The sequence below is a fragment of the Impatiens glandulifera genome, chromosome 1, assembly GCF_907164915.1.
Source record: "Impatiens glandulifera chromosome 1, dImpGla2.1, whole genome shotgun sequence".
Lineage (NCBI taxonomy): Eukaryota > Viridiplantae > Streptophyta > Magnoliopsida > Ericales > Balsaminaceae > Impatiens > Impatiens glandulifera.
Genome location: NC_061862.1, coordinates 49,573,846 through 49,718,024, shown reverse-complemented (window position 1 = coordinate 49,718,024; position 144,179 = coordinate 49,573,846). Strand labels below are relative to the sequence as shown.

The 144,179-nt window shown below is 33.4% G+C and overlaps 2 pseudogenes; both read right to left on the bottom strand.

Annotated features, from left to right (window-relative positions):
- Window positions 1-32,166: 32,166 nt before the first annotated feature.
- On the bottom strand, window positions 32,167-38,206 carry LOC124927333 (annotated as a pseudogene).
- Window positions 38,207-53,104: 14,898 nt separating this feature from the next.
- Window positions 53,105-98,528, bottom strand: LOC124921275 (annotated as a pseudogene).
- Between the last annotated feature and the right edge of the window lie 45,651 nt (window positions 98,529-144,179).

The window sequence follows — 144,179 nt, the reverse complement described above, 5'->3', positions numbered from 1 at the left end:
TTATTCAATTTAATAGTTAACTGATAATTCAATTTTTTAAATTAAGTATTTAACTTATTAAATGATTTCTTTTTCAAAATTCTTGTTTGTACCTTATTTTTATGGTATTCTCCATTATATATCTTATAATATATTATATTTTTATATAATATATTATAATGATATTTCCTAGATATATTTAAAAATATATTATAATATATTATATTATTATAACAATATAATATTACAATAATATAATATATTTCAAAAGTCTCCATTTAATTCTTTTAAACAAGTATACAAATTATAATTTAAAATTTAAAATAACTTATATATATATTATTAAATATTATTTATAATATATGTAATATTTACAAAATAACTAATATAAATATATGATTAAATTATTACCGATTTATCGGTTAAACCGCTAAAAAAATAGTTCAACCGAAAACCGAACCGTTTAACTAATAAAAAACCGGTTAACTGGAACCATTAAAATTAGTTAACCAATAAACAGATAATATAAAATCGGTAAGCTATCGATTTGGTAAGGTTATCGTTTTTTCGGTTTTTTTGCACAGTTCTACTTCGAACTCTTGTTTCGAGTGTGAAAGATGATCATTTTAACTATCGAACCACTTATAATTATTGATATCTTTTATTTATAATTTTGTGTATGCAAAGTGACATATATCTTTTATAACTAACAAAATTTCGAATTTTTGATTTGTTTGAGTGAATTTAACAAAAAAAAAAAATATATATTAAACCCTTTTTATATTAATAAGCTAAAATTATATTTTCAATATATAAATATTATTTATTATTTTGTGTTAAATTTAAAATGTAGATAAATAATATAAAAATAAATTTATTAATTATTAAATAATTTTTCAATAAAAAATTATTAGTTACAGTCAAATATAAATTTTAGACAAATAATCATAAATAATAATTTATTTTTATTTAAATATATCGTAAATTAATTTTTAAATAGATTATTATATATATATAATATAATTTTTAAAAATGGTTCATATATATATAATATAATAATATAAAATAATTAATACAGATAGAATTAAATATATACATATAAATATTTAGTAAACAAATTATAGAAAACATGTTAATATAATTAAATTAATTTTTTATTTTTAAAATGGATTAATTCTTAAATGGCTAATGTTTCATTTATTTTTTAAAGATAAAAATAAATTTTTTTATATAATTTAAAAAAATGGATGCTTATTAATCTTTATAATTAATTTTTTTTAATTTATTAAATTGTTAATGTTGATTATACATTTTATTTATTAATTAGAGAGAGAAATAAAAAAGGATTTTAACTCTTGTCTCCAATGTGAAAGATGATCACTTTAACCATCATACCAATTAAATATCACTTATAATTAATGTGTTTTATTAATAATTTTTTGAATGCATTGCATGTTATATATATTATAGCTAAAAAAATTGAATATTTTGGTTTTTTGATAAAATTCACAGATAATATTATTTTATTAATAAGCTAAATTATATTTTCAGTATAAACTTATTATTTATTTTTTGTATTAAATATAAAATGTAGATAAATAATTTAAAAAATTAATTTATTTTTATTATAGTTTTCGTATAAAAAATATTAGTTACTCGTCAAATATAGATTATATATTAATAATAAAAAATAATATTTTATTTTTGTAAAAATATATCGAGAATTAAGTTTTTAAATAGATTGTTATATATATAATATATAATTTAAATATATATATGTATAATATAAAATTATAAAATTATAAATACAAATAGAATTATATATATATATATATATGAGGAGTGATAGGGAGAGGGAATTTGAGTGAGGGAATGGGAGAGAGAATGATTTGACATCACGGTTGGAAAAATGGTAAAGTAGGAGGAAAGAGAGAAGAAAGAGAAATTATTTGATTTTTTTAGTCAATCATATTGTCGAGACACACGTTATTTCCTCTCTTATTCCCTCACCAAATTTATTCTCTCAATCATTTCTATATATATATATATATATTACAAATTTTATATTATGGGTTAATATAATTAAATTAATTATTTATTTCTTAAAATTAATTATTTGTTTAATTTATTAGTTTAAATAGAAATGAAAAAAGAATAATTTTTTTTATATAATTTTAAAAAATGTTGAAGAATTATATATATATATATATATATATATATATATATATATATATATATATATATATATATATATATATTAGTAAACATTTATTATTCTAATATAATTAAATTATTTTTTTATTCTTAAAATTTATTAAATTATTAATATTTGACAATTCATTTCATTTATTAATTAAAGAGAAATTAAAAAAGGAATATAAAAAGTCTTATTAGTTTTCTTATTCAAACCTAATCAAGGTTTGACTCATACAAATTTGCCCATTTATCCAAACACCCATTTATTCTTAATCTAAGATTCAAATGGCAAATCAATATTTAACTATTATTATTATTATTATTATTATATATATAATTAAAATAATATATTAAAAATATATTCTTAATTAATAATAATCTAATCTATTATTTATCTACTCTAATATTATTCAATATAATCTATTATCTACTGTAATATTATCTCTTCTATCTAAGTCAAATATTATAAAATTTTGTTACTAATCTAAAGCATTTAATTGAAGCCAATTATTTTTATTCTGAAAATATCATGCTAATTATAAGTTATTAAAAACTTATAGAATAATTGCTATTTTAAAATTGAGATTCTATCATTTTTTTTCAATCTCTAATTTAAGTTCATATGAGTCTATGACATGTCTTAAAGATATGACATGTCTTAGAAATATGACATGTCTTAGAGAGATATGATTTAGTATTACCAGTTAAAGCAACATGTTTGCATGTAAATAAAATTCTCTGAAACTTGATTTTGATCATATATAACATAGATAATTAAACCCCATCATACAATTTTGTGAACTTATTTTAACTATATATACTTGATTTGGCGGCTAAGTCTTTTGGATGGTATATCGTGATGCTTAGGATCTGGTCCTCCTAGTGCCAACCGTTGAGTATGTATGTCTAAGGACTGAAAATCGGCATTATTTTGGTGATTCTTCTCTCATTTAGTTAATTGAAACCCATATTTTCGTGAAAGGATGTGTCTCTCTAGTGTCATAGACTGACCGAAGTCTACTTTGAATATCAAACTTATAACCATTACCATCAGAATTAGAGCTTTTGTTGATAATATGAGATTTGTCATAGTGTTTGTATAGATATGAAATAAGAGAAAAGTTTGATGAGATTTTAAGGATTAACTTCAATCTATTTATATTATTGAAAAAAAGTAAGAGCCACCTATTAATATTAATTAGTTTTTGTTAGTAAAAAATATAAAATAAAAAGGATAAATAGATGTGGTCTACACATGGATGGATAAGATTGTGTGAATCTACAATAAGTCTGTTATTTGAGTTATTTTTTTTCAGTAACATAAATCCTATTAAGATATTTCTTTTTATTTTTTTAAAGTGAATATTTTTTTAATTAATCCCAATATCTCAAATAACACATATACTTTAAATATGGGCATCGTTCTGATAGCAAATCATTTACACAGATACGACGAGAAATGGTAAGACTTATTTTTCAACTTTGTTTTCAAATTAATTGAAATTTAACTTACATTCTCAGGAAGTTTAAGAAGGAACGGTTCCATCCTATGAAGATTTGTTTTTGGCGACTAGGACCAAAAAAGATAAAACTGTTGATCCACGCATTCTAGAGAAAATTGTAAGTATATATATAAAGAGAAATGATTGGGAGATGGAATTTGGTGAGGGAATAAGAGAGGGAATGACGTGGCCGGCAATATGATTGATGAAAAAATTAAATAATTTCTCTATTTTCTCTCTTTTCTCCTACTTTACACTTTTTCCAACCAATGAGGTGATGCCAAATCATTCCCTCTCCTATTTCCTCCCTCAAATTCCCTCCCCTATCACTCCTCATATATAAAATATGTTTACTTTACATTTTTATATATTATTGGTATTAACATATTTTGTTATAGGATGGATTAAGAAAGTTGCGAGCTGAACGTCCCGACATTTTTTATGTCGATTTGGCTGAAGATGTTTTTGGTCCTCAAGAGAAGGGAAAAATTATAGGAATGGGATCGGTTTTAGCTTCTAGAGTTAGAGGGCCTGCAATGTCAAAAAAAACTTATGTCGAGAGAATGTGATAATGCAAAGAAAATTTGATGATATAGAAAACAGAATGAAAGAGAGGATGAGGACGGAAAGGGCTCAAATGAAAGCTGAATTGGAAGAGAGGTTGATGAGAGAGAGAGCTGAAAATGAAGAGGGGTCGAGGAAAGAGAAAGCTGAAAATGAAGAGAGGTTGAGGAAAGAGAGAGCTGAGATGATGCGTTTTATGTCACAGTTTATACCCGGCGGTGCATCGATAGAACCTACATTGTTTGCTCAATTTACTAATTTTGGTAGTCAATCATCGGGTCAAGGGTCATCAACCGCAATTCTACCGGCGCAACAAGACGACGATAATTCTGGGGAAGACGCGAATTAAGTAAGAATTTGTGTTAGTTAATATTGGTGTAGTAATAGTACTTTGATTTTAAATGTTGGTGTTAAGAAACTTCTTTTGTTATGATTTTGGTAATATTATGATTTTGGTTGATATTGGTTATGATGATTTTGGTTAATATTGTTTATGATGATTTTGGTTAATATATTGGTTCAATTGTGTGGTACGGTTAGGTTAGTAGTTATATTTTTGATTTTACAGGTATTTGTATTATTAAATGTAAAATTATTATTTATATAGGATGTTGCGATTGGTCTTCTACCAATCTCCAGAAGGTAATGGACATCGCGATTGGTCTTCTACCAATCGCCATAAGCTAATGGAGGTCGCGATTGGTCTTCTACCAATCGCCAGAAGGGTAATGGAGGTCGCGATTGGTCTTATACCAATCGCCAATGACTATACCATAATTGCTAGTGGTTCACATCCAATCGTCATTAGATTATAGCGATTGGTATAATACCAATCGCCGCTACGAATTATGACATCAACTAGGAAACCTCTACCGATTGATGGCGATTGTGTTATAACCAATTGCTTTATGTCTAAGGCGATTGGTTTCAAGGCTTATGGCGATTGGGAGACCATTAACTATAGACACTTTTTTTTTACTAGTGTTTACTTCATGAATCAAATCATGATAATTTATACATTTTTTAATTAGAGACAAATGAAACAAGGAATATAAAAAGTGTTATATGTTTTCTTATTCAAACCTATCCACGAATTTACTCATTACTCTTTCGCTAAAATCTAAATTAACGTGTCTCAACCCAACTATCCCATTTTTATTATTATTATTATTTATATATATATCCAATGTTACCTGAGCTCTAATTATATCTCTAACCACTCTTCATTTGATTCTAATTCTGGTTTTTATCCACAAATATAATCTATATATAATTATATATATATATATATTTAATAATGTCTAATCTAATATTTTAGAGATTTACTAACATGCACAATCATTGATTATCTCTTCTAAACTTATAAATATTCTCTCTTAAAATAAATTTATCTTTCTTAATTAAATTTTGTATTATTTTTTATTTTCTTTCTCCTACAATATATATTATAATAATATATTACTTTTTATATTTTATCTCTCATTATTTATTTATATATATATATATAAACTTTTATTTTTCTTAAATATATTTTATCTCTTAATAATAAAAATGAATATCTATAATTTTTATATAATGAAAGAAAAAAATTAATGAAGGGACATAAAGTTAAATATAATATATAAATATATATATAAAGAGAAATAAAATATTTAAATAAATTAAACAGAAAAATTAATTATTATTATTATTATTATTTTATTTTCTCTCTCTTACCATATATATAATAATAATAATATATTATTTTTTATATTTTTCTCTCATTATATATATATATATATATATATATAAACTTTTATTTCTTCTTAAATATATTTTATCTATGGATAATAAAAAGAAAATTTGAGTAAATGACCTCAAAGATGGACTTATTTGAGGTGGTAGCACAATATAATTTTAATTGCCTTCGTGGTCTTTTATATTTTTTTGACGAAATTTTCCTTTTCGCGAAACGCGAAAGGCTTAACGTTTCGCGAAGTGGATTAGGTTTAGTATAAATAATGTAATTTTTTCATTTCCTTTATTTCTTTTCTCTCTTTTCTCTCTCTACTCTTGTTCTCTCTTTGACGGCAACGACGACGGCGAGGAACACATCATACAGATAAGAAAACTCTAACCCTAAATCGATTTATCTTCATTTCAAACTCTAACTCTAAATCGATTTATCTTAATTTGAAAACCCTAAATTAATTTATGTTTATCTTCAAAATCGATTTAAGCTGTTCTTATTGTTCATATTGGTTAATATTGGTTTTACTATCGTTGTTCATATTGTCAATGATGAAATTTGCAGATAATCTCGTCGATATGAGTTCGTTTCAGGAAAGATTCACTTATCGTTTCGCGTTTCGCGAAGTACTTTGCGTTTCGTTAAGTACTTCACGTTTCACTAAGTGCTTTGCGTTACGCGAAGCGGCACAGTCGGCATGCGAAACAGCACGGATGACACGCGAAACGACACTCGAAGCGACACGGTCGACACGCGAAACGGCACAGTCGGCACCCATAACTTCTTTTTTGTAACTTGTAATAATAATTTCTGACATTTTGTTCTTGTATTAACGTGATTCTGGTTGATATCACATCGATACCTATCCCAAACCACCTTAACATGTTCCATTATATGTTTCCGATAATAATCAATATGTTCCGCACTACCTCAAAACGATTCTGCAAAGACACAAAATTTATTATTATTATTATGTATTAGAGAATGAAAGTTAATACAAGATATTAACACTTACCGTTACCGAGTTCCAAAGATGATCTATGTTGGTGGAGATCAAGTATGACCAATGTAGGAGATGATGTGATATCACAGTCGGATCCTAAACCACGATCCCAATATGTCTAGACCATGTAGTGTTATTGTCGCAACACACTCTCCCATTTGGTGAGAATTTTATTGTTATTTTCTCACCCGCACTCAACATAGTTCAGCATTTAGGCCGTAACTTTTAGCAACAAAATGAATTTGAACCCAACTGTATGCAGTCACAGCAGGCCATTCATTGATAGGAAACTAACGCACGAGATTCAGAAGTTTCGAGAGGGTCGTGTTCCTATTTTTGCCCCGTCCCTTTCTCTTTGATGTAGATACTACAAAAAAATTATATAACATTAGTAAATGAATTTTTATGTTTTCAAATATTATAATTTATACCTTCAGGTTGGGAGGATGATGTCGTCATCATCTCAACCTCCAGTAACGTCGGATCTACATGGTCGGGTGTGTCATCTGACTCATTAGAACCACCCTCCTCGAGAAGATCGGTGCTCCTCTGAAGATCGGATCTCCTTTGGAGATCGTCGATATGCCCAGACATGCCCCCTTTATGTTTCTGCTTTGTTGTCTTCTTTGTTAAAAAAAAGATGTTACATAATTTTAACTAATTAAATTCAAATAAAATACAATGAAACCTTAATAGATGTTCGAATAACGTGGGTTTATTGTTGTCACAATTTTCCAACCAGGCCTTTGTGCCATATATGGAACGTAAAACACTTGTTTCGCTTGATTTGCTAAGATAAACGGTTCATGATTATGATTTTTCAAAGTGCGGTTCACATCAACACTTATAAAACCATATTTATCTATTTTTATTCTCCGATCTCCCGAATGACATCAAACCATTTGTATTTAAAAAGAATCACTCGTCTTCCGCTAAAGTATTCGACTTTTATAATGTCTGTCAACACTCCGTAGTAGGACAATGTTTCGGTATCATTGTTACCCAATACAGCACACCACTATTTTGAGTTGTTAAACCTTCATCGTGTATCTTAATGTTGAATTTGTATCCATTAATTCGACACAACACGAATCTCTTTGCATAACAAGTAGGACCACTTCCTAATATTCCTAGATCCTCATAAATATTTTCTCCAAGTTGAGAAACCTAGTTAGAGATAATTAGATTAGTCTAAGTATAATGTAATACAATAAAATTATATATATAAGATTATTGTAACTCACTCTTATCTTGAAATAGGCTATGTAATGTCTATCACGTTCATCAATTGGTATGGAATGATTATCATATTCTCGGTTGAACTCACTACATATCAAATTAAATGATAATCGGTCAATTCACGCATGTAAATGGAAAGATAAATATACTAGTAATATTTTGAGAATTTACTTGTAAATAGGTTCTACCTCCGGAAAGTTCTTTAATATGTATGAATGAGTTCTATCTCGATCACCCGGTTCGTACGTGTAACTAATTCTCTTTGATAACTCTTCTAAACATATAAATATGCATGACATCTAGATTATGTCTCAACAATAGACTTTTCCAATATGGTAGAGTAAAGAATATAGATAATTTATTCCAATTATCTCCTCGCACATCATGACGAATTCTCGATTTTTTTGAACTTAAAACAACGTCTTTTAAACTCTAAGCTTGCATGTAGCATTCCGTACCTGATAATAGTGAAGGGGCCATTCGATATTCTGTATTACCGTCAAAGGTTTCACGTTCTTTCCGGAATCTGTGGTTAGGGGGGAGGAAACGTTTATGACACATATAACACTATTTCTGATAATTGGTCAATCTCATTGAAGCGGTACCAATATTACAACATGGACACGAAATTTTCTCTTAGTACTCCAACCGGATAGATTTGCATATGCAGGGAATTCGTTAATAGTCCATAACAATGCAACATGAATGTTAAAATACTTTGAAGTTGATGCATCAAAAGTTCGAGCACCTGTATGCCATAAGGCCTGCAATTCCTCAATTAACAGTTGTAGAAAAATATCAATCGCATCGCCAGGACTCTTAGGACCGGGAATCAATATGGATAACATGAAATCGTCGGTGGTACATTGTAAGGTATTAGAACAACTGGTCAAATGTTGTACAATTGTTTTCCATTAATAAATGGCTGAAACTTATCACTAGTCAAACATAGTCTTACGTTTCAGGGCTCTGAAGAGAAATCAGTGTAGTGTTCATCAAATGACTTCCAGGTCATAGAATCTGCGGGATACCTCAAGAATTCGTCGTCTACTTGACTATCTTTGTGCCATCTCATTAGTGTAGCCGTTTTTGAAGACATGTATAACCTTTTCAGCCTTGATGTCAATGGAAAATAACGTAGCACCTTAGCTGGGATGTGTTTTCCATTCTGTTTTTTCCGAACTACACCACTTGACTTATCAATCTTCCATCTCGAGGTGCCACACACCTTACAACGTTGCAGATCATTATCCTGCTTACAGTAAAGCATACAATTATTATTACAGACGTTGATCTTTTCATATGTAAGACTGATATCTGTAATAAAATTTTTACACCCATAAAAAGAATTAAGTAAATGAGAATTTACTATTAAAATCTCATTTTTGAGCAAATTTAGCAATAGGTCGAATGATGTATTTGTCCATTGAACAACATTCTTAATATGAAGCAACTTCAATAATGTGGAAGCCTTTGAAATTCGAGAACCTTCATACAAAGGCTGCTTTGAATCATCCAACAATTTGTAGAATGTTTTATCATTGTCAACCGGATCTTCGGAACTAGAGTGTTGAATGTTGGGATACAAATCATTGAGAATATCTTCCATATACTGGTCATCAACATCATTATGAACAATATCATCAACTATATTATCTTCTTTTATGATATTCTCGTTAACATCGTCTTCGTTATTTGATTCGTCATCAACATCATCAACTGTATTATCTTCTTCTATGATATTCTCGTTAACATTGTCTTCGTTATTTGATTCGTCATCAACATCATCAACACCATCATCAACAATATCAGTTGTGGAGCTCCTTTCACCGTGAAAACACCAAAAATCGTAGTCCAATCTTATACCATGTATAATTAGATGTGTCTTGACAACATTAACACTCTCATAGTTTCGATTTGCACATTTAACACAAGGACAAACAATATTTTCCATTCCAGTAGAGTATTGAGCAAAGTTTAGGAATTTCTCAACGCCTTTCATATATTGTGGATGATCTCGACGTAGGACCATCAAACTTTTATCCGGAATTTCCATTTTCCAACGTCGATCAGATTTCTTAACACCAAACTAGGTTTATATAGAAAATATTATTAGAAATTAGTTAATCCCAATCACTTGAATTGTTTAGATATTAAGACTTATTAAAAAAAATAACATCTTAATTTACAAGAGGATTCATTAAAATATCAAACAATAAACCTAAATTAATAAGACAATTTAACCTACATCTTATATATATAATTCAAATATCACTCAAATAAATATCATCATATCAAATCTATAATAATGAAGGCATGCTAACATATGTAATGTAAATCCATAAATCAATGTAAATCTAGTAGGTAGACAAACATATTTAATGAAGACACAATTAACATCAATGTTCATAGTAAAAGTTTATTAGCTGATGGAATAGAAAGAGTAAAACCTGGAATTGGCAAGAATGCAACAACAAAATCAAGCAAAGATAGACCCAAGTGTTTGTCATTATAACATATATAGTTAAACAAGTAATCACAAAGATAGACCAACAAATGTGATTAAGAAGATGAAAGATCCAACTAACTTACACATTGTTCTTCTTAATGTGAATAAATAGACAAAACTATAATAAGACTCTAATTATTTCAGCTGTAAATGACCAAATAGACAACAACATACAAGACTCTAATTCTTTCATTATGAGACATTAAGTATGCATTTAAATGTAACATTTCATGGTTGAGACCGACTGATAATGAATTTAACCCTGACCATATTCAAACCAGATACACCTAAAAAAGACACCAATGTTTGAATTGTTAGCAGGGTCAAGATCAAGTTCACTTCAGTTGCTTTGGTTTTTTTGCATGTTTGACATTTCAATTGTAAGATGCATAAGTTTACTTCAGTTTCTTTTTTAAATGGAGTATCCAGCCAAGTTCCTGTCACAATGCATCTTATAGAATACAGAAAAACACTATTACAGTTACTGAGAAACCAGTATCCTTTTTATTTCAATTTGATGTTATGATTGCAAAATCACCTTTTTTTTATTCCAAATACTGATATCTTTTTTTCAGGAAATGAATGCCATTTTGGGTGAGAAGCTAACTGTTGAGGATGAAGAAGAGGTTCTAGCTAAAATAATCAAATACCATACATACATGAAACCAGACATAACCTAGAGACATTCATAATTTATTCTAAAAGAATGAAAAATGCATAGAAAGTCAAATTGACAGCATAATTTATTCTAAAAGAATGAAAAATGCATAGAAAGTCAAATTGACAGCAAACATAACCTATCTAGTCAAATTGAAAACCTAAAAGACTTCGTTATGCAAGATTTCTAGAAGGATTTTAATTGTTCCCAATACATATTTACAATACGGAGAAATCATTGCTGGAATCAAATTAAATCATAGGAGACGGAACGAACGGAGAAATCATTAGATAAATAAATAAACTGTTCAGCTTGAAAAAAAGAAAGAAGCAAGAAAGAAAGGACGAACAGGCAGCGAAGCGACGAACAGGCGGCAAAGGGACGAACATGCGACAGAGGGACGAACAATCGACGAAGCGATGGACAAGAGGCGGAGGCTGGAGCGAGAGACAAATAAGGAAGCGGAAGAGAGAAGGGGGATCGGGCGAAGAAAGAAAAATAAAGAAAAAGAATGAAGGAAGAAAGAAAGTGAGCCGCGGTAGGGTTCATTAAAGAATCTCACCGAAGGCGTAAGGTGGGCCCTCGGAAATAAACTTTTCAACGAGGGATAACTTCAACAGTCCTTGGAAATAAAAGTTTTCAGCGAGGGATAACGTTTGCCCTCGGTGACCATGTAAAATATGCGCGAGGGAAAACGAATGCTCTCGGAATTTAAATTTTAACCGAGAGTATCTAATAGCTCTTGGTGAGCCTCCTTGGTAATTTGACATTTTTTACTAGTGGAATGATACATGTTGTCTTCTGTCAACATATGTTTGTAATAAATCGCCAACATGGTCAATAAATTTCTGAAGCGACATGGTTTAGATGTTAGTCTAAACACTAATAAGAACAAGAAAGACCATCCCTTAAAAAAATCAAGGAAAAAATCACTACTTTACCATTGCATTAGAAGACAGCGCATTCTTCATCTCACAGATTGGCAAACAAAAAGGAATGTCTGCTAAAAAATGGCCATCTTTTCTAGAAATGACTTACTCTCAAGAATACAACGATATATTTTACATGGTTCTCCTACAAAAGAAACACACACAAAAATTATGTTAAGCTAACAAAATTAGTATTTCCATGAATCAACAAAATAATATTTTTAATATATCCAACAATATCGAGGCTCATATAGCTTAGTGGTAAAGTGCAAAATTCATAACTATAAGGTTGTGGGTTCAAACCTATCAAAATTACATCCTAAATTGGGTTCAAACCTGTAATGGAGTACCAAATAAGGAATGCCAGTAGAAAGACTTTGCACAAACATAAAGGATCGATAAAAGATGGTGTAATGGAGTACCAAATAAGGAATGCCAGTAGAAAGACTTTGCACAAACATAAAGGATCGATAAAAGATGGATTAACTGTTTGCACAAACATAAAGGATCGATAAAAGATGGATTAACTGTTTAGTTATATTCTTACCAGCATATGATGTCTCAAATTTTATGTCAACTTTTATTTCCCCAATATGCAACATGCAAATACTAGTGAGGAGAAATACAGTTGAAATACCTTAAACTTCTGCACAACATGTATATTCTAATTATTGATATCAATTTTTCTAAAAAAAGAATAATGTTATCAAAATAAACCAATTTAGACTAAAAATCATTTAAAATTGTTTTTTAATTTCTCCAAAGTACTAAGACTATATAACCAAAGTTAATCTATTTTTATCTAATAATTGCATTCTCAGTAACGACAATGAGTTTTGGCAAATCAATAAGTTACAAATTGACATTATAAGTTAAATTAATAATGCATAATCTAAATTTTCATAAAAGAGCTCCTAATTCAGTTATAAATTATAAAGAAAGGTTCATTACATCTTAGTTCGTTATCTATATATTATTGACTAATATAATACTACATCTCATCAAACTTCCAGAGAGGATATTACTAAAACTTTACTCACTTAATAGAGAATTATAAGAAGCAGTGGCGGACCCAGAAATTTTTTCTCGGGGGGCCAAATACATAGTAACGTAGCTTTTTTTGGCAACCAAATAAATGCATTTTCTAATTAAAATTTTACTTGGTAATTACATAAAAATACTAACAAACACAATTACAAAATACTAATAAGCACAATTACTAAATTATTCTTGTCCATGAGTCGGTACAAAAGAAGACAAATTTATTTTACGAGATTCCATTTGTTGAAAATATTGCAATATTGGCTCATTTTCAATTGTTGAGAAAATATATTTCTCAACATATACAACTAAACTATCATTCATCCATTCATCTCCCATTCGATTACGCAAATCAGTCTTCACGGTTTTCATTGCAGAAAATACTCTTTCAACGGATGCAGTTGCAACTGGTAAAACTAAAGTCAACTCTATCAATCGATAAACCAATGGAAAGACTATATGTTTTTTCTGTTCAACCAATTTCTGAGCAAAAATTCTCAAATCTTCAATTGAAGAAAATTGAGGATCATCCCACAAATTAAATAATTAAGCCCGAAGTTGTTGTTTCAAAAATAAATATTCTCTGCCTGTGAAATCTTCGGAATAATGTTTGGAAAGACGAATGAGTTTACAAATATCAAATTTGGAGAATGAATTTCTGGGATGAAGACATGATATGCAACAAAGTAATTATGTATTAACTTCTAAAAACCGATTATTCATTTTTGCATAATCAAGTCAACAACCTAACATTAAATAATAAATAATAACTATTGTTAGGATCGGGGACGCCCTTGGAGGACCGGGGTGTTTCTGGTTTTAGGAAGGGTGGCCTCTTACAACACACACAATACTTTGGTGATAGTCTGGTTAGAGACTATAACCGTTCTCAGCACTTCGCAAATTGTCACAGACTCTTGAACCGGGTTCAAGGGCGGAAATGTATGTTTCAGTCTGAAGCAACGTATGCGACTTAGATGATGTTTAAGAGGAGTCGGTTTTAGAAATATGAGTGGACCGGTTTTTGATATGAGGAGTAAGATTGCTTTTGGTTTGTGGTTAGGTTAGATGAGTAAGCAGTAAATGAAGGAAATAACACGAGATAAGATTTTTTATGGATGTTCGGAGCAAACCCTCCTACGTCACCCCTTCTTCTCAGGTTATGAGAAGGATATCCGCTAACTTTCAAAGTTACAATAATAACACAGCCGGTCGAGCCCAACTCGCTACTCGCCGGTTACACCAATTCACTCTTGATGTAATACACAAATACAACACAAATACACACAAACACACACAAACAAAGCTTCCGGTTAATGACATAACGGTTTTGGATCGCGCGTAAGATTTCTTTATCTCTCTAAGATTTTCGTAACTTGTGTCGCCATTAATGAGGTCTCTTCGTCTTCCTTTTATAGTAAGGATGATCCCAACGGTTTTTTTCTTCTCTCACCGTGGGATTGGTTAATCCAGCGTCACGCCGGTGCAGGAAGGTTGCTTGCACGTTTCACCTTCCTCAACACTTGGCAAGCATGCAGACACTCCTCAGGTAAAGATGATGTTGCCGGTTTGCAGATTAGGACACGTGTCAGGCATGCACCTTCCGGCTGTCGAAGTCGGATCAGTAAATCATCATTGCTTTCCTCGCATGCTTCTGATCGGATCTTATCTTCGTTTATCCCTTCGAGACACGTCTATTTCGTCATATTACGTCATCTTTGCATATTGTAGTTTCCGGTTGTTTCTTACACAGTATAGTCCGACTGGGATGTGGACTTGTCTTTGCTAGCCGGTCTCTCTGAGAAAGTTGAAACCGGTTCCTCTGATCTTCACTTGATCACTTGAAACTGGATTTCTTGGAAGTGTTATTCAGCCGGTTTATGAGGCTCTAGCCGGTTTGTGCAATTCGATCTGTTCCTGCACATAGAAGTTAAAAGTTGTTTAGTTTTTCTGGCCGGTTCCAAAAATTAACTTTACTTAATTTTTTTTTATCAATTTCTCCCTTTTTGATTATTTAGAATAAATATTCAAAACTTGTAATGTATGGCCGGTTTGAAAATTAACTTATTTAATTTTTCTATCAATTTCTCCCTTTTTGATTATTTAGAATAAATATTCAAAACTTGTAATGTATGGCCGGTTTGAAATCAACTTACTTAATTTTTCTTATCAATTTCTCCCTTTTTGATTATTTAGAATAAATATTCAAAACTTGTAATGTATGGCCGGTTTGAAAAATCTGTTTAACACTTTCTCCCTTTTTGATGTTTTTCTGTTTAAGAAAAATTTCAAAACATGTTTTGATTTTTCAAAGGATACATAGAGAGTTAATTACTTCAAAGATAAAAACTACTGAGTTCTGAAACAAAACATAACATATATAAATTGTTCTTAAGGAATAAAAGAAACTAAGGTTTGGATGGTCCCCCTTTTCAATTTCTTTTTCCTTCCGCCTCCTTTCTTCCGCTTCTCGTGCCTGCCATTCTCTTTCTCTTCGTTCAGCATCGAATTTACAGTCGGCCCATACACTTGAGATGTCGGGAGTTCGTTTGCTGAATCCAAAACCGCCACTAGCTGGTTTTGGTGGGCAAGACGTTTGAGCAACAATTGGTCTGGAGCTTGGGGTTGCGGTTGAAATTTCGACTGCCTTCTTCTTACGCCGGTTGAGTTCTTCGAGGTCCTCTTCTTCTTTTTCGTCAAGAGGTTCTTCGTTTAGACCAACCGGTTCGATCACTCTTCGACTGTTTCGTTCTACCCGCTTCATCACCTCTACAACCGCTTTTCGCTCGTTCTTATTCCTTGTCTTCATAGCGTACGAGGGTTGAGCCGGTATGGGTTCTTGTAGAGCTGTCTGTTCTTCCTCATTACACTGCTTGGCAAGAGCAAGGTCTTTCTCCTCAGTTTCCTTCCTTAACCGTTCCCTTTCCCTCTCTTCGTCTTGAAGTCTCTTTGCAGTTTCGGCATCAGAATTGATTTGCGCTTGAGTATTGTTGACTTGAAGTTTGAACAGCTCCCCAATCTGAGCGGCCATAGCCTGCATCATGTCTACCAAAGGAGCGGTTGCAGTTTGGATGGATTCTGCGATCAATGATTTGATTGAAGTTTGCACGGTTTCAACTATCATCGACCTGATCGATGTTTGAGCAATGTTGGCAATCTCCGTTTGAACGGATCATAGTGTTTGTCAGATTAGTTTCAACGGTTGCAATCTTCTCATCGGTTGCAATGCTGTATTTCCCAAGGCAAGAGATGATTGTATCGATCACCACTTGCTTTACCTGCTCAAGTTCCGGAGCCTTATTAGTCTGAGGAGGGTCGCTGCCCCGGTTTTCTGCTGTCATGGAGGTCTCTCCGGTAGCAAAGAAAGGCTTGCTTTGATATAGGTCAGCATGGGTTAAGTGATGTCTGCAATCGTTCCTCCATTCTGCTTCGAGTCGGTCAATATTTTTAATGAGTTTTTCCCGCACTGGGTGAAACCGCTCAAACATTCTCGCTTCGATTGGAGTTAAAGTTGCTCCTTCTGCCTCTCTTAGTGCATCTTCTACTACATGTAACCGGGCACATTCTTCAATCGCCTCTGTTTTGCTGAATGCGGCTTGAATAACATTAGTACCCGCAAGCTTGAGAGCCACTTCTTCAAGTTCCAACAGTTTTTCCCAATGTTTGTTACCGCTCATTTCTGGGATCATGTGTGATAGCTTTGTCTCACAACGGAGCTTGACCCATAAGTGGTATGGTGATATCAACTCACCAGCATCTTTGTTCATATCCAGAAGGAGTTGCTCAAACATCTCCTCCTCTTCTTCTGCTGAAATGAGGACCTCGGCCTCGGTTATAATCTCAGGTTGGGAACCGGTTTGCATAACACCTTTTCCCTTTACCGTAGAATCTTCAAGTAAAACCTCTTTGCCTTTGTTAACCTGAATTGGACCTTCAGGTGTTAAAGTTGAATCAGCTGTCCCATCTTGGGCCGATTGGAGCGTTGTATCGATTGGAACGGACTTGTTCCCTGCCGAACTGGATGGTTCTTTTTCTTCAGTATTTCCCTCCTGAGCCGGAGGGGTGATGTTATCAGTTTTGGCCAGTCTCTTCGACCGAATGGATTTCACTTTGACCGGGTATCTCAACCTGATCAGTTGTCTTAAGACGACTTGACACATCGTCTTCGGTTTCCTTAACAATATTTTGGACTACGTCCACAATGACTTCTGAGGTATTTAAACCTACGTCGACCATTACCTCGTCGATGCTCTTGTTAGGAGACTTGGAGTTTTCAGAGTGAACACTAACATCTGCTGCCTTCTTTGATGTTGACTCGTTTTCTTGGCTCCCCGAGGGTTCGGCTTGCCTTGGTGATGGAGAGTCGACATGGATGAGATGAACGGTGTTGATGGGAATACGCTGAAAGACGTCTCCGGTTCTCTTTGGCGAATGATCCGAGGAAAGAGTTTTCTCGGAGTCAGCCGGCTTGTTGGAACTCTTCTTTGCGGATGACTTCTTCCTTCCCTTTTTCTTCTGGGAGGCCTCGGCTTGAACCGCCTTCCCCTTAGGATCTTCTTGTTTCGAGCTTTCTCCAGTAGGAGCGGATGAACCTGTTCCTTTTGAGGACTTCGTTCTGGAGGACTTCGGCTTGGCCGCTTTGGCAGTCTTCTTGCTCATTGGCTCAGAGGTAAGAATGTTAGCGGGTGGGAGAGGTTCACCTTTACCAAGTTCCACATTAAGGAACTTAAGAATTTTTACAATCTGCATTGCGAAGGCCTGAACCCGGCCATCCTTCTTTATTACCATTTCACAGAGCTGTTCGAAGATAACGACTCCCCAATCTATCTTGTCACCGCGGACAATCGCCATCATCATTTTCAATTTGAGTTTGGTCAGGTTATCAAAGTTACCTCCTCTTTCCTGAAGTGAACGAAAGATTATGTTCAACAACCATTTGAACTCCGGTTTGAGTTTGTTCTTTCGGCTTGAATGAGTCACCAGATCCTGGTCGTCAGCCGATATTACCAACTGGACCGCGTTGGATTCTGCATCGGTTAGGCTTGTCTTGAAGTCCAACCCGGTATTTGGCAAACCGAGTGCTTCAGAGAAAAGCTCCTCCGTGATGTTAACCTCTTTGCCGCTGACGGTGGCGGAGACTTTCCTCTTCGTTAGAGTCGTCGTCGCTAGAAACTCCATGACCTCCGTCGGGTGCACGACGAACGGACCAGAGAGAAACGTTTTCAATCCCGCATCCCTCAGCGATTGCAGCACGGCCTTGTTTTCCTCCCCGGCGTGTTCGCCGATGTCGTTGAAATCGACCTGCAACATCCATTGAAATGGTGCTTTACCTAGAGCCATGTTGATCTTGTGAATGAAAAAGATGAAGAACAACGATGAACGGAAGTTAGAGAGCTTTTTAAGATGTTGAGATTTTAGAGAGAGAAAGCTTGTGTAGAAAATGAACTGTTTTGAACTTATATAGGAGGCGGTTTCGAACGGTTGGAAGAAGAACCGTTACTTGGTTATGTTTTTGGCGCCAATTTTCCCTCCAAAAGTTACTGCAGTAACTTTCGGCGGTAAATGCGGAGAAAACAATGGGCAGTAAATTTTGTGCGGTAAAACTGTGGGCGGTAAGTTTTTCAAACTTTTCAAGTTTTGTTTGAGATTTTGATTTACCGGAAGCTTTGTTAACCGGAAGTTTCGTTTAACATGAAGTCTTATGTTTATTGAAGTCAAAACCGGAAAGAAAAATATTGTGAATAACCGGAGACTTTAAAAATTAGAAAATTTTATAAATAAGTCCGAAGCAAAGAGTAGTGAAGCGGTTTATGGTCGTACAACAAAATAACCAAAAACCGGAAAGAAAAACAGACAATCTAATCTAGATCGATCCAATCCCCCTCTAGCATTCTGACAAGCCACTTGGTCATGGTGTTGTCGGGTGTCCGTTCCTCAATCCTCGATATCCATCTATCTAGCATAGATAGAGTCAAAGTGTTGGCCGGTCCGACAGGAACACTGGGCCTGAGGTTGCGACGATGAGTCTCCAAAAATCAGGAGATTTGTGGAGCGAAACCGATCCTTCCTCTTGGAGCGGTTATGAGCTGCTTCAAGTTGCTGAAGAGGTAGGAGGACCAGTTGCTGGATGATTTGTGGATGATGGATATCATGATGTCGAAAGCCTCCCGGTTATAGTTTTGGTTGGGCATTCGGCCCATGATAGACCACTGAACCAAATCATGAAAGACTTGGTAGTGAGGAGCGAGTTTTTCTTTCTTCCCGTGGTCGTCGACCGGTTCGATGGAAGAGGAGAAGATATAGCCGAAGTCTTCCTTAGCCGGAAAGATTAGCGTTGGGAAGTCAGAGAATCCTTCGGTTGGAAGGTTGAAGAAAGCAGCAAAATGCTCTTCGGTAAGCCGAAGAAATTTTCCGTCAATGATGGTCCTTATACTACCATCATCAAGAATGTGCCCATTATTGAAGAACTCGCACACCTCCTCGACGAGAATGGTGTCTGAGCCTTCAAGAAAGTTTTGAAGCCCTGATTCTATGATCGGTTGAAAGATAGTATCGTGAAATCGGCCATCTTTTATTTCTTCGAAGTTGACTACGATTGAGTTTCTTAGTTCAGCAGTCATTTTGGAGAAGTGTGGGAATGAGAATCGAAAGGAGTTCTTTGAGCTTTCAAGCTTTAGAGAGAGAAGAGTAATGGAAGCGTGTTTGAAGATGAAGGATTGAGCCCTTTTTATAGCTTGAATGGTTGGGTGCATTAAATGAGAATATTTTGAAAAATCAGACCGTTTATGTCTGGTCATAAATGTTTTGTCAATTTTCAAGGGGATAAGAGTATGTCTAGGCAAATCGGATCAGGCATGCTTCTTCAAAGCGGATATTTCTGTTTCCAAGAGTGATTTGATTTGGTTTGATACGGCGCATTTAATATTGGTCATTTACTTTAGGATTTCTTTGATTTTTGACTGAAATGGAAAGAAATGATCTTCATTAATTCAAGGTATCAAACCGGTAGTACAACAAAATTACCGGTTTGGGAAAAGATAAGAAGATGAGATATGATTTAAACATTAGATGACCCAGCCGCTTGATTCCTCTTTGCCTTAGCTGCTTCCCACCGGTCGATCAGCTCTTGAACTCTCTCCTTAGTGAGCACGTGTTTCGGATGGAGAGTGACAAAGGGTCCGGAGTGGATATCCAGACTGGCACAAAAACCGATTAGCTGAGGAGCGTAGCCGGTTTTGTTTGAAAGAAGCATCTTCTTCAGGTTGCTGAAGATGATCCAGGACCAATTTACCGGTGTCCCAACCGTAATGGCGATCATCATCTCGAAAAGCCTTTGGGTGTAGTAATAGCCTTTCTCTCTACCCAGAACAGACTTTCCCAGAATCTCACAAAGAAGCTGGTACTTGTGAGAGAGTTTTGGCTTTTAGCACCCTAGGGTCTAACCGGGATGTTAGAGTTGGAGAACCGATGACACATTTCTTCCATGGTCACCGGGGAGTAGGTTAAATCGGTAACCCCTTCAGTGGGCAAACCGCAGTATTCAGCGAAATCCGTTTCGCTGAATAGAAAAGACTGACCGTAAACTCGTGCAACGATTATATCTCGATGCACCTCCTTTGTGGTCTGTAAGAATTCATCGACTACTAGGTAGTCGAGAATGAATCTGTTTTGCAGAAATCCTCTTAGCCCACTTCTTTCAACGACCAAGAACATTTCTTTTACATCGTGATCTTCGTATTGGTAGATCGAGTTGAAATCGGCCAATAGAATTTTCTTTGCTAGTGAGTTGGAGTTCATGTTCTTGAGAGAGTTTTTAAACTCAAGACAGTTTTTGTGAATAGTGAATTTTGTGAAGATTTGTGAGGATTTGAGGGTGATTTATATAGCCAGGGGTTCGGCTAGATCAATAGGTTAAGCATGCTCAATGATGTCATCAATTAGTTAATAGGCTTTAACTTGTTGAAGTGTATAATGTTTATTTCCAATGCAAAACTAATTATTACTTAAGATATTCATGATGACAAAAATCTATTGACAAAATGTGAGTCTCCCTCTCTTGATGATGGACACATGTCGTCATCTCGATTGCGGTAGACTGTTTTTATTTATTACAGGCTTCATTTCTCAAGGTATGCATGAAAACGCGGTTGGCTGTCCCAAGTTAACCGGAAAAGTTTAGTCCATCGAAACCAGAGTGTATTTGTACTAATCGGTTTTCCATGACCGGTTTTAGTTGGATATTTTGTTCCGATTGTGAAGAAATGTTGAGACACATCAACATTTGTTCAACTTTGGGTTAAGTATATCCACTTTCACCAAGTCATTTCGACCTTATAGTAAGTATACACGTGATTTGACATCATGAAGTGATTAGGCATAACCGAAGACTTCCTCCCGGTTAGCATTCTTGAATTTTCAATGGCCTATTTGAATATGGTTTGAGAAGCGAGAGCTTCTTCCTGAACACATATCCCAGTTTCTCATTATTATGTATGTAAGCAATATGCATGCACAATCATGATATAAGTTGCTTAACATCGGTAATTCCTAGAATATTTCTGAAATGACAAAACTTAGCTTCCTATAGCGGTTTGGTGAAGATGCCAGCTACTTGTTGCTCAGTCGAGACGTATTCCAACCGGATGTATTTCTCCTGAACATGCTCCCGGATGAAATTATGTCTTATATAAATGTGCTTTGTTCTTGAGTGCAACACCGGATTGTATGTAATCGCTATCGCGCTGGTGTTGTCACAGAATATTGGTGATTCCTTGGCAACTACGCCAAAGTCCCTTCGTTGTTATTAGATCCAAAGGAGTTGTGCACAGCAGCTTCCGACTGCTATATACTCTGCCTCTGCGGTTGATGTTGCAACTGAGGTCTGTTTCTTGCTGCTCCAGGTAACTAGCCGGTCACCCAAAAACTGGCAGGTACCACTTGTACTCTTTCTATCGATCTTGCATCATGCGTAATCAGCGTCTGAGTAGCTTATGAGGTTGAAACTTGAGTCTTTTGGATACCAAAGTCCCACTTCTTGAGTTCCCTTCAGATATTTTAATATTCTTTTGGCCGCAGTGTAATGTGATTGCTTTGGATTGTCTTGGAATCTCCCGCATACTCCAACCGCAAACAAAATGTCAGGTCGGCTGGCTGTTAAGTAAAGCAATGATCCAATCATTCCTCTATATGTTGTGATGTCAACGGCTTGACCATTCTCATCTTTGTCTAATTTTACGGAAGGGCTCATTGGTGTAGCCGCCTCGGCGCATGTATCCATTCCAAACTTCTTCAATAGTTCGGCTATGTACTTTGGTTGACTTATGAATGTTCCGGCTTCAATCTGCTTAACCTGAAGTCCTAGGAAGAAACTCATTTCTCCCATCATACTCATTTGAAATTTGTCAGTCATCATTTTTGAAAACTTATCACATAGTTTTGGATCGGTTGATCCGAAGATAATATCATCGACATAAATTTGAACAAGTAATATGTGTTCCTTTCTCTCAAATTTGAAAAGTGTTTTGTCAACTGAGCCTATTGTAAATTTGTGATCAAATAGGAATTGTGTTAATGTATCGTACCAGGCTCTTAGAGCCTGTTTCAAACCGTAAAGGGCTTTGTTCAGCCGGTAAACATGATTTTCGTGTTCTGGATTTTTGAAACCTGAAGGTTGATTAACATATACCTCTTCATTTACTTTACCGTTTAGAAAAGCACTTTTAACATCCATTTGAAAAACTTTGAAATTTTTGAAAGCTGCATATGCTAAAAATATTTTAATGGCCTCAAGTCTAGCTAATGGGGCAAATGATTCTTCAAAATCAACGCCTTCTTCCTACTTGTAGCCTTGAGCCACTAGCCGGGCCTTGGTCCTCGTAACTAATCCATCTTCATTGAGTTTATTTCTGAATACCCATCGTGTTCCTATAACTAGTTTATTTTTCAGTCTAGGGACTAGGTACCAGACTTTATTTCTCTTAAACTCGTTTAATTCCTCTTGTATTGCTAGGATCCAATCGAGATCTGACAATGCTTCATCCACCTTTTTCGGCTCAATTTGTGATATGAAAGCGGAGTTTTCATAGTGTTCCAAATTTTGATGCCTTGTTCGGACGGGTGAGGATAGATTACCTATTACTAGTTCAAGAGGATGATTTTTATTCCTTTTGAGGTTTATCCGAGACGTGTCTATCAAGCTTTCGGTTGACTGATCAAGGTTAGACTGATCGGTAGGCTGAGCAGAGTCAGACCAACCGATTTCTTCAGTCGAAACTGAAGAGTCAACTTTCTGCGGTAAGACAGCTTGAGCAGACTGAGGTTCACCATCAACCGCTTGGTCATTGACAAATCGTCTAACAACCGGAACCTCGTCTTCATCATCAGAATAGATATTGAAATTTTCTATTCTGTTGTGAAGGTCGAAGGGTAATGTAGTGTTTCGTTCAACCGATTCATCAAAAACAACGTGGGCTGTTTCTTCAACTGTTAAAGTCCTAGTATTATATATCGTATAGGCTTTATTTACAGCTGAATATCCCAACATTATTCCCTCGTCAGATTTAGCATCAAAAGCGATCAAGTAATTCTTTCCATTGTTGTGAACAAAACATTTGCTACAAAAAATTCGAAAATACCGTATGTTTGGAATTTGATCATAGTATATTTTAAAAGGTGTTTTGGAAAATCGTTTAGTTACTAAAGACCGGTTTTCAGTGTAACATGCGGTATTGATAGCTTCAGCCCAAAACTTTTAAGCAATACCCGAATCAGCTATCATTGACCTTGCGGCTTCCTTGAGAGTTCGACTTCTTCTCTCAGCCAGGCCGTTTTGTTGAGGAGTTCTGGCACTAGACAACTCGTGTCTAATACTGGAATCATCAAGAAAAGTGGTTAATCTGCTATTTATAAACTCAGTTCCTCTATCACTTCTGATTTTGTTTACTCGAATAGATTTCTCATTTTGTATTCTCAAAATCAATTTGATCAGGTTTGGAGTTGCTTGATTTTTAGAGGCTAGAAACGTTACCCAAGTAAATTTAGAATAGTCATCAATAACTACCATAGTGTAATGCATGCCTCCTAGACTGGTTACTTTAACCGGACCAAACAAATCCATATGCAAGAGTTCTAAACACCGTTCAGATTGATAATTTCCTTTACTTTTGAAAGATGACTTTATCTGTTTACCCATTTGACATGCAACACATACTTTATCTTTTGAAAACCTAACATTTGGAAAACCGTGAACTAGTTCTTTAGAGCATATAAAGCTTATTATTTTGAAATTCAAGTGGTTTAGCCGTTTATGCCAAAGCCAGTTTGGATTACTTCCGGCTATCATGCACACAGGTTTTTCAAAATCAGTTTTCAAGTTGACTTTGTAAATATTTCCCATTCGGTTACCGGTTAAAAGGATATCATTTTGCTGATTCTTAACTAAACATGCATTTTTATGGAATTCAACTTTATAATCCACATCGCACATTTGACTTATACTTAATAGATTAAAATGCAGTTCTTCTACCAGTAATACATTATTTATGGATAGGTTACCATGGACAATCTTACCCTTGCCCACGGTTTTACCATTCGAGTTGTCACCGAATGTTATGACTGCTCCGGTTTCATATTTGATGTCAGTTAGTAGCTCATCGTTGCCGGTCATGTGTCTTGAGCATCCGCTGTCCATATACCATTCCGAGTTCTTTAGCCGGTTGCTTCTCCTAACCTGCAAAAGAAAATTATTTACACCTTTTTGATACCCACATTCAGTTGGTTCCATGGTTGATTAGTCCCTTTGGGATCCAAACTTGAATAAGTCAGATCATTTTCCCGGTATCTGTTCTTATAATGTTTGGCTTAACTTTTTGACCATTGCTCAAGAATGTCTTATGTTGTGGTGATGAGTGTCTTTGAGACCTAGATCTGCTCGTTTTGTTTTGTTTCCGGTCGGCTTTCCTTCTCTCAGGATGAAGCCGATTTTCTGATTCAGTCGGACTTACATATTTTAGTTCTTCTTCCGGTTTTAGATTATGTTTTTCCTCATTTTCGGTTGTTGAACTCTTGACAAATCTTATGAATGGAAGATTGTCTTTTGTGAGTTTCATCCCGTTAGGTTGTTTTGAGTCGTTTTGTTTGTTTTGTTCGTAACCGATACGAAATCTACATTTAGGGTGTCTTTTATAATTGCACATTTGTTCTACCGCTTGACGAGTTCTCTCCCACGCAGCCGTAACATACAGTGCTCGTTCATCGGTTTCAGTTACCGGTTGAACTGTCTCTTCATTATCTAAGGATAGTTCATCCGGTTCATACATTGCAGTTTCGCATGTTTTAACAGTGATACTACTTGACTCTACGGTTTTAGGTTCTACCGGAGTCGGTATGTATGCAGATATGTTTCTAAACTTAATGACCATTTCGTTGAGTGCAGAAATCAAATCTTCCTTAGTAAACTCATCAGAAGAGAAATCAAATACCTCTTCGTCGTTCGCCATGAAGCATGTTACCCTTTCTTCATTATCTTCGTTGTCGGAGTACGCCAATTTGCTTCCACCGTCGGATGCAATGAGTGCTTTCTGAATTTCATTCCCTTCGTCGGCATGTTGATCGTCGTTTCTGTAGTAGTTGTTCCGTTGGTTGTCATTTCTCTGGTAGTTGTTCCCTTGGTAATTGTTACCCTAATACCGGTTGCCTTGATAGTTGTTGCCTTGATAGTTGCCTTCCGGTTTTCTATCGTCTCTCCTTGGCTTTCTACATTTTGACCTGAAATGTCCAAAACCGTCACAGTTATAACATCTTTTATTTGATTTATCTACATAATTATAATTAAAGTTGTTGTTAGATGGAGGCTGATTCTTCTTCATCAATCTCCCAAATTTCTGAGCTAGCATCGCCATCACATATTCACTGATCTGATCAACGTTTTTGACTGGAGCCGAAACGGTTGATACTTGGACCGCCGGTTCCACCGATGTAACCAAAGCTCTGGTTGCGGTTGACGTGGATGCTTCATCTTCGATCCGAGACTTAATCTCGAACTCGTAGGCTTTTAGATCCTCAAATACATCATGTAACTTCATCTGCCCGAGGTTGCTTGATTCCCTCGTCACCATGGTCTTGATATCTCATGTGCTCGGCAGTGATCTTAAGACTTTGATGATTACTTCACGGTTGTCGTATTTCTTTTCGAGTGTTTGAAGCTCGTTGACCACACTGGTGAACCGGTTACTAAACTCCTTCATATTTTCCCCCGGTTTCATCCTGATATTTTCATATTTTTGTGTAGCCACCAAGATTTTGTTCTCCTTTGTTCTTTCATTTCCTTTATGGATCTGAATGATCGTTTCCCAGGCTTCCTTTGCATTATCGTAGGCTAATATTTTGTTCAAGGTATTATCATCTATAGCTTTATAGATGTGCCTCATACAATGGTTGTCCAGGTTACTCCGTCTTCGATCTTCAGTTGTCCATTCGTCTAACTCCTTGTTCATCTTGATATGCCCTTCTTTCAGGACTCGGCTCATCTCATCATCCAACGTGATCAGATGTAGATACATCTGTTTCTTCCAACTGCTAAACGCTTCACTGTTTAGCATTGGTGGCTTGTCGCTGTGGGTCATGCTTCCCATCTTCTTCGGTTGCTTGAGTTCTAAGAACCTGGCTCTGATACCACTTGTTAGAATCGGGGACGCCCTTGGAGGACCGGGGTGTTTCCGGTTTTAGGAAGGGTGGCCTCTTACAACACACACAACACTTTGGTGATAGTCCGGTTAGAGACTATAACCGTTCTCAACACTTCGCAAACTGTCACAGACTCTTGAACCGGGTTCAAGGGCGGAAATGTCTGTTTCAGTCTGAAGCAACGTATGCGACTTAGATGATGTTTAGGAGGAGTCGGTTTTAGAAATATTAGTGGACTGGTTTTTGATATAAGGAGTAAGATTGATTTTGGTTTGTGGTTAGGTTAGATGAGTAAGCATTAAATGAAGTAAATAACACGAGACAAGATTTTTTATGGATGTTCGGAGCAAACCCTCCTACATCACCCTTTCTACTCAGGTTATGAGAAGGATCCCCACTAACTTTAAAAGTTACAACAATAACACAGCCGGTCGAGCCCAACTCGCTACTCGCCGGTTATACCAATTCACTCTTGATGTAATACACAAACACACACAAACAAAGCTTCCGGTTAATGACACAACGGTTTTGGATTGCGCGTAAGATTTCTTTATCTCTCTAAGATTTTCGTAACTTGTGACGCCATTAATGAGGTCGCTTCGTCTTCCTTTTATAGTAAGGATGATCCCAACGATTACTTTCTTCTCTCACCGTGGGATTGGTTAATCCAGCGTCACGCTAGTGCAGGAAGGTTGCTTGCGCGTTTCACCTTCCTCAACACTTGGCAAGCATGCAGACACTCCTTAGGTAAAGATGACGTTACCGGTTTGCAGATTAGGACACGTGTCAGGCATGCACCTTCCGGCTGTCGAAGTCAGATCAGTAAATTATCATTGCTTTCCTCGCATGCTTCTGATTGGATCTTATCTTCGTTTATCCCTTCGAGACGCGTCTATTTCGTCATATTACGTCATCTTTGCAGAGTGTAATTTCCGGTTGTTTCTTACACAGTATAGTCCGACTGGGATGTGGACTTGTCTTTGCTAGCCGGTCTCTCTGAGAAAGTTGAAACCGGTTCCTCTGATCTTGACTTGATCACTTGGAACTGGATTTCTTTGAAGTGTTGTTCAGCCGGTTTATGAGGCTCCAGCCGGTTTGTGCAATTCGATCTGTTCCTGCACATAGAAGTTAATAATTGTTTAGTTTTTCTGGCCGGTTCCAAAAATTAACTTTACTTAATTTTTCTATCAATTTCTCCCTTTTTGATTATTTAGAATAAATATTCAAAACTTGTAATGTATGGCCGGTTTGAAAATTAACTTACTTATTTTTTCTTTCCATTTCTCCCTTTTTGATTATTTAGAATAAATATTCAAAACTTGTAATGTATGGCCGGTTTGAAAATTAACTTACTTAATTTTTCATATCAACTATTAATAGATAATAAATAATAACTATTAATAGATAAGAAATAATATTTATTATACCTGACAAAAGATTTCCACACGATAATGATGAAGATTAGTGATGAGTTCCATTTTCCTCTTCGCCTACCATTGCTATCAATTATCATATGCTCATTCATATCAAGTATTGAGATCGAGTGTAATTGACAAAAACTGTTAACTTGGTCCAAAATATCATGCCATCCATCTTCTTTAAATTTTTGTAATTGATTTTTCGAACTCGCAAGAAATTTCGCAATCAATGAAATTGCTTGAACTATATTTTGATCTCCTCTTTGTAGGCAAAGTGATAACTCACTTGTAATTCCCAATAAATTTTTCATCAAATGCAACACAAAAACAAATTTATAAAAAACTAACTATATAAAAAATATGAAAATCTAATTTAATAGATTTCAGCCTAGTTTTATGAGATTATAAAAAAAATATAAAATATAAAAAAGAACAAAAATACAAAAACGTGATAAACATATATTATCAAGTGAGTAGACACTCGAGATTACGATTATAGAATATTAATGCATATAAAAATAATATATCAAATTCTTTATTTAAATACCGAACAAAACCAATGTAACTATTTTAACTTGTTTATTAATATTAATTTGTATTTTCTTATAAATTTTTGAAATAGTTTAAAATTAAGAAATATAAAATACTATTATTATTTTAATCAAATTATATAATTATGAATTAGTTTATAGATAAATTATATTTTAAAATGTAATAGATAAAATTAAAGGTGAGGGCAAGATCACCTAACCTCATGTTTAACTTCCAGTTACAAAGCCAGCTGGACTAAGAGTTACTTGTCAAATATATATATATATAAAAACAAATTATTTTAAGGTTTAGGTCCGCCACTGTTTGAAATATTATTTATTTTTCCTAACTTTGATGTATCTCATTCTTTTCAGGTACAATTGAGATCACGCCTTCATATACATGTATTCATCTCGATTTACCTATTTATTTTCTCATACCATGATGACAACCTAAACGCATGCCCAAGGAAAAGATTCATACAAACCTTTAGTCGCATATACCATGATGACAACCTAAACGCATGCCCTAGGAAAAGATTCATACAAACCTTTAGTCGCATAATTAGGGTTGGATTTATCTTTAGACGCATGTACTAGGGTGGATTAAATAAACGAAGTGTAAAAGAAATATTTTTCGTAAAATGGCCAAGAGCTTATAATAGAGACCTGGTCATAAGAGACATAATTGTTGTTCTTTCTCACGTGTAACCAAGCCCCAAACGTTAATCAGAATCTCTTTAATCCGCATTCGAGAACGCACAATATTTTATTTTCCTAACTTCTTAAAGATAAAATTGGGTGGAGACTTTAAAAAGTAAAAGCTAGTCTAATCGATATCATTAAATCCTATTTCGGTTCAAAGTAATTGAAATCATCTATATTATCATTTAGATGAATCAAAGTTGGATCCACGAGGAAAGAAAGTTTTTTTATGGGATTTACTACGGGAGTTAAAGAATATCGCCTTTGGTGTTTGGATGCAAAAAAAACCATTATCAATCGAGATGTTACTTTTGATGATTATTCAATGTTAAATAAGGTAACACCAGACAAGCACATCAATGCCGCCGGAGAAATTTTCTCTAGAGATTTATTTTCTCACTTCGGGCACGACTGAGACATCAACGCCGCCAGAGCTTCCAACGTCGGAATGATCTCAAATTTCTCCAATAGGTGCGTCTATTTCCCCCTTACAATCTGTCTGAAGGAATTTCAATTTGACTAGAGGAATCGGGAGATATCTCGATTATAGTTTATGGATCGAATATTTGGGTCGCTGTCGGCACGATCGGCATGATCGGCACAATCGGCATGATTGACACGAACGACACAAACGACGTGGATTCTCGTTGTGAACGCACTCCTACATCGGAAGTCGGCTGCCATCCTCTAACGCCTTCGATCGGTTGTCGTGCGCCCTCTAGAACGTGTTCTATTGTGCAATGAACGATTCTCCAACCGTCAACCGGAGCATTTCGTTAAATTTAGAGACGTTCATTAATATATAACCAGATATAACATAAAAAACGTCAAAGAATTTATGAATCTAAATTATTCGAAGTTAGAAATAATCTTATTTTTTTAATAATCTCTTCTAATTTAGACATGAATAAAAAAAATGTGAGAGAAATAGTGTTTCGATACACCATAATCGATTAATGATATAAAAATATTTATAAAAAAACTAATATGAACCTTGGAATGAACACTGTTTATAATTAAGATTTTTTCAATTTATGATAAAGAAATTTTGTATGAACAAAGTTTGTCCACGAAGATTGCAACATTGGCTTCGAAGAATAATAACTTTTGGGATTTGAGTTGATCTAAAATTTAATATTATCGAACATCATAAGACGTTTTCTGATATCTGAAGAGAAATAACTTTCTTATTACAAATAAAACACCAATTGCTCAAAATATGGAATTTGTCACAAGGGTTTCGATATAAGTAAGAAGCACTTAGTAGACGAAATTAAAAAATAGAGGCAAAAGCCTTAATATTTTTATTAGGATTTCTTTATTGATTGCACGAGTTCTTATTTATGGAGGAACCCATTTTACTGTTAAGATTATAAAATAATGAAAATATTATTAAATATATATTGTCATATAATACTTAATATTAAAACATTTTAAATCAAATTATGAAGTATGTTTGATTGTGTAGTTTTCTTTCTTACTTTCACAATTTTGAAAACTATTAATTACTGTTCTTAGGATTTGTTAGATGATTTTCCTCTTAGACTAAATCATAAATAAACATAATTATTTTCAATCTCTCATCATCTAAATTATTCAATTCATTAATCAAAACATTAAAATATTATTTATTTACAAAAACTAAAATTATTATTATAAATTAATATATTTTAAACATTTTAACCAAAAACTACTCATCTTTTCAAAATTATCACATTTAACATTTTTTAAATAAATTAATATTTATTAAAATAATCATAAAAAACTCTAAGAGAATTCTCAAAAACAATAAAATAAATTTATTTGGTCTAATATTAAATGAAATGTATATTTTAAATAGAAAGATGGCATTGTCATGCATCTACTTACAAAAAAAAAATTAAAGAGGCCTTACTATCAGTTTGAAAACCTTTGTATTTATAAAAAAAATTATTATTTTTAATGATTTTTTCAATTTAAGAGGTTAGTACTACTCAATATCTCGATAAGGATTCGCACCATAATTGTCCCTTTAAATTATCCTAGTAGGTTATACTATACTCACAAAAAAAAAATTATGAAATATTTTTTATCAAAAAAATATTTTAAAAAAACTCAATAAAATTTCAAAATAACCCAAACAACAAACAAGCTCACTTTATTGTGTATGGATTTAATATGCATTAGAGTGTTGAATCTTACATGGCTTATAGCTGGTACAAGCTTTTTGGGATCTTTGGTCTAATTTGTTTTGTTTAGATCAAAATTAAAACATAGTTTTCTTAGCATTTTTCACTCTATTCTTGAAAACTCTCCAACTTTCTTTATTATAGTAGGATATAACACTAATGAAATAGGACAAGTAATTTAAAAAATATTTTGATACCATTGATTAAAATGACTACATAATAACGATAGAAGACATTAAAGTTTAGCTCATCATATCAGTGTTAAAAACAAAAGAAAATTAATAATGTATTAAGATGTGTTAGTTGAAATTGATTATATCTTACAATTCTCTAACTCAGCCAGAACCTCCTCTTGTGATCGGTAAATCATGTCTATAATTTTCCATATCTAAAAAAACAACAACATTTACCAATTATTCAATTAATCATCTAACCATATTAATTATTCATAACAATAGAAATTATTAAAAAACAATTATTACCTGCATAGTACCACCACCGCCAATACTGTCATCCGACACACTAACAATTGTCCAAGGATCAAAAGAACTCCAATGGAAATCCACAACTTTGCCTATGAATAGATATATCCAAAATAAATAAATATAAAATTCTGAATTGATATATTCAAAAAGAATAAATATAAAAATAAAGAAAGAAATACAATAATAAGTTTCTTATCTATGACCACAATGATTAAATAACAAGCCCGGTGAACTATCTGATGATCCACCAAGTTCTTGCATTACGCCCATCTACAACCTGAATGAAATTTAAAGAATTGATTTTGAAATCAATTTACAATCAAAAACAATTCATCATATATTAATTAGGTTTCAAACCTTTTCATGATCCCATAAGTTCAATGTTCCATCTTCCGATGAATTTCCAAAAACTGATGCCTTGTCGGGAGACCACTGAAAAACAAATTGAAGCATTTGTTCTTTCTATATTATTTCTCTTCATGAAAATATTTAGAAAACAGCAGTCATCATATTTTTCAAACCTGTACACAAAGAACAGTAGCATTGTGACCCTCAAATACATGAACGGGTAATCCAGAAGTAAGTTTTCTACGGTCATACATTATTACTGTATTATCAGCTGATCTGTTGAATAATACCAAATTTAATTCAGAATCTCAGAAGATGAAAAAAAATAATAAAAAAACACATTTCAATGCTTACCCAGTCAAAATAAGGTTAAGATCATATGAATTCCAATCAACACAATGAATGTCAGCATCATGAGCTTTCTCAACCTGAAAAAGAGATAGAGAATCAAGTTTTAATAAAACAATCAATTATGTAAGCTTCTTGAGGTAATTTAAAGGAGTGTAGGTACCTTGATAGTTGGATTTGAACCTGTCCTTACATCCCAAAGTATGAGACATGAATCTCACCCACACTACAGAACTCTTGTCCACTTTAGTACATACAAAAAAAGAATTTACTTAAAAAATATCATAAACTGCATATAGATTGAAATATCAAGCATAAAGATCAATTTACAAATGTAATTTCTCTACCTTGAAGGGCAAAATTGTACATCCTCAACTGTATCTTGATGTCCTAGATAGGTACCTTGAGGATGAAGAGTAGTAATACTTTCAACAGAACTCCCACTAGCCTTGGAGTTTTTTATGGTTCTACCACTACCAGATGGTGTCTTTAAGGCCAATGTGGAGATATGATCTTCAATATTCCAAAGAACCACCAAGTTGTCCATACCTAATATCAAAAAAAATGGATTTATTAAATATAAGAAAAACAATTTGTACTAAAAACATTTCAAACATTTCAAAGGTATAATGAGTTTCCAACCTCCAGAAAGCACAAAATGTTCAGTTTGGCCCATAGCAAGAGCAAATTCTGCATTTTCTTTATGCCCAATAAGTACCTGCATGTTAGGTAATGATTCTTTTATGCATTATAACTCTATTATAAACTACAACTCAAAATAAATAGCATTCAAAGATGTTTCTTAATATATGAAATAATTAAGTTAAAATTTGCAAATTTAAGTGTATAAGATATAACTGTAAATATTTGTAGAAATGATTGTATCATGACAACATTTTATTGTGCAACATCACGTACCAAATCTGGACAAGAATTTCGGGCTCCATACACAGCTTGTCGATTTGGCTGGCTCTCAACATTCCAAATTAGAACCTGAACAGGAACTGAATGCTTTAGATTGAGATAGAAAAAATTCAATGGATCTTAAGTGTCTCAATATAATTCAAATATAGAAGAACGCAACAAGATGCATACATTTGGACCGTCAGTGTGAGTGGCCACAATATTTCTATTTTGAGGAAGTTCTTTGATTCGATTCACCTGTGATGATTCCATATACAATCAAGATTTGTGTTTAAAGAATGAAGATGAAATGATATATAATATTATGGATAATAGCGGCCTGGAATCTTTACAACACATATATACACTAGTGATCATATTTATAGAACAATCAATAAAACTGAAAGGCTATAATGTCAATCTAGAATAATTAATGCATATTGCAGATAAGGCTAACAAGATGTCAAGAATATCGGGCCTCTAAATAATAATTTCAAATTAACATGTTTAATTTTAGAACATCCCTATATTCTAATTATGAAAATATATAAAACAACTAAAATAATTAATACCTCTCCAGGGTGAATGATTGTTTTGAATTTCTTCACAAATGGAGAACTAGACTTTTCATTGAACTGCAAAGATCATGCAACCAAAACATACATTAATTCATTGGTAGAACATTGAAAAAGAGAATGAATTATTATTTTTACAATGTCAGGATTGATACACTTACTAGTGTGATATGTTGAGCTGAAGCAACCCTATGTTTAACAATATTACAATTTATGATAACAAGTGTGTTTAGCACACTACCATCAGTCTAACAAACCAAACATAAACAAACAACAAAATATCAGAACTAGCTAGGAACCAATTTTTTAAAACAACAACATAGATATAAGATTAATAATGTGGAAATATGACAAGCAGATGCTTCATTCCCTAGCAAGCATTTATATATATAGTGATAAATATCAATTCCTACTTGCTAGAGTTCAATTCATAGGGATAGACATAATAAGAAGAAAGACGAAGAGAGTTGAGAAGCCAAAGTTCCAATAAATTTATTTATTAGAATAATGCTATAATTTAATGTGTAACAAGTTATCCCCTATATATAATATATACATTTTTTCTATAGGAATAAATTTTGATCACCTTTTTAATTATATCGTTTATAAAAGGATGATCTTAAATTTGACTCTCATAATCGCCAAAGTCCAACTATCTAAATATCAGTAACGGTTCTTATGCTAACAATTATGTATTTTTATTTTTTGTATAAGGTGAAAAAAATCAATAGAAAATGCGTTGGTTAAGTAACACACAAAACTTTAAACATGGAAAGTTATTAACAAATTTTTAACTCTATTAATTAGAATTTTATTCATAAAATCTATAAATAAGATATTTCGAATTATCAAAATAAATTTTAGTTATCTTGGTTTGATTCTTCTAATGTCTAGGCAAGACTTTTTAGACTCGTCTTTTGGTTATCATTTTTTTAAAAGGTCACTAAAGCTCGAACTCATGACCATAAAAAATGAGATTTGTGTTCTATTACCGAGTTATATAAACTTTCTTATAAGTCTGTTTCTTAAATAAAGTAATAAACATTTGTGTTCACGACCTTTTCTATCATCTTCACAATATAAGATTTGAAATCAAACAGAAGCAAATAAGTGAGAACAAGATAGAAATAAGAGACTTAAGTTATCAATAATTCAATTATACAATGATTAACCAACTTTATTTGAGATGATAGGGCTTATTTTTTTTTTACTTATTTTTTTTCCTTTGATTCTCTTTGCTCGTAACTTTTGAATGCCCTTCACATTCACGTCTCTTTGAAATAAAAGTTGATATGTTTTCCAAAAAATATGCTACATTTTGTTTTAGTTTCTCGTCTCATACATCTAGTCCTTACTCCGTAGTATTCTTATTTACCAATTGGTTATAACACATTTTGTAGTAGACTTTTGATTATAACAAACTAGATAGTCGGGTCAAACATTTATTGAATCTTTATTGGATGATTTGGAAATAATGCAATATAAAGCATGACATTTAAAGGAAAAAATTGTTCGAAATGAGAGGATCTCTATGCATGTTCATCTCGATAAAAAATGAAGGGGTTGTCATAGATGAGACTACTATGATTTCATAGGAATCTAACACGTTTTTCTTTGTTAGTTTCTTTCTATTGATCACCCCTCGCGTTTATAAATTTATTTAATTAAATCATTTTAATACAACATGACCTTTAATTAAAAAAAAAGGCATACTAATTATTATAGGTTGATTTTACTTAATTCATTTATGTATGTTTTTTTTTTTTTTTGCATTTAAAGCCCTGATAGCCATCGACGATGGAAAACATTATTTTGTCCATTAAACCCAAATTTTCCCAATGATCATTTGATAGTTAAGGAAACTTTGAAGTAGAGTCAAAATATTAAAGCAAGGGTGAAGTGAAACATATCGTGTTTAATTGTCTTCTTCTTGTTGTTATCGCATAGGAAACATGTGTTAGTCAATGTGAAACACATCATTTTGAGTTTATAATGATATTCATACTAAAAGAATAAGAACTCTCAAGGGTCTTGGTATTCCAAACTCACTTTAAAGGAAGAGGGATAAATAAAACTGTTACGAAAAATAGAGTTGTGTTTTAAGAACTAGTCATCATGTGAACCGAAATAAATTGTTACGTAAGATAGTGCATTAGTGCATCGATAAGCTAAGACTAGATTTCTTCGTCAAACAAAAGACAATGAGATAAAGTAACATATTTAGTTTGCTTACTAATTCTAAAGTGGAAACCATTAAATTTTGGGATGCCAACGAAAAAAAAAGTCTCATTATAATTCTTGTCAACATTGGACTTTTTCACAAAAGTAATTAAAATAGAGTCTGTGTAAATATGCAATAGATGAAGAATTGAAGGACTTGTTGGAGCTACAAAATAGAGGAAATTTGTCTAATGTGTGCTTAAACAAACTATCATTTTTTTGATTTATCTGGAATGTTGCAACATTTAACTTAAATAACTATCTGGACAATCTATATAAATTTTAATTTTGAATAGTGTGATTCTCAAATAAAATTCAAATCTTGACTGAACACGTTAGTGGTCAATAAAAGAATTTTAGACAACCAATAAAAGAATTTTAGACAAACTATCTCTTAAAGCTATCATTTAATTATGATCACTACTCTTTTTCAGTTTTACAATATTTTTTCATTATTATATTCAATGCTAAAAGCATTGGAACAAATACAAAAACAAGCCATCTAATCCATTGTCTAGCATAAATTGGTGCACTACATTCAAGTTTGTTTCTACCAACCCTATTATAATTTAGGTTGTTAGAAAGTTTTAGGGTTTCTCAACCCAAGATTAAACAACATCTTCCTAGTTCAACTCAATAGTCTTAATCCTTTGGTGGCTCGCTCGGTCCCCAAATTTGAATTACCGTGCCTCCTCCAAATTCTTAATTGTAGTCAATTCTAGATTAACATTTGATCTCAAGTGGACAATCTAATAATCATCGAAACATAGTCTAGACTTCATAACTGCTTCGATGAACATCTAAGACTGATGGTGGCTCTTGTTGGTCAAATGGTGAAGACTTTGTTCCAAAGAAGATGAAGTCGAGCCAGTGTCTGGGCACGAGGTTTTTGATGCCTTAGACTAAAAAAGTAAATTCATCTAATGGCCTATGCTTCAAATCTTGTTAGTGTTTCTCTATTTTTGGTGGCTGTGGGAGGGGGCCTAGCTTATGCGCCTTAGGCCGCCTAACTAGCCTTACCCAAGAGGCTAGAGCGACCATGAGACATGCAAAGTAAAGTTAGCTAGCTAAGATGAGGCTATGTATATTTTATCAAATTAATTAAGCATATGGTTTAGATATAGCTAATTAATTATAAAAGGATGTACATAAATGAAAAAAACAAAGAGAAGTAGGAGATCCAATTAAGTTTAATTACCTGTTCGGAAATGTAAAGGCGCTGGCTGTTCTTGAAAGAACCCTTTTTTAACTGGGGACCCCATCTATTTATATGCAGGATAATAAAGCTAGATTAGATACAGATTAGATAGATAGATAGATACATTAGATATATATATGCGTACCTGCATGATAGAGAAGGCCAGAGAAATGAGTGATGAGTTAGCCAATCGTAAATTATAGGGACAAGTGACTTCCATTGTTTATAACCCTGCTCTTTTTCTTTCTCTTTCTCTTTCTCTTTGCTTTCTTTCATTCATCAAAGGCCCTGGTCGGTCAGTCACTTTTCTGGGCCGCCGCCGCCGCCTCCTCTCTTCTCCACATGCTTCTTCACCATTTCTCGCTCTTCTGACCTTGACCGTACAACGTTGTTTTTCTGTGTCGGTAAACAATTGATCAATAAGTAAATAAATTTGGTTTTTAAATACGCAAAATCAAACCTGCGCTCTATGTCAAATGACAGATAGATAAATGCATGCATATTTAGGGCCCATTTGTTACACATTTTAGTTTTTGTTAATTTGATAATTAAGACATAATCCTTCTTTATTTGAATTATGTGTCAAATAATTTATTATCCTCTCACCTGTCTAATAATTAATCAAATTAATAAATTTATTAAATTAAATACTAAAATACACTTTTATTTATTTTTGTAAATTTTTTGACATACAATTTTTTTTTTTATCTAGTAAGTGAAAAAATATCTATAACATTAATTTGATCTTCAATGTTGGGGTTGTCTACGAGCAAGCTTTCAACAAGAAAGAAGGAATATAGATCTAAACTTAAGAGTTTTGAAATTTCAACAAGAAAGAAGAAATATAAATTCAGACTCAATAGTCTTAAAAAGAAGAAATAGATATAACGAGAAATAAGAAGGTAGATTGATTATCTGATAGTATAGAATAGAAATGAGAGGGAGGGAGGTGGACTAGGGTTAAAGTATTAAAAAATGAGAATAAGAATAGAGATAAATAGAGGGAGATGTTGGCGGAGAAAATAAGAGTAGATATAAGAGATAAGAGTGGGGGAGAAAATAAGAGTTGATATAATAGAAGGAGAGATGTTGGCGGAGAAAATAAGAGTAGATATAAGAGAGGGAGAGATGGGCGGTAGAGATGTGCGGCGACTAGTAGAGGAATTATTTGATTAGGGTTAAGGCATTAGATAAATGAGAATAAATAGGAGAGATATGCGGAATTTGTATTTTGTTGTAGAGATAAAGATTATTATATTTAATTTAAATATATAATTATTTAATTATATGTAATAAATTATATAATATATAATAAAATAATTAATTAAAAAAATAATAATAAATGAATTCATTTTCAAATTAGGTATGTAGTTAAAATTTCAACGTGTAAACCCGTATCTAAATTCGAATAAGTTTAAAATTCAATTAAAAAATAGAAAATAAATTCAAATTGAATTTAAATTCGGTAGGTTTTGTTTCATACCTATATAACACCCTAACTATAAATATTATAAATAAAAATGTTTAATAAAATAAAGTTTTAATAATTTCATCTTTTTATTCGATATCATTATTAAAAATAAATTATATTTCTTCTGTTTATAAAAAAAATACAATAATAATCTAATTAAAATTAACTAAAATTACATTAAAACCAAAATAATATTTATATTAAATAAAATAAAAATACTGCATATATAATTTATCATAATTCATAAATTATTTACTATTCAATAAATAATATTATACTAAGTAAAAAAATAATTTTAATTTTGATAATTTTTTAATAAAATAATAGTTAGGATCCATAGTCAAAATATAAATTTTACTTAAAATTATCAACTTTATACATTTTTAAAATTAAGAGTTTATTTAAAATAATGAGAATTTATTTTAAAATAATATTAGCTATATCTTATCATATAATATAATTAATTAATAAATAATATTAAAGGAAATTAACATTAAAGGAAATCATATTTACAAAATTATTTCCATAATTTATTTATTTGAATAAATAATAAAAATAAATTTAATTTATAAATATACATTTTTTTCTAAAGAAGAATAAAATTGTAAATAAAATAAAAATTGTTTATAAACTTATAAATAGTAAATATTATCAGTGTAAATTTCAAATCGTAAAAATTTAACTTATTTAAAAGTTTATCGAAATAGAATTGTTAGTCTATTCTATAATGGAATAATTTTAACAATAACTCGATATTTTAAAATTTTATGATTGTAGAATAGACTTGCGATGGTAGAATGGACTAACGATATTGATTTAGGTAAATATATTACCGTCTTAAATAAAAATGTATATATCTTCAATGTTTTTTATGTTTATTCTGAAATTTATGTGTGTTTGGAGTCTACTTTATTTTATTCATAAAGTTTACTGCCACCAAGAGAAAAAAAATTGATAGGAGAATTGATGGGAGAGGAGACGTAAAAGAACAATCAAGTGATTTATATCATGAAAATTAATCTATTACATTACAAATGACAAATGAATTTAGAGAAGGCCTTTTTAATTTAAATTTAATACAGAACTAATAATAATTTTATTTCAATAACTAATGTATCAAAAAATAGAAGAAATAATAAAGACATGAAATTCTATAAAAAAATCTAAGGAAATAATACTACAATAATAATGACATGTCACATGCTGAACTATTTAATAAAGAAAAAACTAAACAAATAACATAAAAATAAATATATCACACTGTTTGTAATAATGTGCCTTCTGGTTTCAATATGTAATGTTGGCAGGACAATCAAGTGTTGTTTTGAAATTCACAAACTCAATATTGAGGTTGTACGTCGTGAGACCGAATAAGTTAGTCACAACTTAACTATTTTTCTTCTTGGTGGAAGGATGAATGGTACACCTCATTACGTGCTTTTGTTATTATATATAGATGCAAACTAGAACCCATTTATCGCACTATACATTAAACAAATTAATATATATATAAAACAAAATTAATGAAATCATAATAAACTAGAACACTTTAATTAATAAAGTTCTATTAAAGTGATTAGCCCTTTTCCCGCTCGAATGCTCGACATAAGGAAGATTATATATGTTCATGCATTATCTTCTTCTTTTTCTGTACACTACTTATAGATAGAAATTTGGTACAATTTAATCCATAATGGATGATTTTACTATTATAGTTGTTGATGGTAGTAGACTTTAGTGGTGATTCTAGTATCTACAAATGTAATTGCTTGGTTTTAAATTTTATATTTAAATTCAACCGAGACAATTAATATTTAAGATAATATTATTGAGTTAATTTGTCTTCACCTTATTGATGGTTGTCACCACATATTTCAATGAAATTTTTAAAAATAATATTACTAAACATATATCCAAATCTAAAAAAAAAAGTATCAATAAATTTATTAATCTGACTTATACTAAGTTTAAATATAACCTTATTTTCAAATAATCTCATCTAGTACACATGTATAAAATCCGTGACAAAAATAGTTTCTAAATATCAATGATTCATAAAGTTGATTAAATGACGGCTAAGTCAAGATTTAGGAAATGAGAAAAGATCAAGAAACCCTATTTTCGAACGGAGAGAGATGTGTTGTACCTGAAGCTCGTCTTTGGCCATGGTGGAACACATCTCGATCGGATCCATTCAGGTTATACTAAATAATGCAGAACACCCTTTTCATTTTCAAATTATCCTGCACCTTCTTCTCTTGAAATTTATAAATATAAAATATATTTATAATTATAATTAAACATACTTAATTAAAATTAAATATTATATTATATATTAAAATAGATTAAATAAATATTAAAATTAAATACATTAAATAAATAAATATTAAAATTAAATTAAATATAAATGTTAATATACATAATTTATTATATACTTATAATAAAAATAATTGAATACACACTTAATAATTTAATCAAATATAATATAAACAAAGTGTCTAAAATGATCCTAAATTTGAATGATGTATTTATAGTTAGTCATTATAACACATCATTTTTGTAAATATATTTAATCTTTTAAAATTTTATCATATTATTCATGTTTTGTTTTGTCCACTTCTAATCACACCGCAAGACTTAATAACCTTCTAGTTAAAATGTGTGCATCACTAATATATAATCTAATGGTAATTGTTTTTGAATCTGAGTTAAAAATTGTGTACGTTAATATCTATATTTTTATCATAATTGTTTTGAAAAGTTGTAGGGTTACACCTATCTTATCCGGTCTATTATAAAATTATCTTTTAAAATTAAGAAATTATAAATTATTTTTTAAATTTAATATATTTTATTTATTTTAATACATTGTAACTTAAATATTATACATTAATATAAAATATATTTAATAAATATTAAAATTAAATATATTAAATTAAAACAAAATACAAATCGCAATTTGTCCTAGTATATATTTATGTTAAAAATAATTATATAAAATAAAAAATGTAGTATATAACAAATAAATAAAGTGTCTATAATAAGAATCTTAAATTTGGGTTAAGAGTGTATATTTAGTGATCATAAATAACATCACAATTTATATATAATATATATATATATATATATATATTTATATATATTTAAATCTTATCACATAATTATATATTATGTTTATTTTATTTGGTGATGTGACTCTCCTACTATAATAATTTACTAGGTACTGCAAAATTTATGTTAAACATAGTGTATCATTAGTATTTAAGCTCGTGTGCTAACTATGTAGCATATTAAAAATTTATCTACACATGTGTATTTTTTCAACTCGGTTAATTTAACCTATAATTTTAAAGTTATTAAAAGTTTTAAGCTTTATTTTTTGTCTAATATATATAACATTCTCATCATTAATACATATTAAGTTGTAATACAATATACTATTAGCTAATAAAAATACAAAACAAATAATAGATGAAGAATAATATTCAAATACAATCACAAAGTAGAAGGATTGTAAGAGAAATTTTAGCGAAATCTCTCTTTTATTATAGAAAGTCTATTTATAAGGATGAAAGGTGACATACATATTGTCACATATATTTCCATGTGTTGAGAAGAGTTAACATCCACTTGTTTGTTGTTTCATAACACTCCCCCTTGGATATTAATTTATACAAAGAATATGCCTCATTAAAACATTACTAGAAAAAACTGTGGAAAAAAAAATTCTAGTAAAGGAAAAAGAGTACAATATTCTTGTGTTTATATCTCCCTGATTTGGGTATTGCTTCAAATTTTGAATTCGACGTATCCTTGTTCTCTTTACTAGCTTTTCAAGGGTAGAAGTCGTCAATGCTTTGGTTAATAAATCCGCCATGTTTTCATCTTATCTAATTTGTTACACATCAATTTCACCATTCTTTTGAAGATCACGAGTAAAGAATTTTTTTGGTGAAATGTGTTTCGTCTTATCTCCTTTAATATAACATCATTTCAGTTGAGCTATACAAGCTAAATTATCTTCAAACAAAACTATTGGGAGAATTTGTTCTTTAGTCGTTAAAGCACAATTCTTTAGAATATGATGTAGCATTGACCTCAACCAAACAAATTCCCGGCTAGCCTCATGTATTGCTAATATTTCAACATGATTTGATGAATTAACTAATAAAGTTTGCTTCATAGATTTCTATGAGATAATTGTTCCACCACACATAAAAATATATCCAGTTTGAGATTTAGCTTTGTGTGAATCAGATAAATATCCGGCATCAGCATAGCCAATTAAATCTAAACGAGAGTCTTTCGAATAAAATAACCCGAGGTCAATTTTCCCTTGGAGATAACGAAAAATGTGTTTTATACCATTCCAATGTCGTCGAGTAGGGAAAGAACTAAATCTTGCTAAAAAATTTATAGTGAACGCAATATCATGTTGCGTGTTATTTGAAAGATACATTAGTGCACCAATAACACTTAGATAAGGCACTTCATGACAAAGTTCTTCATCATCTTCTTCTTTTGGCTTAAATTGATCTTTCTCGAGATCTAGTGCTCAAACGACCATTGGTGTAGTTAGAGGGTAAGCAAAATCCATCCAAAAATGCTTTAATACCTTTTGGGTATAAATTGATTGATGGATAAACATATCATTTTCTAAATGCTCAATTTGTAAACTAAGACAATATTTAGTTTTCCGAAAATCTTTGATTTCGAATTCATTTTTCAAATATTCAATAGTTGTTTGCAGCTCTTCAGGAGTTCCAATTGTTGGGTATTGGTTGGCCCAACATTGTGGCCCAATCTCTAGTAACCCGTTTATTGGACTTGACCTAATAATATAAATAGATACTACTCTCTTGGTGGGAGGAAGAGGTCAAATTCCTTTGTGGTGTTTGGATGCTAGTGAGAGGGTTGCCTCCTTTGTGTGAGATAGTGGTGCAACGAAATCGATAAACAAGAGGACTGAGCCAAACTTCAATCGCATTCACACCCAACAGTGGTATCAGAGCTAGGGTTTAGGGTTTGTAATTGGAGTTTGAGATTGGGTTGAAGGATATAAGTTATCTTCACCAATAAGCGTAGATCTGTCCTTGTTACTTCTTTAATCCTCTTCTTTTATTCTCTGCTTATGCTGCTACTGGAGGAAGAAGAAAGCCGCTGCCGCCTCTGGAGAAGAAGTCGTTGTTGTCTTGTTCAACCGTTGTTGGTGTCGCGTTTGTCGCGACCGTTGAGAATCAAAGCCGCCGCCGTGCCGCTACTGTGCCTCTACCGTGCCGCTGTCGTGCCTCTACCGTGTCGCTGCCGTGCCGCTGCTGTGCCGCTTCCGTGCCGCTACTGTGCCGCTTCCGTGCCGCTATCGTGCCGCTGTCGTGCCGCTACCGTGCCGCTGTCGTGCCGCTGCTGAGAAGACGAAGCAGCAAATCCCCGAGCGGGGTGGGTAAGTCGAAACTTTCTTTAAGTTTCGCAAGGTATCATAGCTTGAACCCTCCTATTAAATTCTGCTAATTGATTGTTGATTGCTTTTAATTTGTTTGATAGCATGTCTGGTGTTAATCAATATGGTATGGTTCCGTTTGACGGAAAAACTGATTTTAGCATTTGGAAACAAAAAATGAAATGTGTTTTGATTCAGAAAAAAGTTTTAAAGTTGTTAGTCAGGTTTATGCTGTTACTGATACCGTTGAGAAAAATAGTGAAATGAATGAAAATGCTTGTGCCTCTATATACTTGAATTTATCTGATTCTGTGATGAGAAAAATTGGTAATTTAGAGTGTGCAAAAACCTTGTGGGATAAATTGTCTGAACTTTATACTGAAACTTCTCTGCCTAATAAAATGTTTTTACTTGAAAAGTTTTTTAAATTTAGATTGGATATGTCTAAGGACATTGAAGATAATCTAGATATTTTCACTAAACTTATTTCTAATATTAAGTTGTGTGGTGATAAGAACATTGATGAGTATGCACCTATTGTCTTGTTGAATGCTATTCCTGATTCTTTTAATGATGTGAAGTCTGTCATTAAGTATGGTAGAGACAGTGTCACTCTTGATATTGTTGTCAATAGTCTTAAGAGTAAGGAGTTAGATTTGAGACACTCTGAGAGGGGTAAACAGTCTGGTGGGGAAGTCATGCATGTGAGGGGTAGATCTCAGGGTAGGTCGAATGCCCAAAAGAATGTCAGTAATGAGAGTTCTGGTAAGAAATCTCATCCTACTAGTAAAAGCAGATCTAAGTCTAAGTCTAGTGCTAAAAAGTGTTATAATTGTCATAAGTCTGGTCATTTTATCAAGGACTGTCCTAAGCCTAAGAGAAATCAGCATACTGAAAATGCTAATGTGGCTGTTTGTGAGGGCAATATGGGTGATATTTTTATGATTAATAATCTGTGTGATTATGCTAGCTTAAACTCATTGTTATCTGATTCTTTGTGCAAATCTGATTGGCTAGTTGACTTTGGTTGTACTTTTCATGTGACTCCATTTAGAGATTTGTTTTCCAACTATAAAGAGATTGAACATGGTTTTGTGTCTATGGCAAATTCGAAAAATTGCAAAGTGTTAGGAATAGGTGATGTATGCCTAAGGTTCTCTTGTGGCTCTGTGTTTACTTTGAAGAATGTGAGGCATGTTCCTGATTTGCATTATAATTTGATGTCTTGTGCATCTCTTGAGAATAATGGTTTGGAGGGAAAGTGGGGGAAAGGTGTTATGAAAATTTTACGTGGGTCTCTTGTTATCTTTACTGCTAAAAAGATGAACAATCTGTATGTGTGTCATGCTGAGACTGCTTGTGACTCTGTGAACTTTGTGATTGGTGATAAATCTGTTCTTTGGCATAATAAATTAGGTCACATGAGTAACAAAGGTCTACAAATTTTGCATAAAGGTGGTCACTTTGGTAGTGATAAATTGTCCTCCATCCCCTTCTGTGAATCATGTGTGCTAAGAAAACAACATAAGGTGAGTTTTCCCATCTCCTCTTACCCAAATGTGTCTAAGTGTACTGATATCCTTGAATATTTACATGCTGATGTGTGGGGTCCTTCTAGTGTTGTTACACATGGAGGGAACCAATATTTTCTGTCCATCATTGATGATTATTCTAGGAAAGTTTGGGTGTTACTTTTAAAACATAAGTATGATGTTTTTGAAAAGTTTAAAGAGTGGAAGATTTTGATTGAGAATCAAACAGGTAAAAGAATCAAAACTCTTAGAACAAATAATGGTCTTGAATTCTGTAATAAACATATGAATGATTTATGTGTTACCTGGGGTATTAAAAGACATAGGTCTGTACCGTACACACCACAGCAGAATAGTGTTGCTGAGAGGATGAACAGGACACTTCTAGAGAGGGTGAGAGCTATGTTAGCGTCATCTAGTTTGTCTAAGAAGTTTTGGGGGGATGCTTTGCATACTGCTGCTTATTTAATAAATAGGTCCCCTAGTGTTCCCTTAGGAGGGAAATGTCCTGAATCTGTGTTTTCAGGTAAACCTCTTGATTTGAGCAACTTGAAAGTTTTTGGTTGTGTTGGCTATGTGCATTAGAAGGTTGACAAGTTGGAGCCTAAGTCCAAGAAATGTGTGTTCTTAGGCTACCCCGAAGGGGTAAAAGGTTATAGGCTTTGGTATAGGAGTGAACCTGGGCTTAGGATTGTGATAAGTAGAGATGTTGTCTTTAATGAGAATGATTTTCCTTACTTGTCTATGTCCCCAACTCCTGTTAATGATGCTCCTAATAAGGTGGAGCATGTGCCTGTAGTTTTTGATCAACCTGTTGAACATAATGTGAATGCTCCAAATGAGGTGGAGCATGATAATGTGCATGATATTGATGATTTACATGATTCAAATGTTTTGTCTGATTCAAATGATTTGTCTGATGATTTGCATGACTATCAACTTGCTAGGGATAGAAGTAGAAGAACTGTTATAATGCCTTCTAGATTTAGGGATAATAATTTGAATGATTGCAATATGTCCGAATTTTCTTTTAACATGTTTGAATCCCTAGACTGTAATGAGCCTAACTCTTACAAAGAAGCTTTGAGGTCTAAGTTTTCTACTAAATGGATTGTTGCTATGAATAATGAGATGAATTCCTTAAGAATCAATGATACTTGGAAACTTGTTCCTAAACCTCATAATTGTTCCTTAGTGGATTGCAAGTGGTTGTATAAGGTGAAACAAGAGTCTGAAAAAGTTAGATTCAAGGCTAGGTTAGTAGCCAAGGGATTTACTCAAAAGGAGGGAATAGATTATGCTGAAATTTTCGCTCCTGTTGTCAAATTCACTACTGTTAGAATTATGCTTGCTTTAGTTGCTCACTTTGATTGGGAATTGAAGCAAATGGATGTTACCACTGCTTTCTTACATGGTGAACTTGATAAGAATATTTATATGCATCAACCTGAGGAGTTTGCTGACCCCCAGTTGCCTGATCATGTTTGTTTGTTAAAAAAAGCCTTGTATGGTTTAAAATAATCTCCTAGGCAATGGAATATCAAGTTTGATAAGTGCATGCAATCTTTGATGTTTAAAAGAAGTTTTTCTGATCATTTCCTTTACTTCAAGAATATAGACTATGTGCCTGTATTTCTTTTATTGTATGTGGATGACATGTTGATTGTTAGCCCATGTCTGAAGTCTGTTATGCATGTGCAAAAATCGCTTTGTGAAAATTTTGACATGAAAGACTTAGGTGATGCTAAGAAGATTTTGGGCATGAATATCATTAGAGATAGAACAAAATTTTCTCTTGTGTTGAATCAAAGTGCATATGTTGCTAAAATTTTGAGTAAATTTTCTATGTTTGATGCTAAATCTGTGAATGTGCCTCTTGCTTCCCACTTTGTGTTAAGTAAGGATCAGTCTCCTAAGACTGAAACTGAAATAACTGAAATGAAGAATGTGCCTTATTCCAATGCAATAGGGTCTGTTTTATATCTCATGGTTAGTACTAGGCCTGATATTGCATATACAGTTAGTTCCTTGAGTAGATTTATGTCTAACCCTGGTATTCCTCATTGGAATGCTTTGAAATGGCTTTTGAGAAATCTAAAAACCACTGTTGATGTTGGCTTGACTTTCTCTAAGTGTTCTGTAGGTACAAAGTTGGTTGGTTATGTAGATTCAAATTATGCTAATGATAGGGATAATAGAAAGTCTACTACTTTCTATGTGTTTACTTTGTGTGGCTCTTTCATAAGTTGGAAGTCCTAACTTCAACCCATTGTTGCTTTATCTACTACAGAATCTGAGTATGTAGCTGCCACTGAAGCCTTTAAGGAAGCAATTTGGCTTAGGGCTGTTTTGTATGAAATTGGTTTTCTTGACAAAAATGTGGTTGTGTTTTCTGATAGTCAATCTGCTATTCAACTATGTAAAAATCCTGTTTTTCATGATAGAACTAAACATATTGATGTTAGGTTTCATTACATTTGGGATATTGTTGAAAAAGGCATTGTTAAGTTGGAGAAAATTCCTTTAGAATTTAATCCTGCTGATATGGGTAGTAAGTGTCTACCTGCTGAAAAATTTATTTCGTGTCAACGGATTTTAAATTTTGACTTAGGGAAAACTCTTTGAGGTTCGTCTTTTATGGGAATGGCATGCTTTGTGATCTTGCCTTCAATCTTTGTGATTTTCCCATGCTTTGTGCTCTTGCGTTTGATCTTTGTGATTTTCGCATGCTTTGTGCTCTTGTATTTGATCTTTGTGATTTTCTCATGCTTTGTGCTCTTGCGTTAGATCTTTGTGCTCTTGCGTTTGATCTTTGTGAATTTTGCATGCTTTGTGCTCTTGCGTTTGATCTTTGTGATTTTCGCATGCTTTGTGCTCTTGCATTAGATCTTTGTGATTTTCCCATGCTTTGTGCTCTTCCGTCTGATCTTTGTGATTTCCGCATGCTTTGTGCCTTTGCCCCTGGTCTTTGTGATACGAGTTTACCTTGGGTATTCTCTTTGTTGCCTCGATGGTAATAAATTGGCGATAATGTGTCTTGCGATTCCGTGATTATGTTTTGCACTATTTTGGGCCAAAGGTGGAGATTGTTGGGTATTGGTTGGCCCAACATTGTGGCCCAATCTCTAGTAACCCGCTTATTGGACTTGACCTAATAATATAAATAGATACTACTCTCTTGGTGGGAGGAAGAGGTCAAATTCCTTTGTGGTGTTTGGATGCTAGTGAGAGGATTGCCTCCTTTGTGTGAGATAGTGGTGCAACAAAATCGATAAACAAGAGGACTGAGTCAAACTTCAATCGCATTCACACCCAACACCAATCAAATTTAAATCATCAACATATACTACAATAATTACAAATTCAGATATATTTTTCTTTATAAAAACACATGGACAAATTGGGTCATTCACAAAACCTTCTTTCATCAAAATTTCACTAAGGCGATTATACCACATTCAGGCAGATTGATTAAGCCCACACAATGATTTTTGAAATTTAATAGAGTAAACCACTTTGGAATTTGATTTGCATAAATAAGATATTTTAAATCCTTCTGGAATTTTCATATAAATATTATTACTAAAGATTCATAAAGATAAGCAGTTACAACATTAGGAAGAGACGGGGAAGAACAAGAATATCGCCCTATCAAAGAGGCCCTAGTGATCGAAGATTACTTTGAGTTTCAGAGATGTAGATGAGAGGCCAATCAGTGATTCTAGACGTTGGTGGTCTAGACATTTGGGGTCGGTGGTGCGAGACTCCACAACCATCTCGCATCCTCAGCTCAAGTGGAAGGCGTTAAGTTCTGATCAATTGGATCAACTTTGGCATGCTATAACGGTGATTAAATTAATTATACATTTGGCATTCAAATGAAATTTTATAACATTTGGATGTTTTATTTTTCAAAATCCGTTCGAGAGTAGAGATGGTTTTATCGATCAACATCGAGCGACTGAATTAACACACACCAAACAAATATGGGTCATGTGGCGCTCCGATCTGAATAGGGATTACATTTGGGTTCATCACGGAGACGAGGCAGCGGTATTGACTAATTCCCCACCAGGCTACGATCCATTCGATTGGGAGTTCGTGTGTAGACACCATTACCTCACTTATAAATTTAAAATACGGTTTCATAATTAAAATAAAATCTGATGATACTAGTTCTAACATCATTTCTTATTTAAAATGCAGAAAACAGTTGTATAAATGTTGAGAATATGAATAAATTGAAATTTCTGCACCATACGGGTAATAAGCCTTTTTCACAAGTGGAGGAAGATTTGGTATGTATATTAATTCAAAAGCTACTAAAGAAAACCACAACTTGATCTAGGACGTACGAGCACAAGAAAAGATCGTAAGTGTAATGAATTTAATTGAAAATTAAATAAAACTATATAACTTATATAAATGAAAATTAATTTAAAATATTCAAGCAGAGATGGAAAAGTAAGAAACAACGAACCAGATTTCTTTGACTTTTACTTAACGGAGAAAGTGTTCGGACCCCAACTGCATGGGACAATGATCGGTATGAGATCCGACGTGCGACCCACACACTTTCCAGGCGATCGACGGACTGACAACAATTCACAACGAGCCACTAATTGGTTGTTGATGGAGGAGAATGAAAAGCTTCGGGCAGAAATGAGATAACTGACGTCTATAGTGGAGGAAATCCGACATAGAGATGGAGAAATGACGTAAAGGGAAGCGGAAAAGGAGGCCGAATTGTAATGGAGGGAGGCAGAAAGGGATGCGCAAATGGAGGAATATAAACAACAAATTGCATATCAAATGACAAAGTTTCCACCCCTAGTTAGTACATTGTAGTTCTACTGTATATTATCATTTAGATGAAACAAAGTTGGATCCACGAGGAAAGAAAGCCTTTTTATGGGATTTACTACGGGAGTTAAAAAATATCGCCTTTGGTGTTTGGATGCAAAAAAAAACCATTATCAATCGAGATGTTACTTTTGATGATTATTCAATGTTATATAAGGTAACACCAGACAAGCACATCAATGCCGCTAGAGAAATTTTCTCTAGAGATTTATTTTCTCACTTCGGGCACGACTAACACATCAACGCCGCCAGAGCTTCCAATGTCGGAATGATCTCAAATTTCTCCAATAGGTGCGTCTTTTTCCCCCTTACAATCGATCTGAAGGAATTTCAATTTGACTAGAGGAATCGAGAGATATCGCGATTATAGTTTATGGATCGAATATTTGGGTCGTTGTCGGCACGATCGACATGATCGGCACAATCGGCATGATTGACACGAACAAGACAAACGACGCGGATTTTCGTTGCAAACGCGCTTCTACATCGGAAGTCGTCCACCATCCTCTAACGCCTTAGATCGGTTGTTGTGCGCCCTCTAGAACGTGTTCTATTGTGCAATGAACAGTTCTCCAACCGTCGACCGGAGCATTTCGTTAAATTTAGAGACGTTCATGAATATATAACCAGATATAACATAAAAAACGTCAAAGAATTTATGAATCTAAATTATTCGAAGTTAGAAATAATCTTATTTTTTAAATAATCTCTTCTAATTTAGACATGAATAAAAAAAATGTGAGAGAAATAGTGTTTCGATACACCATAATCGATTGATGATATAAAAATATTTATAAAAAAAAACTAATATGAACCTTGGAATGAACACGGTTTATAATTAAGATTTTTTCAATTTATGATAAAGAAATTTTGTAGGAACAAAGTTTGTCCACGAAGATTGCAACATTGGCTTCGAAGAATAATAACTTTTGGGATTTCAGTTGATCTAAAATTTAATATTATCGAACATCATAAGACGTTTTCTGATATCTGAAGAGAAATAACTTTTTTATTACAAATAAAACACCACTTGCTCAAAATATAGAATTTGTCACAAGGGTTTCGATGTAAGTAAGAAGCACTTAGTAGACGAAATTAAAAAATAAAGGCAAAAACCTTAATATTTTTATTAGGATTTCTTTATTGATTGCACGAGTTCTTATTTATGGAGGAACACATTTTACTGTTAAGATTATAAAATAATGAAAATATTATTAAATATATATTGTCATATAATACTTAATATTAAAACATTTTAAATCAAATTATGAAGTATGTTTGATTGTGTAGTTTTCTTTCTTACTTTCACAATTTTGAAAACTATTAATTACTGTTCTTAGGATTTGTTAGATGATTTCCCTCTTAGACTAAATCATAAATAAACATAATTTTATTCAATCTCTCATCATCTAAATTATTCAATTCATTAATCAAAGCATTAAAATATTATTTATTTACAAAAACTAAAATTATTATTATAAATTAATATATTTTAAATATTTTAACCAAAAACTACTCATCTTTTCAAAATTATCACATTTAACATTTTTTTAAATAAATTAATATTTATTAAAATAATCATAAAAAACTCTAAGAGAATTCTCAAAAACATTAAAATAATTTTTTTGGGTCTAATATTAATGAAATGTACATTTTAAATAGAAAGATGGCATTGTCATGCATCTACTTACAAAAAAAAAATTAAAGAGAGGCCTTACTATCAGTTTGAAAACCTTTGTATTTATAAAAAAATTTATTATTTTTAATGATTTTTTCAATTTAAGAAGTTAGTACTACTCAATATCTCGATAAGGATTCGCACCATAATTGTCCCTTTAAATTATCCTAGTAGGTTATACTATACTCACAAAAAAAAAAATTTGTAAGCTTCTTGAGGTAATTTAAAGGAGTGTAGGTACCTTGATAGTTGGATTTGAACCTGTCCTTACATCCCAAAGTATGAGACATGAATCTCACCCACACTACAGAACTCTTGTCCACTTTAGTACATACAAAAAAAGAATTTACTTAAAAAATATCATAAACTGCATATAGATTGAAATATCAAGCATAAAGATCAATTTACAAATGTAATTTCTCTACCTTGAAGGGCAAAATTGTACATCCTCAACTGTATCTTGATGTCCTAGAGTAGTAATACTTTCAACAGAACTCCCACTAGCCTTGGAGTTTTTTATGGTTCTACCACTACATGATGGTGTCTTTAAGGCCAAGGTGGAGATATGATCTTCAATATTCCAAAGAACCACCATGTTGTCCTTACCTAATATAAAAAAAAATGGATTTATTAAATATAAGAAAAACAATTTGTCCTAAAAACATTTCAAAGGTATAATGAGTTTCCAACCTCCAGAAAGCACAAAATGTTCAGTTTGGCCCATAGCAAGAGCAAATTCTGCATTTTCTTTATGCCCAATAAGTACCTGCATGTTAGGTAATGATTCTTTTATGCATTATAACTCTATTATAAACTACAACTCAAAATAAATAGCATTCAAAGATGTTTCTTAATATATGAAATAATTAAGTTAAAATTTGAAAATTTAAGTGTATAAGATATAACTGTAAATATTTGTAGAAATGATTGTATCATGACAACATTTTATTGTGTAACATCACGTACCAAATCTGGACAAGAATTTCGGGCTCCATACACAGCTTGTCGATTTGGCTGGCTCTCAACATTCCAAATTAGAACCTGAACAGGAACTGAATGCTTTAGATTGAGATAGAAAAAATTCAATGGATCTTAAGTGTCTCAATATAATTCAAATATAGAAGAACGCAACAAGATGCATACATTTGGACCGTCAGTGTGAGTGGCCACAATATTTCTATTTTGAGGAAGTTCTTTGATTCGATTCACCTATGATGATTCCATATACAATCAAGATTTGTGTTTAAAGAATGAAGATGAAATGATATATAATATTATGGATAATAGCGGCCTGGAATCTTTACAACACATATATACACTAGTGATCATATTTATAGAACAATCTATAAAACTAAAAGGCTATAATGTCAATCTAGAATAATTAATGCATATTGCAGATAAGGCTAACAAGATGTCAAGAATATCGGGCCTCTAAATAATAATTTCAAATTAACATGTTTAATTTTAGAACATCCCTATATTCTAATTATGAAAATATATAAAACAACTAAAATAATTAATACCTCTCCAGGGTGAATGATTGTTTTGAATTTCTTCACAAATGGAGAACTAGACTTTTCATTGAACTGCAAAGATCATGCAACCAAAACATACATTAATCCATTGGTAGAACATTGAAAAAGAGAATGAATTATTATTTTTACAATGTCAGGATTGATACACTTACCAGTGTGATATGTTGAGCTGAAGCAACCCTATGTTTAACAATATCACAATTTATGATAACAAGTGTGTTTGGCACACTACCATCAGTCTAGCAAACGAAACATAAACAAACAACAAAATATCAGAACTAGCTAGGAACCAATTTTTTAAAACAACAACATAGATATAAGATTAATAATGTGGAAATATGACAAGCAGATGCTTCATTCCCTAGCAAGCATTTATATATATAGTGATAAATATCAATTCCTACTTGCTAGAGTTCAATTCATAGGGATAGACATAATATGAAGAGAGACGGAGAGAGTTGAGAAGCCAAAGTTCCAATAAATTTATTTATTGGAATAATGCTATAATTTAATGTGTAACAAGTTATCCCCTATATATAACATATAAATTTTTTCTTTTAAAAGGTCAAATTTTTTAGAGTGATGTGTTCAAATTATAGCAAACTTGTATAGGAATAAATTTTGATCACCTTTTTAATTATATCGTTTATAAAAGGATGATCTTAAATTTGACTCTCATAATCGCCAAAGTCCAACTATCTAAATATCAGTAACGGTTCTTATGCTAACAATTATGTATTTTTATTTTTTGTATAAGGTGAAAAAAATCAATAGAAAATGCGTTGGTTAAGTAACACACAAAACTTTAAACATGGAAAGTTATTAACAAATTTTTAACTCTATTAATTAGAATTTTATTCATAAAATCTATAAATAAGATATTTCGAATTATCAAAATAAATTTTAGTTATCTTGGTTTGATTCTTCTAATGTCTAGGCAAGACTTTTTAGACTTGTCTTTTGGTTATCTTTTTTTTAAAAGGTCACTAAAGCTCGAACTCATGACCATAAAAAATGAGATTTGTGTTCTATTACCGAGTTATATAAACTTTCTTATAAGTCTTTTTCTTAAATAAAGTAATAAACATTTGTGTTCACGACCCTTGCTAATCATCTTCACAATATAAGGTTTGAAATCAAATAAAAGCAAATAAGTGAGAACAAGATAGAAATAAGAGACTTAAGTTATCAATAATTCAATTATATAATGATTAACCAACTTTATTTGAGATGATAGGGCTTAATTTTTTTTTACTTATTTTTTTTCCTTTGATTCTCTTTGCTCGTAACTTTTGAATGCCCTTCACATTCACGTCTTTTTGAAATAAAAGTTGATATGTTTTCCAAAAAATATGCTACATTTTGTTTTAGTTTCTCGTCTCATACATCTAGTCCTTACTCCGTAGTATTCTTATTTACCAATTGGTTATAACACATTTTGTAGTAGACTTTTGATTATAACAAACCAGATAGTCGGGTCAAACATTTATTGGATCTTTATTGGATGATTTGGAAATAATGCAATATAAAGCATGACATTTAAAGGAAAAAATTGTTCGAAATGAGAGGATCTCTATGCATGTTCATCTCGATAAAAAATGAAGGGGTTGTCATAGATGAGACTACTATGATTTCATAGGAATCTAACACGTTTTTCTTTGTTAGTTTCTTTCTATTGATCACCCCTCGCGTTTATAAATTTATTTAATTAAATCATTTTAATACAACATGACCTTTAATTAAAATAAAGGCATACTAATTATTATAGGTTGATTTTACTTAATTGATTTATGTATGTTTTTTTTTTTTTGCATTTAAAGCCATGATAGCCATCGACGATGGAAAAAATTATTTTGTCCATTAAACCCAAATTTTCCCAATGATCATTTGATAGTTAAGGAAACTTTAAAGTAGAGTCAAAATATTAAAGCAAGGGTGAAGTGAAACATATCATGTTTAATTGTCTTCTTCTTGTTGTTATCGCATAGGAAACATGTGTTAGTCAATGTGAAACACATCATTTTGAGTTTATAATGATATTCATACTAAAAGAATAAGAACTCTCAAGGGTCTTGGTATTCCAAACTCACTTTGAAGGAAGATGGATAAATAAAACTATTACGAAAAATAGAGTTGTGTTTTAAGAACTAGTCATCATGTGAACCGAAATTAATTGTTACGTAAGATAGTGCATCGATAAGCTAAAACTAGATTTCTTCGTCAAACAAAAGACAATAAGATAAAGTAACATTTAATATCGTAAGATTATAACATATTTAGTTTGCTTACTAATTCTAAAGTGGAAACCATTAAATTTTGGGATGCCAACAAAAAAAAAAAGTCTCATTATAATTCTTGTCAACATTGGATTTTTTCACAAAAGTAATTAAAATAGAGTTTGTGTAAATATGCAATAGATGAAGAATTGAAGGACTTGTTGGAGCTACAAAATGGAGGAAATTTGTCTAATGTGTGCTTAAACAAACTATTATTTTTTTTTTTAATTTGGAATGTTGCAACATTTAACTTAAATAACTATCTGGACAATCTATATAAATTTTAACCATCAAACCATCAAAGTTTCGAACTATCGGTTTTTTTGCATAGTCCTACTTCGAACTCTTGTTTCGAGTGTAAAAGATGATCATTTTAACCATCAAACCACTTATAATTATTGATATCTTTTATTTATAATTTTGTGTATGCAAAGTGATATATATATTTTATAACTTATAAAATTTCGAATTTTTAATTTTCTTTTAGTGAAATTAAAAAAAAAAAAACATTACACCTTTCTTATATTAATAAGCTAAAATTATATTTTCAATATATAAATATTATTTATCATTTTGTGTTAAAATTAAAATGTAAATAAATAATCAAAAAAAATTAATTAATTTTTAACAATATTTTTAATAAAAAAAATATTAGTTACCATCAAATATAAATTTTAGACAAATAATCATAAATAATAATTTATTTTTATTTAAATATATCGCAAATTAATTTTTAAATAGATTATTATTATTATTATATATAATATAATTTTAAAAAATAATTCATATATATATATATATATATATATATAATAGAATGATATAAAAATAATTAATACAAATAGAATTAAATATATACATATAAATATTTATTAAAAAAATTATAGAAGAACATGTTAATATAATTAAATTAAATTTTTATTTTTAAAATTGATTAATTCTTAAATGGTTAATGTTTCATTTATTTTTTAAAGATAAAAATAAAAAAAGTTATATAATTTTTAAAAATGGATGATTATTATTCTTATATAACTAAATTATTATTTTTTTAAATTTATTAAATTGTTAAGGTTAATTATAAATTTTATTTATTAATTAGAGAGAGAAATGAAAAAGGAATATAAAAAGGTTTTGTCTGTTTTCTTATTCGAAACGATCCACGGTTTGAGACATCACGATCCTTTGTTACCGATCTTTTATACCTCAGCAAACTAGTCATAAAACTCAATAGAGATCACAATCCAATATTAACCGACTCTCTTGTCTCGAGTGTGGGTCTCTTATCCACAAATATAGTTTATTTAAATTTGTATTTGCAAGGATTTTAACTCTTGTCTTTAGTGTGAAAAATAATCACTTTAACCATTATAAGTAATTTATGTGTTTTATTTATAATTTTGTGTACGCATTGCATGTTATTAAAAAAAAATAGATTTTTATTTTTTTTTTGATAAAATTCACAGATAATATTACACCCTTTTTATTAATAAGCTAAAGTATATTTTCAGTATAAACTATATTATTTATTATTTTGAATTAAATATATAATGTAGATAAATAATTAAAAAGATTAATTTATTTTTGACTATATTTTCAGTATAAAAATATTATTTACCCGTCAAATATACAAATAATCAAAAATAATATTTTATTTTTATAAAAGTATATCGAGAATTAAGTTTTAAATAGATTCTTATATATATAATATATAATTTAAAAATATATATATATAATATAAAAATATAAAATTATAAATACAAATAGAATTATATATATATATATATTTATATATATATATATATTACAAATTTTATAATATGTGTTAATATAATTAAATTAATTTTTTATTCTTAAAATTGATTAATTCTTGAAATTTTAATTATTTGTTTAATTTATTAGGTTAGAAAGAAATAAAAAAAAATAATAATAATATATATATATATATATATAATTCTATAACATTTTTTTAAATTATATAATTAAATTATTTTTTATTCTTAAAATTTTTAAATTATTAATATTTGACAATTCATTTTATTTATTAATTAAAGAGAAATTAAAGAAGGAATATTAAAAGTCTTATTTGTTTTCTTATTCCAACCTACTCAGGACTCATACACAAAATGTACCCATTTACTTTCAAGCTAAGATCCAAACACCCATTTATTCTTAGGCTAAGATTCAAATGGCAAATCAATATTTAATTAATATATATAAAATATATTATTAATTAATAATAATTTAATCTATTACTTATTTATTCTAATATTATCCAATATAATCTATTATCTACTGTAATATTATCTCTTCTATCTAAGTCAAATATTATAAAATTTGGTTACTAATCTAGAAAGCATTTAAGTGTAGCCAATTATTGTATTCTTAAAATGTCCTACTAATTATAAGTTATTAAAAACATACAGAATAATTGCTATTTTAAAATTGAGATTCTATCATTTTTTTTTCAATCTCTCTAATTTAAGTTCATATGAGTCTATGACATGTCTTAGAGAGTATATGCATGCACCAGAAAATTATAATTTAGTATTACCAATTAAAGAAACATGTTTGCATGTAAATAAAATTCCATGAAACTTGATTTTGATATATATATAACATAGATAATTAAACCCCATCATACAATTTTGTAAACTTATTTTAACTATATATAATTTGTTTGATTTGGCGGCTAAGTCTCTTTCGTTGGTACATCGTGATGCTTAGGATTTGGTCCTCCTAGTGCCAACCTTTAAGTATGTATGTCTAATGACCGAAAATCGGCATTATTTTGGTGATTCTTCTCCCATTCAGTTAGTTGGAACCCATATTTTCATGAAAGGATGTGGCTCTCTAGTGTCATAGACTGACCGAAGTTTACTGTGAATATCAAACTTATAACCATCACCATCAGAATGAGAGCTTTTGATAATATGAGATTTGTCATAGTGTTAGTTTGATGAGATTTTAAGGATTAACTTCAAACTATTTATATTGAAAAAAAAGTAAGAGCCGTTTTTGTTAGTAAAAAATATAAAATAAAAAGGATAAATAGATGTGGTTTACACATGGATGAAAAAGATTGTGTGAATCTATATTAAGTCTAGTTTGGTTTGAAAAATTATTCTAACAACATGAATAATTATATTAAATTTGAGTTATTTTTCTTTTCAGTAACATAAATTCTATTAAGATATTTTTTTTAAAATTTTTTTAAAGTGAATAATTTTTTTTATTAATCCTAATATCTCAAATAACACATATACTTTACTTCATGAATCAAATCATTATAATTTATACATTCACTAATTAGAGACAGGAAATGAAACAAGAAATATAAAAAGTGTTATTTGTTTCTTATTTAAACTGATTCACGAATTGACTCATTACTCTTTCGCTAAAATCTAAATTAACTTGTCTCATCCCAATTATCCCATTTTTATTATTATTATTATTATTTATATATATATATATCCAATGTTACCCGAGCTCTAATTATTCGCGAAGAGAAGTACCTTACTATATTCATGACCAATCGGATCTAACCAGTTCTCATTTGCAAGCAAGGATTCTAACTCAGGTTCTTATCCACAAATATAATCTATATATAATTATATATATATATTTATATATATATTTAATAATATCTAATCTAATATTTTAGAGATTTACTACACGCTGCATGTACAATCATTGATTATCTCTTCTAAACTAATAAATATTCTCTCTTAAAATAAATTTATCTTTCTTAATTAATTTTTTTATTATTTTTTATTTTCTTTCTCCTACAATATATTATAATAATATATTATTTTTATATTTTATCTCTCATTATTTATTTATTTATATATATATATAAACTTTAATTTTTCTTAAATATATTTTATCTCAAGATAATAAAAATGAATATCTATAATTTATATATAGTGTGAGAAAAAAATTAATGAAGGAACATTTAACTTGCCAAACTACATATTTGTTCATTAATTCCAAAACTAACCTATTTAACTATTCAAATTAAGTTATTTTTTTAAAATTTATTAATTTATTACATTTAAATTCATTATATATATATATATTTTAAAATTATTATTTTTATAAATTTAATATATTTAAATTATTATTTTTATAAATTTAATTATTTATATTTTGATATATATATTTTAAATTATTATTTTTATATATTTGATTATTTATATTTTGATATATATTTTAAATTATTATTTTTTATAAATTTGAACTATTGTCTCGAGTGTGGCCTCTTATCCACAAATATAATTTACTTAAATTTTCATTTGTAAGGATTCGAATTAGGGTGTTCCATAGGTCGGTTAACTGGTTAAACAGTTCCGTTTAAGTTCAGTTTTACCTTTTATTTTACAAACCGGTTAACCAGTCAATATTGGTATCAGTTTTACTAGTTATTGTTTACTTGTTTTGGTCGGTTATCCAACTTAATCGTTAACTTGATAATTCAATTTTATAAATTAAGTATTAAATTTATTAAATATATTTTTATAATGATATTTCCTAGATATATTTAAAAATATATTATAATATATTATATTATTGTACAATATAATATATTTTCAAAGTCTCCATTTGTATACTAATAGCCATAAATTAATTTTTTTTAACAATTATACAAATTATAATTTAAAATTTAAAATAACTTATATATATTATTAAATATTATTTATAATATATGTAATATTTACAAAATAACTAATATAAATATATAATTAAATTATTACCGGTTTATCGGTTAAACCGTTATAAAATAGTTCAACCGAAAATCGAACCGTTTAACCAATAAAAAACCGGTTAACCGGAACCATTAAAATTGGTTAACCAATAAACCGATAATATAAAACCGGTAAGTTATCGATTTGGTAAGGTTATTGTTTTTTCGGTTTTTTTGCACAGTTCTACTTCGAACTCTTGTTTCGAGTGTGAAAGATGATCACTTTAACTATCGAACCACTTATAATTATTTATATCTTTTATTTATAATTTTGTGTATGCAAAGTGATATACATCTTTTATAACTAACAAAATTTCGAATTTTTGATTTGTTTTGGTGAAATTCAAAAAAAAAAATATTACACCCTTTTTATATTAATAAGCTAAAATTATATTTTCAATATATAAATATTATTTATTATTTTGTGTTAAATTTAAAATGTAGATAAATAATATAAAAATAAATTAATTAATTATTAATTATTTTTTAAATAGAAAAATATTAGTTACAGTCAAATATAAATTTTACACAAATAATCATAAACAATAATTTATTTTTATTTAAATATATAGCAAATTAATTTTTAAATAGATTATTATTATATATATATAATATAATGTTTAAAAATGGTTCATATATATATAATATAAAAATATAAAAATAATTAATACAAATAGAACTAAATATATACCTATAAATATTTAGTAAGCAAATTATAGAAGAAATGTTAATATAATTAAATTAATTTTTTATTTTTAAAATAGATTAATTCTTAAATTGTTAATGTTTCATTTATTTTTTAAAGATAAAAATAATAATAATTCTATAATTTTAAAAAAATGGATGCTTATTATTCTTTATAATTAATTTTCTTTTAGTTTATTAAATTGTTAATGTTGATTATACATTTTATTTATTAATTAGAGAGAGAAATGAAAAAGGATTTTAACTCTTGTCTACAGTGTGAAAGATTATCACTTTAACCATTATACCACTTATGGTTAATGTGTTTTATTAATAATTTTGTGTATGCATCGCATGTTATATATATTATAACTAAAAAATTGAATTTTTTGGTTTTTGATAAAATTCACAGATAATATTATTTTATTAATAAGCTAAACTATATTTTCAGTATAAACTCTATTATTTATTTTTTGTATTAAATATAAAATGTAGATAAATAATTAAAAAAAATTAATTTATTTTTTACTATATTTTCAGTATAAAAAATATTAGTTACCCGTGAAATATAGGTTGTATACCAATAATGAAAAATAATATTTTATTTTTATAAAAATATATCGAGAATTAAGTTTTAAATAGATTGTTATATATATAATATATAATTTAAATATATATATATATAATATAAAATTATAAATACAAATAGAATTATATATATATATATATATATATTACAAATTTTATAATATGTGTTAATATAATTAAATTAATTATTTATTCCTTAAAATTGATTATATCTTAGATTTTAATTATTTGTTAAATTTATTAGTTTAAATAGAAATGAAAAAAGAATAATTTTTTTTATATAATTTTAAAAAATGTTGTAGAATTATATATATATATATATATATATATATATATATATATTAATATTAGTAAACATTTATTATTCTAATATAATTAAATTATTTTTTTATTCTTAAAATTTATTAAATTATTAATATTTGACAATTCATTTCATTTATTAATTAAAGAGAAATTAAAGAAGGACTATAAAAAATCTTATTCGTTTTTCTTATTCAAACCTAATCAAGGTTTGACTCATACAAACAGTGCCTATTTATCCAAACACCCATTTATTCTTAGTGCCTATTTATCCAAACACCCATTTATTCTTAGATTAAGATTCAAATGGCAAATCAATATTTAACTATTATTATATATATATATAATTAAAATAATATATTAAAAATTATTCTTAATTAATAATAATCTAATCTATTATTTATCTACTCTAATATTATCCAATATAATCTATTATCTACTGTAATATTATCTCTTCTATCTAAGTCAAATATTATAAAATTTGGTTACTAATCTAGAAAGCATTTAATTGTAGCCAATTATTTTTATTCTGAAAATATCATGCTAATTATAAGTTATTAAAAACTTATAGAATAATTGCTATTTTAAAATTGAGATTCTATCATTTTTTTTAATCTCTCTAATTTAAGTTCATATGAGTCTATGACATGTCTTAGAGATATGACATGTCTTAGAGAGATATGATTTAGTATTACCAGTTAAAGCAACATGTTTGCATGTAAATAAAATTCCCTGAAACTTGATTTTGATCATATATAACATAGATAATTAAACCCCATCATACAATTTTGTGAACTTATTTTAACTATATATACTTGATTTGGCGGCTAAGTCTTTTGGGTGGTATATCGTGATGCTTAGGATCTGGTCCTTCTAGTGCCAACCTTTGAGTATGTATGTCTAAGGACTGAAAATCGGCATTATTTTGGTGATTCTTCTCTCATTCAGTTAATTGAAACCCATATTTTCGTGAAAGGATGTGTCTCTCTAGTGTCATAGACTTATTGAATATCAAACTTATAACCATCACCATCAGAATGAGAGCTTTTGTTGATAATATGAGATTTGTGATAGTGTTTGTATAGATATGAAATAAGAGAAAAGTTTGATGAGATTTTAAGGATTAACTTCAATCTATTTATATTGAAAAAAAGTAAGAGCCACCTATTAATATTAATTAGTTTTTGTTAGTAAAAAATATAAAATAAAACGGATAAATAGATGTGGTCTACACATGGATGGATAAGATTGTGTGAATCTAAAATAAGTTTGTTATTTGAGTTTTTTTTCAGTAACATAAATCCTATTAAGATATTTCTTTTTATTTTTTTTAAAGTGAATATTTTTTTTATTAATCCCAATAATTCAAATAACACATATACTTTAAATATGGGCATCGTTCTGATAGCAAATCATTTATACAGATACGACGAGAAATGGTAAGACTTATTTTTCAACTTTGTTTTCAAATTAATTGAAATTTAACTTACATTCTCAGGAAGTTCAAGAAGGATCGGTTCCATCCTATGAAGATTTGTTTTTGGCGACTAGGACCAAAAAAGATAAAACTGTTGATCCACACATTCTAGAGAAAGTGGTAAGTATATATATAAAGAGAAATGATTGGGAGAGGGAATTTGGTGAGAGAATAAGAGAAGGAATGACGTGGCCGGCAATATGATTGACTGAAAAAATTAAATAATTTCTCTCTCTTCTCTCTTTCCTCCTACTTTACACTTTTTCCAACCAATAAGGTGATGTCAAATCATTCCCTCTCCTATTCCCTCCCTCAAATTCCCTCCCCTATCACTCCTCATATATAAAATATGTTTACTTTACATTTTTATATATTATTGGTATTAACATATTTTGTTATAGGATGGATTAAGAAAGTTGCGAGCTGAACGTCCCGACATTTTTTATGTCGATTTGGCTGAAGATGTTTTTGGTCCTCAAGAGAAGGGAAAAATTATAGGAATGGGATCGGTTTTAGCTTCTAGAGTTAGAGGGCCTGCAATGTCAAAAAAAACTTATGTCGAGAGAATGTGACAATGCAAAGAAAATTCGATGATATAGAAAGCAGAATGAAAGAGAGGATGAGGACGGAAATGGCTCAAATGAAAGCTGAAATGGAAGAGAGGTTGATGAGAGAGAGAGCTGAAAATGAAGAGAGGTCGAGGAAAGAGAGAGCTGAAAATGAAGAGTGGTTGAGGAAAGAGAGAGCTGAGATGATGCGTTTTATGTCACAGTTTATACCCGACGGTGCATCGATAGACCCTACATTGTTTGCTCAATTTACTAATTTTGGCAGTCAATCATCGGGTGAAGGGTCATCAACCGCAATTCTACCGGCGCAACAAGACGACGATAATTTTGGGGAAGACGTGAATTAAGTAAGAATTTGTGTTAGTTAATATTGGTGTAGTAATAGTACTTTGATTTTAAATGTTGGTGTTAAGAAACTTCTTTTGTTATGATTTTGGTAATATTATGATTTTGGTTGATATTGGTTATGATGATTTTGGTTAATATTGTTTATGATGATTTTGGTTAATATATTGGTTCAATTGTGTGGTACGGTTAGGTTAGTAGTTATATTTTTGATTTTACAGGTATTTGTATTATTAAATGTAAAATTATTATTTATATAGGATGTTGCGATTGGTTTTCTACCAATCTCCAGAAGGTAATGGATATCGCGATTGGTCTTCTACCAATCACCATAAGCTAATGGAGATCGCGATTGGTCTTCTACCAATCACCAGAAGGATAATGGAGGTCGCGATTGGTCTTATACCAATCGCCAATGACTATACCTTAATTGCTAGTGGTTCACATCCAATCGCCATTAGATTATAGTGATTGGTATAATACCAATCGCCGCTACGAATTATGACATCATCTAGGAAACCTCTACCGATTGATGGCGATTGTGTTATAACCAATTGCTTTATGTCTAAGGCGATTGGTTTCAAGGCTTATGGCGATTGAGAGACCAATAACTATAGACACTTTTTTTTACTAGTGTTTACTTCATGAATCAAATCATGATAATTTATACATTTATTAATTAGAGACAAATGAAACAAGGAATATAAAAAAGTGTTATATGTTTTCTTATTCAAACCTATCTACGAATTTACTCATTACTCTTTCGCTAAAATATAAATTAACAACGTGTCTCAACCCAACTATCCCATTTTTATTATTATTATTATTATTATTATTATTTATATATATATATATATATATATATCCAATGTTACCCGAGCTCTAATTATTCGCGAACAAAAGTACCTTACGTCAGATCTAACCACTATGCATTTGCAAGGATTCTAATTCTGGTTCTTATCCACAAATATAATCTATATATAATTATATATATATATATATATTTAATAATGTCTAATCTAATATTTTAGAGATTTACTAGCATGCACAATCATTGATTATCTCTTCTAAACTAATAAATATTCTCTCTTAAAATAAATTTATCTTTCTTAATTAAATTTTTATTATTTTTTATTTTCTTTCTCCTACAATATATTATAATAATATATTACTTTTTATATTTTATCTATCATTATTTATATATATATATATATATATATAAACTTTTATTTTTCTTAAATATATTTTATCTCTTAATAATAAAAATGAATATCTATAATTTATATATAATGAGAGAAAAAAATTAATGAAGGGACATAAAGTTAAATATAATATATAAATATATATATATAAAGAGAAATAAAATATTTAAATAAATTAAACAGAAAAATTAATTATTATTATTATTATTATTTTATTTTCTCTCTGTTACCATATATATAATAATAATAATATATTATTTTTTATATTTTTCTCTCATTATATATATATATATATATATATATATATATATATATATATATATATATATATATATATATATATATATATATATAAACTTTTATTTCTTCTTAAATATATTTTATCTCTAGATAATAAAAGGAAAATTTGAGTAATTGACCTCAAAGATCGACTTATTTGAAGTGGTAGCAAAATATAATTTTAAATGCCTTCGTGGTCTTTTATATTTTTTTAACGAAATTGTCCTTTTTGCGAAACGCGAAAGGCTTAACATTTCGCGAAGTGGATTAGGTTTAGTATAAATACTGTAATTTTTTCATTTCCTTCATTTCTTTTCTCTCTTTTCTCTCTCTACTCTTGTTCTCTCTTTAAAGGCGACGACGACGGGGAACACATCATACAGATAAGAAAACTCTAACCCTAAATCGATTTATCTTCATTTCAAACTCTAACTCTAAATCGATTTATCTTCATTTGAAAACCCTAAATCAATTTATGTTTATCTTCAAAATTGATTTAAGTTGTTCTTATTGTTCATATTGGTTAATATTGATTTTACTATCGTTGTTCATATTGTCAATGATGAAATTTGCAGATAATCTCGTCGATATGAGTTCCGTTTCAGGAAAGATTCACTTATCGTTTCGCGTTTTGCGAAGTACTTTGCGTTTCGTTAAGTACTTCACGTTTCGCTAAGTGCTTCGCGTTACGCGAAGCGGCACGGTCGGCACGCGAAACGGCACGGATGACACGCGAAATGACACTCAAAGCGACACGGTCGACAAGCGAAACGGCACAGTCGGCACCCATAACTTCTTTTTTGTAACTTGTAATAATAATTTCTGACATTTTGTTCTTGTATTAACGTGATTCTGGTTGATATCACATCGATACCTATCACAAACCACCTTAACATGTTCCATTATATGTTTCCGATAATACTCAATATGTTCCGGCACTGCCTCAAAACGATTCTGCAAAGACACAAAATTTATTATTATTATTATGTATTAGAGAATGAAAGTTAATACAAGATATTAACACTTACCGTTACCGACTTCCAAAGATGATCTATGTTGGTGGAGATCAAGTATGACCAATGTAGGAGATGATGTGATATCACAGTCGGATCCTGAACCACGATCCAAATATGTCTAGACCATGTAGTGTTATTGTCGCAACACACTCTCCCATTTGGTGAGAATTTTATTGTTATTTTCTCACCCGCGCTCAACATAGTTCAACATTTAGGCCGTAACTTTTAGCAACAAAATGAATTTGAACCCAACTGTATGCAGTCACAGCAGGCCATTCATTGATAGGAAACTAACGCATGAGATTCAGAAGTTTCGAGAGGGTCGTGTTCCTATTTTTCCCCGTCCCTTTCTCTTTAATGTAGAACCTACAAAAAAATTATATAACATTAGTAAATGAATTTTTATGTTTTCAAATATTATAATTTATACCTTCAGGTTGGGAGGATAATGTCGTCATCATCTCAACCTCGAGTAACGTCGGATCTACATGGTCGGGTGTGTCATCTGACTCATTAGAACCACCCTCCTCGAGAAGATCGGTGCTCCTCTGAAGATCGGATCTCCTTTGGAGATCGTCGAGATGCCCAGACATGCCCACTTTATGTTTATGCTTTGGTGTCTTCTTTGTTAAAAAAAAAGATGTTACATAATTTTAACTAATTAAATTCAAATAAAATACAATGAAACCTTAATAGATGTTCGAATAACGTGGGTTTATTGTTGTCACAATTTTCCTACCAGGCCTTGATGCCATATATGGAACGTAGAACACTTGTTTCGCTTGATTTGCTAAGATAAACGGTTAATGATTATGATTTTTCAAAGTGCGGTTCACATCAACCCTTATAAAACCATATTTATCTATTTTTATTCTCCAATCTCCCGAATGACATCAAACCATTTGTATTTAAAAAGAATCACTCGTCTTCCGCTAAAGTATTCGACTTCTATAATGTCTGTCAACACTCCGTAGTAGGACAATGTTTCGGTATCATTGTTACCCAATACAGCACACCACTATTTTGAGTTGTTAAACCTTCATCGTGTATCTTAATGTTGAATTTGTATCCATTAATTCGACACGACACGAATCTCTTCGCATAACAAGTAGGACCACTTCCTAATATTCCTAGATCCTCATAAATATTTTCTCCAAGTTGAGAAACCTAGTTTGAGATAATTAGATTAGTCTAAGTATAATGTAATACAATAAAATTATATATATAAGATTATTGTAACTCACTCTTATCTTGAAATAGGCTATGTAATGTCTATCACGTTCATCAATTGGTATGGAATGATTATCATATTCTCGGTTGAACTCACTACATATCAATTTAAATGATAATCGGTCAATTCACGCATGTAAATGGAAAGATAAATATACTAGTAATATTTTGAGAATTACTTGTAAATAGGTTCTACCTCCGGAAAGTTCTTTAATATGTATGAATGAGTTCTATCTCGATCATCCGGTTCGAACGTGTAACTAATTCTCTTTGATAACTCTTCTAAACATATAAATACAGATAGAGTTGAATCTCGCACTGAAGTACTCAAAGGATCTTGATCTTCCAAATATCTCGCACATAAACTAATACTTTCATTCACTAGATGAATCTTTGGGAAAATTTTTGTTTTTAAGATAATTCTTCAATGTACTCATATACTGCTCAATAGGATACATTCATCGATAGTGTACGGGTCCTCCAAGAAAATCCTCGAATGCCAGATGTACGGGCAAATGAACCATTATGTAGAAAAAAGATGGCGAAAATATTTTTTCAAACTTGCATAGCGTTATACCAATATCAAGTTGAAGTTGATCCAAGTCATGTATATTCAACATAATAACCGGAAAAACTTCGATAGATTCACAACTGCATCATAGACATCTTCCAAAAGTAAGCCACGTGTTGCTAAAGGAAGAAGATATTCTAATATGATATGACAATCGTGACTCTTTAAACCCCGAATCTTCTTTTTATCCAAGTCAACACATCCCCCAATGTTAGAACAAAATCCTTTCGGTATCTTTAATTTTTTCAAAAATTCATAGAATTTTTTCTTTTGATTAAGAGAAAATGCGTATGGGGCAGAGGGACATTGGAGAACTCCATTGACCTCAACGGGATGTAACGAGTGTTTTATGCCCATCAATTGTAAATCTTTCTGAGCCTTCAGTCCATCTTTCGTCTTCTCTTTCACATCTATCATTGTTCCGACAACGCTATCGCAAATATTTTTCTCAATATGCATGACATCTAGATTATGTCTCAACAATAGAATTTTCCAATATGGTAGAGTAAAGAATATAGATAATTTGTTCCAATTATCTCCTCGCACATCATGACGGATTCTCGATTTTTTTGAACTTAAAACAACGTCTTTTAAACTCTAAGCTTGCATGTAGCATTCCGTACCTGATAATAGTGAAGGGGCCATTCGATATTCTGTATTACCATTAAAGGCTTCACGTTCTTTTCGGAATCTGTGGTTAGGGGGGAGGAAACGTTTATGACACATATAACACTATTTCTGATAATTGGTCAATCTCATTGAAGCGGTACCAATATTACAACATGGACACGAAATTTTCTCTTAGTACTCCAACCGGATAGATTTGCATATGCAAGGAAGTCGTTAATAGTCCATAACAATGCAACATGAATGTTAAAATACTCTGAAGTTGATGCATCAAAAGTTCGAGCACCTGTTTGCCATAAGGCCTGCAATTCCTCAATTAACGGTTGTAGAAAAATATCAATCGCATCGCCAGGACTCTTAGGACCGGGAATCAATATGGATAATATGAAATTACTTTAGTCCATGCATATCGTCGGTGGTACATTGTAAGGTATTAGAACAACTGGTCAAATGTTGTACAATTGTTTTCCATTAATAAATGGCTGAAACTTATCACTAGTCAAACATAGTCTTACGTTTCAGGGCTCTGAAGAGAAATCGGTGTAGTGTTCATCAAATGACTTCCAGGTCATAGAATCTGCGGGATACCTCAAGAATTTGTCGTCTACTTGACTATCTTTGTGCCATCTCATTAGTGTAGCCGTTTTTGAAGACATGTATAACCTTTGCAGCCTTGATGTCAATGGAAAATAACGTAGCACCTTAGCTGGGATGTGTTTTCCATTCTGTTTTTTCCGAACTACACCACTTGACTTATCAATCTTCCATCTCAAGGTGCCACACACCTTACAACGTTGCAGATCATTATCCTGCTTACAGTAAAACATACAATTATTATTACAGACGTTGATCTTTTCACATGTAAGACTGATATCTGTAATAAAATTTTACACCCATAAAAAGAATTAAGTAATGAGAATTTACTAGTAAAATCTCATTTTTGAGAAAATTTAGCAATAGGTCGAATGATGTATTTGTCCATTGAACAACATTCTTATTATGAAGCAACTTCAATAATGTGGAAGCCTTTAAAATTCGAGAACCTTCATACAAAGGCTGCTTTGAATCATCCAATAATTTGTAGAATGTTTTATCATTGTCAACCGGATCTTTGGAACTAGAGTGTTGAATGTTGGGATACAAATCATTGAGAATATCTTCCATATACTAGTCATCAACATCATTATGAACAATATCATCAACTATATTATCTTCTTTTATGATATTCTCGTTAACATCGTCTTCGTTATTTGATTCGTCATCAACATCATCAATTGTATTATCTTCTTCTATGATATTCTCGTTAACATTGTCTTCGTTATTTGATTCGTCATCAACATCATCAACACCATCATCAACAATATCAGTTGTGGAGCTCCTTTCACCGTGAAAACACCAAAAATCGTAGTCCAATCTTATACCATGTATAATTAGATGTGTCTTGACAACATTAACACTCTCATTGTTTCGATTTGCACATTTAACACAAGGACAAACAATATTTTCCATTCCAGTAGAGTATTGAGCAAAGTTTAGGAATTTCTCAACGTCTTTCATATATTGTGGATGATCTCGACGTAGGACCATCAAACTTTTATCCGGAATTTCCATTTTCCAACGTCGATCAGATTTCTTAACACCAAACTAGGTTTATATAGAAAATATTATTAGAAATTAATTAATCCCAATCATTTGAATTGTTTAGATATTAAGACTTATTAAAAAAATTAACATGTTAATTTACAAGAGGATTCATTACAATATCAAACAATAAACCTAAATTAATAAGACAATTTAACCTACATCTTATATATATAGTTCAAATATCACTTAAATAAATATCATCATATCAATTCTATAATTCTATAATAATGAAGGCATGCTAACATATGTAATGTAAATCCATAAATCAATGTAAATCTAGTAGGTAGACAAACATATCTAATAAAGAAACAATTAACATCAATATTCATAGTAAAAATTTATTAGCTGATGGAATAGAAAGAGTAAAACCTGGAATTGGCAAGAATGCAGCAACAAAATCAAGCAGCAAAGATAGACCCAAGTGTTTGTCATTATAACATAGTTAAACAAGTAATCACAAAGATAGACCAACAAATGTGATTAAGAAGATGAAAGATCCAACTAACTTACAAATTGTTCTTCTTAATGTGAATAAATAGACAAAACTATAATAAGACTCTAATTATTTCAGCTGTAAATTACCAAATAGACAACAACATACAAGACTCTAATTCTTTCATTATGAGACATTAAGTATGCATTTAAATGTAACATTTCATGGTTGAGACCGACTGATAATGAATTTAACCCTGACCATATTCAAACCAGATACACCTAAAAAAGACACCAATGTTTGAATTGTTAGCCGTGTCAAGATCAAGTTCACTTCAGTTGCTTTGGGTTTTTTTGCATGTTTGACATTTCAATTGTAAGATGCATAAGTTTACTTCAGTTTCTTTTTTAAATGGAGTATCTAGCCAAGTTCCTGTCACAATGTATCTTATAGAATACAGAAAAACACTATTACAGTTACTGAGAAACCGATATCCTTTTTATTTCAATTTGATGCTATGATTGCAAAATCACCTTTTTTTAATTCCAAATACTGATGTCTTTTTTGCAGGAAATGAATGCCATTTTGGGTGAGAAGCTAACTGTTGAGGATGAAGAAGAGGTTCTAGCTAAAATAATCAAATACCATACATACATGAAACCAGACATAGCCTAGAGACATTCATAATTTATTCTAAAAGAATGAAAAATGCATAGAAAGTCAAATTGACAACATAATTTATTCTAAAAGAATGAAAAATGAATAGAAAGTCAAATTGACAGCAAATATAACAAATCTAGTCAAATTGAAAACCTAAAAGACTTCGTTATGCAAGATTTCTAGAAGGATTTTAATTGTTCCCAATACATATTTACAATACGGAGAAATCATTGCTGAAATCAAATTAAATCATAGGCGACGGAACGAACGGAGAAATCATTAGATAAATAAATAAATAAACTGTTCAGCTTGAAAAAAAGAAAGAAGCAAGAAAGAAAGGACGAACAGGCAGCGAAGCGACGAACAGGCGGCGGAGGGACGAACAGGCGACAGAGGGACGAACAATCGACGAAGCGATGGACAGGAGGCGGAGGCTGGAGCGAGAGACAAATAAGGAAGCGGAAGAGAGAAGGGGGATCGGGCGGAGAAAGAAAAATAAAGAAAAAGAATGAAGGAAGAAAGAAAGTGAGCCGCGATAGGGTTCATTAAAGAATCTCACCGAAGGGGTAAGGTGGGCCCTCGGAAATAAACTTTTCAACGAGGGATAACTTCAACAGTCCTTGGAAATAAAAATTTTCAGTGAGGGATAACGTTTGCCCTCGGTGACCATGTAAAATATGCGCAAGGGAAAACGAATGCTCTCGGAATTTAAATTTTAACCGAGAGTATCTAATCGCTCTTGGTGAGCCTCCTTGGTAATTTGACATTTTTTACTAGTGGAATGATACATGTTGTCTTCTGTCAACATATGTTTGTAATAAATTGCCAACATGGTCAATAAATTTCTGAAGCGACATGGTTTAGATGTTAGTCTAAACACTAATAAGAACAAGAAAGACCATCCCTTAAAAAAATCAAGGAAAAAATCACTACTTTACCATTGCATTAGAAGAAAGCGCATTCTTCATCTCACAAATTGGAAAACAAAAAGGAATGTGTGCTAAAAAATGGCCATCTTTTCTAGAAATGACTTACTCTCAAGAATACAACGATATATTTTACATGGTTCTCCTACAAAAGAAACACACACAAAAATTATGTTAAGCTAACAAAATTAGTATTTCCATGAATCAACAAAATAATATTTTTAATATATCCAACAATATCGAGGCTCATATAGCTTAGTGGTAGAGTGCAAAATTCATAACTATAAGGTTGTGGGTTCAAACCTATCAAAATTACATCCTAAATTGGTTTCAAACCTGTAATGGAGTACCAAATAAGGAATGCCAGTAGAAAGACTTTGCACAAACATAAAGGATCAATAAAAGATGGTGTAATGGAGTACCAAATAAGGAATTCCAGTAGAAAGACTTTGCACAAACATAAAGGATCGATAAAAGATGGATTAACTGTTTAGTTATATTCTTACCAGCATATGATGTCTCAAATTTTATGTCAACTTTTATTTCCCCAATATGCAACATGCAAATACTAGTGAAGAGAAATACAGTTGAAATTGCCTTAAACTTCTGCACAACATGTATATTCTAATTATTGATATCAATTTTTCTAAAAAAAAGAATAATGTTATCAAAATAAGCCAATTTAGACCAAAAATCATTTAAAATTGTTTTTTAATTTCTCCAAAGTACTAAGACTATATAACCAAAGTTAATATATTTTTATCTAATAATTGCATTCTCAGTAACGACAATGAATTTTGGCAAATCAATAAGTTAAAATTGACATTATAAGTTAAATTAATAATGCATAATCTAAATTTTCATAAAAGAGCTCCTAATTCAGTTTTAAATTATAAAGAAAGGTTCATTACATCTTAGTTCATTATCTATATATTATTGACTAATATAATACTGCATCTCATCAAACTTCCAGAGAGGATGTTACTAAAACTTTACTCACTTAATAGAGTATTATAAGAAGCAGTGGCGGACCCAGAAATTTTTTCTCGGGGGGGCCAAATACATAGTAACGTAGCTTTTTTTTTTGCAACCAAATAAATGCATTTTCTAATTAAAATTTTACTTGGTAATTACATAAAAATACTAACAAACACAATTACAAAATACTAATAAGCACAATTACTAAATTATTCTTGTCCATGAGTCGGTACAAAAGAAGACAAATTTATTCTACGAGATTCCATTTGTTGAAAATATTGCAATATTAGCTCATTTTCAATTGTTGAGAAAATATATTTCTCAACATATACAACTAAATTATCATTCATCCATTCATCTCCCATTCGATTACGCAAATCAGTCTTCACGATTTTCATTGCAGAAAATAATCTTTCAACGGATGCAGTTGCAACTGGTAAAACTAAAGTCAACTCTATCAATCGACAAACCAATGGAAAGACTATATGTTTTTTCTGTTGCAACCAATTTCTGAGCAAAAATTCTCAAATCTTCAATTGAAGAAAATTGAGGATCATCCCGCAAATTAAATAAGTAAGCCCGAAGTTGTTGTTTCAAAAATAAATAATCTCTGCCTGTTAAATCTTCAGAATAAAGTTTGGCAAGACGAATGAGTTTACAAATATCAAATTTGGAGAATGAATTTCTAGGATGAAGACATGATATGCAACCAAGTAATTATGTATTAACTTCTGAAAAACGATTATTCATTTCTTGCATAATCAAGTCAACAACCTAACATTAAATAATAAATAATAACTATTGTTAGGATTGGGGACGCCCTTGGAGGACCGAGGTGTTTCCGGTTTTAGGAAGGGTGGCCTCTTACAACACACACAACACTTTGGTGATAGTCCGGTTAGAGACTATAACCGTTCTCAGCACTTCGCAAACTGTCACAGACTCTTGAACCGGGTTCAAGGGCGGAAATGTCTGTTTCAGTCTGAAGCAACGTATGCGACTTAGATGATGTTTAGGAGGAGTCGGTTTTAGAAATATGAGTTGACCGGTTTTTGATATAAGGAGTAAGATTGCTTTTGGTTTGTGGTTAGGTTAGATGAGTAAGTAGTAAATGAAGGAAATAACACGAGACAAGATTTTTTATGGATGTTCGGAGCAAACCCTCATACGTCACCGCTTCTTCTCAGGTTATGAGAAGGATCTCCACTAACTTTCAAAGTTACAACAATAACACAGCCGGTCGAGCCCAACTCGCTACTCACCGGTTACACCAATTCACTCTTGATGTAATACACAAATACAACACAAACACACACAAACAAAGCTTCCGGTTAATGACACAACGGTTTTGGATCGCGCGTAAGATTTCTTTATCTCTCTAAGATTTTCGTAACTTGTGTCGCCATTAATGAGGTCGCTTCGTCTTCCTTTTATAGTAAGGATGATCCCAACGGTTACTTTCTTCTCTCACTGTGGGATTGGTTAATCTAGCGTCACGCCGGTGCAGGAAGGTTGCTTGCACATTTCACCTTCCTCAACACTTGGCAAGCATGCAGACACTCCTCAGGTAAAGATGACGTTGCCGGTTTGCAGATTAGGACACGTGTCAGGCATGCACCTTCCGGCTTTCGAAGTCGGATCAGTAAATCATCATTGCTTTCCTCGCATGCTTCTAATCGGATCTTATCTTCGTTTATCCCTTCGAGACATGTCTATTTCGTCATATTACGTCATCTTTGTAGATTGTAGTTTCCGGTTATTTCTTACACAATATAGTCCGGTTGGGATGTGGACTTGTCTTTGCTAGCCGGTCTCTCTGAGAAAGTTGAAACCGGTTCCTCTGATCTTGACTTGATCACTTGGAACTGGATTTCTTTGAAGTGTTATTCAGCCGGTTTATGAGGCTCCAACCGGTTTGTGCAATTCGATCTGTTCCTGCACATAGAAGTTAATAGTTGTTTAGTTTTTCTAGCCGGTTCCAAAAATTAACTTTACTTAATTTTTCTATCAATTTCTCCCTTTTTGATTATTTAGAATAAATATTCAAAACTTGTAATGTATGGCCGGTTTGAAAATTAACTTACTTAATTTTTCTATCAATTTCTCCCTTTTTGATTATTTAGAATAAATATTCAAAACTTATAATGTATGGCTGGTTTGAAATCAACTTACTTAATTTTTCTTATCAATTTCTCCCTTTTTGATTATTTAGAATAAATATTCAAAACTTGTAATGTATGGCCGGTTTGAAAAATCTGTTTAACACTTTCTCCCTTTTTGATGTTTTTCTGTTTAAAAAAAATTTCAAAACATGTTTTGATTTTTCAAAGGATACTTAGAGAGGTAATTACTTCAAAGTATGATAAAAACTACTGAGTTCTGAAACAAAACATAACATATATAAATTGTTCTTAAGGAATAAAAGAAACTAAGGTTTGGATGGTCCCCCCTTTTCAATTTCTTTTTCCTTCCGCCTCTTTTCTTCCGCTTCTCATGCCTGCCATTCTCTTTCTCTTCGTTCAGCATCGAATTGCCAGCCGGCCCATACACTGAAGATGCCGGGAGTTCGTTTGCCGAATCCAAAACCGCCACTAGATGGTTTTGGTGGGCGAGACGTTTGAGCAACAATTAGTCTGGAGCTTGGGTTGCGGTTGAAATTTCGACTGCCTTCTTCTTACGCCGGTTGAGTTCTTCGAGGTCCTCTTCTTCTTCTTCGTCAAGAGGTTCTTCGTTTAGACCGACCGGTTCGATCACTCTTCGACTGTTTCGTTCTGCTCGCTTCATCACCTCTGCAACCGCTTTTCGCTTGTTCTTATTCCTTGTCTTCATAGCGTGCGAGGGTTGAGCCGGTATGGGTTCTTGTAGAGCTGCCTGTTCTTCCTCATTACACTACTTGGCAAGAGCAAGGTCTTTCTCCTCAGTTTCCTTCCTTAACTGTTCCCTTTCCCTCTCTTCGTCTTGAAGTCTCTTTGCAGTTTTGGCATCAGAATTGATTTGCGCTTGAGTATTGTTGACTTGGAGTTTGGACAGCTCCCCAATCTGAGCGTCCATAACCTGCATCATGTCTACCAAAGGAGCGGTTGCGGTTTGGATGGATTCTGCGATCAATGACTTGACTGAAGTTTGCATGGTTTCAACTATCATCGACTTGATCGATGTTTGAGCAATGTTGGCAATCTAGGTTTGAACGGATCCCCGGATAATGTTTGTCAGATTAGTTTCAACGGTTGCAATCTTCTCATCGGTTGCAATGCTATATTTCCCAAGGCAAGAGATGATTGTATCGATCACCACTTGCTTTACCTGCTCAAGTTCCGGAGCCTTATCAGTCTGAGGAGGGTCGCTGCCCCGGTTTTCTGCTGTCATGGAGGTCTCTCCGGTAGCAAAGAAAGGCTTGCTTTGATATAGGTCAGCATGGGTTAAGTGATGTCTGCAATCGTTACTCCATTCTGCTTCGAGTCGGTCAATATTTTTAATGAGTTTTTCCCGCACTAGGTGAAACCGCTCAAACATTCTCGCTTTGATTGGAGTTAAAGTTCCTCCTTCTGCCTCTCTTAGTGCATCTTCTACTGCATGTAACCGGGCACATTCTTGAATCACCGCGGTTTTGCTGAATGCGGCTTGAATAACATTGGTACCCGCAAGCTTGAGAGCCACTTCTTCAAGTTCCAACAGTTTTTCCCAGTGTTTATTACCGCTCATTTCTGGGATCATGTGTGATAGCTTTGTCTCACAATGGAGCTTGACCCATAAGTGGTATGGTGATATCAACTCACCAGCATCTTTGTTCATATCCAGAAGGAGTTTCTCAAACATTTCCTCCTCTTCTTCTGCTGAAATGAGGACCTCGGCCTCGGTTATAATCTCAGGTTGGGAACCGGTTTGCATAAAACCTTTTCCCTTTACCGCAGAATCTTCAAGTAAAACTTCTTTGCCTTTGTTAACCTGAATTGGACCTTCAGGTGTTAAAATTGAATCAGCTGGCCAATCTTGGGCCGATTGGAGCGTTGTATCGATTGGAACGGACTTGTTCCCCGCCGAACCGGATGGTTCTTTTTGTTCAGTATTTCCCTCCTGAGCTGGAGGGGTGATGTTATCAGTTTTGGCCGTCTCTTCGACCGAATGGATTTCACTTTGACCAGGTATCTCAACCTGACCAGCTGGCTTAAGACGACTTGACACATCGTCTTCGATTTCCTTAACAATATTTTGGACTACGTCCACAATGACTTCTGAGATATTTAAACCTACATCGGCCATTACCTCGTCGATTTTCTTGTTCGGAGACTTGGAGTTTTCAGAGTGAACACTAACCTCTACTGCTTCCTTTGATGTTGACTCGGTTTCTTGGCTCCCCGAGGGTTCGGCTTGCCTTGGTGATGGAGAGTCGACATGGATGGGATGAACGGTTTTGATGGGAATAGGCTGAAAGACGTCTCCGGTTCTCTTTGGCGAATGATACGAGGAAAGAGTTTTCTTGGAGTCAGCCGACTTGTTGGAGCTCTTCTTTGCGAATGACTTCTTCCTTCCCTTTTTCTTCTGGGAGGCCTCGACTTGAACCGCCTTCCCCTTAGGATCTTCTTGTTTCGAGCTTTCTCCAACAGGAGTGGATGAACCTGTTCCTTTTGAGGACTTCGTTCTGGAGGACTTCGGCTTGACCGCTTTGGCAGTCTTCTTGCTCATTGGCTCAAAGGTAAGAATGTTAGCGGGTGGGAGCGGTTCACCTTCACCAAGTTCCACATTAAGGAACTCAAGAATTTTTACAATCTGCATTGCGAAGGTCTGAACCCGGCCATCCTTCTTTATTACCATTTCACAGAACTGTTCGAAGATAACGGCTCCCCAATCTATCTTGTCACCGCGGACAATCGCCATCATCATTTTCAATTTGAGTTTGGTCAGGTTATCGAAGTTACCTCCTCTTCCCTGAAGTGAACGAGAGATTATGTTCAACAACCATTTGAACTCCGGTTTGAGTTTGTTCTTCCGGATTGAATGAGTCACCAGATCCTGGTCGTCAGCCGATATTACCAACCGGACCGCGTTGGATTCTGCATCGGTTAGGCTTGTCTTGAAGTCCAACCCGGTATTTGGCAACCCGAGTGCTTCAGAGAAAAGCTTCGCAGTGATGTTAACCTCTTTGCCGCTGACGGTGGCGGAGACTTTCCTCTTCGTTAGAGTCGTCGTCGCTAGAAACTCCATGACCTCCGTCTGGTGCACGACGAACGGACCAGAGAGAAACGTTTCCAATCCCGCATCCCTCAGCGATTGCAGCACGACCTTGTTTTCCTCCCCGGCGTGTTCGTCGATGTCGTTGAAATCGACCTGCAATATCCATTGAAATGGTGCTTTACCTAGAGCCATGTTGATCTTGTGAATGAAAAAGATGAAGAACAGCGATGAACGGAAGTTAGAGAGCTTATTAAGATTTTGAGATTTTAGAGAGAGAAAGTTTGTGTAGAAAATGAAGTGTTTTGAACTTATATAGGAGGCAGTTTCGAACGGTTGGAAGACGAACCGTCACTTGGTTATGTTTTTGGCGCCAATTTTCCCACCAAAAGTTACTGCAGTAACTTTCGGCGGTAAATGCGGAGAAAACAATGGGCGGTAAATTTTGTGCGGTAAAACCGTGGGCGGTAAGTTTTTCAAACTTTTCAGGTTTTGTTTGAGATTTTGATTTACCGGAAACTTTGTTAACCGGAAGTTTCGTTTAACATGAAGTCTTATGTTTATTGAAGTCAAAACTGGAAAGAAAAATATTGTGAATAACCGGAGACTTTACAAATTAGAAAATTTTATAAATAAGTCCGAAGCAAAGAGTAGTGAAGCGGTTTTTGGTCGTGCAACAAAGTGACCAAAAATCGGAAAGAAAACAGACAATCTAATCTAGATCGATCCAATCCCCCTCTAGCATTCTGACAAGCCACTTGGTCACGGTGTTGTCGGGTGTCCGTTTCTCAATCCTCGATATCCATCTATCTAGCATGGATAGAGTCAGAGTGTTGGCCGGTCCAACAGGAACACCGGGCCCGAGGTTGCGGTGATGAGTCTCCAAAAATCGAGAGATTTGTGGAGCGAAACCGATCCTTCCTCTTGGAGTGGTTATGAGCTGCTTCAAGTTGTTGAAGAGGTAGGAGGACCAGTTGATGTATGATTTGCGGATGATGGCTATCATGATGTCGAAAGCCTCCCGGTTATAGTTTTGGTTGGGTATTCGGCCCATGATAGACCGCTGAACCAAATCATGAAAGACTTGGTAGTGAGGAGCGAGTTTTTTTTTCTTCCCGTGGTCGTCGACCGATTCGATGGAAGAGGAGAAGATATAGCCGAAGTCTTCCTTAGCCGGAAAGAATAGCGTTGGGAAGTTAGAGAATCCTTCGGTTGGAAGGTTGAAGAAAGCAGCAAAATGCTCTTCGGTAAGCCGAAGAAATTTTCCGTCAATGATGGTCCTTATACTACCATCATCAAGAATGTGCCCATTATTGAAGAACTCGCACACCTCCTCGACGAGGATGGTGTCTGAGCCTTCAAGAAAGTTTTGAAGCCCCGATTCTATGATCGGTTGAAAGATAGTATTGTGAAACCGGCCATCTTTTATTTCTTCGAAGTTGACTACGATTGAGTTTCTTAGTTCAACAGTCATTTTGGAGAAGTGTGGGAATGATAATCGAAAGGAGTTCTTTGAGCTTTCAAGCTTTAGAGAGAGAAGAGTAATGAAAGCGTGTTTGAAGATGAAGGATTGCGCCCTTTTTATAGCTTGAGCGGTTGGGTGCATTAAATGAGAATATTTTGAAAAATCAGACCGTTTATGTCTGGTTATAAATGTTTTGTCAATTATCAAGGGGATAAGAGTATGTCTAGTCAAATCGGATCAGGCATGCTTCTTGAAAGCAGATATTTCTGTTTCCAAGAGTGATTTGATTTGGTTTGATACGACGCATTTAATGTTGGTCATTTACTTTAGGATTTCTTTGATTTTTGACTGAAATGGAAAGAAATGATCTTCATTAATTCAAGGTACCAAACCGGTAGTACAGCAAAATTACCGGTTTGGGAAAAGATAAGGAGATGAGATATGATTTAAACATTAGATGACCCAGCCGCTTGATTCCTCTTTGCCTTAGCTTCTTCCCACCGGTCGATCAGCTCTTGGACTCTCTCCTTAGTGAGCACGTGCTTCGGATGGAGAGTGACAAAGGGTCCGGAGTGGATATCCAGACTGGCACAAAAACCGATTAGCTGAGAAGCGTAGCCGGTTTTGTTTGAAAGAAGCATCTTCTTCAGGTTGCTGAAGATGATCCAGGACCAATTTACCGGTGTCCCAACCGTAACAGCGATCATCATCTCGAAAAGCCTTTGGGTGTAATAAGAACGTTTCTCTCTGCCCAGAACAGACTTTCCCATAATCTCACAAAGAAGCTGGTACTTGTGAGAGAGTTGGCTTTTAGCACCCCAGGGTCTAACCGGGATGTTAGAGTTGGAGAACCGATGACACATTTCTTCAATGGTCACCGGGGAGTAGGTTAAATCGGTTACCCTTTCAGTGGGCAAACCGCAGTATTCAGCGAAATCCGTTTCGCTGAATAGAAAGGACTGGCCGTAAACTCGTGCAACGATTATATCTCGATGCACCTCCTTTGCGGTCTAGAAGAATTCATCGACTACTAAGTAGTCGAGAATGAATCTGTTTTCCAGAAATCCTCTTAGCCCGCTTCTTTCAACGGCCAAGAACATTTCCTTTACATCGTGATCTTCGTATTGGTAGATCGAGTTGAAATCGGCCAATAGAAATTTCTTTGCTAGTGAATAGTGAATTTTGTGAAGATTTGTGAGGATTTGAGGGTGATTTATATAGCCATGGGTTCGGCTAGATCAATAGGTTAAGCATGCTCAATGATGTCATCAATTAGTTAATAGGCTTTAACTTGTTGAAGTGTATAATGTTTATTTCCAATGCAAAACTAATTATTACTTAAGATATTCATGATTACAAAAATCTATTGACAAGATGTGAGTCTCCCTCTCTTGATGATGGACACGTGTCATCATCTCGATTGCGGTAGACTGTTTTTATTTATTACAGGCTTCATTTCTCAAGGTATGCATGAAAACGCGGTTGGCTGTCCCAAGTTAACCATTCAGTCCATCGAAACTAGAGTGTATTTGTACTAATCGGTTTTCCATGACCGGTTTTAGTTGGATATTTTGTTCCGATTGTGAAGAAATGTTGAGTCACATCAACATTTATTCAACTTTGGGTTAAGTATATCCACTTTCACCAAGTCATTTCCACCTTATAGTAAGTATACACGCGATTTGACATCATGAAGTGATCAGGCATAACCGGAGACTTCCTCGCGATTAGCATCCTTGAATTTTCAATGGCCTATTTGAATATGGTTTGAGAAGCGAGAGCTTCTCCCTGAACACATATCCCGATTTCTCATTATTATGTATATAAGCAATATGCATGCACAATCATGATATAAGTTACTTAACATCGGTAATTCCTAGAATATTTCTGAAATGAGAAAACTTAGCTTCCTGTAGCGGTTTGGTGAAGATGTCAGCTACTTGTTGCTCAGTCGAGACGTATTCCAACCGGATGTGTTTCTCCTGAACATGCTCCCGGATGAAATTGTGTCTTATATCAATGTGCTTTGTTCTTGAGTGCAACACCGGATTGTATGTAATTGCTATCGCGCTGGTGTTGTCACAGAATATTGGTGATTCTTTGGCAACTACGCCAAAGTCCCTTAGTTGTTGTTGGATCCAGAGGAGTTGTGCACAGCAGCTTCCGGCTGCTATATACTCTGCCTCTACGGTTGATGTTGCAACTGAGGTCTGTTTCTTGCTACTCCAGGTAACTAGTCGGTCACCCAAAAACTGGCAGGTACCACTTGTACTCTTTCTATCGATCTTGCATCCTGCGTAATCAGCGTCTGAGTAGCTTATGAGGTTGAAACTTGAGTCTTTTGGATACCAAAGTCCCACTTCTTGAGTTCCCTTCAGATATTTTAATATTCTTTTGGCGCTGTGTAATGTTATTGCTTTGGATTGGCTTCGAATCTCCCGCATACTCCAACCAAAAACAAAATGTCAGGTCGGCTGGCTGTTAAGTAAAGAAATGATCCAATCATTCCTCTATATGCTGTGATGTCAACGGCTTGACCATCCTCATCTTTGTCTAATTTTACGGAAGGGCTCATTGGTGTAGCCGCCTCGCCGCATGTATCCATTCCAAACTTCTTCAATAGTTCGGCTATTTACTTTGGTTGGCTTATGAATGTTCCGGCTTCAATCTGCTTAACCTGAAGTCCTAGGAAGAAACTCATTTCTCCAATCATACTCATTTGAAATTTGTCAGTCATCATTTTTGAAAACTTATCACATAGTTTTGGATCGGTTGATCCGAAGATAATATCATCGACATAAATTTGAACAAGTAATATGTGTTCCTTTCTCTCAAATTTGAAAAGTATTTTGTCAACTGAGCCTATTGTAAATTTGTGATCAAATAGGAATTGTGTTAATGTATCGTACCAGGCTCTTGGAACCGTAAAGGGCTTTGTTTAGCCGGTAAACATATACCTCTTCATTTACTTTACCGTTTAGAAAATCACTTTTAACATCCATTTGAAAAACTTTGAAATTTTTGAAAGCTGCATATGCTAAAAATATTCTAATGGCCTCAAGTCTAGCTAATGGGGCAAATGATTCTTCAAAATCAACGCCTTCTTCCTATTTGTAGCCTTGAGCCACTAGCCGGGCCTTGTTCCTCGTAACTAATCCGTCTTCATTGAGTTTATTTCTGAATACTTATCGTGTTCCTATAACCGGTTTATTTTTCGGTCTAAGGACTATGTACCAGACTTTATTTCTCTCAAACTCGTTTAATTCCTCTTGCATTGCTAGGATCCAATCGAGATCTGACAATGCTTTATCCACCTTTTTCGGCTCAATTTGTGATATGAAAGCGGAGTTTTCATAGTGTTCCAAATTTTGTTGCCTAGTTCGGACGGGTGAGGATAGATTACCTATTACTAGTTCAAGAGGATGATTTTTATTCCTTCTGAGGTTTATCCGAGACGTGTCTATCAAGCTTTCGGTTGACTGATCAAGGTTAGACTGATCGGTAGGCTGAGCAGAGTCAGACCGACCGATTTCTTCAGTCGAAACTGAAGAGTCAACTTTCTACGGTAAGGCAGCTTGAGCAGGCTGAGGTTCAGCATCAATCGCTTGGTCATTGACAAATCGTCTAAAAACCGGAACCTCGTCTTCATCATCAGAATAGATATTGAAATTTTCCATTCTGTTGTGAAGGTCGAAGGGTAATGAATTGTTTCGTTCAACCGATTCATCAAAAACAACGTTGGTTGTTTCTTCAATTGTTAAAGTCCTAGTATTATATATCCTATAGGCTTTACTTACAACTGAATATCCCAACATTATTCCCTCATCGGATTTAGCATTGCTTTGGTCAAGTAATTCTTGCCGTTGTTGTGAATAAAACATTTGCTACCAAAAATTCGAAAATACCGTATGTTTGGAATTCGATCATAGTATATTTCGAAAGGGGTTTTGGAAAATCGTTTAGTTACTAAAGACCAAATTTGAGTGTAACATGCGGTATTGATAGCTTCAGCCCAAAACTTTTGAGCAATACCCGAATCAGCTATCATTGACCTTGCGGCTTCCTTGAGAGTTCGGCTTCTTCTCTCAGCCAGACAATTTTGTTGAGGAGTTCTGGCACTAGACAACTCGTGTCTAATACCGGAATCATCAAGAAAAGTGGTTAATCTGCTATTTATAAACTCAGTTCCTCTATCACTTCTGATTTTGTTTACTCGAATAGATTTCTTATTTTGTATTCTCAAAATCAATTTGATCAGGTTTGGAGTTGCTTGATTTTTAGAGGCTAGAAACGTTACCCAAGTAAATTTAGAATAGTCATCAATAACTACCATAGTATAATGCATGCCTCCTAGACTGGTTACTTTAACCGAACCAAACAGATCCATATGCAAGAGTTCTAAACACCGTTCAGATTGATAATTTCCTTTACTTTTGAAAGATGACTTTATGTGTTTACCCATTTGACATGCATCACATACTTTATCTTTTGAAAACCTAACATTTGGAAAACCGTGAACTAGTTCTTTAGAGCATATAAAGCTTATTGTTTTGAAATTCAAGTGGTTTAGCCGTTTATGCCAAAGCTAGTTTGGATCACTTCCGGCTATCATGCACACAGGTTTTTCAAAATCAGTTTTCCAGTTGACTTTGTAAATATTTCCCATTCGGTTACCGGTTAAAAGGATATCATTTTGCTGATTCTTAACTAAACATGCATTTTTATGGAATTCAACTTTATAACCCACATCGCACATTTGACTTATACTTAATAGATTAAAATGCAGTTCTTCTACCAGTAATACATTATTTATGGATAGGTTACCATGGACAATCTTACCCTTGCCCACGGTTTTACCTTTCGAGTTGTCACCGAATGTTATGACTGCTCTGATTTCATATTTGATGTCGGTTAGTAGCTCATCGTTACCGGTTATGTGTCTTGAGCATCCGCTGTCCAGGTACCATTCCGAGTTCTTTAGTCGGTTGCTTCTCCTAACCTGCAAAAGAAAATTATTTACACCTTTTTGGTACCCACATTTAGTTGGGTCCATGGTTGATTAGTCCCTTTGGGATCCAGACTTGAATAAGTCGGATCACTTTCCCAGTATCTGTTCTTATAATGATTGGCTTAACTTTTTGACCATTGCTCAAAAATGCCTTATGTTGTGGTGATGAGTGTCTTTGAGACCTAGATCTGCTCGTTTTGTTTTGTTTCCGGTTGGCTTTCCTTCTCTCAGGATGAAGCCAGTTTTCTAATTCAGTCGGACTTACATATTTTAGTTCTTCTTCCGGTTTTAGATTATGTTTTTCCTCATTTTCGGTTGTTGAACTCTTGATAAATCTTATGAATGGAAGATTGTCTTTTATGAGTTTCATCCCATTAGGTTGTTTTGAGTCGTTTTGTTTGTTTTGTTCGTAACCGATACCAAATCTACATTTAGGGTGTCTTTTATAATTGCACATTTGTTTTACGGCTTGACGAGATCTCTCCCACGCAGCCGTAACATACAGTGCTCGTTCATCGGTTTCAGTTACCGGTTGAACTGTCTCCTCATTATCTAAGGATAGTTCATCCGGTTCATACATTGCGGTTTCGCATGTCTTAACAGCAATACTACTTGACTCTACGGTTTTAAGTTCTACCGGAATCGGTATGTATGCAGATATATTTCTGAACTCAGCGACCATTTCGTTGAGTGCAGAAATCAAATCTTCCTTAGTAAACTCATCAGAAGAGAAATCAAATAGCTCTTCGTCGTTCGCCATGAAGCATGTTACCCCTTCTTCATTATCTTCGTTGTCGGAGTACGCCCATTCGCTTCCACCGTCGGATGCAATGAGTGCTTTCTGAATTTCCTTCCCTTCGTCGGCATGCTGATCGTCGTTTCTCCGGTAGTCGTTCCGTTGGTTGTCATTTCTCTGGTAGTTGTTCCCTTGGTAATTGTTACCCTGATTCCGGTTGCCTTGATAGTTGTTGCCTTGATAGTTGCCTTCTGGTTTTCCATCGTCTCTCCATGGCTTTCTACATTCTGACCTGAAATGTCCAAAACCGTCACAGTTATAACATCTTTTATTTGATTTATCTACATAATTATAATTAAAGTTGTTGTTAGATGGATGCTGATTCTTCTTCATGAATCTCCCAAATTTCTGAGCTAGCATCGCCATCACATCTTCACTGATCTGATCAGCGTTTTTGACTAGAGTCGGAACGGTTGATACTTGGACCGCCGGTTCCACCGATGTAACCAAAGCTCTGGTTGCGGTTGACGTGGATGCTTCATCTTCGATCCGAGACTTAATCTCGAACTCGTAGGCTTTTTAGATCCTCAAATACATCATGCAATTTCATCTGCCCGAGGTTGCTTGATTCCCTCATCACCATGGTCTTGATATCCCATGTGCTCGGTAGTGATCTTAAGGCTTTGATGATTACTTCATGGTTATCGTATTTCTTTCTGAGTGTTTGAAGCTCGTTGACCACACTGGTGAACCGGTTACTAAACTCCTTCATATTTCCCCCGGTTTCATCCTGATGTTTTCATATTTTTATGTAGCCACCAAGATTTTGATCTCCTTTGTTCTTTCATTTCCTTCATGGATCTGAATGATCGTTTCCCAGGCTTCCTTTGCATTATCGCAGGCTGATATTTTGTTCAAGGTATTATCATCTATAGCTTTATAGATGTGCCTCATGCAATGGTTGTCCAGGTTACTCCGTCTTCGATCTTCAGTAGTCCATTCGTCTAACTCCATGTTGATCTTGATTGGCCCTTCTTTCAGGACTCGGCTCATCTCATCATCCAACGTGATCAGATGTAGATACATCTGTTTCTTCCAACTGCTAAACGATTCACTATTTAGAATTGGTGGCTTGTCGATGTGGGTCATGCTTCCCATCTTCTTCGGTTGCTTGTGTGCTAAGAACCTGGCTCTGATACAACTTGTTGGGATCGGGGACGCCCTTGGAGAACCGGGGTGTTTCCGGTTTTAGGAAGGGTGGCCTCTTACAACACACACAACACTTTGGTGATAGTCCGGTTAGAGACTATAACCGTTCTCAACACTTTGCAAACTGTCACAGACTCTTGAACCGGGTTCAAGGGCGGAAATGTCTGTTTCAGTCTGAAGCAACGTATGCGACTTAGATGATGTTTAGGAGGAGTCGGTTTTAGAAATATGAGTGGACCGGTTTATGATATAAGGAGTAAGATTGATTTTGGTTTGTGGTTAGGTTAGATGAGTAAGCAGTAAATGAAGGAAATAACACGACACAAGATTTTTTATGGATGTTCGGAGTAAACCCTCCTACGTCACCCCTTCTTCTCGTGTTATGAGAAGGATCTCCACTAACTTTCAAAGTTACAACAATAACACAGCCGGTCGAGCCCAACTCGCTACTCGCCAGTTACACCAATTCACTCTTGATGTAATACACAAATACAACACAAACACACACAAACAAAGCTTCCGGTTAATGACACAACAGTTTTGGATCGCGCGTAAGATTTCTTTATCTCTCTAAAATTTTCGTAACTTGTGTCGCCATTAATGAGGTCGCTTCGTCTTCCTTTTATAGTAAGGATGATCCCAACGGTTACTTTCTTCTCTCACCGTGGGATTGGTTAATCCAGCGTCACTCTAGTGCGGGAAGGTTGCTTGCACGTTTCACCTTCCTCAACACTTGTCAAGCATGCAGACACTCCTCAAGTAAAGATGACGTTGCCGGTTTGCAGATTAGGACACGTGTCAGGCATGCACCTTCCGGTTGTCGAAGTCGGATCAGTAAATCATCATTTCTTTCCTCGCATGCTTCTGGTCGGATCTTATCTTTGTTTATCCCTTCGAGACACGTCTATTTCGTCATATCACGTCATCTTTGCAGAGTGTAGTTTCCGGTTGTTTCTTACATAGTATAGTCCGGCTGGGATGTGGACTTATCTTTGCTAGCCGGTCTCTCTGAGAAAGTTGAAACCGGTTCCTCTGATCTTGACTTGATCACTTGGAACTGGATTTCTTTGAAGATTTATTCAGCCGGTTTATGAGGCTCCAGCCGGTTTGTGCAATTCGATCTGTTCCTGCACATAGAAGTTAATAGTTGTTTAGTTTTTCTGGCCGGTTCCAAAAATTAACTTTACTTAATTTTTCTATCAATTTCTCCCTTTTTGATTATTTAGAATAAATATTCAAAATTGTAATGTATGGCCGGTTTGAAAATTAACTTACTTAATTTTTCTATTAATTTCTCTCTTTTTGATTATTTAGAATAAATATTCAAAACTTGTAATGTATGGCCGGTTTGAAAATTAACTTACTTAATTTTTCTTATCAACTATTAATAGATAATAAATAATAACTATTAATAGATAAGAAATAATATTTATTATACCTGACAAAAGATTTTCACACGATAATGATAAAGATTAGTGATGAGTTCCATTTTCCACTTCGCCTACCATTGCTATCAATTATCATATGCTCATTCATATCAAGTATTGAGATCGAGTGTAATTGACAAAAACTGTTAACTTGGTCCAATATATCATGCCATCCATCTTCGTTAAATTTTTGTAATTGATTTTTCGAACTCGCAATCAATGACATTGCTTGAACTATATTTTGATCTCCTCTTTGTAGGCAAAGTGATAACTCACTTGTAATTCCCAATAAATTTTTCATCAAATGCAACACAAAAACAAATTCATAAAAAACTAACTATATAAAAAAATATGAAAATCTAATTTAATAGATTTCAGCCTAGTTTTATGAAAATATAAAAAAAAATAAAAATATAAATAAGAACAAAAATACAAAAACGTGATAAACATATATTATCAAGTGAATAGACACTCGAGATTACGATTATAGAATATTAATGCATATAAAAATAATATAACAAATTATTTATTTAAATACCGAACAAAACCAATGTAACTATTTTAACTTGTTTATTAATATTAATTTATATTTTCTTATAAATTTTTGAAATAGTTTAAAATTAAGAAATAAAAAATACTATTATTATTTTAATCAAATTATATAATTATGAATTAGTTTATAGATAAATTATATTTTAAAATGTAATAGATAAAATTAAAGGTGAGGGCAAGATCACCTGACCTCATGTTTAACTACCAGTTACAAAGCCAACTGGACTAAGAGTTACTTGTCAAATATATATATATAAAAACAAATTATTTTAAGGTTGAGGAGGCCCGGGCCCCCCAAGGCCCCCTTGTAGGTCCGCCACTGTTTGTAATATTATTTATTTTTCCTAACTTTGATGTATCTCATTCTTTTCAGGTACCATTGAGATCACGCCTTCATATACATGTATTCATCTCGATTTACCTATTTATTTTCTCATACCATGATGACAACCTAAACGCATGCCCTAGGAAAAGATTTATACAAACCTTTAGTCGCATAATTAGGGTTGGATTTATCTTTAGACGCATGTACTAGGTGGATTAAATAAACGAAGTGTAAAAGAAATATTTTTTGTAAAATGGCCAAGAGCTTATAATAGAGACCTGGTCATAAGAGACATAATTGTTGTTCTTTCTCACGTGTAACCAAGCCCCGAACCTTAATCAGAATCTCTTTAATCCGCGTTCGAGAACGCACAATATTTTATTTTCCTAACTTCTTAAAGATAAAATTGGGTGGAGACTTTAAAAAGTAAAAGCTAGTCTAATCGATATCATTAAATCCTATTTCGGTTCAAAGTAAAACCATTGAAATCATCTATATTATCATTTAGATGAATCAAAGTTGGATCCACGAGGAAAGAAAGCTTTTTTTATGGGATTTACTACGGGAGTTAAAGAATATCGTCTTTGGTGTTTGGATGCAAAAAAACCATTATCAATCGAGATGTTGAATAAGGTAACACCAGACAAGCACATCAATGCCGCCGGAGAAATTTTCTCTGGAGATTTATTTTCTCACTTCGGGCACGACTGACACATCAACGCTGCCAGAGCTTCCAACGTCGGAATGATCTCAAATTTCTCCAATAGGTGCGTCTCTTTCCCCCTTACAATCTGTCTGAAGGAATTTCAATTTGACTAGAGGAATCGGGAGATATCGCGATTATAGTTTATGGATCGAATATTTGGGTCATTGTCGGCATGATTGGCATGATCGGCACAATCGACACGATTGACACAAACGACAAAAACAACACGGATTCTCGTTGTGAATGCGCTTCTATATCGGAAGTCGGCCGCCATCCTCCAACGCCTTCGGTCGGTTGTCGTGCGCCCTCTAGAACATGTTCTATTGTGCAATGAACGGTTCTCCAACCGTCGACCAGAGCATTTCGTTAAATTTAGAGACGTCCATGAATATATAACCAGATATAACATAAAAAAACGTCAAAGAATTTATGAATCTAAATTATTCAAAGTTAGAAATAATCTTATTTTTTAAATAATCTCTTCTAATTTAGACATGAATAAAAAAATGTGAGAGATATAGTGTTTCGATACACCATAATCGATTGATGATATAAAAATATTTATAAAAAAACTAATATGAACCTTGGAATGAACACTGTTTATACTTAAGATTTTTTCAATTGATGATAAAGAAATTTTGTATGAACAAAGTTTGTCCACGAAGATCTGCAACATTGGCTTCGAAGAATAATAACTTTTGGGATTTCAGTTGATCTAAAGTTTAATATTATCGAACATCACAAGAGTTTTCTGATATATGAAGAGAAATAACTTTCTTATTACAAATAAAACACCAATTGCTCAAAATATAGAATTTGTCACAAAGGTTTCGATGTAAGTAAGAAGCACTCAGCAGACGAAATTAAAAAATAGAGGCAAAAGCCTTAATATTTTTTATTAAGATTTCTTTATTGATTGCATGAGTTCTTATTTATGGAGGAACACATTTTACTGTTAAGATTATAAAATAATGAAAATATTATTAAATATATATTGACATATAATACTTAATATTAAAACATTTTAAATGAAATTATGAAGTATGTTTGATTGTGTAATTTTCTTTCTTACTCTCACAATTTTTTAAAATATTAATTACTGTTCTTAGGATTTGTTAGATGATTTCCCTCTTAGACTAAATCATAAATAAACATAATTTTATTCTCTCTCATCATCTAAATTATTCAATTCATTAATGAAAGCATTAAAATATTATTTATTTACAAAAACTAAAATTATTATTATAAATTAATATATTTTAACCAAAAACTACTAATCTTTTCAAAATTATCACATTTAATATTTTTTAAATAAATTAATATTTATTAAAATAATCATAAAAAACTCTAAGAGAATTCTCAAAAACAATAAAATAAATTTTTTTTGTCTAATATTAATGAAATGTATATTTTAAATAGAAAAATGGCATTGTCATGCATCTACTTACAAAAAAAAAATTAAAGAGGTCTTACTATCAGTTTGAAAACCTTTGTATTTATAATTTTTTTTTTATTATTTTTAATGATTTTTTCAATTTAAGAAGTTAGTACTACTCAATATCTCAATAAGGATTCGCACCATAATTGTCCCTTTAAATTATCCTACTAGGTTATACTATACTCACAAAAAATATTATAAAATATTTTTTATCAAAAAAATATTTTAAAAAAACTCAATAAAATTTCAAAATAACACAAACAACAAACAAGCTCACTTCATTGTGTATGGATTTAATATGCATTAGAGTGTTGAATCTTACATGTCTTATAGCTGGTACAAGCTTTTTGGGATCTTTGGTCTAGTTGTTTTGTTTAGATCAAAATTAAAACATTATTTTCTTAGCATTTTTCACTCTATTCTTGAAAACACTCCAACTTTCTTTATTATAGTAGGCTATAAAACTAATGAAATAGGACAAGTAATTTAAAAAATATTTTGATACCATGGATTAAAATGACTACATAATAACGATCGAAGACATTAAAGTTTAGCCCATCATATCAGTGTTAAAAACAAAAGAAAATTAATAATGTATTAAGAGGTGTTAGTTTTGATGGATCAATTGAACAACTTTACATTTACTTCTTTCTAAATAATTATGAACCGCTATAGAAGCGAACAAATCGCGAACTAGAGTTTTTTCTTTGTTCGATTGCCTTTTATATATAGGGGGCAGTCTGCTGCTTACTGCTCACGGAAACATCCGACCTATACTATTTGAGCTTTACATTTCTCACCTTATTACCTAATGGAGAAAGAAAGTGCCACAGCTGAGTCTAGAACAGTGACAGCCTATGAATCTGAGGAGGAAGGATCTAAGTGCTGCTATTCTTTTTTCCCCTGACATCACAAGGCAAGGCTTGACTACGTTAACCTCCTTCTACGATTCCGAACTCTGAAACCGGAGTACTTCATGCTTTCAGTCTTCAGTCTAAGATATTGCTTTATATAGAATAGAAAAGATACCATGCTTACTGAATGTATACATAAAGACAAGGAAAGCAAACAATTGGTATTCGGAAGCCAATGGTCGCTTAAAAACGCTTTTTTAATTCGCTATGTGCTGACTGGATGCGTACTCGCGTGATCAATCGATGGACGGGGGAATTGCGTGAATGACGAGACCGGCCGGCTCTGTACTCTATTGAGGGCGAATCTTGATTGACTGACAAAAGAAATTGATTATATCTTACTTATAATAAGAGGTGTAGAAATGATTGTATAATGACAACATTTTATTGTGCAACATCACGTACCAAATCTGGACAAGAATTTCGGGCTCCATACACAGCTTGTGGCTGGCTCTGAACATTCTAAATTAGAACCTGAACATGAACTGAATGCTTTAGATTGATATAGAAAAAACTCAATGGATCTTAAGTGTCTCAATATAATTCAAATATAGAAGAACGCAACAAGATGCATACATTTGGACCGTCAGTGTGAGTGGCCACAATATTTCTATTTTGAGGAAGTTCTTTGATTCGATTCACCTGTGATGATTCCATATACAATCAAGATTTGTGTTTAAAGAATGAAGATGAAATGATATATAATATATATACAATCAAGATTTGTGTTTAAAGAATGAAGATGAAATGATATATAATATTATGGATAATAGCGGCCTGGAATCTTTACAACACATATATACACTAGTGATCATATTTATAGAACAATCTATAAAACTGAAAGGCTATAATGTCAATCTAGAATAATTAATGCATATTGCAGATAAGGCTAACAAGATGTCAAGAATATCGGGCCTCTAAATAATAATTTCAAATTAACATGTTTAATTTTAGAACATCCCTATATTTTAATTATGAAAATATATAAAACAATTAAAATAATTAATACCTCTCTAGGATGAATTATTGTTTTGAATTTCTTCACAAATGGAGAACTAGACTTTTCATTGAACTGCAAAGATCATGCAACCAAAACATACATTAATTCATTGGTAGAACATTGAAAAAGAGAATGAATGATTATTTTTACAATGTCAGGATTGATACACTTACCAGTGTGATATGTTGAACTGAAGCAACCCTATGTTTAACAATATCACAATTTATGATAACAAGTGTGTTTGGCAGACTACCATCAGTCTAGTAAACAAAACATAAACAAACAACAAAATATCAGAACTAGCTAGGAACCAATTTTTTAAAACAACAACATAGATATAAGATTAATAATGTAGAAATATGACAAGAAAATGCTTCATTCCCTAGCAAGCATTTATATATATAGTGATAAATATCAATTCATACTTCCTAGAGTTCAATTCATAGGGATAGACATAATATGAAGAGAGACGAAGAGAGTTGAGAAGCCAAAATTCCAATAAATTTATTTATTGGAATAATGCTATAATTTAATGTGTAACAAGTTATCCCCTATATATAATATATAAGTTTTTTCTTTTAAAAGGTCAAATTTTTGAGAGTGATGTGTTCAAATTATAGCAAACTTGTAGAGGAATAAATTTTGATCACCTTTTTAATTATATCGTTTATAAAAGGATGATCTTAAATTTGACTCTCATAATCGCCCAAGTCCAACTATGTAAATATCAGTAACGGTTCTTATGCTAACAATTATGTATTTTTACTTTTTGTATAAGGTAAAAAAAATCAATAGAAAATGCGTTGGTTAAGTAACACACAAAACTTTAAACATGGAAAGTTATTAACAAATTTTTAACTCTATTAATTAGTATTTTATTCATAAAATTTATAAATAAGATATTTCGAATTATCAAAATAAATTTTAGTTATCTTGGTTTGATTCTTCTAATGTCTAGGCAAGACTTTTTAGACTCGTCTTTTGGTTATCTTTTATTTAAAAGGTCACTAAAGCTCGAACTCATTACCATATAAAAATGAGATTTGTGTTCTATTACCGAGTTATATAAACTTTCTTATAAGTCTTTTTCTTAAATAAATTAATAAACATTTGTGTTCACGACCCTTGCTAATCATCTTCGCAATATAAGGTTTGAAATCAAACAGAAGCAAATAAGTGAGAACAAGATAGAAATAAGAGACTTAAGTTATCAATAATTCAATTATATAATGATTAACAACTTTATTTGAGATGATAGGGCTTAATTTTTTTTTACTTATTTTTTTTCCTTTGATTCTCTTTGCTCGTAACTTTTGAATGCCTTTCACATTCACATCTCTTTGAAATAAAAGTTGATATGTTTTCCAAAAAATATGCTACATTTTGTTTTAGTTTCTCATCTCATACATCTAGTCCTTACTCAGTAGTATTCTTATTTACCAATGGGTTATAACACATTTTGTAGTAGACTTTTAATTACAACAAACTAGATAGTCGGGTCAAACATTTATTGGATCTTAATTGGATGATTTGGAAATAATGCAATATAAAGCATGACATTTAAAGGAAAAAATTGTTGGAAATGAGAGGATCTCTATGCATGTTCATCTCGATAAAAAAATGAAGGGGTTGTCATAGATGAGACTACTATGATTTCATAGGAATCTAACACATTTTTCTTTGTTAGTTTCTTTCTATTGATCACCCCTCGCTTTTATAAATTAATTTAATTAAATCATTTTAATACAACATGACCTTTAATTAAAAAAAAAAGGCATACTAATTATTATAGGTTGATTTTTCTTAATTTATTTATGTATGTTTTTTTTTTTTTTGCATTTACAGCCATGATAGCCATGACGATGGAAAACATTATTTTGTCCATTAAACCCAAATTTTCCCAATTAATATTGAGATATGATCATTTGATAGTTAAGGAAACTTTGAAGTAGAGTTAAAATATTAAAGCAAGGGTGAAGTGAAACATATCGTGTTTAATTGTCTTCTTCTTGTTGTTATCGCATAGGAAACATGTGTTAGTCAATGTGAAACACATCATTTTGAGTTTATAATGATATTCATACTAAAAGAATAAGAACTCTCAAGGGTCTTGGTATTCCAAACTCACTTTGAAGGAAGATGGATAAATAAAACTATTACGAAAAATAGAGTTGTGTTTTAAGAACTAGTCATCATGTGAACCGAAATTAATTGTTACGTAAGATAGTGCATCGATAAGCTAAAACTAGATTTCTTCGTCAAACAAAAGACAATAAGATAAAGTAACATTTAATCTCTTAAGATTATAACATATTTAGTTTGCTTACTAATTCTAAAGTGGAAACCATTAAATTTTGGGATGCCAACAAAAAAAAAAAGTTTCATTATAATTCTTGTCAACATTGGACTTTTTCACAAAAGTAATTAAAATAGAGTCCGTGTAAATATGCAATAGATGAAGAATTGAAGGACTTGTTGGAGCTACATAATAGAGGAAATTTGTCTAATGTGTGCTTAAATAAACTATTATTTTTTTTTTGATTTATTTGGAATGTTGCAACATTTAACTTAAATAACTATCTGGACAATCTATATAAATTTTAATTTTGAATAGTGTGATTCTCAAATAAAATTCAAATCTTGACTGAACACGTTAGTGGTCAATAAAAGAATTTTAGACAACCAATAAAAGAATTTTAGACAAACTATCTCTTAAAGCTATCATTTAATTATGATCACTACTCTTTTTCAGTTTTACAATATTTTTTCATTATTATCTTCAATGCTAAAAGCATTGGAACAAATACAAAAACAAGCCATCTAATCCATTGTCTAGCATAAATTGGTGCACTACATTCAAGTTTGTTTCTACCAACCCTATTATAATTTAGGTTGTTAGAAAGTTTTAGGGTTTCTCAACCCAAGATTAAACAACATCTTCCTAGTTCAACTCAATAGTCTTAATCCTTTGGTGGCTCGCTCGGTCCCCAAATTTGAATTACCGTGCCTCCTCCAAATTCTTAATTGTAGTCAATTCTAGATTAACATTTGATCTCAAGTGGACAATCTAATAATCATCGAAACATAGTCTAGACTTCATAACTGCTTCGATGAACATCTAAGACTGATGGTGGCTCTTGTTGGTCAAATGGTGAAGACTTTGTTCTAAAGAAGATGAAGTCGAGCCAGTGTCTGGGCACGAGGTTTTTGATGCCTTAGACTAAAAAAGTAAATTCATCTAATGGCCTATGCTTCAAATTCATAAATGAAAAAAACAAAGAGAAGTAGGAGATCCAATTAAGTTTAATTACCTGTTCGGAAATGTAAAGGCGCTGGCTGTTCTTGAAAGAACCCTTTTTTAACTGGGGACCCCATCTATTTATATGCAGGATAATAAAGCTAGATTAGATACAGATTAGATAGATAGATAGATACATTAGATATATATATGCGTACCTGCATGATAGAGAAGGCCAGAGAAGTGAGTGATGAGTTAGCCAATCGTAAATTATAGGGACAAGTGACTTCCATTGTTTATAACCCTGCTCTTTTTCTTTCTCTTTCTCTTTCTCTTTGCTTTCTTTCATTCATCAAAGGGCCCTGGTCGGTCAGTCACTTTTCTGGGCCGCCGCCGCCGCCTCCTCTCTTCTCCACATGCTTCTTCACCATTTCTCGCTCTTCTGACCTTGACCGTACAACGTTGTTTTTCTGTGTCGGTAAACAATTGATCAATAAGTAAATAAATTTGGTTTTTAAATACGCAAAATCAAACCTGCGCTCTATGTCAAATGACAGATAGATAAATGCATGCATATTTAGGGCCCATTTGTTACACATTTTAGTTTTTGTTAATTTGATAATTAAGACATAATCCTTCTTTATTTGAATTATGTGTCAAATAATTTATTATCCTCTCACCTGTCTAATAATTAATCAAATTAATAAATTTATTAAATTAAATACTAAAATACACTTTTATTTATTTTTGTAAATTTTTTGACATACAATTTTTTTTTTATCTTTTTTTGTTTGTTTATTATGTTATTAAAATGTATAATTAATATCTTAAAAAATAATATTATATTATAAATTGTAGAGAATATATAGATATAATAAATTTATAATATGACTTTGTATATGTGTATAGAAAAAAATGATATATGTTTAAATTTATGTTTTATTATTATAATAATTTTATATAATATAAAAAATTAGAAAGAGAAATAAAAATAATAATAATAATAAATGAAAAAAAATAAAAGAGAATAAATAAAAAATATTAAAATATGATGAGTGAAATAAGTATTAAAAATATTAAAATATAATGAATTTAATTATAATTTTTAAAAATTAAATAGCTCAAAATAGTTAAACATCATTTTATTTTATTTTCTTTCTTATCTATCACATACTTTAATTAATTAATCAAAATACTAAAATATTATATATTTTAAATTATTGTTATTATTAACTATTTTATTATTATTATTTATTATTACCAATAATGAGTAATAATATATAACAAAATATTTAATATTATATCTTATGAATATGAACAATTTATTTCATTTTAATTTGATATTATAAATATCATCACAAACACATCTAATAGTTTATATGTCATTAATTTTATATTATTAAAAAATATTTAGTAATTTATTTATTTTTATTTTTTATTATTATAAATAAAATTTTAAAATTATTAATATATTTTTAAGTTTTTAAATTATATATATTATTTTTACATATATATAAATTTATTAATATATATATATTAAGTTTTATTATTTATATTATATTTTTTTTTATAATTTAATAAGAATATTTATATATATATAGTAAGTGAAAAAATATATATAACATTAATTTTACTTGTTATATTCAAAGTGTTTTGAATATATATTTTTTTAGCCAATTTAAAAAACCGAATCAAATTCAAATAAATTCTTAAAACAAAATTTAAGTTACCTCTGAATTTGATCATGCAACGAGCAAGCAAGCGAATATTTCAATAAGAAAGAAGGAATATAGATATGAACTCAAGAGTTTTGAAATTTCAACAAGAAAGAAGAAATATAGATCCAGACTCAATAGTTAAAAAGAAGAAATAGAGATAACAAAAATAAGAAGGTAGATTGATTATCTGATAGTATATAATAGAAATGAGAGGGAGGGAGGTGGGCTAGGGTTAAAGTATTAAAAAATGAGAATAAAAATAGAGATAAGAGAGGGAGAGGATGTTTTCTGAGAAAAAAGAGTAGATATAAGAGATAAGAGTAGATATAAAAGAGGGAGATGTTGGCGGAGAAAATAAGAGTCGATATAAGAGAATGAGAGTTGAGAGTGATATAAGAGATAAGAGTAGATATAAAAGAGGGAAATGTTGGGGGAGAAAATAAGAGTCGATATAAGAGAATGAGAGATGTTGGCGGAGTAAATAAGAGTAGATATAAGAGGGTATAAGAGAGGGAGAGATACGCGGCAGAAATGGGATATAAGAGAGAGATGGGCGGCAGAAATGGGCGTAGGCCAGAGGAATTATTTGATTAGGGTTAGGGCATAAGATAAATGAGAATAAATAGGAGAGATATGCACCGGTTGTATTTTGTTGTAGAAATAAAGATTATTATATTTAATTTAAATATATAATTATTTAATTATATGTAATAAATTATATAATATATAATAAAATAATTAATTAAAATAAATAATAATAAATGAATTCATTTTCAAATTATGTATGTAGTTAAAATTTCAACGTGAAAATCCGTATCTAAATTCGAATAAGTTTAAAATTCAATTAAAAAATAGAAAATAAATTCAAATTGAATTTAAATTCGGTAGGTTTTGTTTCATACCTATATAACACCCTAACTATAAATATTATAAATAAAAATGTTTAATAAAATAAAATTTTAATAATTTATCTTTTTATTCGATATCATTATTAAAAATAAATTATATTTCTTATGTTTATAAAAAAATACAATAATAATCTAATTAAAATTAACTAAAATTACATTAAAACAAAAATAATATTTATATTAAATAAAATAAAAATACCGCATATATAATTTATCATAATTCATAAATTATTTAATATTCAATAAATAATATTATACCAAGTAAAAAAATAATTTTAATTTTGATAATTTTTAAATAAAATAATAGTTAGGATCCATAGTCAAAATCAAAATTTTACTTAAAATTATCAACTTTATACATTTTTAAAATTAAGAGTTTATTTAAAATAATGAGAATTTATTTTAAAATAATATTAGCTATATCTTATCGTATAATATAATTAATTAATAAATAATATTAAAGGAAATTAACATTAAAGGAAATCATATTTACAAAATTATTTCCATAATTTATTTATTTGAATAAATAATTAAAATAAATTTAATTTATAAATATACATTTATTTTCTAAAGAAGAATAAAATTATAAATAAAACAAAATTATTTATAAACTTATAAATAGTAAATATTATCTGTGTAAATTTCAAATTGTAAAAATTTAACTTATTTAAAAGTTTATCGAAATAGAATGGTTAGTCTATTCTACAATGGTATAATTTTAACAATCAACACGATATTTTAAAATTTTACGATTGTAGAATAGACTTACGATAGTAGAATGGACTAACGATTTTGATTTAGATAAATATATTACCGTCTTAAATAAAAATGTATATATCTTCAATGTTTTTTATGTTTATTCTGAAAATTATGTGTTTGAAGTCTACTTTATTTTATTCATAAAGTTTACTGCCACCAAGAAAAGAAAATTGATGGGAGAGGGGACGTAAAAGAACAATCAAGTGATTTATATCATGAAAATTAAGCTAGTACATTACAAATAACAAATCAATTTAGAGAAGGCCTTTTTAATTTAAATTTAATACAAAACTAATAATAATTTTATTTCAATAATAATGTATCAAGAAATAGAAGAAATAATAAAGACATGAAATTCTATAAAAAAATCTAAGGAAATAATACTACAATAATAATGACATGTCACATGCAGAACTATTTAATAAAGAAAAAACTAAACAAATAACACAAAAATAAATATATCACATTGTTTGTAATAATGTGCCTTCTAGTTTCAATATGTAATGTTAGCAGGACAATCAAGTGTTGTTTTGAAATTCACAAACTCAATATTGGAGTTGTACGTCGTGAGACCGAATAAGTTAGTCACAACTTTACTATTTTTCTTCTTGGTGGAAGGATGGATGGTACACCTCATTTCGTGCTTTTGTTATTATAGATGCAAACTAGAACCCATTCATCGCACTATACATTAAACAAATTAATATATATAAAAAACAAAATTAATGAAATCATAATAAATTAGAACACTTTAATTAATAAAGTTCTATCAAAGTGATTAGCCCTTTTCCCGCTCGAATGCTCCACATAAGGAAGATTATATATGTTCATGCATTATCTTCTTCTTTTGTTGTACACTACTTATAGATAGAAATTTAGTACAATTTAATCCATAATGGATGATTTTACTATTATAGTTGTTGATGGTAGTAGACTTTAGTGGTGATTCTAGTATCTACAAATGTAATTGCTTAGTTTTAAATTTTATATTTAAATTCAACCGAGACAATTAATATTTAAGATAATATTATTGAGTTAATTTGTCTTCACCTTATTGATGGTTGTCACCACATATTTCAATGAAATTTTTAAAAATAATATTACTAAACATATATCCAAATCTAAAAAAAAGTATCAATAAATTTATTAATCTGACTTATTACTAAGTTTAAATTTAACCTTATTTTCAAATAATCTCATCTAGTACACATGTATAAAATCGGTGACAAAAATAGTTTCTAAATATCAATGATTCATAAAGTTGATTAAATGAAGGCTAAGTCAAGATTTAGGAAATGAGAAAAGATCAAGAAACCCTATTTTCGAACGGAGAGAGATGTGTTGTACCTGAAGCTCGTCTTTGGCCATGGTGGAATACATCTCGATCGGATCCATTCAGGTTATACTAAATAATTATACTAAATAATGCAGAACACCCTTTTCATTTTCAAATTATCCTGCACCTTCTTCTCTTGAAATTTATAATTATAAAATATATTTATAATTATAATTAAACATACTTAATTAAAATTAAATATTATATTATATATTAAAATAGATTAAATAAATATTAAAATTAAATACATTAAATAAATAAATATTAAAATTAAATTAAATATAAATGTTAATATACATAATTTATTATATACTTATAATAAAAATAATTGAATGCACACTTAATAATTTAATTAAATAAAATATAAACAAAGTGTCTAAAATGATCCTAAATTTGAATGATGTATTTATAGTTAGTCATTATAACACATCATTTTTGTAAATATATTTAATCTTTTAAAATTTTATCACATGATTGATTATGTTTTTATTATTCATGTTTTGACTTGTCCACTTATAATCACACCGCAAGACTTAATAACCTCCTAGTTAAAATGTGTGCATCACTAATATCTAATCTAATCGTAATTGTTTTTTAATCCGAGTTAAAAATTGTGTACATTAATATCTATATTTTTATTGTAAGTGTTTTGAAAAGTTGTAGGGTTCAACCTATCTTATCCGGTCTATTATAAAATTATCTTTTAAAATTAAGAAATTATAAATAATAAAATTATAAATTATTTTTTCAATTTAATATATTTTATTTATTTTAATACTTTGTAACTATAGCACGTGGGTAGGCGGGTGCTAGCTTCAAACAACTGCTTAAGCAAAGCATTAGACGTATTTCAATTAGACGACCTCGTCTAATGAAATCAAACATCCCCGTCTAATAACAGAATCCATTAGACCACCTAGTCTAATGGGATTAGACTAACGTCTAATTACAATCACTTCAAAATAATCTGACGGAGTTAGACTACACGTCTAACTTTCACCAGTTATACTGCACGTCTAACTTTCACCAGTTAGACTGCACGTCTAACTTTCTCTTTCTATTAGACTACACGTCTAACTCCATGAGTTAGACTACACGTCTAATTACGGCTGCACTTCAGACTAGTCTGAAGGAGTTAGACTACACGTCTAACTTTCACAATCCATTAGACTACACGTCTAACTCCACGAGTTAGACTGCACGTCTAATTCCGGATTCATTAGACTACACGTCTAACTCAATGAGTTAGACTGCACGTCTAATTACGAGTCTATTAGACTGCACGTCTAACTCCACGAGTTAGAATGCACGTCTAATTATTAATCCATTAGACTACACGTCTCACTCCATGAGTTAGACTGCACTTCTAATTACGAGTATATTAGACCGCACGTCTAACTCCACGAGTTAGACTGCGCGTCTAATTATTTATCCATTAGACTGCACGTCTAACTCCACAAGTTAGACTGCACGTCTAAGTACGAGTACATTAGACCGCACGTCTAACTCCACGAGTTAGACTGCACGTCTAATTACTGATTCATTAGACTGCAGGTCTAACTCCACGTCTAATTACGAGTACATTAGACCGCACGTCTAACTCCATGAGTTAGAGTACATGTCTAATTACTGATCTATTAGATTGCACGTCTAACACCGCTTAGTTAGATTGCATGTCTAATTACGAGTCTATTAGACTGCACGTCTAACTCCACGAGTTAGACTGCACGTCTAATTCTAAATTCATTAGACTGCACGTCTAACTCAATGAATTAGACTGTACGTCTAATATCATGCATCTAATACCAAATCGGTCTAATGAACCTCATTAGAACTAAGTCTTATGAAATCTGACTTCCATACACATGCATCAAATACATTTAGACGCATATATAATCCATTCATCATTTCATCATCAAATTTCCAATAGTCAAACTTACTCAAAATAATTTGACCCAACATTATGTTATTTCTCAATTGCTATTTCACATTTAGTTCTGGCATGTTCAAAAGTATTGCAGAAAACATATTCAATTGCTTTTGCACATTTTGCACATTTGGGATTTGTTTTTTTAGTGCAAAGAGATTTGTTCTTTCATTGTAACCAACCTTCCACATTCTTTCTTTCTTCCCCCATTTTCATGCTATATTTTCTTCAGAATTTTTATCAGTAATTGGTTCATTACCTTTGTTACGTTTCTGTTTTTCCTTGATAATTATTTTAGCAATCCTATCAATTTATTTTTCAGATGCCTCTTAACATTCCATCACAAATTCTTTGACTCCTTATCCTTATTGTTTTTCTTTATTTCTATTTTAATGAATAACATAAAATAACAACAAAACATAGAATTTGTTAGATAAAATTAGATCGGTTAAATAAAACTTAACAAAAATAAAACTCTTGTGCAGGAACAGGCAAAGAACCGAACCGGTCAAATTACTCAACCGGTTAAGAAACTCAATCGGTCAAGCAATTAAACCGACCAAAAACCTGACCGAATAAGAAAGACAAGATCGATCAAAACAGAAGGCCAAAAACACTAGACAGTCGGTCATTTAGAAGGCAAAGAATAACCGGAAGTCATCCGGTTAACACACATAACCGACCGGCATAAAAAGATACTTCGAGTATCTGTTGAGAATGATGCCAAATGAACAGACAGAACATTGCCATATTCATACAAGTCTAAGGAAAGTCTGCAGGCTATAGAAGACCGTCCTACAAGATCTTTCCACTTCAGGATAAATCAGAAAGGCAATCTTCCAAGTACAGACAACTATCTAACCGACAGTTACCACATTGAGTAAAAGACAAACCTAGCCGGTTTGACCTACACACTGGAAGACTAGACCGCCATGTCTAAAAAGTTGACCGTCAGGTCTGAATCACTGAACCTCTGCTCAACCAATCAAATTCAAGGAAATGAAATGTGACCGTTGGCACATTTCACCTATAAAAGGAGGAGATGAAGAGGAATAAATGCAAGTCACAAGTTCTGAGAATCTTATATAACCTAAGTCAAAAACTGTGTTTCATCTCTCTAAGATCAAGAGATCAAGTGTGTATTTACAATTTCGGTTAAAATTGTACGGGTGTTATCGAGCAGGAAATAAGTCTCGATCGGATTGTGTTTTATTCCTTAGTGAATATCCTTCTCGCGGTTTCGAGAGGAAGGGTGACGTAGGAGCTTTATCTCCGAACATCCATAAAATCTGTCTTGTTACTTGCTTTTTGCTTACTTCACTTTATTACCGATCTGCACTAACCGCTTCGACCGACTCTACATTACCTAAACCGAATTATTAAGATCCAAAACCGACCCAACAACTTCCAAACCTGTCTTATCCAAATCCGGTTCTGCCTATCTCGTGTGTGTGCTGCTTTAACCTGAAACAAACCACTTCCGCGCTTGAACTTTGTTCAAGGGTTTGTAACAGTTTGTGTAGTATTGAAACCCCGGTATTGATCTCTAACGGGATTAATCACCACCCTTTGAGTGAGACGCGATAACCGGCCAACCCCGGTCCCCCAGTCGCGACCTAGATCCTAACAATTGGTATCAGAGCAGTTAGTTTCAATACTCAAGCAAACATGTCTTTCGATAGGCCCCTAATTCTAGAAGGTGACGACTTTGCCAACTGGAAGGCACGCATGCACCTACATTTAATCACAATGGATGACGAGATGCAGTTCATCATAGCCGAAGGACCGATAATCATTGACAATGACAGGAAGGATTGGACAGCTGAAGATATGAGAAGAAACAATCTGGATAATCATGCCAAGAACCGCATCTCCAACGGTGTGGACAGAAACACGTACTGCAAGATCAGAGACTGCAAAACTGCAAAGGAAACATAGGAAACGGTTATTCAGATTCATGAGATAAATGAAAGAACCAAGGAAAACAAGATAATGGTGGCTACTCAGAAGTTTGAAAACATCAAGATGAGACCGGGAGAAACAATGAGAGAATATAGTGACCGGTTCACAGGTGTGATAGACGAGCTAGCAACTCTTGGCAAGAGGTATGACAACAAGGAAGTCATCATGAAAGCGTTAAGATCTCTTCCAAGTGCGTGGGACATAAAGACAATGGTGATGAGAGAATCAAACTGCCTAAGAAAGATGAAACTACATGATGTATTCGAAGATCTTAAGGCATATGAGTTTGAAATGAGATCTAGGACTGAAGAAGAAGTTTCAAAAGTTTCAACCTCAACCTCAACCAGAGCATTGATCACATCCACAGAACCTGTTGCACCTACACCGATCAGAACCGCTGAACAGTTCACCGAGGATGCCATGGCAATTCTTGCACAGAAATTTGGGAGATTCATGAAGAGAAGGCAACCGACAAACAACTACAATTATGGTGATAAATCTAATGTAAGATGTTATAACTGCAATTGTTTGAGACATTTCCATGGGAATGCAGAAAACCAAGGATAGATGACCGGAAACCGGATAATCAAAATAACTGAAATAACTATCAACAAACCGGTGAAGGAAGTGAGGTTCAGAAAGCACTGATAGCCGATGATGGTGGAAGCTTATGGACTCACAGTGATAGTGATGATGAACTCACATGCCTCATAGCAAATGAGGAACAGGTATTTGACTCTCCTTGTGAAGAATTTACTAAAGATGAGTTATACAATGCGTTGAATGACATGGTAGCAGAGTATAAGAACCTACTAACTATATTACCTAAGCAACCCAACTTTAGAGCCGACCTCATAGTACCCACCTTGACCGAACCAAAGATCTTACAACCTGATGAAACCCCTACATTAGAAACCGAGGCAGCACCTGAACTATCCTCTGAGACCGAACAGCTCAAGGAGACAGTTCACGAGCTGACCAAAGAGGAAAATGCCCGACTCCAGTATAGATCTAGAGAAATGGTAAGGAAAATGTGTAGTTATAAAAGACACCCTACTTGCATGTTTGGTCTAGGATACAAAAACAATAGATCCCAAAGCCAAAAACACCTAGACAAAGCAAGGCTCACAAAGGATGATCTTCCCTTTGTAAGTTTTATAAGAAGTTCCTTAACCGCTGAAGAGGAACTAACTGCCTACTATACGGAAGACAAACTAACCTACGTAGGTCCAACCGATTTTGAGAAATGGCTTCACCCTGAGAAAATGAAAGCCAACCAGCTCAAAAATAGGCAAGCCAACTCACAACCATATAGGACAAACCAAAGATCATCTCCACATAATGCCTTCTTAGGAAAACAGAAAGATTCAAAACCGAGTGCAAGAAAAGTAGTTAAAACATTGACTAGGAAAGCTGTTCGGTTTGTCAAGGTCTGGATACCCAAGGGACTAATCAATTGTGGACCCAAGTAAATGTGGGTACCAAATAGTTGTAAATATGTACATTTTGCAGGATATAAAGAAACGGCTAGGAAACTCTGAATGGTACTTGGATAGTGGTTGCTCCAGGCATATGACCGGAACAACAATCTTCTAACCGACATCATAATAGAAACCGATGCATTAATCACCTTTGGTGACAACTCAAAAGGTAGAACTGTGGAAAAGGGTAAGATTGTCCATGGTAATTTAACAATTGATAATGTACTCTTAGTTGAAAACCTACGTTTTAACCTGCTAAGCATTAGTCAAATGTGTGATGCTGGATACACTGTAAAATTTCTTAAACATGCATGCCTAGTTAAGAATTCTCAAGGCATTACACTACTAACCGGAAATAGGTTAGGAAACATCTACAAGGTAGATTGGAATAATAAAGTAGAATGTCCTATATGCATGATAGCTAAAACCGATCAAACCTGGTTGTGGCATACAAGACTAAACCACTTAAACATGAAAACCTTAAACTATATTCGCGGTAAAAGGTTAGTCGAGGGAGTTCCCGACATAGTGTTTAATAAGGATAAGGTTTGTTCAGCATGTCAAATGGGTAAACAAACTAGGTCAACCTTTAAGAGTAAAGGACACATTCAATCTAACCGACGCTTAGATCTTCTTCACATGGACTTATTTGGACCGATTAGGGTCGTCAGCCTAGGAGGTATGCTTTACACCATGGTAGTTGTTGATGATTATTCTAGGTATACATGGGTAATATTCTTGCCATCCAAACGTGAAACCACATCAAATTTGATCACACTACTTAAACGTTTGCAAAACGAAAAATCAACATGCATCAATAGCATTAGAAGTGATAGAGGAACCGAATTTACAAATAGTACTTTAAATGCATTTCTTGATGAATCTGGTATTAGACACGAGTTGTCTAGTGCTAGGACTCCTCAACAGAACGGCCTGGCCGAGAGAAGAAACCGAACCCTCAAGGAAGCCACACGGTCCATGATAGCCGATTCGGGCATTGCCCAGAAATTCTGGGCTGAAGCTATCAACACCGCATGTCATACACAAAATCGGTCTTTGGTTAACAAGTTTCACAACAAAACACCTTATGAGGTATATTTTGATAGAGTTCCTAACCTCATGTATCTTAAGATTTTCGGTTGTAAATGCTACATTCACATAAATGGCAAAACTTATCTATCTGCTTTTGATGCAAAAACAGATACTGGGATCATGTTAGGTTACTCAGCAGTGAATAAAGCATATAGAGTGTATAACAATAGAACCTTAACCGTGGATGAATCACTTCATGTTGTTTTCGATGAATCGGTTGAAAGCAACACTGCATCATGCTTTGATCTACACAACAGATTGGAAAATGACAATATCCATTCTGATAGTGAAGATGAGATTCTGGTTTTCAGGCGATTTGTCCATGACCAAATGGGTAATGATGAAACCTAGCCGGATCAAGCTGTCCCACAACAGAAAGCTGACATCTCGGTCCAAACAGAGGAAATCGGTCGGTCTGACACCCCTGTTCAGCCTACCGATACATCTAGCCTTGATCAAGTAAACGGTAAGTTGGTAGACATTCCTGAACCGAACCTTAAAAGGAACACCAATCATCCTCCTGAGCTAATTATAGGTGACCCTTCAGAACCTGTTCGAACTAGGCGTCAAATTCTGGAGGAATACTTCAATTCCGCTTATATATCCCAGATTGAACCGAAAAGAGTGGATGAAGCATTGTCAGATCCGGATTGGATCTTGGGAATGCAAGAAGAGTTAAACTAGTTTGAGAGTAACAAAGTCTGGTACCTAGTCCCTAGACCGAAAGATTAACCGGTCATAGGAACAAGATGGGTATTTAGAAATAAACTCAATGAAGACGGTTTGGTCACGAGGAACAAAGCCAGATTAGTGGCACAAGGATACAAACAGGAAGAAGACATTGATTTTGAAGAATCATTTGCCCCTGTAGCTAGGATTGAAGCTATTAGGATTTTTCTAGCCTTTGCTGCATTCAAAAATTTCAAAGTTTTTCAAATGGATGTTAAAAGTGCAATTTTGAATGGTGACCTACGTGAAGAGGTATACGTTGAACAACCACCAGGTTTCAAAAATGGTGAACTACCAAACCATGTATACCGGTTAAACAAAGCTTTATACGGTCTAAAGCAAGCTCCTAGAGCCTGGTATGACACACTAACCGCATTCTTACTAAAACCTGACTTCACCATCGGTTCGGTGGACAAAACACTTTTTAAGTTTGAGAAAAAGGAAAATATCCTACTTGTTCAAATTTATGTATATGATATTATCTTCGGTTCAACCGATCCTAAGTGATGTGATAAATTCTCAACCCTGATGACTAACAAATTTGAAATGAGTATGATGGGAAAATTAAGTTTCTTCCTAGGCCTACAGGTTAAGCAACTCGAAGAAGAAACCTTCATAAGTCAACCCAAGTACACTAAGGAACTTCTAAAGAAATTTGGGATGGACACATGCTCCTCAGCCGCTACTCCAATGAGCTCATCAGACAAATTGGACAAAGATGATGAGGGTCAAGCAGTAGACCTGACCGCTTACCGAGGCATCATCGGTTCTCTTCTATACCTGACAACAAGTAGACCGGATATTCTATTTGCAATCGGTGTTTGTGGAAGATTCCAGGCCAATCCAAAACAGTCTCACTACACAGCCGCAAAGTGAATCTTGAAATACCTAAAGGGAACTCCTGACGTCGGCTTGTGGTATCCAAAGGACTCATCTTTTAACCTAACAAAATATTCAGATGCAGACTATGCAGGTTGCAAGGTTGATAGAAAAAGCACCAGCGGAACATGCCAATTTCTAGGTGATCGGCTTGTTTCAAGGCACAGCAAGAAACAGACATCAGTTGCCACATCAACCGCAAAAGCTGAATATCTGGCAGCAAGAAGCTGCTGTTCACAACTTCTTTGGATCCAACAACAACTGAAGGATTTCGGTATCACGGTCGAAGAGTCTCCAATTTTCTGTGATAACACAAGTGCCATAGCGATCACCTACAACCCGGTTTTACACTCTAGAACCAAGCACATTGACATAAGCCATCACTTCATTCGGGAACATGTCATGCTGAAGGACATCCGGCTGGAATACGTATCGACCGATCAACAAGTAGCCGATATCTTCACAAAACCCTGTAGGAAGCTAAGTTTTCTCAATTCAGACTCACACTCGGTTTGACCGATATTAATCAACTTATTCCTAAGGATGCTTAAAAAGGGAAATCGGTTCGGAGAGACAAAACCGGTAGTTCCTCCTAATTTGTAAGATTCCAAATTTCCCAAGGTATCTATGGAAGAACCGCCTGATCTATCAGTCAGAGTAAACCGACCGGTTATTTAGTGCATGCACAAAATAACCGCATCGGGACGAACAACTGATAACTGACCGGTTTGGAAATAGCTTATTTCAAATTATTTAGCCTCCAAACAAAAGTGGAATAATTATCTATGTTTGAACTTTTCTGTTCTGAAAAACTGCCTTTTCAAAGTAAATATGGTCATACCTCAAAAGACGTGAAGATATGATATCTTTCACCGTCCAGGCCTATGACCTACATCCTAGGTTGTAGACATACCTATTTAATGCAAAATACTTTATCCTATGGTTAATAGACATCATTACCTGTGACACACTGGATAATAAGATCATCCCTCCACTAATATATAAATTAGACAAACCTTAAACAAAACAATCACAAGATATAACTTATTATCTCACTAAGACAAAATATCTCAGTTTCCAAACATCCTTCAAGTGGATTTCAAATCTGCTCTAAGTACTGGACACTACGATGTCTTCAAAATGATCAAGTCACTTGAATACACTGGTCTCCAACACTTTCTGGATGACAAACATGTCATCTACCCTGAATCAGTACTGGAATTCTTCTACAATGCCAGGGTTTTTCGTGGAACTCCTCACTTTGACACACACATTCAGTCAAAAGTGGGAGGGATTGTATTCGATTTCACCGAAAGTGACTTTGCAAGATGTTTCGACCTACCAAAGCAAGGGCTGACCGACCTTAATGTACCGGCTGAACTAAAAGCCGAGATCTCCTTAGCCTTTGCCCGGTCAACTCAACTAGTTGATGACCACGGTGCCAAGTCACTGTTGAAAGCTGAATACCAGCTTCTCAACGACGTGATCGGTCGAGGCATCCTGGGAAGGGATGTGACCAACACTTATTGTACCGCTGCTTTCAACATGATGGCCGCCATAACTACGGGTACGCCAGTAAACTGGTTAAGGGTGTTGTTCGACGTCCTAATCTGGATGATTGGCGTTCGAACAGTCGGTCTCGTTCCTCAACTAAGCTGTCTACTTCTGGAGCTTGGAGTTCCACACTATCCGGGCGAAGGGTTGAACCAGGCTCAGGTAATCACAAAAGAGGTCACTGACTCATTATATGAGTGGTTTGAAAAAGCTTGGAAGAGGAGGAACCGCCACATCAACTCCAACGGTCACACCAACTCCAACGGATATTAATTCACTCCTTCCTACAACCAGTCATTTTGTTGCACGCACCGGTTGTATCTCTGTTCAACTCTTTTATGGTTATTTCGACATGGTTTATGTTGTCTTCGGTTTCAATCGGTTACTTTTCGGTGTCTTGTAGCATCCGTCATTAATTAAAAGTAACATTCAATTAATGTAGTAACTCCCAACTACATGAGTAATTACTATCCAAATAACTTGGTTACTTTTGAACTAAATTCTTACCTCGAGCTCCGCAACCGGTCAAAAGTAACCTCTTCCCAATACGTTTTGGAAACATAAATATTCTCTTCATTAATAAGACAAAACTGATCTTCAACATTAAATGCTGATATTTTCCCTCCAAATCTGGATCTATATAAGGAGGCATCCCCTAATCAACTTAACACATCTCAAAACAAAATTTCTTGAACTCTCTCTCTTAGCAAAGTTTGAATCATGCCGAGCCGAACTCTAGGAAACTTTTTGAGCATTGATTTTGATTCCTGTATGGAACATTGGGATCTGGAAACCAAGGAGCTCATGTTTGAATCCCTCATTGACACCGGTCTTCGCACCTTTCTCGAAGAATCCGGTCTCATACTTCTTCCGGATGTCAAGACCTTCTTCAGAAGTGCCTGTATAAGAGGAAACTACATTGTTTCCACAGTAAGAGATCACACCTTCTATCTGGATGAAAACGAGTTTGCTCAAATGTTTAACCTGCCCACAGAAGGATTTTCCGATTTCCCAACAAGGATGGGAAGTGCAGCAACCGATTACTCAGAATTCTTCTCTGGTACCGATGTACCGGTGGAGAACTACGGGCTGAAAACCCGCCTTGCCCACCGCATCCAACTCCTCTATTAGATTTTTAACCGATCTATCATTTGCCAATCTCCTAATCAACGCTACTCGAAAAGAATGTTTGACATGATGACCTACATTGTTAGCAATATGCCTATCAATTGGTCATCGGTCATTTTCCAAAATCTGAAAACTATGGTGCTGACCAAGAAAGGTCTCGGATATGCTCCTCATATAAGTCGGCTCATTCTCAAATATCGTCCAGAATTTGGACCGGGCACATCGGCATCTCCTTCAAACATTCTTGATATGGATGGGGTGGAAGAAAAGCTTTCTAGGGTAGTTATTACATAAGTTGTATCTTTATTTCAAATGTATTTCTATTCCTAAACCGATCCATGTATCGGTTTCTATCTTGTACTCTTTCTTCAATAAAAATCTATTTCAGTTTCATAACCGTGTCAAAAGTTGCAAAATCAGAACATCTATCTAACTAACCTGTTAATATCGATAAATCACATCGTCTTCGTTGAAAAAATCCGATCAAATTCAAAAAACCGCATCATCGCGGTTCATAAATTACATCACTTCATAACAGGTTTCAAAAAGGGACCGCTTCATCAGATCCAAAATACCACTCAAAATCTTTGGAGGGAAATTTCCCGCCCAAAAGACTCCTGCTCAAATTTCCCGCTTTGATTTCCCGCCGATCTTCTCCCGCCTTCGGATTGCCGCCCATTGTTTGCCGCCCAATGAACTTGGAGGGAAAATTCCCGCCTAAAGGTGATGGGACGGTTTGCGACGGTTGGGATTCCAAACCGCAACCATAAAAAGGGTCCTTGGCCATTTTATTTCATTCTTACGCGAAAAGGCTTTCTCTCTCTAGCTCTCAACTTTCTCAAACTCTCTCAAGACAGCTTTCTCTTGCTCTCTCGATTCAATCATTAACAATGGGTCGCGATTCTGCACTATTCAAACATATCGTCCAGGTCGACTTTGAAGAAATCCGAGCAAACGGTTCGGCTCCGGCAAAGCAAGTCTTATCCCGGATCTCCGAGTCTGGCCTCGAACACTTTCTAGGCAGTCCTTTCATTCTATACCATGAAGCGGTTGAGGAATTCTTTAAAACCGCATCTCTCACCGGAAGAACAATAACCGCAACCGTCGGCGGTCAACAGTTCGAACTAACCGAAGAGTCGGTCGCTGAAATCTTACAACTACCAACGGAAGGAAGCATCATTTCGGCGGATCTAGATAAAGAGACCTTCGAGGCGGCTTGCCAGGTTCTCTCGGCAACCGCGGCTCCCATAGAAGTCTTCGGGAAGAAATCATCACTTCGACCGGAATACAGACTGCTATGTGATATATTCACCAAATCGGTCCAAGCAAGAGGGGGAAATTATGACAGTCTCACCAAGGCGAAAATTGAGATGCTTGCCGGTTTGATCAACGACGTTCAAATCAACTGGGCGAAGGTAATTTTCAATAACTTTTGTGAAATGGTGAAACCGGATTCCACCCGGTCATGGGGATACGTCATCCCACTTGGGAAGATTATGCTCCACCACAACATCAACACCGGTCCTGGTGTTATTCTTTCGTCAAGCAAAATCATAAGGTCCCGCCAATTCACGGAAAGGAAGAGCGAAAGGAAGGCCTCCGGTTCTACGGGTGGCTGAAGAAAGAAGGTAGGCGCTAAGAAAGCAACTCCGGTAAAAGGAAAATCCGGAAGCAAGAAAGACAAACAACCGATAGAATTCGCAGATCCGCCGTCCGAAACGCAAAATGAGGACGATTCGTCGTCTAGTTCTGACCGAACCGCTTCACAGAATACCGAGGATAATGAGTCCGGTAAAGGAAAAGGACCGATAGACGAGGAACAATCGGCCAGTCTTGAAAATGCCGATACCGGTGCAGAGGGCCCTGAGGAAGAAGATGTTCACGCTAACGACAACACCCAAGAGGTGGCCGGAAATATCGTGAGCAGAATCATGGAGGAGATCAACCAGCAAGGTCGCGAGGCGTCCGAAGTATTCTATCAGTGGTTCCAGCACCGGAATCATATATTCTACAAACAAATGTTACCGGGTCTAACCGCTGGACAGAAATTCGAAAGGTTGATGGAGATAGAGGAGGAAGTCATCAACCTAACAAAAGCTCAGGATCCCAATGAAGCCTTGGACCGACACGCAATAGTAGAACCACTTGTTCGGTTACAAAAGCTAGCCGAACATATCAACACCTAAAAGAAAAGTATACTCCGGGAACACCGAATTCTCAACTACAACTCTTGGTGTTGGAGCTTCTTGCGGTCAAGGAAAGAGAGATAACCGATGAAGTGGCGCGGCTTGAGGCAGAGCCCGAACATTAAGATACATCAAACCCACCATCACCTAAGGATGATGGCGGTTAGAACCCAATCGATACAGAAATAGCTTCTCCTCCAGCGGATCAGACGATCAACATAACCGACGATAGGACAGAGCCTCCTCTCACCGACTTACACGCATCTGTTCAAACCGGGAATTCAGAACCGGCCGTAATGGAAGAGAGGGTCATAACTATCATCGAAGAATTTGCCAACGACGTGGTTCGACCTTGGAAGAAGAAAGTTAAGAAAACCGCGGTCCAAGCGGTCAAGATAGCCGAGACAACAAGGAATGATCTTGGCGAGGCGGTCAAGCGGATCACGTCGTTCGAAACCAACTACGGTAAAGCCGATGTACTGTATGGCGCTCATCTTAAGCGAACCAAGGTCTTGGAGGATATGTCTCCAAAGTTGGTGGATGACCTCGAGTCAGTCAGCTAAAGGGTAGCAGAGGTGGAACGGTCTCAAGAAAAGACCGAGCAACGGCTGACAAAGGTCAATGAGGACCTGGAGCGGTTAAGTGCCCAACTCGACATGGTCATAAGCCTTGAAGAAAAGAATGCAGGTCTTGAGGAAAGGAACACCAAGCTTGAGGCTGACCTCAAGGCGGTCACCGAACAGGTGACTGAGTTAATAAAGGCCAAACTTGCTGCGGATAAGGCAATTGAGGAGGCGAATGCCCTTGCGGCCCGGCAACTTCAAGATGTGCTGGACGAGGAAACGCGGAAACAGAAGGGGTCGACATGGACTGATGAGAACATAGCCGAACATATACGAAAATTAGCGGCCAAAAATCCAGAACTCGCAAAAACCATGGCGGCCAAACAAGCCGAAGAGGCCAACCGGTTAAGGATTCAACACGAAACATACCACAATTTTGAAAAGGCTCACAAGAGGTCCCAGGCGGCTCCTTCCTCTTCGTTTCCGGCGACGCGAAAATGGAAAGCGCCTTCAAAGAAGGCTCAAGTCACCGAGATGTTGGAAAGAATCACCGAGACAGTTGTTGACCCACCACTCAACCCGGCTTTGCACACCGAGGATGATTTCGAAGAAGATCCCCAGCCGCAACTCACAAGACAACGGGTTTTCGATGCGATTCCAATCAGAACGGTCGGTCAACCGCTATCTACTCAAACCGGCACATCGGGAGCTGGAGGTTCCTCTTCAAGGCCGGATCAACCGGCTAAGGGACAACCAACCGATGAACTAATGGAACAATTCATGCCGTCCAGGTCAAAGAAATAGGGGTTTTCCTTTCTATCTTTACTTATGTTTACTTCGGTTTCTACATATATAGTATTTTGCCTTTCTGCGGTTATCTTTACTTATATATATAAAGTTATTTTTGGAAACCGGCCTACATTTGCAATCTTGCATTATTTTGAATATTTTAAATAAAATAATCAAAAAGGGAGAAATTGATAATATAAAAGATAAAAAAAATTTAAAATTTTTCGAAATTTTTCGAAAAATTCTCCCAAGACAGTTTCTAAAAATCCGGCCAAATAAAATCCTCAAAACAAAACCGGCCTACATTTTCACTCTTACAAGATTTTGAATATTTTAAATAAAATAATCAAAAAGGGGAGAAATTGTTAGATAAAATTAGATCAGTTAAATAAAACTTAACAAAAATAAAACTCTTGTGCAGGAACAGGCAAAGAACCGAACCGGTCAAATTACTCAACTAGTTAAGAAACTCAACCGGTCAAGCAATTAAACCGACCAAAAACCTGACCGAATAAGAAAGTCAATATCGATCAAAACAGAAGGCCGGAAACACTAGACAGTCGGTTATTTAGAAGCCAAGGAATAACCGGAAGTCATCCGGTTAACACACATAACCGACCGGCATAAAAAGATACTTCGAGTATCTGTTGAGAATGATGCCAAAGGAACAGACTGAACATTGCCATATTCATACAAGTCTGAGGAAAGTTTGCAGGCTGCAGAAGACCGTCCTGCAAGATCTTTCCACTTCAGGATAAATCAGAAAGGCAATCTTCCAAGTACAGACAACTGTCTAACCGATAGTTACCACATTGAGTAAAAGACAAACCTAGCCGGTTTCACCTACACACTAGAAGACTAGACGGCCAGGTCTGAAAAGTTGACCGCCAGGTCTGAATCACTGAACCTCTGCTCAACCAATCAAATTCATGGAAATGAAATATGACCGTTGGCACATTTCACCTATAAAAGGAGGAGCTGAAGAGGAATAAATGTGGGTCACAAGTTCTGAGTATCTTATATAACCTAAGTCAAAAACTGTGTTTCATCTCTCTAAGATCAAGAGATCAAGTGTGTATTTACAATTTTGGTTAAAATTGTACGGGTGTTATCGAGGAGGAAATAAGTCTCGATCGGATTGTGTTTGTATTCCTTAGTGAATATCCTTCTCACGGTTTCGAGAGGAAGGAGTGACGTAGAAGCTTTATCTCCGAACATCCATAAAATCTGTCTTGTTATTTGCTTTTTGCTTACTTTAATTTATTACCGATCTGCACTAACCGCTTCGACCGACTCTACATTACCTAAGCCGAATTATTAAGATCCAAAACCGACCAAGCAACTTTCAAACCTGTCTTATCCAAATCCGGTTCTGCCTATCTCGTGTGTGTGCTGCTTCAACCTTAAACAAACTACTTCCGCGCTTGAACTCTGTTCAAGGGTTTGTAACAGTTTGTGTAGTATTGAAACCCCGGTATTAATCTCTAACCGGATTAATCACCACCCTTTGAGTGAGACGCGATAACCGGCCAACCCCGGTCCCCCAGCCGCGACCTAGATCCTAACAGAATTATAGAGAAAGGTACACCAAAACCCTAATTATTACAGAATACGGTAAACTAGAAAACCTAACTCTCAAACCAAGTTTTGCAGATGAATGAATGACCTAACTATTAGAGTTACCGTGTCGTTCGTGCCGATTGTGCCGATCGTGTCGAAAGTGACTAGCAACTGCAATCACAACAAAAGAACCGCGACCTTGATATCTTGTTGATCATGCCGATCGTTTCTTTCGTGCCAATCATATTGTTCATGTCGATCGTATTTTCGTGATGAGAGAATTTACTGCTGAAATTTTCCCCGTTAAATCGTTTGAGATCTCCAGAGCTTTTCTCTCTCTTCCTTTGAAGGATGAGAAGGAGTGATTGATTTATGTTTTATTTGACCATACCAAAGCTCTTCCCCTCTCTATGGAACTAGAAAACTTCTTATTTTGATGATTGACAATATTAAGTTTTATGTGGAGAGTGAAATTCCAAAGTTTTTATGGGAAAGCCAAAGTTGTATATCTTCATGGAAAGGCTTTATTCATGCTAATTTTAAATAACCAAATGAAAAGAATCATAAATACAAATATTGTTCTTTACAAGGTTGATGTTAATCGATTAATTTTAAAAATACTATTTCTCTCGCATATTCTTATTCATGTTTGAATTGGATGAGATTATTTGAAAATAAGATTATACCTAAACTTTCCATAATTCAGATCATAAATTCATTGACGTTTTTCGTTATATTTTGATCTATATTTGACATTTTTTCTTCTAATAATAGGTTTTAAGTTCGATTCTTATTTAAATTATTGTTCACATTAATAAACGATGTGATAGTAAACTCACCTAATTATCTTAAATGTAGTATTGTTGCAATCTATAATATATTCAAAATCTTAACAATCAATAATAAAATGAATATTTTTATTTGTTTTTAGTGGTCTCCAAACAAGACATCTATTATGAAAACTTGATAGAAGATGGCGCTTGTGGGATCTTGAAAAGGTTTGAAGTCTAAATAAACTACTAAAGATGCACTTATCTTAACTCTTGATTGAAAATGGATGTTATATGTGTTTTCATACATCTAAGTAATTCGTAGTGATTCTCATTATCTAGATGCATTCTTCATTTTATTCATGATGCGGATTAGTGGGACACAAGAATACGGTGAACTACTAAGCTTGTTATTCGATCATTCCGAGTACAAGTAAGAGACTTATTATTGTGTTTCTTTTATTTATTTATTTTAGATGTGTCATCTCAGAGGAAAAGTTGAGATTTCTATTGATATTTTTTATCTTTGAATAATCATTAGTGTCTCTGATGGTGCTGAGAGGAAAGATGCATGTTTTTTTTATTGTTATGAACAATTAATATGGTTAGATGATTGAACGAGTAATCAGTAAATATTGTTGTTTTGTAGACTTGAAGAAATAGACACTTACTATTTACTGACCAAAAGAGGATTTTCTCACTAATTAGAAAACTATAAGTATATAATCAATTATAGCTAGCACCTCTTAATACATCTTTCTTTCTTTTTTTGATAAAATTTATTTATATTGATATGATGCGATCAACCTTATTTTCTTTTCCACTTATAATATATAGATTAAATTATGTATCATTATAATGTATTCATTTTGAAATGACATTAGAATTAAATATGTGATTAATCAATTTAAATTCTCTTATATTCCCTAAAAAAATAATCTAACATATCTTGATATCTTTTTGAATTTTCAAAATTTAAAAATGAATAAGATTATGTTTAGTTGTATAAATTGAATTAGAATTATGTTTTATCCTTATAAGAATCAAAATTCAATCAAAATTCATTTACTTGTACATAATTACAATTTATAAATGAGATCAATTTTATTGAAACTTAGCTTATTGGTGTAAGTTAAATAGTAATAGTCTTGTCTAAAATATCAAAAATTGTTTTGTTTTGTAAATGGTTCTGTGAATATTCAAATTCATGATCATTTCAAATCATGAGATCTTGCAATCTACTATCGAGCCAAAAGTCTTCACTTATATGACTGTTTATATCATTAGACTTAGAGCTCAATTAGCGTTTTTACTATATGGGGATAAACTTTGATTTAAGGCATATGGGTATGCAATTATCAAATTTTTGGTCATTTGAGGTTTTTTACTAAACGTACGTTTGGTCTGTTTTTTAGTTTACAAAGTTTTTCCAAACATATCTCTTGATCTCCTCTTCTCATTTTATATTCATCTTGTATATTAATTCATCATTTTCTGTTCAAAGGGGACTGGAGCAAATATCATTCTAACCACTAGTTAAAAAAGGTCAATAACAATAGTAAGAGTCGTTGGGATTTTAGATATAAACCGTCGTTATAAACAATTAGGGAAGGTGACGGACCATTTTAGTACTATCACCATAGAAGACTCTATAACGACCACTATTACCGTCGTCATAGATGACTCTATAACGACCAATATTACTATCACCATAGAGAACTCTATAATGACTACTCATACGGTCGCCATAGATGACTCTATAACGACCACTCTTACCATCGTCATAGAAGACACTATAACGATCACTTTTACCGTCGCCATAGAAGCCTATAATGACCACTCTTATAGTCGTCACATAATACTCTATATAACGAAGACCCTTACCATCGCCATAGAGGTCTTTATGACGACCATTCTTACCTCATCATTGAGTAATCTGTTTGTAGTGTCACTATTTATAAAATATTAAAATAAAATAAATAGTATTCTTAAAACATAAACGAAACATCAAATATTATAAAATATTTAGCTTCAAAGTTTTAATAAACTATTTTCTAACTTACCCTGAATATTTAGCTTCAAAGTTTTAATAAACTATTTTCTAACTTACCCTGAATATTCATGGAATATTAATTAGGTCATAACTATTTCTTTACTAAAAATAATAAATCAAAATTAATGAAAAGGGACAACTGAAGAGAGAGAGGAGAAAAAGAGAAGAGCGGTCATTGTCATCTTCAAGTTGGAGCGATCAGACCTGGGCTATGTTCTAGGGTTTAGAAAGAATTCTAAAAATCCTTAGTGTGGTTTCAGGGAGGTGATAGTTAATGGTGAGTCACGGATACCTCGTAATATTGCATTTCAATGAAATTTACGTTTATTGTAATTTGAGTTTCTAATGGGCGCATATTATGCATTTCGGTGTTTGAATGATATAGACATTTTCCAAATGATATTTCTAAGTTATCTACAGAACTATAATCACTCTGGTTCTTCAATGTTTTAAAAGTGAAAAGTGTGTTCATGAAGTGAGCTTAAGTGTTTGGTAATCCCTAATAATCTTACAAGAGTATTAAAATCTGCGTGTATATGCTTATAGATGATTGTTTGAGATCTTGAAAAGTTTTGTGAAATTTTGAGAAGCAAAATGAATTCATCAAATTTCAGTGAAAGTATTAGGTGATGTTGTTTGAATGATGAACTAGTGATTGTATTAGGTTGCTTCAGTCTTGTTGAATGTAATATATATTCCTATTTCAAGATTTGGTAGAGAAATAGTATTTCGGTAGTTTGGATGTAGGCTGGTTTATTGTTGTCATGTGAAGAACAGGAAATCCATTCCCTAACTGAAGATCAGATTAAGCAGCTAAGTTTCAGAGGGATTCGAATGCAGGGTTCTCCATTCACTGTCTACTCTCCACTTGCAAATATTCGAACCCACAATCTCCTGTTCTAGCACCAATGCCTAAAACCGTCCAGGACATAGCCATATCTTGTTCAAATATATTGTTTGTGCATTAGCCTATCTCTAATTTGTTTGACTTGGTCAACAGGTCAAGAGTCTTGTTTGATTTTTTTTTAGTTTATCTTCATTTCCATTTCCATTTTTCATCCTATAAATCGAAGAAAAAAAATATAAATTTATAAATAAATATTTTCCAACAATAATATAAAAGAATAGTGACTTAAGGCCTTGTTTGAAATCAGTGGCGGACCAAGAAATTTTTTCTCGGGGGGGCCAAATACATACTAACGTAGCTTTTTTTTTGCAACCAAATAAATGCATTTTCTAATTAAAATTTACTTGGTAATTACATAAAAATACTAACAAACACAATTACAAAATACTAATAAGCACAATTACTAAATTATTCTTGTCCATGAGTCGGTACAAAAGAAGACAAATTTATTCTACGAGATTCCATTTGTTGAAAATATTGCAATATTGTCTCATTTTCAATTGTTGAGAAAATATATTTCTCAACATATACAACTTAACTATCATTCATCCATTCATCTCCCATTCGATTACGCAAATCAGTCTTCACGGTTTTCATTGTAGAAAATACTCTTTCAACGGATGCAGTTGCAACTGGTAAAACTAAAGTAAACTCTATCAATCGATAAACCAATGGATAGACTATATGTTTTTTCTGTTGCAACCAATTTCTGAGCAAAAATTCACAATTGAAGAAAATTTCTAGGAAAAACCGTCGGTAAAGGTCCTTTTTTTACCAGTGTTAAATCTTCAATTGAAGAAAATTGAGGATCATCCCGCAAATTAAATAAGTAAGCCTGAAGTTGTTGTTTCAAAAATAAATAATTTCTGCCTGTGAAATCTTCGGAATAAAGTTTGGCAAGACGAATGAGTTTACAAATATCAAATTTGGAGAATGAATTTCTGGGATGAAGACATGATATGCAACCAAGTAATTATGTATTAACTTCTGAAAAACGATTATTCATTTCTTGCATAATCAAGTCAACAACCTAACATTAAATAATAAATAATAACTATTAATAGATAATACATAATAACTATTAATAGATAAGAAATAATATTTATTATACCTGACAAAAGATTTCCACACGATAATGATAAAGATTAGTGATGAGTTCCATTTTCCTCTTCGGCTACCATTGCTATCAATTATCATATGCTCATTCATATCAGTATTGAGATCGAGTGTAATTGACAAAAACTGTTAACTTGGTCCAAAATATCATGCCATCCATCTTCTTTAAATTTTTGTAATTGATTTTTCGAACTCGCAATTAATGACATTGCTTGAACTATTTTTTGATCTCCTCTTTGTAGGCAAAGTGATAACTCACTTGTAATTCCCAATAAATTTTTCATCAAATGCAACACAAAAACAAATTCATACAAAACTAACTATATAAAAAAAATATGAAAATCTAATTTAATAGATTTCAGCATGGTTTTATGAGAATATAAAAAAAATAAAAAATATAAATAAGAATAAAAATACAAAAAGTTGATAAACATATATTATCAAGTGAATAGACACTCGGGATTACGATTATAGAATATTAATGCATATAAAAATAATATATCAAATTCTTTATTTAAATACCGAACAAAACCAATGTAACTATTTTAACTGGTTTATTAATATTAATTTATATTTTCTTATAAATTTTTGAAATAGTTTAAAATTAAGAAATATAAAATACTATTATTATTTTAATCAAGTTATATAATTATGAATTAGTTTATAGATAAATTATATTTTAAAATGTAATAGATAAAATTAAAGGTGAGGGCAAGATTACCTGACCTCATGTTCAACTTCTAGTTACAAAGCCAACTGGACTAAGAGTTACTTGTCAAATATATATATATATATATAAAAACAAATTATTTTAAGGTTGGGGAGACCCGGGCCCTAGGGTCCCCAAGGCCCCCTTTAGGTCCGCCACTGCTCTCACCTCAAACATCACTTGCTACATAGCTCAAGATCATCGAACTATCTGTCGATGCGTCGAACAACTAATAAACCATAGTCTTTCTTTGGCGTTATGGTTTGTGATGATTCAACGGAATAGTCAGACACTGTTGAGATTTCCGCCATTTATTGCGATAGTTACAACTCTAGTTGAACTTTGCTCCATAGTCAAAATCTAAAATGAACTAATCAAAACCCTCACTTCAAATCTCTGGCTTCATAGATCAAGATCATCGAACTATCTATCGATGCGTCGAACAGCTGATAAACCTAGCATGCATCCTTATCCTGCATCTTAAGAGAAAGAAAACTACTCAAAATTATAATTTTATAGTGCGATAGAAAATGGAGTCTCAAAACTCGCGAGATACTTTTTGGGTTATTTTGATACCCGATCAATATGAAATATGAGAGGTGCGTATATGCAGAGTGTTGACCCCGAAGTTTGGGCTGCCCCAGCTTCGGGTTGAAAAAATGCCCCGGTTGAAAAGTGTAAAATTAATTTTGTTCTTAGTGAGATTTGAACCCGTAACTAAAATAAAGTTCTTAATTTTTAAACTAAACTACTATGCTACAATCAAAATAAAGTTCTTGATTTTTAACCTAAACTACCATGCTACAACATCTTTTGTTTAAATACATAATAAGGCTTACTGGGGTCGGTCCTCATGCGTATATGCCACCTCCAACAATTATACTAAGTATTATTATATATGTATAGATTTGAACACTTGTCTCAAGTGTGAAAGATTACCATCAGACTATTGATGTGTTTTATTAATAATTTTGTGTAGGCATATTTTATAACTAATAAAATTTCGAATTTTTGATTTTATAAAAAAAAATTGTTAAAATTGATAAATAATATTAGATTTTTTTAATAAGCTAAAATTATATATTTAATATAAAAATAGTATTTATCAATTTTTGTTAGATGTAATATATAGATAAATAATCAAAGAGATTAATTTATTTTTAGCTATTTTTTCAATACGAAAAATATTAGCCCGTCAAATATAAATTTTAAAAAAATAATAAAAATAATACTTTATTTTTATTTAAATACATCAAAAATTAAGTTTTAAATAAATTATTATATTTATATAATTTTAAAAAATGGTTTATATATATATAATATAATAATATAAAAATAATTAATACAAATAAAATATATATATATACAATTTTAGAAAATGATTCAAAATATCAATAATTCTATTTGTATTAATTAATTTTATATTATTATATTATATATATACCTGAACCATTTTTTAAAATTATATATATATTGAAACAATTTTGTAGAAAAACACTTATACTAATATAATTAAATTAATTTTTAATTCTTAAAGTTATTAATTCTTGAATTGTTAATATTTTTATTTTTTAAATAAAATAAAAAATAAAAAAAAGAATTATAAAATTTATATAATTCACAAATAGTTTGTGTTAAATATAAAATTTAGATAAATAATTAAAAAGATAAATTTATTTTTAACTATTTTTCAGTAAAAAAATTTTTTATTACCCGTCAAATAAAATTATATACAAATAATCAAAACTAATAATTTATTTTTATTTAAATATATCGCAAATTAAGTTTTAAATATATGGTTATATATATATATATATAATATTTTTAAAAAAACTTTATTTATATATATATATATAATAATATAAAAATAATTAATATAAATATATATATATATATTAAAAAAATTATATAAGTATTCCTATATTTATATATACACTTCCATATTCCTAAGTGCGATTGCTTGCTGGCACAAGAGGAGAAGAACATTTACATTAATTTAATATAATTAAATTAATTTTTTATTCTTAAAATTGATAAATTCTTGAATTATGTATGTTTTTTTAGTTAATGATATAAATAAAAAAGGAATAAAATTTTTATATTATTTAATAAAATAGTGTAGAATTATATATATATATATATATATATATATATATATATATATATATATATATATATATATATATATTATTAATGAACATTTATTATTATATTTTAATTAAATTAATTTTTTATTTTTAAAATTAATAATAATAATTTTTTCTTAAAATTTATTAAATTATTAATGTTGATTATATATTTCAGAGAAATAAAAAAAATATATAAAATCTTATTCGTTTTCTTATTTAAACCGATCCACGATTTGACCCATACATGTCGTACTCATTTATTCTTACGCTAATGTCCAAATTAACGACTTGTCTCATCCGGCAATTCAATTTTAAGCCTATATATATATATACTTAAAACAATTTGAATTTAAATAAAAACTTGCTTGAAAATTAAATTTAGTTAGAGAAAAGTCAAAATTTATTAATACTGTTTTATATATTAATTCAAAATTAATTCCAACCAAATGTTGTAAAGTGGATTTTTTTTTTTTTTTAAAAAAAGTCTCTATATATTTAAAATGATAAAAAAAAAAATTCAACGATAAAATTTGACATTAGAAAAAAAAATTAATAATAATAATAATAATAAAAATAACCATAACCACATTATCCAATATGTTATCGAGTTTATAGTTTTTCGAGAAAAAGATTAACTCAATCAATTTCACATATTTTCGGGAACGAATATAAAAAAATGTTATAATAATCTTATAAGAGAAAAAGATTAACTCAATCAATTTCACATATTTTCGGGAACGAATATAAAAAAATGTTATAATAATCTTTTAAATTATATGCATCGAACGAATACAAACATTACAAATTTATCAATTTGACAAATGAACATTTTAATATAATTTAATTTAAAAAACAATAAGCCATTTAAGAAACTCATTAAAAATATTGCAAAAGGCTTGCAAAAATATTTATATAAGTTTATGGATTATATATTAAGATATAACTTTAAAATATTAGTTATTGTACTTATTTAAATTTGTTAGTATGTATCATATTTAAAGATTGTGGTGAAGCATTTTATAAAATTATTTTAAATTTGGGTGAGGTAATGACTAAGATTGTTTATAGTTTGTTTTAAGATTATTTTATTTTTTTTAAGAATAGATTAAAAAGAATGATTGTGATGGGTTGAATTCAACCCTCTACCTAATTAATTAGCATTTGAATAAAATATAAAGAGGGTCAAGAAGTCAATATTTGTGAGTAAATCATGAATTGACATTTGATATCTCATTTAAGGAAAGAACAATGACATACAAATTTCTCCAAATTACTTTATTTTATATACATATATATCGTGCTTATCTGTTTATTCTGACTTTGTAACAAAAATACAAAATAAATAACTAAAAACAAGAATAACTTTTAATATCGACAAAATAGTGAATGTCGTTTAGTCTGATCAGATCGGATTGATTCACTATTTCCATATACCCAACTGATCATCATGTTTATCTAATTTAAAATAATATTATTATCTATATATTAATATTTGGAACGTATAAAAAGCCAAAGATGTAAATATATTATTGTCGGTTAACTTCCATGTCGAAACGAACAAAATCCGATCAAAAATCTTGGGAAAGTCCGTTTCCATAAGGACAAGTTGTCATCCATAGATGAACCATATATGGTCATGTTTATCTCCCATCATTTGCTAAGCCTAGAGATCGACTAGAGTTGAGTAATAAATTTAATTTAATTAAAATTTTTTAAGCTTAAAATGTGAAATAACCTCAAATTTCTATTTTTTTAAATTTAATTTATTATTTATTTTTTTAATTTTTCAAAATAGGTCAAACTTACATTAATCTACCAATTTCAATCATAAATTTCTTAAAAAATAATTAATCTCACTATAAGTTCACTCCAAACTTCAAATCTTGAATTCGTTCATGTTCAAACCTACTTCAATAAATAAATAAAATAAATCCTTCTCTTTTGCTATTTGATTGAAATCTTACTCTGCCAATGACTAGCCTGAGGGGTCAACTGCTGAATTTTTCGTGAAGATAGATAGACTTCAAAGCTAATACTACAATCTCTAGTAAAAAAAAGGTCTTCTGTAACGACTACTAATAACGGCGCTCGAATACTCTTACGAATACTTTTTATCTGTAACGGTTATACTAAAACGTTACTGTTATAAGAGCATTAGTAACGGTCTTTTATAACCGTTACTAATACAAAGTTACAGTAACGGATATAAAGAATCACCGTTACAGATAATAGCAGTTTAAATTATATTTTTCGAATTACGGGTATCAGTAACGACTTTCGAAAGCCGTTACTGATATTGTATCATTTTATAGTTTTTGGAAAAGATCATCAGTAACGGTTTTAGAAGAAAATAGTTACTAATGTATTATCTGTAACGGTTTTCTCCATAACCGTTACCGATATTAAGCCGTTTTTTCGTTTTTCCTTCCACTATCTGTAACGGTTTTATCAATAACCGTTACAGATACGGCTTCATTTAACGTTTTATGGAAAAGGCTATCAGTAACAGTTTCTTCTAAAGTCGTTACTATTGTATTATCTGTAACGGTTTTCTCAATAACCATTACAAATACTAAGCGTCTTTTCATCTTTCCTTCCACTATTTGTAACGGTTTTTGATAAAACCGTTACAGATAGTGGAAGGTGTTAGGATCGGGGACGCCCTTGGAGGACCGGGGGTGATTTCCGGTTTTAGAAAGGGTGGCCGCTTACACAACACACAACTCTTTGGTGATAGTCCGGTTAAAGACTAAAACCGTTCTCAGCACTGCACAGCCTGTCACAGACTCTTGAACCGGGTTCAAGGGCGGAAATGTCTGTTTCAGGTTGAAGCAACGTTTGCGACTTTAGATGATGTTTAAGAAGGAGGCGGTTTAATGGAGGTGAGTGACCGGTTTTAGGAATATGATTAGTTTGCGGTTTTCGTTAAGAAAGCGGGAAATGAAAGCGAATGAAAGAACACGAGACAAGGAAGTTTGTTTATGGATGTTCGGAGCAAACCCTCCTACGTCACCCCTTCTTCTCAGGTTATGAGAAGGATTTCCACTAACTCTTCAGAGTTACAATTACACTTCCGGTCGAGCCCAACTTCGCTACTCGCCGGTTACACCAAACTCACGCTTTGATGTAATACAACAACTCAATCACAATAACACACAAATGACTTCCGGTTTTAGGCAAACCGGTTTTAGAATATAAGACTTTATCTCTCTAGAACTTAATGCTTTGTTTTTGTAATCCGTCACTTGCCGAACTGCGTTCGTAACTTGCATTTAATGAGGACGTTTGATCTTCCTTTTATAGCTGAAAGTAGCTAACGGCTACTTTCTTCTCTCTCTTCTGGATTGGTTGATCGTCATCACGCCTGTTTGCAGAAAGGTTGCTTGCACGCTTCAACTTCCTCAACACCTGACATTCATGCAGGTGACTCTGAACAGATGATGACATAGCCGGTTTTCAGATTGATACACGTGTTGAACATCCGCTTCCGGTCGTCAGCATCGGATCAACAAGGCATCATTGCTTTCCTCCCATGCTTCTGATCGGATCCGATCTTCTTTTATTCTTTCGAGACACGTTTCTTCCGTCATGGTACGTCACTCTTGAGATTTGAATCTTCTGACTTTTGATCTGTACTTTCCGGTTTCTGTGTCTTGTGCATTATGATCCGGTTGGAGTGTAGTCTTTTGTTCTTCGTTAACCGGTCGCTTTGAGAAGGTGAAGCCGGTTCCTGTGATCCTTTAACTTGATCACTTGAAGCCGGTTTCTTTGAAGTAGTAGCAACCGGTGTTTGATGCCTCAACCGGTTCCGGTTTGTTAAGTACCTGCACATGAAGATTAGTCTCTGTTTAGTTTGTTTGGCCGGTTCAAAAATTAATCTACTTAATTTTTCTATCAATTTCTCCCTTTTTGATTATTTAGAATAAATATTCAAAAATTGTAATGTGTGGCCGGTTTTAAGAAAATTAACTTACTCAAAAATTGTAATGTGTGGCCGGTTTTAAGAAAATTAACTTACTTAATTTTTCTATCAATTTCTCCCTTTTTGATTATTTAGAATAAATATTCAAAAATTGTAATGTGTGGTCGGTTTTAAGAATATGAGTTCAATTGCTTTGAGAGAAACGTGTTTGAAAAACATGAATTTGATTTTTGATAAGTGTATGTTTTGAAGAAAAATAAGTAAGATTTTTAAGAAAAATATGTTTGAAAAACAAAAAAAATATGTTTGAAAAACATAAAAGATAGCAGAGTAACCAAGTTCTGAAACACAGTAAAACATAATTGTTCAAAAATAATTATGGAAATAGAGTTTAGGGCTTGGATGGTCCCCCTTTGTGTGGCTCTTTTTCCAGCTCTTTTTCCAACCGTCTTCTTTCTTCTTCTTGCCTTGCTCTGTGTTCTCTGACGCGTCTGTCGGCGTCGATCAGCACACCGGCCCATACACTTGAATGACCGGTGACCTTTTTCTTAAGGTTGAAGTTGGCGCAAACTGGCTTTGGCGGTCGAGTAGGTGGAACAGTCAAGGGTCTGAAGCTTGGAGTTGCTGCAAGTTCTCCGGTTGTCCTTCTCTTCCGTCTGTTAAGTTCCTCCGAGTCTTCTTCTTCTTCCTCATCAAGCGGTTCCGCATTTATCGCAACCGGTGCGGCTGTCTTCTGTTCTGCCCGCTTCATCACGTTTTTAACCGCACTTCGTTTCTTTTTGTTCTTGTTCCTTGTACTCATGGAGTGGGATGATTGACCCTGTACCGGTTCCTGAACGTTAGCCTGCTCCTCTTCATTGCATTGTTGGGCAAGCTCATGATCTTTATCTTCAAGTTCCTTTTGTAGCCGTTCTCTTTCAATCTTTTCTTCTTGCAATTTCCGTGCGGTTTCAGCATCCTTTTCGATTTGAGTTTGGGTTGAGCCGACTTGAACCTTGGACATTTCCCCGATTTGAATTGCCATTGCCTGCAACATGTCCAAAAGAGGAGCGGTTGCGGCTTTGACGGACTCGGAAATCATGGCTTGAACTGTTGTTTGCATGGTTGTGTCCATCATGGTTTGTAGAGAGCTTAACACTTTATCTTCAGCTACTGAGATTCTTTCGTCGGCTACTGCTTTAAAGTTCCAAGGCATGAGTCAGCTGTTTCCACCACTGCTTGCTTGATTTGATCTATGTCCAGAGCTTTGACCGGTTGAGAGGCTTCTTGTTCCAAGTTTTCAGAGGTGCCGGATGTTTCACTACTTATAAAGAAGGGCTTACTTTGAAATAGCTCAGGATTGTTGAATTGACGTTGGCAACTGTTCCACCATTGCTTATCAAGACGATCGAAGTTTCGCACAAGCTGTTCTCGTACTCCAAGAAATCGCTCTGCCATCTTCATTTCAATCGGTTCTAGTGTTTTTCCTTGGATTTCTTGAAACGCATTCTCAACTGCCTGTAGCCGAACGTTTTCAAGGATTACCGGAGCTTTGTTAAACGCTGGTTGGATTAGATGGGTGTTAGCTAGCTCGAGTGCCCTTTCTTCTAGCTTGACAAGTTTGTCCCATTGTCTGTTTCCACTAAAACCTGGAAGCATGTCGGATAATTTGGTTTCGCATCGGAGCTTAACCCACAGGATGTATGGAGCCAGCGCTTCACTTGCACCTTTGTTCATGTCTTGAATAAATTCCTCAAAAAGCTCATTTTCCTGCTCTATGGTGTATTGAAACTCGTCTCCGGTTGTGGCTTCAGTTTGAGGGTCGATTTGCAATGTGTCCGTTCCGGTTTCAGTTGTTTCTTCAACAAGAATGCCTTTGCCTTTGTCCACCTGAGTGGGACCTTCTGGAGCTGTCTTGCCTCCTGCGGAACCGGAAGGTTCCCGTTCTTCAATGTTTCCCTCCTGAGCCGGAGGTGCAGTTTCGGTTGACTTGGTCGTCTCATCGACCGGTTGAACTTCTGTTTGATCAGGTATTTCAACCTGATTGTCTGGCTTCCGACGACTTGAGGCATCGTCCTCTTCGGTTTCTCTTGTGATCTACTGGACCACATTCTGAATTGCTTCTGAGGCATTCAAGCCCACATCGGCTAATACCTCTTCGGCTTGCTTACTTGGTGACTTGGAGGTTGCAGATTGAACATTTTCCTCTGCCTCCTCCTTCGAATTTGACTTGTTCTCCTTGCTCCCCGAAGATTCGGTTTGCCTTGGAGAATCGGATGGAATGGGTGTTGGGATAACGGTGTTGATTGAAATGGGCTGAAAAACATCTGCGGTTCTTTCCGGTGGATTGTCCGAGGAAAGCGTTTTCTCGGACTCCGCCGGTTTCTTTGCACTTTTCTTTGCTGATACCTTCTTTCTCCTCTTCGGTTCTGGTGGAGCTTCTGCCTCAACCGCCTTTCTTGACGGTTTCTTCTGTCTTGTTTCTTCTTCAACTGGAACCGATGAACTGGCTCCCTTAGATGATTTAGTCTTTGAGGTTTTAGGCTTTATCGTCTTCTCCGGTTTTTCTGCCATTGACTCAGAATCAAGGATGTTGGAGATCGGAAGCGGTATGCCTTCACCTAGTTCCACATTAAGGAACTCAAGAATCTTGACGATTTGCATAGCATAGGCCTGCACCCGGCCATCTTTCTTAATCACCATTTGACAAAACTCTTCAAAGATAACGTACCCCCAGTCCACCTTGTCGCCGCGAACAATGGCTAACAACATTCTGAGTTTAAACTTTGTGAGGTTATCGAAGTTACCTCCCTTTCCTTGGAGCGATTTGGCGATGACGGTCACCAACCATCTGTATTCCGGTTTTAGCTTGATCTTCCGACTGGAGTGGAGCACCAGATCCTGACCTGAAAAGGATACAACCAACCGGGCAGCATTTGACTCTGCTTCGGTTAGGTCGAACTTTAGGTCTGAACCTGTGTTGGGCAGACCAAGGGCTTCCGCAAAGATTTCTTCAGTTATAAGGACGGCCTTCCCGTTGACAGTAGCCGAGATCTTTCTTTTCAACAGTGTCGCCGTCGCTACGAACTCCGTCACCGCCGCCGGATAGATGGTGAACGGACCAGAAAGGAATTTCTCCAACCCAGATTCTCGTAGAAGTTGAAGAACAACCTTGTTCTTGTCGTCAGCGTGCTCGTCAATATCTGCGAAATCTACCTGCAACATCCATTGAAATGGGGCTTTGCCTAGATCCATGATAGTTTTGAGAGAAGAAGATGAAGATTGATGATGATCGGAGAGAGGAGATCTTTGAAGTTCTGGAAATTTTAGAGAGAGAAAGCACGTGTGTTGAATGGACTGTTTTGAGTTTATATAGATGGCGGTTCTAGGCGGTTTTGAAGATGAACCGTCTATCTAATGTTTTGGCGCCAACTTTCCCTCCAAAAAGTTACTGCCGTAACTTTCGGCGGTAAAAGCGGAAATTCGATGGGCGGTAACTTTTGAGAGGTAAAACCATGGGCGGTTAAGATTTTTCAAATTTTCATCTTTGCTCGAAGTTCCGGTTTCTCTTGAAGTCTTGTTAACCGGAGATTGTTAAGTTAACTTTAAGTTTTTGTATAGGTTTGAAAAACCGGAAAGGAATAATGTGAATGAAAAACCGGAAACTTTTTAAGATTAACTATTTCATTAATGCGGGAAAAGAAAAACATAGGAGCGGTTCTGGTCGTACAGCAAAATGACCAAGAACCGGAAAGAAAAACAAAAAAAAAAGAAAGATTTATTCAGTAAACCATCCTCCTTCCAACCTCCTTTCATACCACTTGTCCATGGTGTTTTGAGGAGACCGTTCCTCAATCCTTGACACCCATTTATAGACCATATCTATAGTGATGGTGTTGAAGGATCCAACCGAAACACCTTTTCCAAGGTTGCGACGCTTGGACATGAGAAACCGGGTGATTTGAGGAGCATAACTGATCCTTCCTCTTTTACCGGTCATAAGCTGCTTCAGCTTATTGAAAAGATAGGACGCCCAGTTGATGGCGGTTTCGCGGATGATGGCTATCATAATATCGAATGCCTCCCGGCGGTAGTTCTGGTTGGGCATTCGGCCTATGATAGACCTTTGAACCAAATCGTGAAAGACTTGGTAGTGAGGAGCGAGATCTTCTTTCTTCCCAAAGTCCTTAACAGGAGTGTATGAGGAAGAGAAGATCTTGAAAAAGGTTTCCTTAGCCGGTAAATACGGCGTTGGAAAATCAGAGAAACCTTCGGTCGGAAGGTGAAAGAAGGTGGCGAATTCCTCCTCAGTAAACTGGAGGAATTGGCCGTCGATGATGGTGCGAATGCTGCCATCATCCAAAACATGGCCGTTGTTGAAGAATTAGCATACCTCCTCCACGAGGATGAGGTCCGAACCCTTGAGAAAACCTTTCAGGCCAGACTCTATGACATGCTGATAAATGCATTCATAGTCGTAGCTATGCTTGATGTCTTCAAAATCAATGATCAAAGTGTTTCTTATCTCAGCAGACATGATGATAAAGAATGAAGAGGATTTAAGAGAGTTCTTGAGTTTTTGAGCTTTTAGAGAGAAGAATGCTTGAAGGCGTGTTCTTGAAAAATGGAGGTTGAATCCCCTTTTATAGTCTGAGATGAATGAAAGCATTTAATGCTAGGATTTGAAAATCTAGCCGTTTATGCTTAGTCATTAATGCTTTTGTGATTTTTCCAAGAGAATAAAGGCAAGTCTTGTCAAATCAAGTCAGGCATGCTTTGAGATTTATATTTCCAAGAGTGAAATGATTTATTTTTGATACGACGCATTGAATATTGTAGATTTTTACTTGGAAAGGAAAGAAATCCGATTCATTAATTGAAGTACGAAACCGGTAGTACAGCAAAAATATCGGTTTTGTAAGGAGAAGATAAAAGAAAAGAGGAAAGACAGGTTTAGACATTTGATGACTCAGCCGCTTGAGCATTTGAAGCCTCAGCCGCTTGAATTCTTCTAGCTTTAACCGCTTCCCACCGGTCGATCATCTCTTGTACTCGTTCTTTGGTGAGCACGTGCCTTAGGTGAAGAGTGACGAAGGCTCCGGTGTGGATCTCCAGACTTGCGCAGAAACCGCTCAGCTGAGGAGCGTAGCCGGTTTTGTTGGAGAGAAACATCTTCTTCAGGTTGCTGAAGATGATCCAGGACCAGTTAACCGGTGTCCCAACCGTTACGACGATCATCATCTCGAAGACCCTTTGAGTGTAATAGTAACTTTTCTCTCTGCACAAGACAGATTTTCCCAGAATCTCGCAGAGAATCTGGTACTTGTGAGAAAGTTGACTCTTAGCACCCCAGGGTTTAACCGGGATGTTAGATCCAGAAAACCGGCGACACATCTCTTCCATTGTTACCGGAGAATAGGTTAGGTCGGTTACCCCCTCATTGGGTAAACCGCAGTAGACAGCGAAATCCGTCTCGCTGAATAAGAATTTTTGACCGTAAACCTGTGCAACGAGTATGTCTCGGTGCATTTCTTTCACGGTTTCGAACAGTTCTTCGACTACAAGGTAGTCGATGATGAACCTGTTCTCAAAGAAACTTCTTAGCCCACTTCTTTCAATGTCTAAGAACATTTCCTTTACTTCATGATCCTCATATTGGTAGATTGATTCGAAATCTGCCAATAGGATCTTCTTGGCTAGAGGGTTGGAATTCATGTTTGTTTTTGAGAGAGAAAGAGGATTTTATCTCAAGAGTTATGCTTGTGAATAGTGAGCTTGTGATGTTTTGAAAAGGATTAAGCATGGTTTATATAGCCCGGGGATTCGGCTTGGTCTTTAATGAAGTTAAGCATGCCTGATGATGTCATCAGCTATTAAATAGACTTAACTTGTTGAAGTAACTAATGGTTATTTCCAAGGTAAATCTAATAATTACTAAGATAGCAATGATGAAAAAATATCTATTGACAAGATGTAAGTCTCCCTCTCTTGATGATGGACACATGTCGTCATCTCGATTGTGGTAGACTTGTTTTTAATTAATCACAGGCTTCATTTTTCAAAACATGCACGAAAACTCAGTCGGTCATCTCAGGTTAACCGGAAAAGTTCATTTCATCAGACCAAAGTGCATATGTACTGAGCGGTTTTCCATGACCGGTTTTAGTAGGATATTTCCGTTTATGAAGAAAAGTTGATTAATGTCAACAATTGTTCAACTTTGGACTTGTTTTATCCACTTCAACCTGGTTATTTCAACCGTTTAGTAAACATACATTTGGTTTGAAAATAATGAGATAATCGGGCATAACTGGAGACTTTCTCTAGTTAGCATATTTGATTTATTAATGGCCTATTTAAATCTGGTTTGAGAAGCTTTAGCTTCTCCCTGAGCATATATCCCGGTTTTGTATACAATCATTCATCATGATTATATCAATTGATTAAGATTAGTAAGACCCAAGATATTTCTAAAATGTGAAAACTTAGCTTCCTGTAGCGGTTTCGTGAAGATGTCCGCTACTTGTTGCTCGGTCGACACATATTCCAGCCGGATGTGTTTCTCCTGAACATGCTCCCGGATGAAATGATGTCGGATGTCGATATGCTTTATTCTTGAGTGCAACACCGGATTATATGTGATCGCTATGGCGCTGGTGTTGTCACAAAATATTGGAGACTCCTTTGCCTCTATTCCGAAGTCCCTGAGTTGCTGTTGAATCCAGAGGAGTTGTGCGCAGCAGCTTCCAGCCGCTAAGTACTCCGCCTCTGCGGTTGACGTTGCAACGGACGTTTGTTTCTTGCTGCTCCAAGTGACTAGCCGGTCACCCAGAAACTGACAGGTTCCACTTGTACTCTTTCTGTCGATTTTGCATCCCGCGTAATCGGCATCTGAGTAGCTTATTAGATTGAAGCTCGAGTCTTTTGGGTACCAGAGTCCCACTTCTTGAGTTCCCTTCAGATATTTTAGGATTCTCTTAGCCGTCGTGTAATGAGATTGCTTTGGATTTGCTTGGAACCTTCCGCACACTCCAACCGCAAACAGGATATCAGGTCGGCTTGCCGTGAGATATAACAGCGATCCGATCATTCCTCGATATGCTGTGATGTCAACGGCTTGACCATCTTCATCTTTGTCCAGCTTCACAGAAGAACTCATTGGTGTAGCCGCTTCGGCACATGTATCCATCCCAAATCTCTTCAGCAGTTCGGCTGTATACTTCGGTTGGCTAATAAGGATTCCGGCTTCCATCTGCTTAACTTGAAGTCCTAGAAAGAAGCTCATTTCCCCCATCATACTCATTTGAAATCTATCAGTCATCATTTTCGAAAATTTATCACATAATTTTGGATCGGTTGACCCGAATATGATATCATCAACATAAATTTGAACAAGTAAAATTTGCTCCTTTCTTTCAAATTTAAAGAGGGTTTTGTCTACTGAACCGATTGTAAATTTGTGATCAAATAAGAATTGAGTCAAGGTGTCATACCAAGCTCTTGGAGCTTGTTTCAAACCGTAAAGGGCCTTATTCAGCCGGTAAACGTGATTTTCATGTTCTGGATTTTTAAAACCTGGAGGTTGGTTAACGTACACCTCTTCATTTACTTTACCATTTAGAAAAGCGCTTTTAACATCCATTTGATAAACTTTGAACTTTTTGAAAGCTGCATATGCTAAAAATATTCTAATGGCTTCAAGTCTGGCTACAGGGGCGAATGATTCTTCAAAATCAATGCCTTCTTCCTGTTTATATCCTTGAGCCACTAACCGGGCTTTGTTCCTCGTAACTAAACCGTCTTCATTGAGTTTATTTCTGAATACCCATCGTGTGCCTATAACCGGTTTGTTTTTTGGTCTAGGAACTAGGTACCAGACTTTATTTCTCTCAAACTCGTTTAATTCCTCTTGCATTGCCAAGATCCAATCTGGATCTGACAGTGCTTCATACACCTTTTTTGGCTCAATTTGTGATATGAAAGCAGAGTTTCCATAGTGATCCAAATTTTGTTGCCTAGTTCGGACAGGTGAGGATATGTTACCTATTACTAGTTCAAGAGGATGATTTTTGTTCCTTCTGAGGTTAATCCGAGACGTGTCTATCAAGCTTTCGGCTGGCTGATCAAGATTAGACTGATCGGTAGGTTGAACAGAGTCAGTCCGACCGATTTCTTCAGTAGAAACTGAAGCGTCAACTTTCTGCGGTAAGGCAGCTTGATCAGGTTGAATTTCAACATCAACCGCTTGGTCCTTGACAAAGCGTCTAAAAACCGGAACCTCGTCTTCATCATCAGAATAGATATTGAAATTTTCCATTCTGTTGTGAAGGTCGAAAGGTAATGCAGTGTTTCGCTCAACCGATTCATCGAAAACAACGTGTGCGGTTTCTTCAACTGTTAAAGTCCTAGTATTGTATACTCTGTAGGCTTTACTCACAGCTGAATATCCCAACATTATTCCCTCATCGGATTTAGCATCAAAAGCGGTCAAGTACTTCTTGCCGTTATTGTGAACAAAGCATTTACTACCAAAAATTCGAAAATACCGTACACTTGGAATTTTATCAAAATAAATTTCAAAAGGAGTTTTCGAAAACCGTTTAGTCACTAGAGATCGATTTTGTGTATAGCAAGCGGTGTTGATAGCTTCAGCCCAAAACTTTTGAGCGATACCCGAATCGGCTATCATTGACCTTGCGGCTTCCTTGAGAGTTCGGTTTCTTCTCTCAGCCAGGCCATTTTGTTGAGGAGTTCTGGCACTAGACAACTCGTGCCTAATACCGGAATCATCAAGAAAAGTAGTTAAATTACTGTTAATAAACTCAGTTCTTCTATCACTTCTAATTTTGTTTACTCGAATAGATTTCTCATTTTGTATTCTCAAAATTAGTTTAATCAAGTTTGAAGTTGCTTGACTTTTAGAAGCTAGAAAAGTAACCCAAGTAAATTTGGAGTAATCATCAACAACTACCATAGTATAATGCATGCCTCCTAAACTAGTTACTCTAACCGGACCGAACAAGTCCATATGCAACAGTTCTAAACATCTTTCAGATTGATAATTTCCTTTACTCCTAAAGGATGATTTCACTTGTTTTCCCATTTGACATGCAGCATATACTTTATCTTTTGAAAATTTAACATTTGGAAAACCGTGAACCAGTTCCTTGGAACAAATAAAGTTAATCGTTTTGAAATTCAAGTGATTTAACCGTTTATGCCAAAGCCAATTTGGATCATTTCCGGCTATCATACACACAGGTTTTTCGAAATCAGTTTTCCAGTTCACTTTGTAAATGTTTCCTATCCGGTTACCGGTTAACAAAGTGTCATCATTTTGATTTTTGACTAAGCATGAGTTTTTGTGAAATTCAACCTTATAGCCCACATCACACATTTGGCTTATGCTTAGTAATTAAAGCTTAGTTTTTCTACTAATAGCACATTATTTATGGATAGTTCACCATGGACAATCTTACCCTTGCCCACGGTTTTACCTTTTGAGTTATCCCCGAATGTGATGAATGCTCCGGTTTCGTACTTGATGTCGGTCAGTAGCTCCTTGTTTCCGGTCATGTGCCTTGAGCATCCACTGTCCAAGTACCATTCAGAATTCTTTAACCGATTGCTCCTCCTAACCTGCAACAAACAATTATTTACAACTTTTTGGTACCCACATTTAGTTGGGTCCATGGTTGATTAGTCCCTTTGGGATCCAGACTTGAATTAGTCGGATCACTTTCCCGGTTGCTGTTTTGATAATATTTGGCTTAACTTCTTGGCCGTTGCTCAAGAATGCCTTATGTGGTGATGGACTTCTTTGATGTCGGTTTTTATTATTTTTATTGTTGTTTGGTTTCCGGTTGGCTTTCCTTCTCTCAGGATGAAGCCATTTTTCAGATTCGTTAGGACCTACATACTTAAGCGTTTCTTCCGGTTTTAGTTCATTTTCGGTTTGTGAGCTTTTGACAAATTTTATAAATGGAAGATTGTTTTTCGTTAGTTTCATCCCGTTAGATTGTTTTGTTTCATTTTGTTTACTTGGATCATAATCGATACCATATCTACATTTTGGATGTCGTTTATAGTTACACATTTGTTTCACTGCTTGGCGTGATCTCTCCCACGCAGCCGTGACGTACATTGCTCGTTCATCGGTTTCCATTCCTGGTTGAACTGTCTCCTCATCATCCGAGAATAGTTCATCCGGTTCATGTGTTTTGATCTCATATGTTTTATCGTTTTCATCATTTATTTGTTCGTTTTTAGGTTCTACAAGTGTTGGCATATACGCAGATATATTTCTGAACTCAGCAACCATTTGGTTGAGTGCAGAAACTAGATCTTCTTTAGTAAATTCATCAGAAGAGAAATCAAATACCTCTTCGTTGTTTGCCATGAAGCATGTTACTTTCTCTTCACCATCTTCATTGTCGGAATATGCCCACTCGCTTCCACCGTCGGATGCAATGAGAGCTTTTTGGATCTCCTTTCCTTCACCAGCATGTTGATCATCATTTCTTCGGTAGTCGTTTCGTTGGTTATTGTTGTTTCCTCGATAATTATTTCCTTGATAATTTCCCTGATACCGGTTGCCTGGATAATTATTCCCTTGATAATTATTTCCTTGATAATTTTCTTCCGGTTTTCTATCATCTCTTCTTGGTTTTCTACACTCTGACCTGAAATGTCCAAAACCATCACAGTTATAGCATCTTTTGTTTGATTTATCTACATAGTTATAATTAAAATCATTATTAGATGGTGGTTGGCTCTTCTTCATGAATTTCCCGAATTTCTGGGATAGCATCGCCATCACATCGTCGGTTATTTGATTAGTGTTTTTGACTGGAGCCGGTGCGGTTGATACTGGAGCCGCCGGTTCCACCGATGTGACCAAGGCTCTTGTTGCGGTTGATGTAGATGCTTCATCTTCGATCCGAGACTTGATCTCGAATTCGTAGGCTTTCAAATCCTCAAACACATCATGCAACTTCATCTGCCCAAGGGTGCTAGACTCCCTCATCACCATGGTCTTGATATCCCACGTGCTTGGCAGTGATCTTAGAGCTTTGATGATCACTTCTCGGTTGTCATACTTCTTTCCGAGTGTCTGAAGCTCGTTTACTACGCTGGTGAACCGGTTGCTAAATTCTTTCATATTTTCTCCCGGTTTCATCCTTATGTTTTCATACTTCTACGTAGCCACCAAGATTTTATTCTCCTTGGTTCTTTCGTTTCCCTCGTGAATCTTGATAATAGTTTCCCAGGCTTCCTTTGCATTTTCGCACTCTGATATTTTGTTCAAAGTGTTGTTATCTATGGCTTTATAGATGTGCCTCATGCAATGGTTGTCCAGGTTGCTTCTTCTCCGATCTTCACTCGTCCACTAGCTTTCCTCCTTGTTGATCTTGATCGGTCCTTCTTTCAGGACTCGGCTCATCTCATCATCTAGCGTTATCAGATGTAGATACATCTGTTTCTTCCCACTGCTAAATGCTTCGCTGTTTAGCATTGGCGGCTTGTCGCTGTGGATCATGCTTCCCACCATCTTTGGTTGCTTGAGTGCTAAGAACCTTGCTCTGATACCACTTGTTAGGATCGGGGACACCCTTGGAGGACCGGGGGTGATTTCCGGTTTTAGAAAGGGTGGCCGCTTACACAACACACAACTCTTTGGTGATAGTCCGGTTAAAGACTAAAACCGTTCTCAGCACTGCACAGCCTGTCACAGACTCTTGAACCGGGTTCAAGGGCGGAAATGTCTGTTTCAGGTTGAAGCAACATTTGCGACTTTAGATGATGTTTAAGAAGGAGGCGGTTTAATGGAGGTGAGTGACCGGTTTTAGGAATATGATTAGTTTGCAGTTTTCGTTAAGAAAGCGGGAAATGAAAGCGAATGAAAGAACACGAGACAAGGAAGTTTGTTTATGGATGTTCGGAGCAAACCCTCCTACGTCACCCCTTCTTCTCAGGTTATGAGAAGGATTTCCACTAACTCTTCAGAGTTACAATTACACTTCCGGTCGAGCCCAACTTCGCTACTCGCCGGTTACACCAAACTCACGCTTTGATGTAATACAACAACTCAATCACAATAACACACAAATGACTTCCGGTTTTAGGCAAACCGGTTTTAGAATATAAGACTTTATCTCTCTAGAACTTAATGCTTTGTTTTTGTAATCCGTCACTTGCCGAACTGCGTTCGTAACTTGCATTTAATGAGGACGTTTGATCTTCCTTTTATAGCTGAAAGTAGCTAACGGCTACTTTCTTCTCTCTCTTCTGGATTGGTTGATCGTCATCACGCCTGTTTGCAGAAAGGTTGCTTGCACGCTTCAACTTCCTCAACACCTGGCATTCATGCAGGTGACTCTGAACAGATGATGACATAGCCGGTTTTCAGATTGATACACGTGTTGAACATCCGCTTCCGGTCGTCAGCATCGGATCAACAAGGCATCATTGCTTTCCTCCCATGCTTCTGATCGGATCCGATCTTCTTTTATTCTTTCGAGACACGTTTCTTCCGTCATGGTACGTCACTCTTGAGATTTGAATCTTCTGACTTTTGATCTGTACTTTCCGGTTTCTGTGTCTTGTGCATTATGATCCGGTTGGAGTGTAGTCTTTTGTTCTTCGTTAACCGGTCGCTTTGAGAAGGTGAAGCCGGTTCCTGTGATCCTTTAACTTGATCACTTGAAGCCGGTTTCTTTGAAGTAGTAGCAACCGGTGTTTGATGCCTCAACCGGTTCCGGTTTGTTAAGTACCTGCACATGAAGATTAGTCTCTGTTTAGTTTGTTTGGCCGGTTCAAAAATTAATCTACTTAATTTTTCTATCAGAAGGATAGATGAAAATACGGTTGGGTATCTGTAACGGTTTTTCAATAGCCGTTACAGATAGTCTTTAATAAACCCGCGAACATCTTCTTCTTTCTTTTCTTTTCTTCCTCTGCGATTTCTCCTCTTCTTTCTGATCAGTCGCCGCCCGTGTGTTGAAGTCGCCGCCCATCTGTTGAAGTCGCCTCCAGGTAAGTTTTCTTCCCCTTTTCTTCTCTCCACCGTTCCGTCGTTCATCGCGGCTTTATTCCCTGCCAACACCGCTGATCATCGATCCAACAGGTAAGACTTTCTTCTCCCTCTAATCAATCCTGCAATTTACTTTTGATATACATTGATTTCTATAGTGAATGAAGACTCTTTACTTTCTTGTTTGACATATTTGATTTAGATGTATGTTCCTTTTACAATATCTTCTATGATTCAATCTGAGTCTAGTTTATTTTGCTACTTTATGATTCATTCTTGAACAAATTTCAATATTGACACATAATCCAATTCTTGAGGAGTATTTAAAAGTGAAAATCCTGCACACAATCTCCATGTTCACTTTGGTCTTGTTTGTATTTGACTGGTGTGGGAATTTGGTTAAAACTGGTTTATTGCAAAAAGAAATGTGTTTATGTTTGTGAAGTTGAAGTTGAAGTAGCTTGTTGGTGTTTGTAGACTTTCGTCAGTAAAGTGAGCTGTCGAGTTATATAGTGAAAAGAAATGATTTCATGACAAAATTTAGATGAATTCGAATTTGTTGAGATTATTCGGATTTGTTGTTATACAACCAAGGTTATCTGTCTACTGTCTAGGCCTTTTGCATTTCTTCGCTTAATTAAGAAAAGAGTTTCTCTTGCTCCATTGTTCTGACTTCCTTTTTCAATTATCATTTTCAAATAACAGCCATTTTTGTTTTGTAGAAATTATGAATTTCCCCTTTTGAACGGTTGAATTAGGTATTCAATCATGATACTTCTTATATATATGTTGAACTGTTGAATCAGGTTTT